The sequence below is a fragment of the Arvicanthis niloticus genome, chromosome 17 (assembly GCF_011762505.2).
Source record: "Arvicanthis niloticus isolate mArvNil1 chromosome 17, mArvNil1.pat.X, whole genome shotgun sequence".
Classification (NCBI taxonomy): Eukaryota; Metazoa; Chordata; class Mammalia; order Rodentia; family Muridae; genus Arvicanthis; species Arvicanthis niloticus.
This window is the reverse complement of record NC_047674.1, coordinates 55,964,796-56,090,443: the sequence shown is the minus strand read 5'-3', so window position 1 is coordinate 56,090,443 and position 125,648 is coordinate 55,964,796. Positions and strand designations below refer to the sequence as shown.

The 125,648-nt window shown below is 50.6% G+C and overlaps 1 protein-coding gene and 2 long non-coding RNA genes across 7 annotated transcripts; 2 read left to right on the top strand and 1 right to left on the bottom strand.

Moving 5' to 3' along the window:
* Positions 1-43,770: 43,770 nt before the first annotated feature.
* On the bottom strand, positions 43,771-68,686 carry LOC117722694 (uncharacterized). The gene is made up of 3 exons (XR_004608562.2): positions 68,424-68,686; positions 66,213-66,347; positions 43,771-44,076 (listed from the first exon to the last, which is right to left on the bottom strand). It is a non-coding gene; the product is annotated as an uncharacterized LOC117722694 (long non-coding RNA).
* Positions 57,000-67,693, top strand: LOC143434875 (uncharacterized). Of its 2 annotated transcripts, none has more exons than XR_013104716.1 (4): positions 57,000-57,400; positions 57,537-57,626; positions 61,712-61,898; positions 66,497-67,693. It is a non-coding gene; the product is annotated as an uncharacterized LOC143434875 (long non-coding RNA). The 2 variants fall into 2 exon arrangements; XR_013104717.1 differs by having other exon boundaries at positions 57,537-57,636.
* A 221-nt stretch (positions 68,687-68,907) lies between the features above and the next one.
* On the top strand, positions 68,908-124,718 carry Foxp4 (forkhead box P4). Of its 4 annotated transcripts, none has more exons than XM_076915353.1 (17): positions 68,908-69,251; positions 87,911-88,146; positions 103,268-103,363; positions 111,086-111,208; positions 111,609-111,695; positions 113,149-113,296; positions 113,411-113,621; positions 113,865-113,969; positions 114,652-114,739; positions 116,156-116,239; positions 116,355-116,559; positions 116,643-116,719; positions 117,674-117,775; positions 121,093-121,214; positions 122,690-122,756; positions 123,208-123,377; positions 123,662-124,718. In XM_076915353.1, the coding sequence occupies exons 2-17, from the start codon at positions 87,928-87,930 to the stop codon at positions 123,807-123,809; spliced, it is 2,052 nt and encodes a 683-aa protein (XP_076771468.1). In that variant the 5' UTR covers positions 68,908-69,251; positions 87,911-87,927; the 3' UTR covers positions 123,810-124,718. The 4 variants fall into 4 exon arrangements, with proteins under 4 accessions (XP_076771468.1, XP_076771467.1, XP_034377401.1 ...); XM_076915352.1 differs by having other exon boundaries at positions 68,911-69,251; positions 113,408-113,621; XM_034521510.2 differs by having other exon boundaries at positions 68,914-69,251; positions 116,391-116,559.
* Positions 124,719-125,648: the final 930 nt, after the last annotated feature.

Here is a 125,648-nt window from a genome sequence, read left to right as displayed (position 1 = left end):
GTCTGGAATACATGAGATCCTATTTCATGGATGGAACGTTGGATGGATGGATGGATGGATGGATGGATGGACGGATGGATGATATATGGCTAGATGGGTAGATGGATGAATGGATACATGGATGAATGAAAGGGAAGAGAGGTAGAATGTGGGTGGAGTGTTAGGCCTATGATTAAACTTGAACAATGTTAGCAAGAGTCCCAGAGTAGGTAGCAGCTAAGGTAGAGGACCAGAGATGGAGTCCTGAGCCTGTCTTATCTCTAAACTCTGATCCCTTCCCCTGTTGTCATACCTTCTCCTCCTGGGTCCCTTCCCAGAGTCCTCCTCTCCATCTGTAGGCCGGGCCCTCTCCTGGGCTCCTACCCTCAGAGCTCTCCTGTCTCAGATGTCTCCGCCTTTGTATAAAAAGCTTCTCTCCAGGACCTGGCACACAGGAAAGGATAAGGAAGCATTGGGGGGTGGGGGGGTGGGGGGGGAGGAAGACCTCATCAACTAAACACATTCACATGAAGAAGATAAGCTGTTTCAGGGGTGGCCAAAGAGTGGACAAATAAATCAGCGCCAAGGATTGACAGCAAGTAACCCAGGGACACATAGTTCCACTGGGTTCCCGCACAGAGACGCTGTGTCACCTGTGAGGAGCCATCAGTGCTGGGAACTTGTTCAACACATCAGGTCAGAGCTTGACTACTCTGCGGTCCTCCTTGCTCATCACAGTGATCCTAAGAGGTGGCTGTCATCATCACCTCTGTATAGACAACCAAACTGAGGCACTAAAAGTCTGTCGTTCGTCCAGAGATCCAAAATGTCAAACAAGTTGAGAATTTGAACAGGGGTTAGTGGTTTCCAAGTCAGTGTGATAATCACCCAGAATCCTACCTTTCCAAGACCCATGAGACCACGATTCCAGAGAGGGCTTTGGAAGATTTGGAGGTCAGCAACTCCATCTGCTCAGAGGCTCGGAGGCCAAGGTGAACTCACTTGAGTGGGTAGCAAAGCATCTCTGAAGGCAGAGGCGACAGGAAGGGCCACTTACAGTGTGCACGTGTGTGTGTGTGTTTCTGGGCTCATGCTAGTGTGCAAGTAGGTGGATGAGTTGTGAGGCTGGGGCTGGGGCCGGGGGAGACAGTCTGCCTATTAGCAGAAAGTAATCAATCTGAAGGCTCCTCACATGCTAGACACACAGCAAATATTTGTTGAATTAAATTGGAATTCTAAAGACAGCGCTCTATAAATGTGAGTGAGGTATTGCTTTTATGGTCACCTCCAAGTCATGGGCCCTTGGAAAAAAAGATGCAGGGACAGTGTTGGGGGCCTTCTCTTGCCTCCAGATCAACCCGGGGTAGTAATGACTCCGTTGGGTGGTCTCTCTCTGGGAAATAGTCCTATTGAACTGCTGAAGCCAGCTCTGCTGGTCTCTCTCTGGGAAATAGTCCTATTGAACTGGCTGAAGCCAGCTCTGCCATCCTAAGACAATGGAGTCAAAGTGTCAATCATAGCAGTAACTAAGAGGCAAGGAGCCCTCCAGACTGGCTACCTGTGTGCTAAGTACTTGGGGGTGACTATTCCCCTGCTCTTTCCACATGGCCAGGGATGATGCCACTATGTATCCAGAGGAAAAAAGACAGGGCCTAGGGGGACCCACTGTGAAGGCGTGCAATTCATGCTAAGAATAACTAGAAAGCCATCTCTCTGTTTCTGTTTCTATGTGGTGTGTGTGTGTGTGTGTAAGAGAGAGAGAGAGAGAGAGAGAGAGAGAGAGAGAGAGAGAGAGAGAGAGAATATGTGTGCATCTGTTCACATATGCATATGCATGCAGAGGCCAGAAGTTGATGTTGGGTATCTCCTGTCATTCTCCACCTTATTTATTGAAACAGGGTCACTCACAGAACCTGGAACTCAACAATTTGTCCAAGCAAAGAGTCACTTGTGTCTACCTTCCAAGCGCTGGGATTAAAGATGCATACCACCAAGCCTGACAAGAGAGAGAGAGAGAGAGAGAGAGAGAGAGAGAGAGAGAGAGAGAGAGAGGAGAGAAGAGAAGAGGGAAGCAAGGAAAGAAGTAAGAAGTCAATCAATCAACCTTGGGTAGTAGGCAGGGTGGCAGGGGAGGGGAGGCGTGCCTATAAAGGTCAGAGGACAACTTTCCTGAGTCCATTCTCTCCTTCCACAGTGGGATCCAGGGATGGAACACGGGTGGTCAAGTTTGCAGGCAAGCACTCTCACTCACTCTCACTCTCACTCTCTGAGGTCTCAATTGGCCAGAATCTGGCTTTTTACTGGTGCGGCAGATCCCCCGGGGCCACATCCCTGTCTCAAAGAGCAAAGTGACACCTGAGGAACCAGCCCCATCTAGGCTTTCCCTTCCCTACACCACCCCCCCCACACACACACACACATTCATACACAAAACCCAGAGGTCAAGAGAGGCCCTCAGCCCCTTTCCTAGCCCTGTGAACCCACACACACGGGGGAAGGCCAGTCTGATGGACATGTAATGTTTGAGCCTGACCAGGCCACTGTGCAAGATCTGGGCCCCAAACTCGTCCCCACCCTATGCCTGGACCCTGATGCCTTTGCAGCCATCCAGTCAGTCCCCCTTCTGACTGCCACACCTATGACACAGTGCCTCCTCCCCGGAGGTCCAAAGCCTTAAAACTTAATAGTCTCTCAAATGCTGTAACACTAGAGGGGGCGTTTATGAACTCAACAGGGCTAATATTATGAGGGGGGCAGCCGCCACCTAAAGTGGGCCGCTCACAGTCAGGGGTCCCTCAAACACACTTCAGAGGCCTCAGAGGGCGGCTCCACTCCCAGTTCCTCTGTGTCTGATGAGGTTATGACAGAGCAGTTTGTTGCAGACAAGGGCCCGGTAGGAGGCCGAGACCCTTGTACTCTGGCTCAGGGGAAGCAGAGGGGGGGGGAGGGGCTGGGAGGAATCTTGGTGACTAATGAGCAGGCAATTGAAAGCTCTGTCGTGTCAATGGGGAGCAGATGGAGGAGGAGGGGAATCTCTGCTGCCTGGCCTGAGGTGTGGCACAGAAGGAGACAGAAGAGGGAGGGAACCGGCACCAGGTGGCAGACTGGAGAGGAGACTGCTGGGACTTGGGACCACTACCTTTCTGTTCTGAGGTCAAGCTTTTCTATTCCTGCCTTCTTTTTCTTTCTCATGCCCCCAACCATACACACACTTTTTTTTTTTTTTTTTTTTTTTTTTTGAGACAGATTTTCACTACTTAGCTCTGGTTGGCCTGGAACTCACTATTGTAGACCAGGCTGGCCTACAGAAACTCAGAAATCTGTCTGCTGGAAAGGTGTGAGGCGTCATGGCTGGCATCTCCCCTCCTTCCCTGTCCTTCAACCCCTTTCTCCTTCCTCAAATGTGGCCTGTCCTAGGAAACAGAAATAGGCCCCTGCCTGACTTCAGTTGGTATAGGCAGACTCCCAAATAAAATACAGGCAACAGGAAATTAAAGGGCATGGTTGATTTGCCTACACACACACACTTATCCCAGACACATACACACACTTATCCCAGACATATACATATACTTACTACACATACAAACACACACACACAGTTATCCCAGAAACATACATACACTCACTGCATACACACACACACACATCCCAGATATATATATACTTAACTGCACACACACACAAACACACACACTTATTCCAGGAATATACATATATTTACTGCACACACAAATACACACACACATACACACACTTATCCCAGACATATATATACACTTACTGCACACACACAAATACACACACACATACACACACTTATCCCAGACATATATATACACTTACTGCACACACACAAATACACACACACTTATCTCCTAGACACATACATCACATACATACACTTACTGCACACACACATATGCACACACTTACCCAGACACATGCATACACTTACTGCACACACACATACACACACACTTATCCCAGACACATGCATACACTTACTACACATACACACACTTATCCCAGACACATGCATATACTTATTATACACACATACACACACACTTATTCCAGACACACACATACACTTACTACACATACACACACTTATCCCAGACACATGCATACACTTATTACACACACACTTATCCCAGACACATGCATAGTTACTGCATGCACACACACACACAGGTGCACATGATCATATGTACCCTACATAGACATGTAAACAAATCTGCTTGCATTCATACTTTTCCAGACACACTAATCTGCAAACACGAGCACACACTCACACCTTCCCCAGACACACATGCACATGCAAGCCCGAGTGCATGAACACACACATATTTTCTTCATTACCTCCTCAAATACTGTCTTTTCTTTCCGTCTTGAGTTCAATGTTGTTTTTTGTCTCTTTTCAATCCTCCCCCTCCACTTTCCCTCAATTTATTCCAGCTGTGAAAACCTTTTCCACATCTCCTCTGTCACCCCAGCAGATAGGTGAGTGGCAGGCAGAGGCGTCCACTCGGCAGCCACCGTTGGTAATGGATACCAGATGTGAAGCTGGCCCCCAGCCCAGCTCAGCCCTGAGCTGGGGCTCCCGCGCGGGGCTCCTGCAGCTGGGCAAGAGGAGCTCTGGCCTGGGCCGGGATCAGCAGAGCAGACTCAGGGGACACAAGCAGGGAGTACCAGGAAGAAAGCCTATGGCACGGATGAGGCTGGGTGCAGAGAACCAGGAACCCCTGAGGCAAGATCTAAAAAAAATCTGACAGACTGGCTGGCTTGATCCAGTATGCTAATAACGGGGCCTGCCTTTCGCTTCTGTCGGCCATTTTATTTCCTGGGGGAAAAGTGTTTGCCACTGGTATTATTCATAAATACATGTGTTTGGTAGAATACAAAAAGCCAATTATAACGTTCTAGAATTTTCCACGTCTGTTCTGCCACAGGTGGTCATGAACCAGCTAACACTAAGGGAATGTTCTGAGTGCTTTCTAAGCCGCTTCCACATGATGAATTCCTTCTCTCCGGTAGAGAAAGTAAACATTCCCATTGAATAGATGGAACAAAAGAGACCAAGAGCATCTATCTGGCTCATCTAGAGAGTGGTCAGTACCAGGAGCTGAGCCCAGGCAGCGTGAAGCCACAAACCACAGTAAGCTATCGGAGGTTGAAAAGCTTGTGTGCATCTCTGTGTGGGGTGGGGGTGCATGCAGGTGGCCCACACTCAGATGGGAGCCAGAGGTCAACTTCAGATGTTCTTCCGGGTTGTTGGCTTGTTTTTTTTGACACTGTGTGAATGAGATGCCGCAGTGCCCTCGCACCAAGGACAGAGAATATCTTTGTGAAGTCAGTTCTGCCCTTTCCTCTTTACTTGTGTTCTGAGAATGGGAGGCAGGTCCCCAGGCTTGCACAGCAGGCCCCCTTACCCCTGAGCCACCTCGCTGCACCCTTCTACCTTGGTGTTTTGAGACAGCATCTCTCTCTAGCATCTAGCATTTACTGGTTTGGTTCTTCTGAACTGACTGGTCCAGTGGGGCCCAAGAATCCTACTGTGTCTGCCTCTCTAGTCCCGAGGTTACAAGTGTGCACCACCATGCCTGGCTCTTTATTTGGATGCTAGAGATCAAACTCTAGTCCTGGCGATTATGTGGCAAGATCTTCACAGACTGAACCACCTCCCAACCACAAAAGATGCTAAACTGTTAGAAGGAGTCATACCAGCACTTGGGAAGCTGGGGCAGGGGGATTGGGAGTTTAAAGCTAGCCTTGGCTACATATAAAGTTCAAGGCTAGCCTGAGCTACATGAGATGCTGACAGATCTTAGAAGGGACCTGATCCAAAACTCTTTCTTTTCATTCTTTCATAGTCAGTAAATGGATTGCTGCATAAGCAGGAGAACCAGAGTTGGGATGCCCGGGACCCCGGTCAAAAGCTATGCAGTTTCAATGAAGACAATCTCAGTACCAAGAAAGTAAAGACAGATGAATTCTGGGAGATTTCTGGCCAGCCAGTCTGCCTAATTCTGAACCCAGCCAGCTCCGGGTTCAGGGAAAGACCTCTGCTCAAAAAAAAATAAGGTGGGAACTGATTGAGAGAGATATGTGACATGGACCTCCAGCCTCCACACAAATGTACACGCAAGTGCACATGCACACCACACACACACACACACACAAATGTGAAACCAGCATGGGGTGGTTGGGAGGTTAGCTCCCTTCATCCACTGTCCCCTCAGCCTGCTTAGCCCCAGCAGTGGCCAGAACATTCCCTAGCATGTGACCAGTGACACACAACAGGGCTTACAGCAGAGGCCTGTGTGCTCCTCATCTCTGGGCCACAAGTGCCTCTGTTGAAACCAAATTGTACACACCACTCACCCACTGGGCCACCTGACTCCCTTCTGGAGCTCACTGAGGGCAAACGCTGCTTCCTGTCTGGGTCTTGGTAACCCCCTTGAAATCCAGGCCTCTGCCTCCCCAATGCTTATTAAGCTGTTTGCAAATCCAGGGCTGAACCTTGGAGTGAGTTTAATAAAGCCGGGGACAGATGTCATCTGTCACAGGCAGATGGGCTGGGACTGATGGGTGCATGCTCTCCTGGTACTTCTCGTCAACCAGCAACATCCACACACAGACCCCTCTGCTCTCCCACGTTTCCTGTCCTGGATGCTCCCACTGAGTGCTCTCTCCTCAGCTCAGAATTCCTGTCAGCAATCCCACTCTGGAATTCATGGACAGCCGGGAGTCGTGGACATCAGTAAGAGACAAGGCCTTGACCCCAGGAAGATACTGAAGGAAAATGGAGAACCATAACCTTAGCCACCAAGACAAATAACATTTAAAGCAATAGTTGATGTCGTGGTATTTAATTTAGTTTTGTTTTGTTTTGCTTTGCTTTGTTTTGTTTTGTTGTTTTGGGAGAAGGTTGGAGGTTGGGGGTGAGGTGAGGAGAGATCTCATGTATCCTAAGCTAGCCTCAAACTCACGATGTAGCTGAGGGTGGCCTTTGATTTCTTCAGCCTCCACTCCTTAAGTGCCGAGGCTTGAGCCTCACGCCTGGTTTACATAGTGCTGGGAATCAAACCCAAGGGTCTGTACTCATTAAGACACACTCAGTGTTCTACCCACAGAACCACTTTTCTGGTCTTTGTGATCAAAATCACAATCAGTGCCAACTCACACAGCACCACCATTTAGATACACACAGGGCCCACCGTAATTATTGCTCCAGCGACCATAGTCCCGAGCGCACACAGAGGAACTGGTAGCTAAATGGTAACCACCTCCCATTCCCAGTCTGTTCCCAAGCCTGTTCTTTCTACAGCTTCTTACTTCACTAGGAACGAAGTTACTCAGTTACTCAGGCTGAAATGCTAGAACCAACCACGAGTTCACCCATTCTCCCACAGCCACACCAGCCCTCAAGAAACCATGGCAATGCTTCTTTCAAAAGTCAATCCCTGTGGGGGTGGGGGGGGTGGGTGCTGGAGAGATGGCTCAGTGGTTAAGGGCACTAACTGCTCTTCCAGAGGTCCTGAGACATCATGTGGTTGCTGGGAATTAGGGTCTCATCTGTAATGGGATCTGATGCCCTCTTCTGTTGTGTCTCTGAAGACAGCTACAGTGTACTTATATACATAAAATAAATGAATAAATAAATCTTTAAAACAATTATTCCTCCTCCACTGGTATTTTCTGGTCCCATCTTTATGCCCTGTCCTCTGGAGCAATGATGTCGCTGCATTGTTTTCCTTACTGCTGAATAATAGTACGTTCATTTAATGCCAGGAGGCAGGTGCTGGAGGATTATCTGTGAGTTCAAGTCCAGCTTGGTCTGTGTGGTTACTTCTAGACCAGCCAGAGTTATATAGTGAGACCCTGTCTCAAAAAAGAAGAGGAGGGGACAAGTAGGAGGCGAGAAAGAGGACGAAGAGGGAGAAGGAGGAGAAGGAGGAGGAGGAAGGAGAAGAAGAAGAAGAAGAAGAAGAAGAAGAAGAAGAAGAAGAAGAAGAAGAAGAAGAAGAAGAAGAAGAAGAAGAAGAAGAAGAAGAAGAAGAAGAAGAAGAATTACTATTATTGACAGGTGAGATGACCATGTTTGCTGTATTTTTTTTTGAACACTGCAAGGATAGCCTTGAACTTATGATTCTTTGTCCTTCTCTGTTGCTGTCATAACACTATGACTAAGGTAACTTGCAGAAAAAGTGTGTCTGCCTTACAGTTCCACAGGATCCAACACGGTGAGGAAGTTGGGCAGCAGGCCCCAGACACGGTGACTGGGGCAGGGTTCTGAGCGCTCACCTTTGAAGCAAGCACAAAGCAGAGAGAAGAAACTAAAACTGGCACAGGCTTTTTGATCCTCAAAGCCCACACCCAGTAATATGCTTCCTCCAGTCAGGCCACACCCCCTGCACCTTCACAAAGCGCACCATCAACTGGGGACTAAGTCTCCAAATATGTGAGCCTGTGGGGGACGTTCTAACCCAAGCCCTCTGTCTCCACCTCACAAGGCTGGAATTATAAACTATGCCCAGGTCTAGGCTCGCTGGGGGTTGAGCCCAAGGTTTTCTGCATGCTGAGTTACATGTCCACCCTTCTTTATGTGTAAGTCTCCAAAGGACCATGCATAGAGCCCAGGCCCCCACATGTCACCGACACAGCTGCTGAGCCTGTTGGGCAGACTCCCCAATGGAAGCCATTTCATCAAGTAATATTTAATTCCCTGGACATTTTCTCTTCTGACTGTCTCTAGGACAGTTTCCCAGTCGGACCTTAGCTCCTCACCCCCAAAAGCCATGGTCTAGGCCCCTTGACACCCTAGTCCTCAAAGCCTAGCTGTCATTCCAAAGCCTGATTCTATGAGGACAGGGCCAGAGTCAACAAAGCCAGATCCTAGAAGGCCAAGGGCAGGCCCAGGAGCTTCTGTGCAACTTGACTTCAATCTTTCTTTTGTCCCCTGCTTCTTGTTGTGGGTCCCTCAACTGTCTTGTGCTCTCTTGGGTCCTTTACTCTTGCCTGTGTGGGTCTCTTGGGTATCCCATCCTTAAATCTTCTGTTCCCTCCCCCGTGTCTGCTTTTGTCTCTCTTCCTGTCCTTCTCTTTAGTGGCAAGGGTGTGTGGGGTTTTTTAGTCTCTGCTTTTGTGGATATCCCTGTCTCCTTGTATGTTTCTTCTCTCACTTCCCAACATCCTGAGATGTATGCATTGTGTATGTGTGTGTATGTATGTTTGTGTGTGTATGTGTTTGTGTGTATGTGTGTGTTTATGTGTCTGTGCATTGTGTGTGTTTGTGTACATGTGTGTGTGTTTATATGTATTGTGTTTGTATATGTGTGTATATGTGTGTATATGTGTGTTTGTGTATGTGTGCATGTATGTGTGCTTGTGTGTGTGAATGTTTGTATGTATGTGTGTTTGTATATGTGTATGTTTGTGTGTATATGTATATATATGTGTGTTTGTGTATATGTGTGTGTTTGTATGTATGTGTGTTTGTGTATGTGTTTGTGTATATGTGTGTATTTGTGTGTATGTGTGTTTGTGTATGTGTGTTTGTGTGTGTGTGTTTGTGTGTATGTTTGTGTAAGTGAATGTGTATATGTATGTGTTTGTTTGTGTATATGTGTATATTTGTGTGTATATGTATGTGTGTGTATGTGTATGTTTGTGTGTATGTATGTTTGTGAGTGTATGTGTGTATGTGTGTTTGTGTGTGTACATGTTTGTATACATGTGTGTATGTGAATGTTTGTGTATATGTATATGTGTATATGTGTATGTGTTTGTGTGTGTGTGCTGTGTATGTTTGTGTATGTATATATATGTGTGTGTGTGTGTGTATGTGTTGTGTTGTGTGTGTATTGTGTGTGTTGGTGTGTATGTGTGTGTGTATTGGTTTCAGGGTCTACCTTGAAGTTCTTTCTGCCTCTGCTTCTGTCTGTCTGTCTGTCTGTCTGTCTGTCTGTCTGTCTACCCATGGCTTCGTGTGTCTGTCTTTAGGGTTCTCTTAGGGTCTCCTCCTGGCAGCATTGGCTCAGTTCATCATGGCTGCTCTCTGGGGATCCCCACTTACCCCTCCCAAAGTTCACTGCCTTGTCAAACGGAGCTAATCTCCTGCGGGAGGAAAAAGCTTCATTCACACTGGGGCTGTGGGGGAGGGCAGAGGAGGAGGGGGAGGAGGGGGGGCTGCAGTCTGAAAACACCCCGGCCTATAATACTGCTTTTGTTCTAGGCTGATGGGAGGGGTGGATAGGGGAGTGAACGCAGGGGGATATTAAAGAAGCAGGTGAAAGACTTGTCTTCAGCAGCCATAGATAAGCGCTTACCCCTTCTAATCTGACTAAGGCCTATTATCTTCCCGCCACAGTCATTACTATTAATATTAAACACCCCCCAACCCAGCTAAAAAACAACTTGAAAGCTCTGGCTCCGCCCTTCCTCCAGGCACCCCCACAGTACTTGACCACCAACCCAGGCTCCCAGACCCCACGGCCTTGACCTTCCCCATGACCTTCGGCCCCCAAAGCCTCTTTTTTCCTCCCTCCTCCAGCCACTCTCTTCAGCTTTGAAAATCAACTCCTTCTCCCTCTAGTGGACCCCCATCTTGGCTTTATTTTTGGAGACTTCTCTGTTCCCTAGCCCTCTTCTCTCCCCTAGAATGGGAGACGGAAAGTGGAAGGCTTCTTCTCCCTGACTGACAGCTATCAAAATTAACTGTGTATTTACTTGGGTAAGTTTTCTAACCCTGTGAGCCTCAGTTTCTCACCTCTGAAATGGGAAGATGTAGTCGCTACAACTAAGGGCTGTTTCGAGGGCTGTATGAGTGAATGGATGGACGGATCCGTGTTTACCCTATCCCCAATGCAGTTATCAATCCATTCATTATATTTATTTCATTTTCTAAAGTTTTTATTAATGCATTTATGAGAGGGGGAGAGAGAGAGAGAGAGAGAGAGAGAGAGAGAGAGAGAGAGAGAGAACAAGAACACTCACATGCCTTGGCCAATGTGTGAAAAACGAGAAGAGAAGACAACCCTGTGGAGTCAGTTACCTTTATGTGAGTTCCAGGGACCAAGAAGTGTCAGGCTGCAGTGGCAAACAGCTCTACCCACTGAGCCATCCTGCTTGCCCCATTTAAACTTAGCTAGATCACACTCTTTAGCCCTTGCTGTCCCGGAACTTGAAATTTAGACCGGACTAGCCTTGATTTCACAGAGATCCACCTGCCTCTGCCTTCTGAGGGGTGAGATTAAAGGCATACACCATCAGACCTGACTTTATTTTAGTTTTGAGACAGAGTCTTACCCAGGTAGCTTAGCCTGGCTTCAAAGTTATAATTTCCCTTCCTGAGACTTCTTAGTATTGACGTTACAGCCATAGGCTGTCATACCAGTTAAATGCTAAACATCTTACATATCGTGTGTATGTGTGTACATGTACCTATGTATATATGTATGTGTGTATATGTACATGTATATGTATATATATGTATGTGTGTATATGTACATGTACATGTATATATATGTATGTCTTATGTGTCTGCTTAATGAATTAACCTTACATGTACGTGCTTAGATGAGTCTATGTGCACCATATGCATGCAGGATCATTCAGCAAAGAAGATGAAGTTGCATCACTTGGAACTGGAGTTAGCAAGTTGTGAGCCCCCAGGAGGGTGCTGGGTCCCCTGTAAGAGCAGCAACTATGTTCAGCCACTAAGCCATCTCTCCAGTTCCTGTAGCTTATATTTTATCTTAGAAGCCTATGAACCTTGAGTTTTCAAGTAAAATAGTCAGATATTTCATAAATTAAAGATATATTTTAAAATAACATTTTATTTAAAAAGAAAACTTTTTATTTATTCATTTATGTATTTGCTTTTGGTTTTCTGAGACAAGGTTTTTCTGTGTAACAGCACTGGCTGTCCTGGAACTCACTCTGTAGACCAGGCTGGCCTCAAACTCACAAATACACACAAATATACACTTAAAGACATGCACCACCACTACCCAGCACAAAGAAGAAAGAAGGAGAAGGAGAAGGAGAAGGAGAAGGAGAAGGAGAAGGAGAAGGAGAAGAAGAAGAAGAAGTTGTTGTTGTTGTTGAAGAAGTTGAAGAAGAAGAAGAAGAAGTTGTTTTAAAATTTTAAATCTCTGGCTGGAGAGATGGCCCAGCGGTTAAGAGCACTGACTGCTCTTCCAGAGGTCCTGAGTTCAATTCCCAGAACCCACATGGTGGCTCACAACCATCCTTATTGGGATCTGAGGCACTCTTCTGGTGTGTCCGAAGTCAGTTGCAGTGTACTTATATAAATAAAATATTTAAAAATTTAAATCTCAAAATAAATATAATATAAATACATCATTAAATATGAAGGATGGGGCTGGGCCTGGTGGTATAGTCCTATAAGCCCAGTTCTTAGAAGGCAGAGATGAGAAGGCCAGCAGTTCAAGGTCTTCTTCAGCCACACAGCAAGGTTGAAGTCTGAATTGGCGCAGCGGTGGTTAAAGGAGCTTGCTGCTATTACAGGGTTTGGTTCCCGGCACCCACACAGAGGCTCACAACTGTAACTCCAGTTACAGAACTCTGCTGCCCTCTTCTGGCCCCTGCAGGCACTGCACACAGTTAGCATGCGTACCTGCGCGCACTCACGGAGTATTTGAATCCATCCTGGCACGTTACTGCTCAGATTCACCTTCCTTGGTTATCCGTGATCACTCATTCCTACTTTACATCACTCTGCTCCTGGTACATAGCAGACAAAAAAAGGGATCAGGAGACAGAGAAGCGTTAGGGTTCAGGAGGTTCAAGTTATCTGTAGGGTAGATGTCACCTTCTGCCATGGCCTCCTGAGGGTCTCTAGCACAGGGCTTTGGGCTGGAAAAGACCTCGGGCAGATGGGGAGACTGGGGACCTATCCAAAGTAGGCTGTGCATGCTGTGCCCCATGAGCCCACACTGTGTAGACTGTGCCCCATCTTTAAGACGCAGATTCGGCTTCCTGCCTTGGAGAAAGATGGAGGGAGGGAGAGATGCAGGAGGGGAGAGAATATGAATACATATGTGTTTTGAGAGTCTAACACTACCTCAGGCCAGCCGGGAACCTACTACACAACCCCAGCTGGCCTCCATGTCTCAGCGACCCTCCCCCACAGCCTCAAAGTACCAGGATAGAAGCTTGGACCTCACAGGAGCTAAGCACTCTACCACTGAACTTTACACACCCCCCCGCCCTCTTTTTACTTTGAGACAGGGGGTCTCGATCACTGAATTGCTCAGGCTGGCCTCGAACTTGGTTCTTCCGACCTCAGATTCTGAATAAACTGTGATTACAGGCTCATATCACTAGGCCTGGCCCCTGAAGCCCTTTTCAAAGAGATTGCAAAACTGCCCAGCTTCGAGTTGAGCCAGTTTCACTCTGTTCTGCCCTGGGGAAGCTGGGGGAGTAACTGTCCTGTATTCCTCCACTAGTGCAGAATAAACCCAACCCTGTCTTCCCTGCTTCTGCCCTAGTTATCACAGGCTCACACACACTGTGCATACTGTGCCTCAAGAGCCCAGGCTGTGCATACTGCCTCACAAGAGTCCAGGCTATGCATACTGTGCCTCAGGAGCTCAGACTGTATATACTGTGCCCTGAAACCTCAGGCTGTGCATAGTGTGCCCCAAGAGCCCAGGCTGCAGTCAGACTGTCAGCGTGAATCCCGGCACTGTTATTTAGCTGTGTGACTTCAGGCAATGTATGCACCTTCTCTGAACTTTAGTTTCTTCCTCTAAGAAATGGAAAGGTTCCAAGAATGAATGCATGTAAGTGCTTGAAATCAGGGTTAGAGAGATGGCTCCGTGGTTAAGAGCACATACCTGAGTTGGTTCCCAGCACCCATATCAGGCAGTTCATAACCGCCTGTAACCCCAGCTCCAGGGAATCCCACATATCCGCCTCAGCACGCCTACACTCATATACTCACATCTATTGATAAATAATAAACATTTTTAAAATAAAGTGTTTGACTGAATGTCGTGCAGATGTTTGTTTTATGCGGAGGGCCATGTTTGGGTCCATGGTCCTACTGCAGTCAGGGTCTGTGTTGATGTCCTTGGCCCACGCTGAAGGCTGTGTGGGTGTCTGTGGTCTGTCCTGGTGCTTGAAGTCACGATGTTTGTAGGCTATGCTGCTGCCGAGGGCATTGTTGATGTGAGTGGCCTGTGCCACCTGAGGCCATGTGAATATCCTTGCCCATGCTGTGCTGAAGGCTCTGATGGTGTCCCCGGCCCATGCAGTGGCAGAGGACGGTATTGATGTCAGTGATCTGTGCTGACACTGGAGACCATGTGAATGTCCATAATCCACTGTCGCCAGTAACCGTGTGTAAGTCCATGATCAGTGCTCCCACTGACTATGAAGAGCAAGGAAGCTATTTTGCCATAGTATTGATGCCTGCAGACCCATGGTTGAGAAAATGGGACATCGAAGGGGTTCTGTGACACCCCCTACCCCTACCTCACCCCCTCACTCCCCCCTTGAAGAAGTAGCAGCCCAAGCAAGATGCTAAGAGAACCATCTAAGAGAACTCTTAGGAATTGTGGTGGAGACGCTGGGCCCTCCACAGTTAATGGCTTCTGGAGGGGGTGCGGTCGGGGAAGGACTCAGTTTTCTTTGCTGGGGGCTGGCCAATGGAGTTTGCCCATGTTCTGGTGAGTGTATGGGGTCAGTACAAATTGGATGTGTGTGTGTGTGTGTGTGTGTGTGTGTGTGTGTGTGTGTGTGTGTGTTTAGGGGTGGTGGGGGTCACAGGGTTGGGAGAAGACACTCAGTTAGATTAGAAGGTGAGTATGCTCAGGGTTCATGGTGTAAAATTCCCAAATAATCAATTAAAATATTATGGGGAAAAAGAATTTAAAAAAATAAGAGTGTTTGGAATTATTTCTGCTTCGTAGTAAGTAGAGAATAAAAAATAACTCTTATACTGCTGCTGATGTGTGTGTGTATGTGTGTGTGTGTGTGTGACACTTTCTGCTACACACTCTAGTAGGTTCCTACAGGCAGAAACACAACTTGCTCATGTAGAAAAAAAACAAGTATGTGTGGTGAGTGCCTGCATGTGTGTATGTGCACTGTGTGCAAGCAATACCTACAGTGGCCAGAAGAGGGCATCAGATTCCCTGGCGTTGGAGCTACAGGTGGTTGTAAACTGCCACACAGGTACCCAGAAGCAAACCTAAGCCCTCTCTCTGCAAGAGCAGCCAGTGCTCTTGACTGCTGAGCCATCTCTCCAATCCCTACATCTTGCTCATTTTTGAGGGCTGAAGTCTCAAAGCACTAAGCATAAGAGATAAAAATGACAAAATGCTCAGACCACAGATCTGTCAGTTCGAGATCAGCCTGGTCTACATAACAAGTTCCTAGCCAGCCTGCAGGATCACACAATGAAGCCTTGTCTTTTTTTTCTTTTTTTCTTTTTTTCTTTTTTTTTTTTTTCTTTCCTTCCAAGATCTGTTTGTTTATTTGGTTGTTTGGTTTGTTTGTTTTTTTTTTTTTTTTTCTGTGTAGCCCTGGTGTTTTGGGTCTCTCTATCTGTAGACCAGGCTGGCCTCAAACTCAGAGATCTGCCTGCCTCTACCTCCCAAGTGGTAGGATTCAAGGCATGTGTCACAATACCTGGTGTGAAACCCTGTCTTAAAAAAAAAAAAAAGAAAAAGAAAAATCATAAAAGGACTGAACAAACAAAGGAATGAAAGGTGTCCAGGCTGTAAGTCCTGTCCTGGGATCTCTCCCTCCTCCCTCACAAATAGACATTAATTTTGTCTACCTCCGACCCAGGGTGAGAGAGACCTGTCAGGCAAAGAGGTCTTATAAAGAAATGACAGCCAAAGTCAAGTCAGCTGATCAACCTGTGTCCACTCTGAGCAGCAGGCACACTCTGTCGCTGCACACGGCATGAGCTGGAGGGGGAGGGGGTCACTCTCACCTCTCACCACATTGTACAGAGGTATACACAGAGAGTTAGGACAGATATAGCTGGCTGGTGACTGGACTGAGGCCAGGACCTTGTCACCTACTTGGTAAGAGCCTCGTCAAACACACACCAGAAGCCGGATGCTCCCTCTTTTGTCCCCTCCTGGCTGAGCCATTTAGAACCCAGCACAGTGCCTCAGTCTGTCGCGGTCTAGTTCAGAGGAGAACGGGTCCAAGTCCAGATGACAGTCACCTTCCACAGCCTTTGTTTATGACGGCACCTTCCATATGTCTTGGTATTTGTACAGCCCAGCTGGAGAGGAGGCTGAGTAGAGAAACCCAACATCTAGGACTTTGAAGGTGAGTCCTGAGCACAATAGCCTATTCTGGTCCACGTCCCTTCCCCGCCTCCACCACACACAGCACACAAGCATCCTGTTTACCTGCCCCCAGGAGCTGGCCTCCTCTCAGGTGCCACTCCAAGCAGGCCCACGCACAAGCATTGCCAAGCATGCTCTCCAAGAGCCACAGGCTTGTATCTGTGAGTATGTGGGAGGGTATCTTCCTTGAGGACACCCCCAGCCTTTGTTTTACTGCCAAACGCTCCTCCAACAAGATACTCAATAAGTTCTCTAGACATGGCTGACTGATTTAAAGGACACACTGGTAACAGTAACAACCTCTAGGCACCCAGGCCTCTAGGAAGGGCTTCTGGAAGCTTCTGAAGTGCAGATGGCATTGTGAAGGAGGTGGGTGGCCGAGTATCAGCTGGCTTATAGAGAGGGCTTCCCTTCTTGTCCCCTTGCCCAGAGTCTGGAATGGGGAGCGTGAGAATACAGAGCCCACTGCTCTCCTGGGACTGGAAACCCATATAAGGCACTCTCTCAGTCCAGCTGGGATGCCATTCTCTCACTCTTCCAGAGGTCAGAGGTCAGAGGTCAAAGGTCAGGGCATCAGGAAGGCCTTTGGAGATAGACCCTCCTCTAAGAAAGCAGATGGAGAGGGCCAGCTTCTCGGGGTCAGGCTGTGTTTATGGACAAGCTGCTGTGGGGAAGTGGTTTGCTGTCTGTGCACACACTCTCCCTCCTTGGACCTGTGGCAGGAGACGATGAGAAAGAGGGAGATGGAAGAGAAGAAAGAAGCACCCTCCCAGAGGAAAAGCTACAGACAGATGAATTAGGGGAGAACAGAAAACCTTAAGGAGGCATGAGGGTTTCCACCAGGGACTGGGAGTGTGGGGGCGGGGTGGGCAGAAGCAGGGAGAGGCAGATGCATCCATCCCCCAGAAACTGCAGATGAGTCTGTCCAACTTATCAGGATCCTATTCAAGGCCCAGAGGGGGAGTCTATCTTGGCCAAGGACGCACAGCAAGTCACAGAATGGTGGCTTTGGGCCAGAAGACATTTCTTAGGTTTTTTTTTGGGGGGGTGGGCTGTAAAAATAGGCTGGGGGGGCAGCATTGTTTGTCTTCCAGAGCTGTAGGAGCTAACAGCACATCTATTATGCCTGCTTAAGCCAGGAGTCAGGGGAAGGCCTCCTGTTCACACACACACACAGTACTGTACCTAGTGTCACTTCAAGGCAAGTTTTGATGGACTTTCTATTTTTACCTAGTCCCCCTATTTCTATCTCTCTCTCCCTCATTTTTAAGAATTATTTATTTTATGTATATGAGTACACTGTAGCTGTGTTCAGACACACCAGAAGAGGGCATCAAATCCTGTGGTTGCTGGGAACTGAACTCAGAATCTCTGGAAGAGCAGTCAGTGCCCTTAACTGCTGAGCCATCTCTCCAGCCCTATCTATCTGTTTTTAAGATTTCTTTTTAATTGTGTGACTATATATGTGGCTGTGCACATGAGTGCAGGTGCCCCCAGAGGCCAGAAGAGGGCGTCAGATCCTTTGGTATTACTGCTGGTTGTGCGCTATCCGGAGATGAGCACTGGGAACTGAACTGGAATCTTCTGGAAAGCATTAAGAGCTGCTCACCATGCCCAATGCACAGCACCCTCCACCACCCCCAATAATTAAAAATAAAATTACATCTTAAAGGCACGAGCCACAATGTCCAGAAGGTACTGAGCATACGTGTACATTTTCAGTGTGTATGGCAGAGTCTGCTCAGCAGTGCAGGCTCTGGAGAGGTTGAGGTGGGCAGCTGGGGTTGGCACACGGTCTGTCTCCTCTCAGCAGGTGCTGGGAAACAGAACCCTAGCTAGCCACTCTCAGCACCCCATGCTCCCAGCAGCGGGACTAAGGTCACACCAAAAGTCTTTGTCTTGAGCTCCAAAATTGAGAGTCCTTGTAGAGACTGAGAGGTGTCCTGGACACGCAGGAAAGAGCGGGGAGGCCTTAGGAAAGGCTACTGACAAAGAAAGGAGGTCCACACTGGAGGCCAGCCCTGCCTCTGGCACCAGCCCCACTGGGCCAGGGTCCCAGGGATTCACTGACTAATCCCCAAATGATACACTCTACTGGCTGGCACTCTCACAAGCTCCCATTGTCTCTCCAGCAGGCTGCAGGCCCAGGGCAGCCACCTCAACATCTCCTGCCTCTCATTCACTTCCAGGGAACAGAGGCTCCCACTTCCAGGCACAAGACCCTCCTCTGCCCTCTCTCAGCTGGCCTAAGTAAGGGTCCAGCTGCCAGGTCAGCAGGCACTGCCCAGGTAGGTGGCTGGCAACGCTTGAAAGAGGGACAAGCTAACCAGGCTGGCTTCTTGGACAGGCTGCCTTGCCATCGCTCCACCGAGCCTGCGCAGGAGAGGGGGCGTGGCCTGCAAAGACGTGGGTGTCAGGGTGCTGAGGGAAGGGACCGATCGAGGGCAGAGGCGAGGATTTCACTGACCCGAGTGGGCGGTAGTGAGAAGAATTCATAAAACGTTGTTCTTTAGTGGTCTCTTTTTCCCGCCCCTCTGCGAAGGAGGGAGCTAACACGGTCGGGGGCAGGGCAGGGCTGGGCCCTCCACAAGTGACACCGAATTCCCAGTCTGGACTGGGCGGGCGCTTGAAAGCAGCTAAATTAGCAAAACAGAAGTCAACCGTCGATTGCTTCTATGGAGGATTAAGTGTGATAAATGGAGGGTTTGTTCGCTCTCCGGTCCAGATGTTGTGTCTAAGTGAGGGGTTTTTATGGTTTTTTTTTTTTTTTTCTTTTTCATTCTTGGCCCAGATCCCATATATATTTTGGATACTGCTGGGAGTATATAATATCACTGGAAAATGATGTGGTCTGGTAACCTTTTAAATAACATTTCCGCCCTCCTCTGTTTTCTAATAGTTTGTTTTTCTTTCCATGTTTGCCTTTTATTGGGGGAAATTTTTTTTGGAAATTAATGAGGCTCAAGTTTGGAGACCAAAATATGAGAGGGATGTGGGGGGAGGGAGGGAGAGAGAGGTGGAAGGGTGTGGGATGAGTCTGGGATGGAGTACCGTTTGAGTGTGTGAGTGTGTGAGTGAGTGTGTGTGTGTGTGTGTGTGTGTGTGTTTAAGCGATCTTGGCTTGCCCTCCCCCCCCACCCCCGCCCCGCCAATGTTCCCTGCCCTCGGTTGGGGCTGCGTGGTGGCACGCGCGGGCAGGGCGCCCGGGATTCCGCCTGCCCGGGCCGCGGGGCAGCGAGCCTCCTTCCTCCGGGAAGAACCTGCCATTCCCCCGGCGCAGCCCCTGGCCGGCGTGAGGGGGATGGGGGCGCCTCCTTCCTGAGTGAAACCTACGGAATCCGGCAGGAATTCGGGCCTCCCAGATTTAAGAAAACAAACAAAGGAAAGATTGTCAGAGAGGGGCCTCCGAGAGCCGCCCCGGCCGCCGCACTGCCCTCGGCGCTCGCCCCCTGGGCTGCCAGGGCCGCCAGTGGGGGCGGGACGCCCTGTCCCCGGCTCCCACGGGTGGTCCCCAGTGGGCTTCCCTGCCTTGGGCCTCTACTAGAGCAGGTCATCCCCAATCTCGGAACTGATGGAATACCCTCTTCCCCAGCACATAGAAAAGAAGGGGCCGCGACTGTGGGGCTGCCTGGGGGAGGTGAGCAAAGAGTCATTTGGGACATCCCTCTGCCTCAGAGCAGAGTCTCATCAGCACGATGTCTAAGGTGAATTATGTTTCCAAGCTAGTGTTTGGGGGTGAGGGGGTGAAATGTCCACATTTCAGATTCGTGTGGAGACAAGGACCTCGCCTTCACCCAGCCAAGATAGGCCTAGGTCACCGTGCTGGCGAGCAGACTCAGTCCCAGACCCCGGAAAAATTAGAAAGATTGAAAATGTAGGAAGAAGGGACCATAGACGGACACCTATTAAGGTCCGCCGCTGGCCACCCGCCACGTTGCTGCCCATCTGTGCCCTTGTTGTCTCTCTGAATCGTGGGTCATTCGGCCGGTTACACTTGTCTCCAGCTCTGGGTCTCTCTCGGTCTTCTGCCTCCAGGAAGGGAGGCTCTCTGACCCTTCCTGAATTTATCCCGGTGTTCTTGATCTTCGAAACTCTGAGGTCATCGTGTGGTGTGTGTGTGTGTGTGTGTGTGTGTGTGTGTGTGTGTGTGTGTGTGTGTGTGTGTGTGTCTGCATGCATGACTGTGTGTCTGTCTGCCTATGTATCTGTGTCTGTGTGTCTGTCTGTGTGTCTATGTGTCTGTCTGTCTGCTGCCTGCGCCTTTCTCCCTCTACACCCCCCCCCCCGATTTTGATCAGTCTCCCCACTCCGCCCCCGCCCTAGGTAGCCCAGCGGGCCGGCGTCGTGCCAAGGCCGCCCGGGGCAGGGCCATGCTGGCGCTGACAGAGCCTCGCGCCCGCGGCCCAATTAGCGCTCGGCGCGGGCGACGCGGCATCTGGAATTGCGCTGCGCTCACGGCCAAGGCCGATTGTTTAGTCTGCGCGGCGGGGCGGGCGGCCCGCGCGGTGGCCCCACATCTGGAGCCGCGGCCAGACGGTCCTGCTGGCGGCTGGCCGGGGTGCGTGTGCATTTTTAACTCTGGGATTTGCTGACAAGTTAAGAAGTCAGAAAGTCAGTGGCGGCGGCGGGAACCGGCGGGGCATGCAGAGAAGGGAGTGGCTGGGGCAGCTGGCCAGCCAGGGTGACTTTTTCTTCCGGGATTGCGTCCCTCCCCTGCCTTTATCTTCCCCTTCCTCTTCATTAATTAAGTGGCTGAATTAGCCCCAAATCCCTACACTCCCCAGCTGCCAGGGACTCCCTGGAGACCAGCATCTGGGGGGGGGGGGGGGGAAGCCCTGTGCACTCTGGTCTCCCACGCTCTGGGGAAGCACACAGCAAGACAGAGAGGGCTTGGCCATCCGAGAAGTGTTTCTGCAGTTGGGCAGCAAAAAGGACCAGAGGCCAACTCTCTCTGGACGCAACTCCGGGTCCTCCTTGGAGACGATCCAAACAGAGGAGTGGTTCTCACGATGTCAGCGAGCCTTCCAACCCTTGCAGACAGTCCTTTGAGTTTTCAGTGACTCGTGGAGTAAATATTGGTCACACATTGCGTAAGGCCTAGGGAGACACAGCTGTAAGCATGACCACCGGCGTATGCTTGTCCAGCGTGGTGGACATTTTTAGTAAAGATAAAAGATTCGTAGACAGACCGGAAGTTAATAAACGAAACTTTAGAAACTGTTGGAGCCTCTGAAGTGTAGCACGGTTGGTAGTGGGCGTACCTAGGCTGCTGGAAGCTCTCTGGGTTCAATCCTGCATTTGGGAGGTGGAGTGATCAGGAGTTCAAGGTCACTCTTCTTCACTAAGTTTTAGGCCAGTCTAATACTGAGACCTTGTTTCAAAAACAAAGCTACAAAGTGATGAAAAACAGCAACAAAGGGGCTGATTTCTCACTTGGTAAGTGTTCTGTGATCAGCGTGACAGAGTCTTCGGTGTGTACCAACTGGCTGGACCTTTATAATGTCCCAGTGAGGTGCTCCCGTGTTCACTGAATTCAGCTTTGACTACAAAACCAAGGATCTTTTGTATGTAAGTGTGGCACGCATATGTACCCGCGCGGGGACCTGCGTATGTGGAGGCCAGAAGGCAAAGCCCACGTCTTCCTGTGTTGCTCTCCACTCTTCATTTCTTAATGTTTATTCATTTTATGTGTATGGGTCTAGCCTGCACCTGTGTCTCAGCACCACATCCATGCTGGGTGCCAATGGAGGTCAAAAAAGGGCATCAGATCCCCTGGAACTTGAGACACAGATGGTTATGAGCTACCATGTGGGTGCTGGGAACCGAACCAGAGCCTCCACAAAAGCAGCCTCCACCTTAACAGTTGTTTGATACTGAGCTGGCCACTCACTGTTGTGACAACACTGGCTAACCAGCAAGTCCCTAGGATCTGCCTGTCTCCAGGCTGCCCTAAAGCCCAGCTCTGAGGTTCTAGGGGTGTGTGTGTGTGTGTGTGTGTGTGTGTGTGTGTGTGTAGCATAGCAGTTATGTAGAGGTCAGACAATAACTTTATAGAGTGGGTTATTTCTTTCCTGTTAACTCTGGTTCCTAGAATTGTACTCAGGTTATCAGGTTGGCCTAGTGAGGGTCTTCACCCCCTGACCCATCATTTGATCATATTTTCATAGATATTTTTCATATACACACATATATGTATGTATACTTATATGAAATAGCTATATGAAATCTATCTATCTATCTATCTATCTATCTATCTATCTATCTATCTATCTCCCCTGATGGCAGGAGCTCCCTGGAGGCCCGCATGTCGGGGGATGGACTGAGAATGTTATACCATAAGAGTGGAGAGTGATAGAGGAAGACATGGGCTTTGCCCTCTGGCCTACACACACACACACACACACACACACACACCCGTGCACGTACACATGTGTGTCACACGTACATAAAAAAGATCCCTGGTTTTGTAGTCAAAGCTGAATTCAGTGATCATAGGAGCACCTTACTGGGACATTATGAGGGTCCAACCAATTGGTACAAAGATAGATAGATAGATAGATAGATAGATAGATAGATAGATAGATAGAGATATTTCATACATAGATAGATATTTCATATATATAATATATATGTGCCTGTTTTCACTCAGTCATCTCTTTTATCTTTACCATTATCACAAGATGAGTTTTTTAAAAGACTAAGTCTCATAGTGTAGTCTGTCTTCAAAACCTCTATGTAGTGACCTTGGATGACCTTGAACTTCTGATCTTCTTGCCTCTACTTCCCAAGTGCTGGGATTACAGGTGCACACCACTACGTTGGGTTTATTCAGTGCCATGGCTTCCCGAATGCTAGGAAGGGACTCTCTCAACTGAGCTACATCCCCAACCCTGTAAAATACGACTTTTACTTTCACTTCCACCCCTTAAAACCAAGCTATTCAGTACATGCAAGTTCCACTTTGTTTATTGTTTTAAGATGTTGTCTCTCTATGTAGTCCAGACTGGTCTTAAGCCCTCATCATCCTGCCTCAGCACCCCAAGCTCTGGAACGCTGGGTACCGAGACCTGATACCCTCATAACTCTGGTATTAAGGTTTCTGCCTTCTTTTATGTCAGGTTTGGCCAGGCTACTTCTTTCCTTCTTGTCTATGTTTGTTCTTTATGGATGTAGACCTCAATGTCCACTCCCTCTCCCAGGAAATGTGGCTACACCTTGCCTTTGGAAACAAGGAGACTGGACTGTGTGCTGGGGGAGGGGGGGTGTCCTGGTGAGCCAGCCTGCTTTTCTGGTTGTGTTGTGTAGCCAAGCAAACTAACTTATCCACACAGACACTCGAGGCTAAGGCCTGCCTGACGTTCATCAGCTATGTCCCTCTGTTCTTCAAAACCCTCTTTTTGAGAGAGAGGGGGGCTTACTATGTAGTCCAGGCTGTCCTGAAACTCACTATGTAAGCAGACTAGGTTCAAATCTCAGGTGTGTGCCACCGTGCCTAACACATCTACATTTCTTGGGTCACAGAGTCCTTTGGATTTTGCTAGTTCTGGGAACAGTTTGTGTGCATGCACATATACCTATCCCATTCAACATGTCTTTCCAAAGAATTTAGAAGCTTTTCGTGTGTGTGTTGGGGGGTGGGGGGGGGGGGTGTTTGGAGCTCCAGATCTTGCCTGTGTGTGCAGAGGCCAGAGGAGGAAGATCTGTGTTCTGTTATGTCAATCTTTGCTCTTCTCTCACTAAGCCTGGAGCTAGACTGGCAGGCAAGAAGCTCCAGTGATAGACCTGTCTCCCCCCAACATCTGGGGTCACCTGTCTCCTCACAACATCTGAGGTCACCTGTCTCCCCCCAACATCTGGGGTCACCTATCTCCCCCCAACATCTGGGGTCACCTGTCTCCCCCAACATCTGGGGTCACCTGTCTCCCCCCAACATCTGGGGTCACCTGTCTCCCCCCAACATCTGGGGTCACCTGTCTCCCCCCAACATCTGGGGTTACAGATGCATACAGCTACTCCCAGGTTTTTGTATGTGCGCTGGGGATTGAACTTCGGGCTTCATGCTTTCAAGAAGATATTCTAACCCCATTAATCCAGTCCTCCAGCCCCTGGATTCTAAAAACTCTTAAAGCTTACTCATGGAACCGCTACAAACAGGTTAGAATCCTGTACCTAAGGCCATCCTGAATTACAAGAGACCCTGTGATTGTTTGGTTGTTTTTTTGTTTTGGATGGGGTGGTTTTTATTTATTTGGTTGGTTGTTTATTTGGGGCGGGGTGGTTTTTGTTTGTTTTGTTTGTTGTTTGGTTGGTTGGTTGGGTTTTTGTTTGTTTGCTTGCTTGCTTGTTTTTGGTGTTTTGGTTTTTCGAGACAGGTTTTCTCTCTGTAGCCCTAGCTTTCCCGGAAAGTCTTCAGTAGATCAGGCTGTCCCCAAACTCCAGGGATCTGCCTGCCTCTGCAGGATTAAAGGCCTGTACCACCACAACCTGGCAAGAGACCCTGACTTGATTCAAAAAAATGAAACAGACAAACAGAAGGCACAGTCGTAGGTGAGGACACAAACCTTTACTCTCAACACTCAGGAGGCAAAGGTGTGAATTTAAGCCCAGCCTGGCCTACCTTGTGAGTTCCAGGCCATCAAGAGCTACATGGTGAGACCCTGTCTGCAAACCAAAAACAGAAAGTTGAGGGTTTCTGCGTTTTAAAATCCCTGGGTCTTCCCAGCTCTTCCTGTGTAAAACTCTGGAAGACTACCACACCGGAGAGGGAGGGGGCATGGCAGCCCTGGCCCTGAGAAACAAAGAGGCTACTTGGGGTGAACTGCTCTGAGGCTCAGGGACACCCTCCTCAGTGAGCTGTGAGTGAACTGAAGCAGGCCAGGGCTGGCAGCACTTGTCAGGGTGCTGGCAGGGTGCTGGTGGGGTGCTGGCAGGCTCTGCTGAGTGCCCCCCAGCTCACTGCTGCTCATAAACCAGATACCATATGATTTGTGTGCTAAAGGAAGTTTAAGTCAAGAACTGAGAAAACCTGAACTCTCCCAATGGCTGGGGGGGGGGGAGGGGTGTGTTTGTTTGGGGGTGAAGGTAGTTGAGATAGAATTTCTCTGTGTATCCCTGGCTGTCCTGAAACTGTCTGTGTAGACCAAACTCAGATCTGCCTCCCTCAACCTCCAAGTGCTAGTATTAAAAGCATGCACCACACACTGCTGGGTCTTTTGTTTTCGTGTGTGTGTGTGTGTGTGTGTGTGTGTGTGTGTGTGTGTGTGTGTGTGTGTGTGATATAGTCTCACCACATAGCCCAGGCTGGCCTGGAACTAGCTGTGTAGACCAGGTTAGCTTCAAACTTTTAGTCCTCTGCCTTGGCCACCTGGGTACTAGGACTAAGCAGTGGGTTGCTTTGCCCAGACGTCGGTGCCCAGCTTTATAGTTGCTGTGTGATCCCAGGTGAAGCACACAGCTACTCTGGGCTTCGTCTTAGGCAGGACTTCTCATTGTCTCTGCTTAGGTCACAGTTTTTTTGAGATGAGCTGGAATGAGCATCAAGGGTGGTTCACCTCAGGTGACTGGGGCAGAAAGCAGGCTCTCCTGGCCTTAGGAGTTCCTGTTGTAAAACAACAACTTGGCAAAGAAAGGGTTTATTTAGCTTACATTTCCACATCATAATCCATCATTGAAGGAAGTTGGGTAAGGACTCAAGACACCTGAGGCAGGGGCTGATGCAGAGGCCATGGAGACCAAGCTGCTTACTAGCTTGCTTCTTCTGGCTTGCTCAGCCTGCTTATTCTTATAGAACCCAGGGCGGCTGCCTAGGGCTGGCACCGCCCACAGTGGGCTGCTCTCTCCCACTTCAATCATTACTTAAGACAATACCCCACAGGCTTGACTACTGGCCAGTCTTCTGAAGGCATTTTATCAACTGAGAGTCCCTCTTTCCAAATGACTCTAGCTTGTGTCAAATTGACAAAAAAGCAACTGGGCCAGACCTGCTCAGGCCTGAGCCGAATAGGAAAAGCCACATATAAAATAGTGGCACAAAGCTATAATCCATGCCTCAGGGGGCTGAGGCAGGAGGATTGTCACAAGCTCCAGGCTACCAGGACTATAGTATGAAATTCTATTTAAAAGAAAAATAAATTCTAGGAGTCATGATATATAAACACACACAGCACTGGGGAAGCTGAGGCAGGTGAGTTGCTGTGAGTTTGAGACCCAGTGAGACTCTTTCAAAAGAAAAAAAAAATCTCCCCCAACAAAACGAATAAATAAAACAACTGTACAAATGTGGCCAGATATGGTGGTTAAAGCTTAGAGAGAGAAGGGTCAAAAGGTTAAAGCAGAGCTAGGGTGTATCTCAGAAACAAAACAGAGCAAGCCAAAAAGGTTTGTCCTTTTAGGATGCCTTGTGTCCCTTCATATCTCATAGCAACCAAAAGTAAAGGGTCAAGCCAAGCAGTGGTGGCTAACACCTTTAATCCCAGCACTCAGGAGGCAGAAGCTGGAGCCAGTTCCAGGACAGCCAAGGCTACACAGAGAAACTCTTGTCTCTGAAAACAACAACAAATTACATTGTTATTATTTGATTTATTGGCGGGCAGGAGAGCTGGCTCAGCAGTTAAGAGCACTTGCTGTTCTTCCCAGAGTTCCCCGAGTTCAGTTCTCTGCACCCACTTCAGGTAGTTTACAACGGCCCGTAACTCCAGCCTCCGTGTGTACCTGCTCACATGTACACACATCCACACAGAGACACATAAATAATCAGATACATACTTGTTCATATGTGCACCTACACGTGCATTTGCCCACATGCACACACATGATGGCCGTCGCACACATGTAAAGGTCAGAGGAAACCTGCAGGAGTCAGTTTCCTTCTACCATAGAGGTGCTGGGACACAAATTCAGGGAGTCAGACTTGGCAACAAACCTCTTTACGCCCCCAGACCTACTATTCCTTTTTTACAGAGTGAGACTACGACACAGGCTGGCCTGCCCAGGTCTGGGTGGTGATGCCTAGCTGAGCCCAGACCTCTTCCCTGCTCAGCTCTGGTTTCCCAATGCCTGTGATTCCCAGTGGCTGGTGTTAATGGAATGGCGCTCAGGGAGATCTGTGAAGACCAGCTGGGAAGACTTCCTGGAGGAGGTGGGGTTCCGGGATGCTTCTGAGGGATGAAGTGAAAGGATGAAAAGTTCCAGGCACAGTGGAGAACTTTAAAAAGAGTGAGAAATGGGTCTAACAGGCTAGACATGCATGTTGGGGATAAGTTGAGGCCTTACTGTGGAGGCTTGAATATCAGCTGGGGCGCAGGCTAGCATCTTGTCCCCTATATCTGCACCCAGTGAACTGTATCAGAGGGGACTTACCAGGACAGGGACAGAGGAGGCTGAGGACTGGCCAGCAGGGTTATGCTCAGGTATTGGGGATGGAGGGGTCTCACCTAACATGCTTCCCATTTCCTGGCTAAGAACTCTGGCCTCCGTCCTTCCCCCTGCATCCCAGCAGTAAACAGATGTATAAAGCAACCATTCCCATTTAAAGCTCTCCACCACACAGAGGGAGGAGGGCCTGCAGGCCAGCTGCGCCCTTGTTTGGTTATGTTTGTGCTTACAACAACCTGATAGACAGAGATTTATCACCGTTTTCATTAGCTGAGGTTGGTTTGCTTTGCTGCAGGTTTCTACCAGGCTCCCCCTCTTCCCCTCACCCCCACATCCCCACAAACTGTAGAGTTACAGATTTATGGCTGGGGGGGGGTGTGGGGAGGGACAGGGAAGGAGGGGCAGAGCAAGGTGTGGGCTTAGAGCAGGATGGGAGGAAAATCAGGCATCTGAAAGGGGTGTGGCTAGGACTCCACCAGAGTAAAGACCCAGAAAAGGAAGTTCATTAGGTTGAGTGTGTGTATTTGGGTCTTGGGAAGTGATACTTGAAGCACACACACACACACACACACACACACACACACACACACACACACACAAGCATATGTATCTCAACTTCATCCTTTGGAGCCTAGATATTGGTGAGTTGTTGATTTAAAAAAAAAAAAAGATTTAGTTTAGTTTTTATTATGTTGGGGTGGGGAGAAGAAATTTCTTTATGCGAACCCAGATGCCTGAGGAGACTAGAAGATGTCAGACTCCCCTGGAGCTGGAGTTACAACCTGTGAGCACACATGCCAGCAGCCTCACCCCTCCCTGATGAAGCTGGTACTGGAACTCATGTCCTCTGCAAGTCTTAGCTGCTGAACTGACATTCTAGTTCCCCACCCCTTTCGGTTTTTTTGAAACATGGTTTCACTGTGTAGCCCTGGCTGTACCCGAACTTGCTATGTAGACCACACTGGTCTTGGACTCAGAGATCTGCCTGTCTCTGCTTCCAGAGGTAAAGCAATTATTATTATTATTATTATTATTATTATTATTATTATTATTATTATTGTGTGTGTGTGTGTGTCTTGCTAAGGATCCAATGTAGAATTTAGGGCGTCCTCAGCAAACCTCGTAATGCTAAAATATGTCCCTCTTAGTTTTCTGTTTTGTTTTTGGTTGTTTAAAAGAAGGTCTTATGAAATGAAGGTGTCTTAGTTACTGTTCTATTGCTGTGAAAAGACACCACGATCAAGGCAAATTTGGTAAGAGAAAGCACTTACTTGGGGACTGGCTTACAATTTCAGAGGGTTGGCCCATTATCAGGATGGGAAGTAGACAGGCATAGCACTAGAGCAGTAACTGAAGGCTTTACATCCTGACCCCCAGATGGAGAGAGAGAGAGAGAGAGAGAGAGAGAGAGAGAGAGAGAGAGAGAGAGAGAGAGAGAGAATATGTTATGTGGGTGTGTGGAGAGGTATGGGGAAGGGGATGTCTCAGTGGGCCCATGCAGAGGCATCTCTTCACCCTGAGGGACCAGTCACACACCGGTATAGTATAGAATAGAGTTTATTCAGGGCATGGGGAGGGGAGCCAGGAGGGCAGTAGAGTGAGTGAGAGAGAGAGAGAGAGAGAGAGAGAGAGAGAGAGAGAGAGAGAGAGAGAGAGAGAAGCAGAGAAGCAGAGGCCGATCATGACCACGTGGAGAGAGAGGAAGAGAAGGGGGAGGGGGGAGGGGACAGAGAAGCTAGAGGCAAGAGAGCAAGACATTAAGAGAGAGAGGAGGGGGGCAAGCAGCCCCTTTTATAGTGGACCAGGCCTACCTGGCTGTTGCCAGGTAACTGTGGAGGTGGAGTTTAGACAGAATACTAACAGAGAGAGAGCCACTAGGCCTGGTGTGGGCTTTTGAAATCTCAAACCCCATTCCCAAAATCATATCTCCTCCAACAAAGACATAACACCTCCCAATCCTTCCCAAATAGTCAACCAACTGATGATTAAGCACTCAAATATAGGAGCCTATGCAAGTCAGCCTCATTCAAACCATGACAGCGGGCTAGCCTAAAACTTGCTATGTAGCCAAGGTTGGTCCTGAACTTCTGAGTCTCCTGACTTCATCCTCCAAGAGTTAGGATGTAGGTATGGATTGTTGTCTAGCCATAGTCCTTATATTTTGAGATAAGGGTCTGTGATGTTACTTGGGGTTGTCTCGAACTCAGAATCTTCCCGATGTAGTCTCCAAGGTGCTGGGATTAGCAGGCATCTAGTAAGTAGACATCACCTGTAATCTCAGTATGCAGGAGCCTGGAGCAGGCTTGCGACCCACTGCCCAGTGTTTGGGCCCAGCCTGAGCAACATAATGGACCCTATCTCAAAGAAACAAAACAGGGTGAAGATAACTCAGTAGGTAAAAAAGCAATTGCCTAATGATCTGAGTTCAATCATGGAACCCATGTAAAAGTGGAAGGAGTGAGCTGATTCTGAAAAGTTGCCTCTGATCTCTACACACACACACACACACACTCATGCATGCGTACACACACACTGATAAATCATAAATAAATCAATACTTGAAAACTCCAAAATAACCCAAACTCTAGGGTTGAGATGACAAGTGTGCTACCATATTTTGATGCTAGAAGTTGATTTTCAAGGTATCACATAATCTGGGCCAAAAGTCAGAGAAGTGAAAGCAGAATTTGCGCTACTTCGGGTCCAACAGTGTTTAACATCCATCTCGTAACTTTCCTTGTTTGCCAGGCATTGCTATGGGCCTTTGAATAGACTCCTATGTTCACCCTCCAAACAACCCTCTAATGTGGGGCTCACACACATTATCCCAGCATTCTCAAATCCGGGACAGGAGGACCACAAGTTTGAGGCCTGCCTGGGCTTGTTTCCAAAAACAAGAAAGCCGAGCACCGAGCACCGCTCCAATGGAATGCTTGCTTAGCATGCATGAAATGGTTTAATTCCAGCATCAAATAAACAGGGTATGCTTGCCCAGGCCAATAGTCTCAGCACTCAGGAGGCAGAGGCAGGAGGATTACGGCAAATTCAAGGCTGTGTGGTTTGTTTGAGGCTGGCTTCTGCTGCATGAAGTCCAGTTTGGAGAGTATCAAAAAGTTAGAAAGATATGGGCTAGAGAGGTGGCTCAGAGGGTAAAAGCAACTGTTGATCTTTTAGAGGAAGTGAATTGCAGTCCCTAAAACCACACTGGGCTTACAACTCCAGCTCCGGGGAATCAAATGCTCTCTTCTGGCCTCAGCAATACACGAACACACACACACACACACAGAGAGAGAGAGAGAGAGAGAGAGAGAGAGAGAGAGAGAGAGAGAGAGAGAGAGAGACAGAGAGACAGAGAGACAGAGAGAGAGAGAGAGAGAGAGAGAGAGAGAGAGAGAGAGAGAAATTAAAAGAAATCAAAAGGAGAGGTGGAGGGGAGAGGGAGGGAGAGGAGAGGGAGAAGGGAGAGGGAGACAAGGAGGAGTTCCACCGCCAGGCAGTGGTGGGCACCCCTTTAATCCCAGCACTTGGGAGGCAGAAGCAGGCGTTTTTTTTTTTGTTTTGTTTTGTTTTGTTTTGTTTTTCCTGAGTTGCTATACAGAGAAACCCTGTCTAGAAAAAAACAAAAACAAAAACGAAAGGGGGAGTTCTGCCAAGGTTCCTGGAAATGACAGGGTAGAACTTGAAGAAACAGATCAGATGAGTTACCCAAGGCCACAGACGGCCTGGGGACAGTGTGGCAGCACAGTCAGCACATGATGCTAGGAACCACACTTGAGCTGGACTTATTTTGTTGTTTAAATTTTTATTTACTTACTTTTTTTACTTATTGGTTTTCAAAACAGGGTTTCCAAGTGTGGCTCCGGATGTCTTAGAATTAGCATCGTAGACCAGGCTGGCCCCAAACACAGAGATCCTCCTGCCTCTGCCTCCACAGAGCTGGGACTCAAGGTGTGCGCCATCATGCCTGACTCTTATTGTTTAAGATTTTAAAAAGAAAGAAAGAAAGAAAGAAAGAAAGAAAGAAAGAAAGAAAGAAAGAAAGAAAGAAAGCAAGCAAGCAGGAGTGGACCATGATGGGCACATGGGGGTTAGAGGGGAGACTTGGGACGGCTTCTCCTTCTTCCTTTATGTGGGACCTGGGAATTGAACTCAGATGTGCAGGCTTGTGCCCCAAGTGCCTTCACCCGCCGAGCCCCCTCATTGGTCCAAGATCCTTTTGTTCCGAGACAAGAGTCTCATGCCGCCCACCCTTCTGTCTGTCCTTCTGCCTAAGCCACCGAGTGCCAAGATGACAGGCTGCCCTGCCCCTTAGCTTGGTTTGCATGCCAGTTCCAGCAACCCTGGAGATGGCCCAGCGAAAGGCATTTTGCAGCCAAACTCCACAATCTGAGCACCATCTCACGGATCCTTATAGGGAAGGAAAGAACCACATGGATAAACAAAATGTAATTTAAAAGTTCAAACACCCCTTCCAAGGGGCCACTTTATGAGCTAGCAATAATCGATGGTTTTAAGAAGTCCTTGCATGCCAGACCCCGTGTCTCCCCAGCTGACTGAGAGGTGGGCCAGGGGAGTTGTAAGCATCATGTTGATCGACAAGACACATCAGGAGCTGAACAACAGCAGATCCTCCAGAGCTAAACTGGGCTCCCAACCCATACTTCCTTCTCCTGGGTTTGGGGTCAGCTGCCTCCCCCATCCCAGGACACATCTTTTAAAGACCTCTGAACAATCCAGCCTTTCCCAGGGCATACAGAGGGCACATGTGTTACTGCCAGGCTGGGATCTGTTTCTCCTTCCAGTCTGGTGGAAATTACCAGGGGCCCAGAGTAGGGTGATCAAGACTGAGAAGACACGATCCCAGCCTTCAGAAGTTTTCCATTCACCCCTGGGTGGGGCAAAAGTACAAATGGGGGGTTCACATTCCATATGTCTAAATATTTAAAAGTGATAAATCATATTAACAAACCTAAATAATAAAATGACTCCTGTTCCACTAGGCGTTCGCCTATTCCTTCTACAGATCTGAGGGGTCTACCCAGAGCTGGACAGGGAGAAACCGCCTCTGAGCCTCAAGCACCCGTTTTGTTTTGTGGCAAGGTCTTGTGTAGCCCAGGCTAGCCTCTAACTTATAATATAGCCCAGGATGACCTTGGATCCTTGATCCTCCTCCCCTGACCTCCTGAGTTCTGGGATTACAAGCATCTTTGCCTGGCTTATGCATCGCGGTGGATAGGAACACAAAGGGAGGGCTCTGTAGGTTCTAAGCATGTCTGGCTATTTTACTTTACCAGTTTACCAGTTGGTATTTACGTCATCAATGTGCAAACCCTCCTCCTTTAACAAGAGCTTCTGCATCCACCCTCCTGCAGCTGTCCCTCGACACAGCCTACCCACTGATGCATCTGATGGGGGTTTGGGGGGACATTACCTACAACCGGGTCATCTCTCTGGATTTTGGCCACCAACACCTCTTGTCTGGCCATTGCAATCGCTTCCTGATTGCTCTGTTTTCCCCTGTCCCTACCCCCAGGCTGCTCTATGCAAGCATCAATGCCCCTTTTTAAAATGTGTTCGCAGCTGGTGAGATGGTTCAGTGGGTAAAGGCACTTTCTGCCAGGCCCGATGGCCTCAGTTGGATCCCTCCATGGTGGAAGGAGAGAACCTACTCCCAAAAGTTGTCCTCTGACCTCCTCACAAACTACGTTCACGCCATGAGTGCCTACACATGTGCAGGCATGCACACAAGTAAAAACACGTAACATTAATAATGGTTTTAAAAAGTGTTGAGAGATGGCTTGCTGCAGACAGCACGTATTGTCCCTGCAGAGCGGCTCACAACTGCCTATAACTCCAACTGCAGGGGATCTGAAACCCTCTTCTGGCCTCTGAAAACACCTGTCCTCGAATGCACGTACCCCACACAGGCACAGATACATCCACATAATTTAAAAATCAAATAAGATAATTTAAAATTAAAGTCTGTTTGCTGCTGGGCATAGGAACACACGTCAGTAACCAAAGCAGTTGGAAGACAGAGGCAGGAAGAACCCAAGTTCAAGGCCAGCCTGGACTCCATAGAGAGACCCCCATCTCAGAAAACCAAAGGCTACGGCCACAATCAAAGGCCGGGAGCACTTGGCCTGGCGTGTTCAAAGGTGCCGTGAATCCAATCCCCAACACCACGAAACATTGTGTGAAACGGGGCTTGTGCGTGTGGCTCAGTTGGTAGGGTGCTTGCCGCGCTTGCATAAAGACCTGAATTTGATCCCCACGACCAAATCAACTGGGTAAGATGATGCATATACACAAACAAAAAAGCAAAACGAACCAAAAGTAGGCAAGTTGTTGCATGCCTGTAATCCCATAGGGCATCTGAGGCCAGCCTGGAATGCAGAAGCCCTGACTGAAGGAAAACACAACAACAAATAATAAGATCAAATACAAGCACGCCGCTCTGCCATCCCTGCGCAGTGGTTACCACTGCCTCCCATCTTGTTCTACCGTGTAAGAGATTCCCTCCCACCCCCAACATCAGCTGAAGAGGATTCCAGATGACGAGCTTCACCTTCAGCCAGACACTCTGGCTAGGTGACTTTCTGACTCTCAGCCTTGGTAGTAGGAGACATGTCTGGTCTAACCACCCAAAGGATTCTGGGTTTGCATGGGAAGGAGTCTGAGGAAAGGTGAGGGAATGGGAGAGCTGGGGAAAGACATATAGATTATAGTGACTCCATCCCCAGTGACCTCAGTGATGGTCATTAAGGAAGGTCTGAGGCATAGTTCCACAATGTATCTTGGGCCACCCTCCCTTCTTTGCCCACACAGGGCTTGACTCTAAGTCAGTTGGAGCCTCAAGTGGCTTTTAAGTAATTAAGCTGAGGGCTGAGCACTTGCAGATGTAATTGTATCAACAGCCCTTGGAGTGTTGGAGGCTCTGGAGAGCAGAGGCTGAGCTCTCAGGGCACCCAAGACAGAAATCACTAGGGCGCCAGGGCCCAAGCTCCTCCTGTGCTTCTCTTTCTGCTGTCCATCTGCTTGGTGCTGAGATGGAGGCCAACCGTCGCCAGGCTCCGAGGGCTCTGTGGCCTTCCTCTGCCTGTAAGTAACTGTCCTACTACAGTCAGTGTACCATCTGTCCTTGTCCCCAGCAGACCCTCCCCACCTGTGTGACAGACTGTCTTCCCAACACCCCAGAAAGTAGGCCAGCAGCCTTGGAAACAATCTTGTGCTGACCTGAGGACTGGATGCTTGAGAGTTATACCAGCCCCTGGTGAGCAGAAATGAAGAAAGTGGGGGTGGGGTGCCGAGGAGAGAGAGGAAGGACAACAGAAACCTGGAGACTGAGAACGGCTCTGTCACCCTGCAAGTGAGCTTGAAGACAATGTCCCACTCTGCAGGCCAGGCCTGAAGTAGGATGCATACTTTTGAGTTATGTGGTGGCATTTGGGGGATGGGGGCGTCAGGGGGTTGAGACTGGGTGCCAATAGCCCAGGCTGACCTTGAACTCACTATGACATTAAACTTCTGACCCTCTCTTTCCACCTCCCACTTGCAAGGATTAAAGGTGTGCACCACTATGTCTAGTTTATAAGGCTCTGTTCATTAAACCCATGCTCTAGACAAGCAGGCCATCAACTGAGCCAGATCTCCAATCCATTGTTTTATTGTTACTGAATTCTTTTTCATTTCTATTGTGCGTATATGTATGTATTTTTGCATGTGTGTGTGCATGTGTGCATGCGTGCTGAGGCCCGAGGTTGATGTGCAGAATCATTCCCTCATCACTGTTCCACCTTCTTCATAGAGACAGGCTCTCTCAATCAAACTCAGAGCTCATTGATATGGATTGTCTTCCTAGCCAGCTTGCTCTGAGGATCCTGTTTCAGCCTTGTAAGGACCCAGCATATTTTAGGTTTCTGGAGGGGGTGGGGTTTTAGCTAGTAAGTTATGTCACTAGCTCTTTGTTTCTTTTTTTCTTTTCTTTTTTTTTTCCAGATAGGATCTCACATAGCTGAGACTGACCTGGAACTTTCTATATAGCTGAATATGATCTAGAACTCCTGATCCCTCGGTGTCCGCCTCCTAAATGTTAGGTCTATATGTGCGTTCAGGGAAGGTCTCTCACCTAATTGGGAGCTTACACATTGGTCTAGACTGGCTGGCCATGAGCTCCAGGAACCTACCTGTCTGTAACTCTACCTCCCCAGCTCTCGGGTTACAGCCATGGGCTATAGCACCAGCTTCTATATGCGTACTGGGGACCTAAACTCAGGTCTTCATGCTTGTTGATTCTTCCAAGAGAAGTCTTGGCAGAGGCCCCTTTCTGCATGCTTTGATTCACTCAACAATTTCCGTGGCCATATCTAGGGGAGACTCCATCTCCCACTCCCGTCCTTGACTCCTTGTACAGTCCCTGAGGAGACATCTTCAGACTGCTAGGCCACTGTCCAAACTCTAAACTTTGTGGGTAATGATACTCTGAATTGGGCCCCTGGTTTTTGTTTTTTTGGTTTTGTTGTTGTTGTTGTCGGGGTTTTTTTGGGGGGTTGTTTTTTTTCAGGGTTTTTTTTTTTTTTTTTTTTTTTACAGCAGCCCAGGCTTACTAAGCAGCCAAGGCTAGACTTGAACTCATTAAGAAGTCCTGGCTAACTAACCTTGAACCCATGATCCTCCTGTTCTGGATTCTAAAATGCTGGGGTTACAAGTATGTCCCCACTAAACCTGATTAATGCAGTGTTGAGAATTGAACCCAGGGATTTCATGCATACAAGGCAAACACTATAGGTCAGCTACATCCCCAGGGCTGCACCTTCTCTATGTCTCTAGGCCAGATAATTGCTTGGATCGCTGGCATCCCTGAGCCCTGTGTCCACTGATAACTCACAGAGAGCTCCTCCTCTGCTAAGGATAGAGAAAACTTCCTGTGTAGAGATCCGTGGACATTCCATCCCAAGGTCTGATGTCCTGGGGAAGGGCCTGCCCAGCTTCCTGGGAAGCTCACCTCCATCAGAACCAAATGGACAGCATCTGCCTGAAGACATTAGGCAGCACCCCCTTTTGATCTAGGCAATGTCCCCCAACATTTCATATGGATGGGGGGCAAAATAGAACTTGGGCTACTAGCAGCATACCTAAATACAGGACACAGAGCTAGGGTATCATTACCTGCAAAACCCAAAGCTTAGCCAGTGGCCAGCCAGTCTGGAGAGAGAGATATCCCAGCACAGGGAGTAAGAGGTGGGGCAGCGATAGAGGCCCCTCCAGGAACACCCAAGGAAATTGTCGAGTGAATCAAAGAATCCACAAAGGTGCCAGCTGCCAAAACTCTTCCCTGGAAAGGGTTGCTTTGGAGACTGTTACTTGTCATGTTTACCTTGGTGTGAATCACGTATCTTACAGCAAGAGTTGCTAGGAGGAAGGGAACGTTTTGGAAGCCAGATGTTTCTCTATAAAGAAAGAGTAATACAAAATAGAATGAGAGAGGTGGGGGACTCACAACAACTCTGCCCCAACCTGGACTACCCCACCTCCCCCACCTCCCACCTCAATTTCTTGCCCTCAACCTTCAAAATCTCTCTCTCTCTCTCTCTCTCTCTCTCTCTCTCTCTCTCGCTCTCTCTCTCTCTCCCTCTCTCCCTCCCTCCCTCCCTCCCTCCCTCTCTTCCTTCCTTCCTGGGGGCAGATCAGGTACTGAAAGGTGCTTTCTGGAAGGTATTTGGCAGGGAGCAGGAAAGTGGAGGGAGGGGAATGTCGGCCTGTGCTAACTTGAGGGGTGTGGCCCCAGGCTTGTCAACAAGAAGAGGGAGTGGCTTCCTGCCTGGGTTCCCGGCTGCTGGCTGTGGAAATTCCTACCTGGCCTCTGCTGCTCCAACCTTACCTGCAACTTCACAAACAAACAAAGAAAAGACGGAAGTCAGTGTGACACCTGCCCCTGCCTGGGCCTCTGCCCTAGAGAGGTTTCAGACAAGCTCAGCACCCAGGAGCCCAGGAGCCTACACCAGCACTACCTAAGACCCCTGGCCCTAGGCCACTCTCCAGTCTATGGACGGCCATCCTGAAGCAGTCAAACCACTTGACCTTTCTGGTTTCCAGAGTCAATGGACAAAGATGAAAAGGAGAGGTGTCAGAAATAAGTACACTGTCACTTACTGTGACTCAAACCCCACCTCCATATCTTAGTGGGTCTTGGAGATGACTTAGATGGTCCATTCTGGTGTCTTTGTGTCAGCACCTTTCTCTCCCACTCCCCAGGAATCTCTTGTATTTAGCTACAGGTGACCTTAAACCTCTGATCCATTCCCAAGTGTTGGGATTATAGGTGTGCAACACCACAACCAGTTGTATGCCTTGCTGGGACTCAAGCCTTAGGCTTTCCACATACCAGACAAGTACTCTACAGGCTAAGCCCCTCCCCCAACTCCCACCCGCCACCGCTTTCCCACCTCAGGTGTCCATGTGATTGCCTTGAGGCTTTGAAGGTGGCTTATGAGATGAGAGCAAATCACCCACCCATGCATGCCCACCCCACTGTTCTAGAGATCCACTATTTCTTCTTCTCATTTATTTATTTTTATTTTATGTGTGCCCCTGAGTGTGTGCCTGTGCACCACCTGACTGCAGATGCCCACGGAGGCCAAAAGACGGCACTGAATCCCTGGTCCTGGAGTTAGAGATGAGTTAGAGATGGTTGTAAGTTATGTGTGTGCTGGAAACTAAGCCGGGTCCTCTGGCAGAGCAGCCAGTGCTCTTAGCCACTGAGCCAGCTCTCCAGCCCCTGTCCGCTGCTTCTTTCATAAACCTCAGAATAAAGCTGGCCATGGAAGTGCACACCTTTGATCCCTTCACGAGGTAGAAGGCAGAGCCAGCACTGTATAGAGAGACACAGTCTTAAAAGCAACAAGAACAACTAGCCATAAACTTCAGATTCTAAGAAGTCTCATTATCTTAATTTTCATGGGCTTAGCAAGACATGATGGTTCATGCCTAAATTCTTGGCATTTAGGGTCTGACACCTCTGGCCTCTTCCTGAACCTGCTCTCACACACAGAGACACACAGACCATGCACACGCACGTGCACGCGCACACACACACACACACACACACACACACACAAATAAAACAAAAGCATCATCTTGCCAGGTGGTAGTGGCACATGAGGTTGATCCCAGCTCTCAGGAGGCAGAGGCAGGTGGATCTCTGAGCACAGGGACAGCCTGGTTTACAGAATGAGTTCCAGGACAGCCTGAGCTATGCAGAGAAACCCTATCTTGGGGGGAAAAAAAAAAAGTCACCTCAACAAAATATAGAGTTTGGGGCCAGCCAAGAGTACATGAGACCCTGTCTCAAAACACAATAAAACAAAACTCCTGGTGTGGTCAATGACACCATGGAACTGAGAACATTCTGGATCACTGGTGGATCAGTGTCACTCCCTACAATGACAGGTTCCCCACTTGGGAAGAGTCGTCTTCAAATGTGACACTCACACGTCATCCCACGGGAGCCCACACCTCGAGGATGTGTCCCAGTGATCTTTCTTTGTCTTTGTTTCCCCAGCTGCAAAGCCAAGCTCATTACAAAATCTAGTCCTGGGATCTGCTGTGTTGTAGGAATTAATTCAGGGGTCTCAACCTTCCTAATGCTGTGACCCTTGAATACAGTTCCTCACGCTGTGGTGACCCCCAACCATAAAACTATTTCTGTTGCTACTTCATAACTGTAATTTTGCTACTGTTTCAAATCGTAATATAAATATCTGTGTTTTCCACTGGTCTTTGGTGACCCCTGTAAAAGGGTCGTTCAACCCCCAAGTGGTCTCAACCTACAGGTTGAGAAATACTAAATTAAGTGAGTGATTTTTGAACAAGATCAGCGGGCACGCTGAAGGACATGTTAAAAGGCACGCCGTGCTTCTACAATTCAGGTTGAAGGCAGAGGAGGACAAACAGCAGGACCACGTGACTGCCATTAGGCCCTACCCCCATCCCCCACTTCCCCCCCCCCCACACTCCTGCCCAATGCCCAGTGGGAGAGGCCCACTCTGGTCTCTGTAGGGGATGGAAGGCCAAGAGGAGACTCACCTGCCTTCTGTACAAAGTCCAGGGGGCCCCGCCCACCCTGGCACCGGGCCCCACCCCCACCGCAGAGTTGGTGGGCGCTGCCACACCCCAACCTGCCACAGCCTCTTGGAGTCTGTGACAAGAACCAAACCTTCCCCGCCTCCCCCTTCCCCTTTCCTGCTTTTATTATTTTTCTTTTCCATAAAGATTAGCCTCTGCTGCTTCTCTATCAAGGCCCAGAGGATAAACATGTGGTCCCGAGGCTGAGAAACGCCAGGCCTGAAGGCCCCTCAACCCCCACCCTGCAGCCTAAACCCGGGGCTTTTAAGCAAGGAATGGTTTTCAGCAAATCTCCCACTATCAGCAGAAACCTTTGAAAGAGTTTGTTTAAAGGCCAGGGAGATAAACAGCAAGGAGTAGTGTTTGTTTAAGAGGCATGCTCTGTGTGGCCACTCTGGGGCCAGGATTTACCATCTGTGGGGAGGAGAGGCACTTGGAGACTAGGGTGGGGGCCTCCGGGGGCACCCTTGGACTCCTGGGTGTGGACTCCAGCCCAGGTAAGCTACCTGAGTCTCGAGGAAGGGAGAAGAGCCAGGCTGTACCTGTGGTCCTCCTAGGCTATTGGCTGCAGAGGGAGGGTAAACGGAGTCCTCAGTCTGCAGCCGTTAGAAAGGAAGCTGCCCAGAAGGACCAGCTGACAAGATGGAGGCAGAAACCCCACATGAAGGGCCTGAGCTATGATTCCATGCCTGGCACACAAGCAGGAGAACCCCAATGGAGATGCCCCGACCGAGCCCATGTGAAAAGCCCGACCTGGGGTGAGGAGTGGAGTCAGGAAGATTACTCATGTCTACTAGTCAGCTGGCCTTGCCCAGCTGATGAACTTCAGGCTCATCGAGAGACCCTGTCTCAAAAAGTTAAGGTGGGGAGGGCCAGCAAGATGGCTCAGGGGAAGAAGGTGCTTGCCACCCAGCCTCACCACCTGAATTCAATCGCCAGGACCTTCGTGGTGGAAGAAGAAAATCGGGCAAATTGTCCTCGCATATGTATATAAGTATTCAAGCTGAACACACACACACACACACACACACACACACACACACACGCAACTAGACTTTTTTAAAAAAAGGTTCCAGGCCCGGTGGTGGTGGTGGTGGCGCACGCCTTTAATCCCAGCACTTGGGAGGCAGAGGCAGGCAGATTTCTGAGTTCCAGGACAGCCAGGGCTATACAGAGAAACCCTGTCTCGAAGAAACCAAAAAAAAAAAAAACAAAACAAAACAAAACAAAAAAAAAAACAAAAAAAAAAACAAACAAAACAAACAAACAAAAGGTTCCAGGAATTCATTCTGCCCTACTCACAGTTCGGAATAGGAGTAGGGTCTTGGTCTATGCCGTCAACCTTACACCCCATAATCCAACATACACCAGAGTTCTCTCTCACCTACTCAACCTCTGAGACACTGGCAGGCCTGCCTCAGTGCCTCAGTGTGCTGAGTATGCATCCTTCCATTGGCCAATGTACTGAGTACATACCTTCCACCATGTGGGGGACTTGGGGTTCAACAGATAAGACTCTGTACACACGATGAGCATGCCCTGGCTAAGGAGACCCCAGTTGAGAGGGACATAGTTACCAGGGCTGGGAGGGATGGTTGAGGCTCCCTGCAAGGCAACTCTGGTGGGTGTATACGTAAAGGCAGAGGGCAGATGCCTAGAGGAACAGGTGCAATGGTCAGGAAGAACCACGGCGCTGCCCATGTCTTGGCTGAGGTGGGTATGGGCTGGTGAGCCTTCAGGCAGGTAGCGGTGGACTCATAGGAGCTTTTCCCAAGAGTCCTTTCTCCCTTCCATGCAGCAAGAACACAAGCTCTGAAGACAGGGAGACAGGTAACTCCTGATATACTTCCAACATGAAGGCACCCCATGAGTCTAGATCAGGAGCAGCATAGGCCATGGGGCAAGTCCTCAGATGGACCTGGAAATCCTTGCCTCCATCTTGGCTCTGACTTTTGCTAACTAGGTAACCTGGGAGGGAAGATGGAAGGAAGAATGATGGGTGCTCGTGTATGGGGAATATTGAGTAGATTTTCCGTAAACACTGGGTCTACCAGTTGGCTCCTTCTCAGTCTTCTTTGCTATTATTGCCTCTTGGAAAGATGAACTAGCAAATGAGGGGTTTGTCTACCAGGGTCCAGAACTGGAGGAGGTGAGGAGCAGCTAAGTTGTCTTCAGGACCCTCTCATTGGCCAAAGTCCAGTTTGGCTTTTTGGGCTTCACAAGGAGGGCAGAAATTCCAGAGCAATGGGTTTTTGGTCCCACTCAGCAGGAAATCCAAGAAGGCAGCGTTGTTGACTAGTGGAAGGAACTTCCAGACACAGAGCCCCTGGGCTGGGCAAAGGTAGGGCGGAGAGACGGAAGGGAAGAGGTGCCCTAGAAGTCTCTAGATCTGCTTCTACATAAAGATTTGGAAAATCTCCACCACTCCTTACGGGGATTCAAAAGTCCACCAAGTGCATCTCTAATCAGTCCTCTCAAAGAAAAGTCATCTGTTGTTTGTTAACATCCTGCCAGGTGACAGGCCAGCACACCTGGGAGAGATAAACCCATGCTAAGTTTGAACCAGCAGCTCATTAGCCTGTGAGCCTTACCCAGATGACACAGGTGAGGCTTTCAGGGCCTTGAATGTGTGCTCTCTGAGGTACAAGAACATTCCAGCACTGCGGGAAGGACTGAGGGACAGATGTGTTTGGGAGACATGCTATAAGTATTTTATTACATAATTCCCACTGCTCTGAAGCTCAGCCTGGAATTAGATGAACTTCTGCTGGGATCATAGCATTGCAGGCTGTGGTTCAGACATTAATAGGGCGGGCTGCTGTCCCAGCCCCTCCTCTCTGGCAGCCGGAGTGCCTGGGGACCTCAGGGTTCCTTCTCTTTGCCCTGTCGACAACTTGCCAAGGAGAACCCTCGTGCCTGGCAGCTGGAAGCCAGCCCTTTCTTCTTTCAAAGCGTCTGTATCTCCGTTGTTTCCTCCTCCTTCCTCCTCCCCACCCCTCAAAAAGGGAGGATACCCCTGTGTTGAGTACACAGCCTGTAATTTTGCTGTCAAACCTCAGCTAGAAGGTCAGTGTTGTGACTGGCTGTGTAAGGATCTCTCCCTTAAGGGTAATTACACTAAATTCCCCTCTGAAGGACAGCTCTCTCTGGATAGAATACAAGAAAAGTCCCACATCATACCCCTGTTCATAGAAATGCTTGGGTCTCTGTGACTGTCACCAGCACTCGGCAGAGGGATACTTTGAGGCACTCTGACTCCTCTGAGCTGAGGCTGCAGGGTGACAAGTCCCAAGGCCGCAGGGAAGTATAGCCGAACAGCAAGGGGGGAGGGCTCCAGAGAGCTCTGTCTGGGGACCTGGGGTTCTAGGTGGCCCAGAGGTGCTTGGCTTCATTTGGAGTGTCTCTGCTTTAGCTGACAATATCCTCAACCATGAAATCAAGAAGGTCCCATCTCCTGGGATCTCCATCTCCAGTCAGGGAGAGGAGATCCCTCCGTGCTGACCCATCCCTCTAACAGGTTGGCCTCGATCAATCGATCAATCGATCAATTGTATTGTGCACTCAAAGATTCCCCGCCCCCACCATGGGCCAGCAGGACTGGAGATGGATTTAAGATGAACCTGGATGGGGCAGCAACGCCCTTGAGAAAGAGTTGTGGGACTCTTAAGCATAACGACGCCTTTCTAGGTAAAATGAAAACACAACACACCTGCCCATCATGCACAGCCCATATCAGGAGACACCACCTTCCCTCTAGTTCCATCCACCTGGAAGACCCAAGGACAGCAGAAAAAGAAACAGGTCCCAACCTTCCAGGTTTAGCACTGGAGTTTCCCCTCTATCCCAGGGAGACCCCGGCAAGAACCGGGGAGTCACTTCACCCACAACAAACAGTTAAAAGGAAGAAAGCGGGTCTGGCGATATCAATGCACTTTGATAACAATAAACCCTGCTTTTAATTTATGCTAATGTGTAGGGCTGTGGTGACAGTAAGGACTAAATTACAGAGTGGCTTTCGAGCCGGTAATTATCCCTCCATTTTTCACCGCTCTGGAAGATGGACACACAATTATGCTCTCTTGCTGTATATTAATACAGATTCTTGACATCTTCAGCAGACCCGGAGCTGTCATCCAGCTTTTTGTCTCCTTTAATTGAAAATTAATGGTTACTGGGTTGCCACGGAAACAGAGGCCACGGACGCCAATGGCGCTCACGTCTCACTGAGGGACTGGCGGCATCAGGAGTCCGGAATGACCTTGAAAGTTAAAAGAAAAAAAAACTTAAAAAAAGAAAGGGGAGAGGAGTGGAGATGAGGACAGGAGGGTGGGCAGCTGTGGGTCAGAGCAGAGAAAGAGAAGGCAAGAGAAGGGAGAGAGTGGAGGGGCATGGAAAAAATTACAGAGAAAACACCACAGAATTGGGAATATGATGAGTGCTGGACAGAAAGGAATCAATTTAGTAAATTTCATCTGCTTTATTTTGCTTTGTTTTTCACTCTGATTCTCTTCTACCCGAGGCCGAAGGGGGATCTTGAACTTCTGATCCTCTTGCCTCCAGAGCTCTCCCAGTGGGCACTGCTTTTATAGGTGTGTGTCATCAAGCCTGGCTCAGGCAGTTCTGGGGATTGAACCCAGGGCTTTGTGCTTGTTGGTAAACATGCTAACAACTGAGTCAGATCCTCAGTTCTTCCCCAGAAGACCACTGAAAGGCCGGGAGATGGATCTTCCCGGTTGGAAAACCCTGTGGTCAGATCTGTGTGAGAACATCAGCCTCTGCCTAGAGCTCGGGGGTGGAGGTGGGTGGGTGGGTGGGGGCAAGAGACAAAGTGTCTTAGGTGTGGTGGAAGGCAGTGGATGGAACACTGGCCGTGGGTGAGGGATGTTGGCGGGGGGTGGGGGCATGCCCCAGGAGCCAAATTGGGTGGTGCTGTTAAAAACAGGATCAGAGAGAATATTTCTGCTTCAGGAGCCGGGAAGCCACACAATGAGGACAGGGGACACAGTGAAGGGCTCTGTGGGCCTTCAGCTTTAAAAACTTAACAAAAAGAACCAGACAGAGTTAGGGATGGAGGTCTGAGGGGGAAGAGCCTAGTTCTGGGGGGAAAGGCCAGGTTTACCTGGGAAGGTTAGATGTGGCGTGGACAGCTCAGGGAATCTGCAATCTAGTAGTTCTGAGACTAGAAACATCTTTTTCTAGGAGCAGTTGTGGGCTCAGCACAGGGCCAGTGAACACGCCCTAGTGTTCTAACAGGAAAGCTAGGCTCATTGCTTATCAGTCTTGGCATCTGGTTCAGGACACTCAATTCACTAGTTTCTAGTCACCCACAGGGAACCGGGCCCAAGTCCTGAGGACAAATCAGCACTGACCTGTCCCAGTGGAAAGTGGGAGCAGATGGACACACAAGCAAACAACTACTGGATAATCTGACCCCTCAACAGTTTCTCTCTAAAGATGCCCATTGCAATGGTGTTTATCATAGTTAAAAAAAAATCCAGAAATAATCTATATAACCAACCACTGGACAGATGAGATGAGACGCTTGTGTATGCACACTCTGACCATGGAGGTCAGAGGAGGGTATTAGATCTCCTGGAGTCAGTCAGTCTGTCTGTCTGTCTATCTATCTATCTATTGATTGGTCTTCCTCTGTGTAGCCCAGACTGGCCTAGACAGAGTTATACGGAGAAGGGTGACCTTAATTTTTTTTTTTTTTTTTTTTTTAGATTTATTAGTTTATTTCACATGTATGAGTGTTTGTCTGCATTATACCTGGTGCCTGTAGAGGTCTGAAGAGTTGGATGCCCTGGAACCAGAGTATGAATGAATGGTTTCAAGTGACCTTGTGGGTGCTAGAAACTCAACCCAGGTCCTTTACAGCAAAAGCAAGCCTAACCACAGAGCTGCTCCCCGGCCTCCAACCTTGGACTTTTGATTCTGTCGCTTTCATCTGCTGGGAAGATAGGTGTGAGCCATCACACCCAGTTTGTTGTGTGCTGGGACATGATCCCAGGACTTTGGGCATGCTGGGTAAACAGTACCAAACTGTACTATAGGAGGCTCTGTGTATTAAAGTGACCATCCTCAAGTCTGTAAATGTACATATCCTTCAAAAGATCCAGTGTATCCAGGAAGTGTTGCCACGGCTATCTCTCTGGGCTTTCAGATTATAAATAATCTTTGTCTCCTTTAGTGTGTGTGTGTTGTGTGTATGTGTGTTTGTGTGTGTTGTGTGTTTATGTATGTTGTGTGTATGTGTTGTGTGTGTTTGTGTGTGTGTTGTGTGTGTATTGTGTGTGTGTGAGTGTGTTTTGTGTGTGTGTGTGTTGTGTATGTGGTCTTTCTGTACTTTCTAAGTTTTCCTCTGTATGTGTATCTATATGTTGGTTTTGGTTTTTTGAGACAGGGTCTCCAGTACCCCAGACTGGCCTTGAACTTAGTCCATAGGCAAGGATGACCTTGAACTCCTGATTCTCCTACCTCCTTTTTCCTAGTGACAAGATTACAGCTGTTCACCACCATGCCCAGGTATGTTTTCTGAAATTCTTAATATATATATAACTTTATCATAAAATGGCATTTTTTTTTTTAGATTAGCAGTTCTAGGGACCAGCACCCTAGAGTTTAAATTCCCAACAGTGGGGAGGGGGCTCCCCACATACTTATGCTGAGATTTGGCAACTGGCCCAGAGTTTTATCCAAGAAACAGGACCCTTCCTTCCCAAATCACCAGACTCCCATCCCAAACCCTCATCTCATTCAAATCCCCTCCTCACCTCAGCTGGATGTCCAGAGTATACAGAGATCTGGGAGGGGCTGAGGACCCCAGAAGGGCTTCCCAGTGAACAGGTAAGCAAATAAACATGTATCCTATCAGCCATGACCACCACTTGGTTCCTGGGTGAACCCTGAAAGTATCATGGCTAGCTTAAACCACATGCCGGCACATCGTCGGCCCAGTGGCCAGGGGAGGCGTTGGCTCATGAAGATCCAGTACCTGGCTGGACCTCAGTGGTCAACAAGCTAATGATGGGTCTTAGACAGTTACTAACTATACACCATTATAACTCTACAACGAATCTCACTATTTATGTGTGTTCATACATACAGGTTGAGCGTGTGCACGCACATGTGCGGGGGGTGGGGGGGACAGAGGCAGCGACAGAGAGAAAGACAGAGACAGAAGCCAGCTTTAAAAAGTCCTCAGGGACCATCCCCTTTCTGTTTGTTTGTTTGTTTGTTTGTTTTCATGTATTTATTTTTAAGAACAGGTCTCACTATGAAGCTATCAGTGGCCTGGAACTGACTATGTAGGCCAGGCTGACATTGAACTCAAAGAGATCCTCCTGCCTCTGCATTTTAAGTGCTGGGATTAGAGGTGTTAAAACTTTTACTTGGTCCTGGAGGGATGGCTCAGTGGTTAGGAGCACTGGCTATTCTTCCAGAGGACCCAGGTTTAATTTCCCAGCACCCACATGACAGCTCACACCTGTCTATAATTCCAAGTCCAGGGGACCTGACTTCACACAGACATACATGCAGGCAAAACCCCAATGCACATAAAATAAAATTTTCTTTTTTAAAAAAAAAAATAAAATTTTATTTAGTGTGTGTTTGAATAAGAGCACACATACGTGTAACACAGTTGATGTGTAGAGATCAGAGAACAGTGCTCAGGGGGTGACTCTACAGTGGGATCCATCATTGACTGATGTAGTTCACCAGGCTTGCATGACAAGTGCTCTGACCCCACCGGCCATCTCACTAGCCACCCTACACACACTACTGTTTATTCCTTGTTTGTTTGTTTCTATTTGCGTGTGAGGCAGGGTCTCATGTAGCCCAGCTGACCTTGAATTAGCTATGCAGCTGAAGATGATCTTTGACTCCCGATTTTCCCAGACATTCCTCCAGTGCCAGACTTGACACCAAAACTAGGTTGTTCCTCTTTCTGAAGGTGGCATTTGCTTCATCCACCTGGAGGGTCTCACAAGGGCCCAGTTCTTTCTTTATGTGTCCTGCATCCACGGGTGATGGGAAGAAGACTTGAGCCTCACTCTCGGCCAGCCTGACTGGGACATAAAATTGTCTGGGCTTCTGTCCCATGACTGGCTGGTCCCAGAGACATAGGAGGCTTGGCTTCCTCTCTGCCCCCTGTCTGTCCTTCTCTACCTGTCTCCTGTCCTTGCCCCAGCCTCTCCAGTCACCCCTGCCCACTTCCCTCCCTACCCACTTTCCCAGAGCAAGAACAAGAGAACAAACAAGACAAACCCAGAGGCGACGGTAGTGGCAGCAACGAGGGAGACAGGGAACCGGCCTTCATTTCCCGGCTTCCCTGATCCCGACCTTAATCCCTGCTCAGCATCCTGTCAGCCGCCTGTTCTGAGCTGACATTGCTGCAGGCACCTTCTCCGCAGCCCTTCCTCAGATCTACCTCCTCTGGGGACTTTTAAAGAGGAGCCGGAGGTTTCTCTGTTACAGCCTGCTTCACTCGCTGCCCTCAAGCAAAACCTGGGCTCCCACGGGGCTGCGGGGAGGAGGGCTAGGGGGATGGGGTGGAAGGGCGGGGTGGTGCCAGTTCTGATGTTTTTGAGGAGGAGTCAGGGTGGCCGGGGCAGGGCCCCAGAGAGGGAGTGAGGGTCAGGCCTGGGGCAGGGGCCCAGCCAGTACTGCCTGTCTATCAAAGCAGGGCAGGGGTCGGATTCTCAGGTATGTAGGCATGAGAGACAGAGGAGAAACTGAGGCTAGGACTCAAGGAATTTAGAAAGATGGGTGGGGAAGAAACTGGGGTTATATATAGTTGTGAACCAATAGGAAGTCAGAGGTCAGAGTGGGTTCAGTGGGTAAAGGTGATTGCAGCCAAGCCTGACAAGCAGAGTTTGATGGCTGAAACCCACATGGTGGGAGGAGAAAACAGACTCCTTACAAGGTCTCCTCTGACCTCTCCATGTTCCCTGTGTGGCGAATGCGTATGGGCATGCTTGTGTGCGTGCACATGTGTGAGCATGAGTGTGTGTATGCACACACGCCCACTGAACAAATAGAAAAAAAAAAGTTGTTTTATTGTAAAGAACTTGGAGATACCTGGATGTGATGGCACACCCTTCTCATCCCAACAGAGGCAAACAGGTCTCCATGAGTTCAAAGCCAGCCTGGTTTACATAGTGAGATCCAGAAAGCCAGGGCTGCATAGTGAGATTCTGATGACAGACAGACAGACAGAAAGACAGAAAGACAGACAGAAAACCAACCAACCCAGAAACTTGGTGGTATGGCTTGGAGAAGGGGTCTGGACCAACATTTATACCTGCCAAGTGCCGCAAGCCATCTGGGAAAGGCAAGGAGGAGGGAGGCTAATTCCAAACCCACCCCTGCCATATGGTAGCTGAGGCTCAGTTGCTCGCCTTCCTGGGCCCCTTGCCCCTCTTCTCTAAGGTTAGGAGTGATGACAGAGATGGCTTCCTTCCAGCAGCATGGTGGAGATAGAGTCCTGGAGAGCAGAGCAGCTGGGTTTCACTGACGGTCACCATTCAAGTCAATATCTCCCGGGACACGAGAATCTGCAGCTGTGTTGGGGTCTTCGACAATGGTATTAGAGTGGGACATAGTGGTGCCTGCCTTAAATCTCAGCACTTGGGTGGCAGAGGCAGGAGGATCTCTGTGAGTTTCAGGCCAGCCTGGTCTGCAGAGTGAGCTCCTGGAGAGCCAAGACTACAGAGAGATACTGTCAATGAATGAATGAATGAATGAATGAATGGTACTGTATCTGAGATCAGCGCATGAGAGCAAGGGTCATGCAAGAGCCTGGAGAAACTGTTATGAGTGGCCATATCAGAATCAAACTCAGTGTGCAGGCTCAACTCTCCAGTGCAACATGTCTGGCCAGCCCAAAATTTCCAAGCAACCAGGTCAAAATGTCATATCATCTCTTGGTCCCTAATAGGTGTTGATAAAAATCTTCCTCCTCTTTTCCTTCCTTCAAAACCGATTTTATCCTTCCTGGTCTCCAGATGAATTCCACTCTGGGGAAATTCCTCCCTAACTGGACCAGGTACTTCAGTCTCTGTGTTTGGGTATGGTGGAGGGGAATGCCTTCAGAGACACCCAGGCCACTGTTCTGTCCTTGGGAAACCACCAACTGCTAGTCTCAGTATTCCTAGGAACTAGTCCCTGCAGGCTGACTCCTGGACATCCTGCGCCCGACCTGCTGAGGAATCTTGGGAAGCATCCTGTAAGAAGCCATACAGAATCTGACTCCCGCTACTATTGAAGACCCCACCTCCTTGCTAGGTATCCCGGCAAACATATGCAGTTCCAACATTTGGGAAGTTAAGGCAAAAGAATCATAAGTTCAAGGCCAGCCTGAGAAACACAAGACCCTCTTCCTAAGGCTGTTGATCTGAGTTTGAACCCAGGGACCCAAACAGTGGAGAGAACCAATTCCTTGACATTCATACATATGTGTGCACACAAACAGAGAAGAAGAAGAAGAAGAAGAAGAAGAAGAAGAAGAAGAAGAAGAAGAAGAAGAAGAAGAAGAAGAAGAAGAAGAAGAAGAAGAAGAAGAAGAAGAAGAAGAAGAAGAAGAAAAGAAAACCCAAGTCAGGCATAGTGGCACACGGCTTTAATCCCAAGCACTCTGGAGGCAGAAGGCAGATCTCTGTGAGTTAGGGCCAGCTTGTTCTACAGAGTGAGTCTAGGACAGCCAGGGCTACAAACAAACAAACAAAACAAACAATAAAAACCCAGCCTTTTCTCTTGTACTAGGTCACACTGTGTGTGTATGTATGTTTGTTTCTTTGTTTTTTTAGACATGGTTTTTCTCTATAGCCCTGGCTATCTTGGAACTTACTCTCTAGGCTGGGCTGGCCTTGAATTTACAGATCCTTCTGCCTCTGCACCCTGAGTTCTGGGATTAAGGGCAGGAAACAGCACTGCCTGGCACACTGTGTACCCTTTATATTGTCAAGATAGAAGGTCCTTGCTTAGCTGGGGATATGGAAGCTTTCTTCCCAAAGCCAGGAGAGGACAATCTTCAAATAACTCTGAGACCTTGGACTTGATTCTGGTCTGCAATCCTAAACTCGTCTGCTACAAGTGGTAAAAGATGAGCACTTCCTGGTCTAGTTTCCACAGTGAACCCTGTCTTTCTGAGGTTTCCTCAGAGACTCCTGGGGCTCCATGTTCCACAAAAGCCCTGTCACCCTACCCTTGGAAAGCAAGCTCACTCAGGCGGTAGCCTACATGCTCTGGAGGCTGGTGAGCAGACAGCTGTGTGCTGATTCCTTTCAGTGTGTCCACCTTTGGGAAGGGCCGACGGGGTAGTTCCCAGATTCCCATACCTCACATTTCCAAACACTCTAACTAGGTAGATTCCCATCAGTCTTAGCACAGTGAGGTAGGCCGTCTTACCACTTAGGAGGCAGAGGCAGGCAGATTTCTGAGTTTGAGGCCAGCCTGGTCTACAGAGTGAGTTCCAGGATAGCCAGGTTTATACAGAGAAACCCTGTCTCAAAAAACCAAAAGAAGAAGAAGAAGGAGAAGGAGGAGGAGGAGGCGGAGGAGGAGGAGGAGGAGGAGGAGGAGGAGGAGGAGGAGGAGGAGGAGAAGAAGAAGAAGAAGAAGAAGAAGAAGAAGAAGAATTTATTTATTTATTTTATGTGAGTACACTGTCACTGTCTTCAGACACCAGAAGAAGGCATTGGATGACATTACAGATGGTTGTGAGCCACCATGTGGTTGCTGGGACTTGAACTCAGGACCTCTGGAAGAGCAGCCAGTGCTCTTAACCACTGAGCCATCTCGTCAGCCCCCCCTTCCTTTTATTAAAAAAACAAGATTTCTTTTTCTATACATTTATTTGTTTCTTTGCCTGCCTTGGTTTTTCGAGACAGAGTTTTTCTGTGTAGCCTTGGCTATCCTGGAACTCACTCTGTAGACCAGGCTGGTCTCAAACTCACGGAGATCTTCCTGCCTCTGCCTCTGCCTCCGAGTGCTGGGATTAAAAGGCACAAGCCATCCTGGGCCACTGGGGTTGGATCCCATAGAGCTAGCAATAGGTCGTTGTGACCCACCCTACATGGGTGCTAGCAACTCAGACCCTCTGGAAGCACAGAAAGCGCTCTTCCCACTGAGCCATTCCTCTGGCCCTTCATTCTCTTGAGACTGAGTTCTTCTGCATCCTTCCCGTGACAGGTGCAGGCTGCCTACGAAGCTCCATTTCCAACTGGCTCTTTCCACAGAGCCCCAGCTTTTAGCTGTCTGGCTCTTAAAGCAAGCCCATCTGTTTGGGAGATTTCAGAGGTGGCTGGGAGGGGCCCCAACCAGGCAGGTTCCTTCCAAATCCGTGCAGTGGAAGATCCCCTGTTATCAGGCAGCCCCAAGCCCGGTGTAATTCCAGGGTGGGAGGCAGTACAGTGAGATCTTGTCAAGAGACAAGGCAGCATAAGAGGATTCTGGAAGCCAGATTCTGAAACTCCCATGGGTGTGAGACCAGAAACCCAAACCCTGGCCTTCTACTGTACCCCTCAAGCCACTGTCCGGAAAAAATAAACTATTTCCTGCGATCACCTCCGAACCAGAATCTGTGAGTCCGCTGTGACACATGTTACATAAATAGAAGCCGCAGAGGGGAAAAGCCTGTTTTCTCTTTCATTATTTATCACTCTCTAACCATCTCCAGCTGGGTGAGTAAACAGGCACATTGGCCCATAATGAGGAACAGACTGCTGCCGTGGGGCTGCTGGAGGGAATAGGTGTGTGTGTGTGTGTGTGTGTGTGTGTGTGTGTGTGTATGTATGTTAGAGAGGCTAGGTCTCATGTGTGTGTGTCTGTGCATGTGTGTATATGCATGTGTAAGTATGTATATGTGTGTGAATGTTAGAGAACCTATATCTCGTGTGTGTGTGTGTGTGTGTATGTGTGTGTTAGATAGGCTAGGTCTCGTGTGTGTGTGTGCGCATCTGTGTATGTATATGTAAGTGTGTTGTATGCATGTGTATGTGTGTTAGAGAGACTATATCTTGTGTGTGCATGTGTATATGTATATGTAAGTGTGTGTATGCATGTGTATGTGTGTTAGAGAGACTATATCTTGTGTGTGCATGTGTGCATGTATATGTAAGTGTGTGTATGCATGTGTATGTGTGTGTTAGAGAGGCTAGGTCTCGTGTGTGTGTGTGTGTGTGTGTGTGTGTGTATGGGGTGTGGTGTTAGAAAGAGAATATATCTGCTACTTATGAAGCCACCTTCATAAGGGGTGAAGAAGAATCAAGGGGCATCCTCTAGAGGCCTATCTAGGGTGGGACCGAGCTGCCAGGTTCAGGTCTGGTGGGAGGAGGGATGCTGGAGCAGAGGGAAGAGTCAGAAGGAGAAGGCTGTGTGAGTGGAAAGGGATGTCAGACCAGAAGGCTAGTCTAAGGCTGCAAATGTCTAGGGATCCGAGCATGACCTCCCCGGGGTGGCCTCTGAGTGTGGCCATCACTGAGTGTGTGGTGTGGAACATGGAGCAAGAGGGCCTGTGCTGAGCTATGTGAGGCCATGGAGGTGTGTGGTCCTGGTAGCATATTCCAGTATTTGTGACCTTGGAATACGGGTACGTGTAGACAGATGTCACGGTGGAAGAACACTATAGGCATGCAGAGTTTATGGCCAGGGATGGTATTAGAAGCTGAATTTTACTCCTTCCAGGCCATTGCGTGCATGCATGTGTGTGTGTGTTTGTGTGTGTGTGTGTGTGTGTGTGTGTGTACATGACATCCAAACAGCTAGCACCTTGGAATATGACCTTATCTGAAGACCAGGTGTTTGCGAATGTAAACAGTAAAGGGGAATTAAAACCGGAGTTGGGTGGCCCTAAGGTGTTATGAGTTGTGTTCAAAATTGTTCCTATGAAGGCAACATGTGGAGAGAGTGTTCTGGAACTGAAGGGGACAGGAGTGATGGATCTGCTAGCCAAGAAGCATCTGGAGGCCCCTGAAGCTTGGAGAGAAGACTCTCTCCCTCAAACCTTAGGAGGAACCTCTTTGCTTTTTGAGATAGGGTCTCTTACAGCCCAGGCAGGCCTTGATGAAGGTCGTGTGCCTGACTGCAGGTGCCTTCACCCACTAAAGCCTCTCACTGCCCAGAGACCTCAGAGTGTCTCTGTGATCTAACCATCTCTATGGTCTAGCACGTAGTCTGGCCCTCATTCACCTTCAGACCAGCCAGGCCATCTCAGCCATTCAATCTGGGGACAGCATAATAGTCCCACCACAAAGCCCATGTCATGTCAAAAAGCCTGTGTCTCCGAATCCTCAATCGTATCCCAGACAGTTCTTGCTGGGCTCCTTTCTTCTGAAAAGGACTCAGACACCCTAGCCTCGCCAGAATCACAGTGATGCGTCACAGTGAAGAGGCCCAGTGGTCACAGACTTACTTTTCTTAAAAGTAAAAAATGCCTTGGGTAAAGGTGCTTGCCTCTGTGTTTTGAGTCTGGGGCCCATGCATCTACAGGAGAGAACAGACCCCTGAAAGTTCCAGAAATGAAGTAACAGACTCTGCCACACTCAAACCATGGCAGCCGCACATACACAGCAGGGCACGTGCACACACACACAATAAACAAAACTTTAAAATACCGTATAGACTGTCTGGCTTATAAACTCTGAGACCAACACCTCACCAAGATAGTCCCTCACACCAAGACCCATAGTGGCTGGGCTGTCTCACCGCCAGAGTGATTTGCTTCACCTGTCCCCAGCTTCCACGGTGTCTTGCCTTATTCGGGGGTCTGCAGCCCCACAAACCCTCCTTTCATATTTTATAATTTGCCAGCTAAGCATGCACATATACATATTTAAGATTTATTTTTATTTCACATATATAGGTGCACATACACATGTGCACCACATATGGTGGTGCCTTCAGAGGCTAAAAGAGGGTGTCAGATACCCTGAAACTGGAGTCACAGGCAGCCGCACACTACCATGTGGGTGTTGGAAACCAAACCTGAGTCCTCCACAGAAGCGGCAAGTGCTTTCAACTCCTTTCTCCCCAAGCTCCTAGTGTATTCTCTGCTTTCCTGTGTCATGGCTCTGACACAAACCCAATGTCTCACGAATCCTGAGCAGGCGGGGCTAAAACTACACCCTCAGACCAGCTCGGTTGTTTTGGAGCAGGATCTTACTTAGCCCTGGTTGACTTTGAACTCACTATATAACCGAACATGACATTGAACTCCTGAGCCTCCACAACTACTACCCCAAATCCTAGAATGGTACGAATGAACCACCAGAGTGTGTGTGTGTGCATTCACACTCAAGTACATGAGTGTGTGTGAGCGTGTATGTGTATGTACGTGTGCAGCCTTAAGTATATTCGTGTTTTGAAACAGTCTCCTATAGGCTGACCACCAACTTCTCTAACTTGAGCTTCTGCTCCTCCTTCCTCCACTTCTGGGGCGCTGGGTTACAGAACACAGAATCCCACCAGAGTTGGGATTCTGCTCTGGGGTGCTGAGCTCAAACATATCACAGTACACTTGCTAGGCAAGAGCTCTCTCTCTCTCTCTCTCTCTCTCTCTCTCTCTCTCTCTCATTCCATCGCCAGCCCCAGACTGGCTTTAATTGTAATAGGTAATTATTTACCATCATTTTAATAATAGGAAGTTTGGGGTCCGTTTTCCTTCCTTCCTCTCCCCTCCTTCTCTCTCTCTTTCTTTCTTCCTTCCTTTCTTTCTTTCCCTTTTTTTTCTTTTTTTTATTTGTTTGTTTGTTTAGACTGGGTCTCTCTATGTAGCCCTGGCTGAGCTAGAACTCCCCAAGTGTAGATGAGGCTGGCCTTGAAGTCACACAGATCCACCTGTCTCTGCTTCCTTAGTGTTGGTATTAAAGGTGTGTGTCACTAGCTGTATTTGTTACTTTTGCACAGTTCTGGTGAAGCACAAAGCGGGGCAGGGAGCTAAAATGGGAGGGTTGGGAGGGACAGAAGCAGGGGTTAAGGTGGGCGGGGCAGGGTGGGGTTATGGTGGGAGGATCGGGGTGGCTCACAGTTTCAGAAGTCCATCATAGAAAAACAGACATGGAGGAACAGCTTAGACAATGGTGTCAGAGCATGTGACAAATATTCTATATATTATGGCCAATTAAGGAGCAGAGAACAAGACAGGAGGCAGGCACAACCATCAAAGGCCTACCTACCCTTAGCCACCTACTTCCTCAAGCCAGGCCCCACCACTCCAAATTTCCAGAACCTTCCAAAATAGTGACACCAGCTAGGGACCAAGCACTCAATTCATGAGCCTTGGGGGTTAGTTCAGGTTCAAACCATATTATCAGTTAAGAGAAATGCTGGGACTGACAAGATGGCCAAACAAATAGAGGTGCCTGCCACCAAGCCTGATGACCCTATTTTGAAACCTAGAACTCACACTGTGGAAAGAGAACAGAAGCCAGGCAATGTTGGTGTGTGCCTTTAATCCCAGATTCAGGAGAGAGAGGCAGGAGGATCTCTGTGAATTTCAAGGCCAGCCTCTAGTGAGAATTTTGGTTTCTTAAAAAACTCAGTTATGCTATGTGGATGTTTCTGTTTTAATCCCAAGCATGGGATCTGGGGCCGCTCCAGACTGTGCACAGCCACTAATTAGGGTTTACCTCTTGCTCTAGGAGGGCTGTGATTTTTGCCAGCTGCAGATAGTTTGGTATTCTAAGGACTCCGGAGAGGGTATAAATGTGAGAGTCCCAAGAGGGCCTGTATTGGCTGCTGCTCCTGGTCCCTGCTGCTGCTTTCCCTACTGCTGGATTGCCAGTTGGAGATATTCTGCTGACAAGAACTGGACTTGCCCCAAGGAACTTGATGCCCCTAATCAGCAGGAAGTAGTCTAAAGAGGTCTACGTCCTCTCCCCTATAACCAACCTCCTTTCTCTCCTCCTTCCTAGTGTTGTGGGGGTCAGGATGGAGAAGGGTGGTATATATACAAGAACCCAATAAAGTAGCCAAAAAATACACCAGCCTCGTTTTTCTAAGTCAGCAAAGACTGCCTATTAAGGTCCCATCTCAAAAAAAAAAAAAAAAAAAAAAAAAAAAAAAAAGAGCATTCTTTCCCTGAATTCTGCATCTCTCTTCGATAGACCACCACTACAAAAGAAATGGCTAATTATTGTCTTAATTTTTTAAGACAATAATTAGTTTTAATCAATAACACATTTTATGAATCCCTACATAACATCCTTAGTTTGGCCTCTAGGACTGCAAAGTCTAAAACTCTATCCCTGCAAAAACAATGTGTAGCCTTCTAGTGCTTCTGCCACTTCCCACTGTGCCGCTAAACAGCCCTGAGCTTGCATAAACAGATGGGTGTGGCCAAGCCAAAACGCAACTTTACTTACAAAGAAGATAGTGGGCAGGATTCCGCCTTTCCAGCAGGACTCTGGGAACCCTTGGCCTTCATGATGGTGTGACGGGCCAAGGAAAGCCTCCGAAAGGTCCAGATGAGCCAGTGCTTGCTTGAACAATTCCCTGGACCAAACTGGGCAGGGTGAAAGCCTGAAGCCTACTGGAAGTCAGGACCTCTGAGAACAAGGCTCACTCAGAGAAAGGCAGAAGTAAGCCATAGGAAGCCCTATTGTGTTATTTTAAGCCCCAGAGCACACAGCAGCAGCAGCAAAAACTCAACACTGGGTCCAGCAGTTCCAGCAACACATCTGATCCATTTCTATTGTTATTTATGTCTCTTTGAAGTGGCTTTTCTGATGCTTGCACTGATACAAGCTCACAAAAGAAGAGTGTGTAATCCAGCCCGGGGCATTCAGGGAAGACTTCCAAGAGGAGGTACGTCAAGGTGGGTCTTAGAGTCAGCAATGAAAGCAAATGGGAGAGAGGATATTTTGGATGGAGGACAGGGGTTACAGAAAGCCTGGTTGCAGGGCACAAGTATCAGGAGACAGAGCTGGAGGTGGACAGGATGGGATGGGAGGGTTTGAGAAAGCACACCCTGCACGCTGTGTGTCTGGCCAGAGTGCTGAATTAAATATACATAAATGAAATTATTATTATTAGTGGGTGTGTATGTGTGAGTGTGTGTGTGTCTCTGTGTGTGCATGTGTGTGTGTATGTGTGTGCATGCATGCACATGCATGTGTGCATGTGTGTGAATATATATGCATTTGTGTGTCTCTCTGTGTGTGCCTATGCATGTGTGTGTGCATGTGTGTGCACGTGTGTCTCTGTGTGTGCATGTATTCCTGTGTGCCTGTGCATGTGTGATGGGTATGACTGTGACACAGGTGCCCCAGTGCTATGGAGTGTGCATGGACTGTGTGGAGATCAGAGGACAGCTTTCAGAACGGTCAGAGGAGTCTGTTCTCTCCGTTATGGGTTCTAGGAATCCCACTCAGATCACCAGGGTTACGTGGAAAGGTCTTGTACTCCCTGGAATGGGTCTTGGGCAGTACGTGAGAAGTTCAGCCTGGCACTCTGAATTGAACCCATAGCTTCATGAATGCAGGATAGTTAAAAGTGAACTAACTTTTAAAAAGGTTTCCCACCCCCACCGGGCTGTAGAGAAGGCTCAGTGGTTAAGAGCATGTACTGTTCTTGCTGAGAAGCAGAGTTCGACTACAGCAGCCCCATCAGGCGGCACACAACTGCTTGTAACCCCAGCATCTAAGGATGCCCCTAACTGTGGGCACATGCACATATACAGACACATACATACATGTAAGTAAATAATAATATTTTTTAAGTTTCTCGAATATATAACTCTTCTTTGTTTGTTTTTATTTGGTTTTTCTAGGCAGGTTTTCTGTGTAGCCCCGGCTGCCCTGGAACGCACTCTGTAGACCTCAAATTCACAGAGACCCACCTGCCTTTGCCTCCCAAGTGCTGGGATTAAAGAAGTTTGCCACCACCTTCCAGTATGACTTTTTTTTTTTTCCTGTTTCCTTTTTTCTACAGGGTCAAATGTTTAGCCAGGCTGGTCTCAGACTCACTAAGGATGACCTTGAACTTCTGATCTTCTAACCTCCACTTGAATACTAGGCTTACGGATGTGTGTCATAATACCTGTTTATTCGGTACCGGGAATTAAACCCAGAGTTTCACAAGTCTTAGGCAAGCATTCTTTCAGCTGCACTATATTCTCACCTGCTCTGTCCTCACTACCCTTTAAGACAGGGTCTTGCTGTGTAGCCCAGGCTGACCTTCCATTTGCGGCTCATCTGCCTCGACTTCCAGCCAGGGTTACAGGGTGGACCATTGTGTCTGGCTTAGAGCTTTTAAAAATATGTATTTATTTACTTTTATGTACATTGGTGTTCTGCCTGCACATATGTCTGTGCAAGGGCGTCAGATCACCTGGGACAGGAGTTACAGACAATTGTGAGCTGCCATGTGGGTGCTAGGAATTGAACCCAGGTCCTCCGGAAGAGCAGCCAGTGCTCTCAACTACTGAGCCATCTCTCCAGCCCCTAGCCTAGAGCTTTTTGATCACTATGGATGATGGATACATCGGAGGGGAGAGAATCAGACTGGAAATAGGGGTCCAGAATTCAGAAACCAGAATGTTCTAAGTCATCAGTAATGAAGGCCCCAGAAGCAAACAGTGTGTGGGCAGAAAATCGAGAACAAATTGCTCTGGAGCCACTTGGCAGGACAGGTGCTGACTGGATGTGAAGAAGAGATAGGAGAACCCAGTGTCTCTTAGTGGACCCACAGGAGGAGCAGGTTTTAAATGAAATCAGTTGACTGTGAGACTGGAGGTGTGCCTCAAATGATGGTGTGGTCACCCAGTATGCATGACATCCAGGACTTGGTCCCCAGAACCACATAAACCAGGCTTGATGGTCCACATTTGTAATCCAAGCATTCAGGGGGTGGGTGCCAGAGGATCAGAAATTCAGTGATGATGACTAGGGTTGGAGACATTTTGAGTGTGATATCCCGAAAGGCCCACAGGAATAGGTGTGGTATAAAAATGGAAGGCAGGATGGGACCAGAAGCCACCAACATACAGGTGGTAGTTAAATCCAAGAGAGTAAGGGGCTGGAGAGATGGCTCAGTGGTTAAGAGCACTGACTGCTCTTCCAAAGGACCAGATCTCAGTTCTCAGCACCGCATCACAGATCACAACCATCTGTAACTCCAGTTCCAGGACTTCTGATGTCCTCCTCTGACCTCTGCAGGTTGCTAGGTAAGCATGTGGCATACATACGTACATACAGGCAAGCAACACGCCCACACACATAAAATAAACCTAGAGAGTAAGGGCGGGCTAGACGGCATGCAGGTTAAAGGCGCTTGCTACCCGATGATGCAAATTCAATGAATTGAGTTTAGTGCCCAGAACTCACATAAAGGTGAGAGGACAGAAACAACTCCACAACGTTCTCTTCTGACCCCACATGCACCATAGCATGTGTGACCACGTGTACACATACAATATTGATAAGAAATATAAAGTAACTTCAAACTAAAGCAAACTATGAGAGTGGATGCCATGGCCCAAGAAGATCGTGTGAGCACAGGGTTCATCTAGAAAGTGTGAAAACCCCAAGTGCAGAGGAGGGGAGGGGACAGTGGGCTAGGGACGAAGCCACCGAAACCCACACAGAGGGGAAAGCTGAGGAGGGCAGAGTGTGGCAGGTGCCGGAACTCTTCCCTCCTCTCTCAGATTTGATTATGAACTTAGAATGCCACACCTGCTCTCTGCTGGGTTGAGGAGGGCACTGTGTGGTCAAGGAAATACTCATTTCTCCAGTCCAGGCCAACATGGACGCTTGGTAAAGGGGAGACATTTGCAAGCTGGTCTGCCATAGTGCCTGAGGGTCTGGGGGAGAGAGATGCAGGCTCCATCTCCCTGGCCCTCTGTGCAGGGACTTGGGGTGCATTCCACAGGCTTCGTGGGTGCTTACTTTCCCTATACTAGCGCTGCCATCTCCCCCTCCTCTCTAGCCCACCAATGTTTTCTGACACTACCTCCTGAACAGACCATTGGAATTCTTATGGCTGCCCTGCCTCTGAGAGGATGTAAGACAAGAAGATTCTATCACATTCTCTCCAGCTATCACACCGTCATCCTGCATGTGGTGCCGGCCTCCACACCCATATTAATAAAAGAGGCTGACTGTGGGGCTGGAGAAATGGCTCAGTGGTTAAGAGCACTGGTTGAACTTGGTTCCCAGAACTCACACGGCACCTCATAACTGTCTACAACTTCAGTTTCCAGGACACCATACCATCTTCTGACCCCCATGGGCTGTTATATGTGGTACATGTGAGTGCACACATGTGTGCACATGTGGGCACAGACGAAGGCACCCATGCACATAAGATAAGTATTTTTTGAAAGAAGCAGACTAATATCACCTCCAGTCCTAAGGTTCTTAGCAGGGGACATCCCACATTCAGAGGATGAACATACTTCAGGGAGAAATTCCTCCCTGGACTGAGCATGGGGCACAGTGGCAGAACTCTCGCCTGCCATGTAAAATGTTCTCAGTTCAGTCCCCAGCACCACCTCCTTCTCTCACCTCAGTTGCCCTGTCAAAGGGAAAGCTGTTTAAGCAAAAGCTTGGTAAGATTCTTCAGCTGTCATCCCTGAGTCCCAAGCACAGCCATCTTCTGTCCCACCCTTCTGGTGGCTCTCTTCTCCCCATTTGCCCTGTCTCTGGACCTGTAAGACTTTACTGCTCTCAGCTTTCAGTCTACAATCTCAGGTTCTGATTGCAACTGTCAGCCAGCAGCCCGGAGGGGAAGCACAGGAAACTGAATAGCCCAGAAATACTTTCTATGTCCTGCCTGTGTCCTCTGGACCTACCCACACCTCACCTTCTACCTTCCTTGTGAAAAAAAAATTATTTACTTATATGTGTGTGTGTGTATGTTTATGTGTGTTATGTCTGTGCACATTTATACAGATGCCTTTGGAGATATGAAAGAGCACAGCATCCCCTGTACCTGGAGTTCAGGAGGTTGTAAACCATCCGATATGTGTGCTGGGAACAGAACTCTGGTCCTCTTCAAGAACATCAAGTGTTCCTAACCACTGAGCCACATCTTTCTCTCTTCCAGACCAACGTAATTTTTTTAAAGTTTTATTTTACGGTATGTATGAGTATTTTACTTGAATGCATGTGTACCACAGGCATGTGCCTGGTACCGTCAAAGGCCAGAAGAGGGCATCAGATCCTCCCCACCCCCAGAACTGGAATTATAAATAGAAGCCACCATGTGGGTACTGAGATCCAAACTTGAGTCATTTGCAAGAGCTGCCACTGCTCTTAACCCTAGCCCCCCAAACAAAACCCAACAAAACCAGGAAACTGCCTTGAACCCCAACTCTTTGAGGGAAACACAGGAGACGAACAGTGAGATCCCTGTTGTGTCAGAAGCCACCAACTGAACCCAGGTCATGCTCTCTGTAATCCTGAGGCTTAGGGTCAAGGTCCACCGACCTTCTTGTCCTATCCAAAAATATCATAGCAATGCCCTCAGAAGCAGCCAGAGAGGACCATTCCATTGCAAACATGGCAAACATGCGGCTTGCGGGAACCCCATCAGAGGACTGTGGAAATAAGACGTGAATGAGAAGGAACACAATGAATGTTGTGTTTTCAAGTCAGCTGCTAAGTGTGGTCCCAGTGCCGCCAGCAAACCCTGGGTACATGTGCATGCCTAAGAGTTACCTTTGTGGTGGTGGTTGTTTCACTGAGACAGGGCCTCACTCTAGCCCAGGCTGACCTAATATTCACTCTGTAGCCCAGGCTGGACTCTCTGATTCATAGTGATTCTCCTACCTCTCAGCTTCCCAAGTGTGAACTGCTACATACCATGCTTCTGTGCTTGCTTCCTTCCTTCCTATTTTTCTCACCCTCTTTTGAGGTGCTGGGAGTCTGACCCAAGGCTGTATATATGCTAAGCAAGTGGCCTACCACTAAGTTGCATCCCTGATCCATGCATGAGCAGATTTTTTTAAAATGAGATATTTATACATTCGATCCTATCTGTTATGGTAGGGGGGTTTATCTCCCCACATTTATGTACTCCCTGTGGAGTAGCTGGCTCTGGTACTTGGAGGGAACCCTCGGGGAAAGGAGAAGCAGGCATTGGTTTATGGGAAGCTAAAGGGTAAGACATAAGACAGCAACCACATCGTGCCCTTGGCGATGAGATGGTGTGCAGAATGGTTAGCACTTAGCCTAGGGTACTGGTCTGCTCTGCTGACATCCAGCCTCACCTAAGCCTTCAGCTGCTTACTCCAGGAATCTCCAGCTACCTAGCAACTGAGGGAATCTTGGGGTAAGAAGGCCAGAGGTCAAAAGCAGATGAGACTGGAGGAGAATGGATCCTAAGTAATAAGGGGGAGACCAGGAAGAGGAAATAAATGAACCAGGAAGGAATCCTGGGGTTCAGGACTGGTATGGAATACAGCTTGGGGCAGTGTAAAGAAACCTAAGAAACAGGTCAGCTCATATACCACATCCGATAGGACATAGACAGGCTCTTTCTCTTTTCTTATGCCCACCTTACATCCACTGTCTATTTGTGCGGGCGGGTGGGGCCAGCTATGTAGCTCAGTGCTATGGACTTATATAGCACACGTGAAGCGTTGATTTCCGGACATGAGAGCTGGCGTGGCTGGTGATGTCACAGTGGGTGGACAGTATGGCGGCACTCACCTGCAGTCTAACACTCCAGCTGAAGGAGAACTGTCATAGTCCTGGTCTTGAGGCTAGCCTGAGCAAAGGCAAGAGCAAGCTATTCTTACTGTTTCTGTCACTCTCTTGAGACAAGGTCTCACTATGTAGCCCCGTGTACTGGAACTCACTACATAGACCAGGCTGGCTTCAAACTCACAGAGACCCACCTGCCCCTGCCACCTGAGTCCTGGGACTAAAGGCATGTGCTGAGGCTGCCTCTCAAGAGGTAGAGGGGAAGCAAGGTACCAGGGCTGCTCTCCCGGGTCCTGTTCTGCCTGACTCACTTTCTCCACACAGAAACCTCTCTGTGCCTGAGGTCTCATGTGACCCATTGATGCTGTTCTCTAATTAATGGAAAACTCTTCATGGCTCGTCGTGGTATTGTTCATTTCCTGATCTTTAATGAGAGATTTCCTACCAATCAGCCTAAAGTCCCTGTGTCCACCACCACCACAGACACAAATCTAAGTGTCTGTATTCTTTAAAGTAATTTCAAGGCTGCTGCAAGCATCTCCCAGGGCTCTGGCACATAGGTTGATGGGTCTCAGCTCCAACTAGCTCCACTGCATGGTCTTCTATTCGGGCCAATATGGTAAACTGATAAGCTTCCTGCAGGGGCTGGAGCCCCCTCTTAGAGTAAGGGGGAGTCTACAGAGTGCCTGGAAGGATCCTGGCACAGCTCATTAAGATATCAACCCTTAATGAAATATTTCTTTGTTTAAATTGTCATTTATCTTGGGGAACAGAGGCCTTTGTGGAAGGGGGAAAAAAAAAAAAAAAAAACTGCCCTTGCATCCCTCCCCCACCTCTGAGCAGCACAGATCTTTCTGAATGGTAGATGGGGAGGGGAGAAAATTCCAGAGAAGGAGAGACCTGGGGGTGAGGAAAGACAGGAGGAACAACCCTGCAGAAGGGAAATGGGGGTCACAAAAGGAAGGGGACAGCAGTGAGGCCATGCTGGGCAAACATCCAGACTCTAACTGTCCATCAGTGACAGGGAGGCGGGAAAGAAACAGACACATATAGAGCAGAATGGAATCCAGAGACTCTGGCATGTCGTAGAGATTCAGGTGTATAGCAGGCTAGCCTTGAATTTGTTGTCAGGTCTCTGGATCCTTCTGCCTCAGCCTCTCGTGTGCTGGGGACAAAGAGGGGCCAGGGAGGAGGTAGCTGTGAGCACATGATGCTGTTACAGAGAATCAGAGTTGGGTCCCAAACAACCAAACCATGTGGTTCTCAACTACCTGTAACTCCAGCTTCAGGGAATCTGACACCCTCTTCTGGCCTCCTCAGGCAGAGAGAGAGAGAGAGAGAAAGAGAGAGAGAGAGAGAGAGAGAGAGAGAGAGAGACAATACATTTTTTAAAAATCCTTCAGAAACTAGTGGAGACTGGAGCTATGATTCAGCCTTCAGGAGCGCCTCTTGCAGAGGACCCGGGATCAGTTTCCAGCACCCACAGGGAGGCTCACAACCATCTGTAACTCCAGTTTTAGGGGATAGATCTGACGCCCTCTTCTGGCCTCCTTGGGCACTGCACTTATGTGGTGAACATCTGTAGATGCAGGCGAAAACACTCCTATACATACATCTAACAAGATAAAATGATTGGAAACTTTTGAGGAGAAAAAAAAAAAAAAAAAGATAAGTTTCCTTGCAGCCAGATGAGTGGAAACAAAATATCTGGGTGTTTGTGAGTGTGAGATTAGATACACTGTTTCTAAATGCATACTCCCTGTCATGGCCTCTAAAGTGATCTCGGGCCTTCTGCTGGAAGCAATCCCCTCTATTGGCCAGCTCATGCCCTGGAAAGACTATCTGTTTCCCAGCTCAAAGGGGACTTGATAGCCAGCACTTGTTGGGCCACCTCCTAGCTTTATGATCCACAAATCATTCGACCTCTCTAAGCCATCTTTGCCTGTAGAATGAGAAGCAGAGCCACTGCAGGTGGCCTAGTACACGCCAGGATTTCCTAGCTGGCAGTTTTTATGATTTGGTTCTTCTGAGGTCACCTTAAGAAACCTGGGGCTCAAACTAGGCGTGTAGGTGAGCCAGGTGTGTTGGTGCATGCCTTTAATCCCAGCACTCTGGAGGCAGAGACAGGCAGATTCTCTGTGAGTTTGAGGTTAGCCTAGTCTAGAAAGCAAGTCCAGGATAGCTAGGACTATTACACAGTAAAATCCTGCCTTGAAAAACAAACAAACAAACAACAGAAGGAAGGAAGGAAGGAAGGAAGGAAGGAAGGAAGGAAGGAAGGAAGGAAGGAAGGAGAAAAAAAAAGAAAAGGAAAACCAGGTCTCACAAAAGAAAAGCTAAGCATTTAAGGAAAACATGTTGGGCACAGGCCACTAAGCTTTGCACAAGCTTTCTTCATGTTGTGCCCCCTTAAGAAGGCATCCTTTCAATTTTGTGACTGAAGCAAGGGAGGCTGAGACCTGTCATCTGTCCAGGTCAAACATCTGTAGGTGCCCAGGATGCCATTTAACCTAAGACCGCCTGACTCCAGCCCCCATGGTCCTAACTTTGGCCTCTGTCTTCCAGTCAGGCCTGCAGGTAGGACCTGAGCTTCCTCTGTACCTGCCTTGCATCCTGGGATAGGAGGAAGCACAGTGACTTCCCCTGGGGAACTTAGAGCTCCTGTGGGGAACCCCTCTAAACACTGACAAGGAGAGAAAGGACTCTGAATTGGTTACTGTGACTAAGACATTGTCTGTTCTGTTACCTTCTTTCAAGAGGTCTGTTTTCTCTCCTGAATTGCCTCAATTAGGACAAGATGGGGTCTTCTGACTCCCTTGGGCTTCCCACTGTGACTCACAAGTCCCACAGGGGACTGAGTGGGCCCGGGTAGAGGGGTAAACTGAAAATGAAAGAAAAACAAAAAAAACCAAAAGTTATTTTCCCAGCATGCCCTGCGGGAGTGGGGAAGGGGCTGTAGCAAGGCAAGGGAACAGAGTTCTGTGACAGCCCACACCTCTGTGACAGAAATGCCTTCTCTTTCCTATTCAGAGTCTCCCATTGCTACTCCACCCTTAGCCTCTGTTGTAGAAAGAATGGGGAGGGAACTGCGGAGCAGGGTCACCAGCCCAACAGTCCCTGGTTGTCTGCACACCATGATGTCCACCCGGCTGTCGCTCCACAGAAGGTAATACAAAGACCCTCTGGTTAAAGAGATCCAGAGTGACACCCTGTCCAAGACAAACTGCTCCAGTTGGAACTGCTCCGTCACTAGTTAGCTGTGTAAACTTAAACATGGCGAGTGCCCTTTGTGCCTCAGTTCCCTCCTTTATAAAACAGAGCTAAGGAAATAACTCCCCCCTGGGATCATCATGAAGATTCAAAGAGGCAGCCAGCATACCCGGCATGAGGCAAGACTCACATGTCAACTCCCATCAAATCCTTGACTTTGATTGTTTGTTTTGGATTAAAAGATGTTTTAAAAAATAAAAGTTATATGATTTATTTTATGTGTATGCATGCATGTGCAGAAGCCAGAGAACACTTCCAAGATGTAGGTAGGTTCCAGGGTCCAACTTAGATCTATAGGGAGGTGACAGTAGTTGTCTCTACCCACTGACTGATCTGGCCAGCATTGTTTAGGATTTCTGAAACAGGGCCTCTTGTAGTCCAAGCTGTCCTGGAACCACATCTGTAGGTGAAGATGACCTTGAACTGGTAAACCTTCTGCCCTCTCACCCAAGAGCTGGCCCTTACACCTGCTGTCAATTGATTTCATTTCTACCTGAAAGGTAACTGCTTGGTCCAAATAAATGAGCTGGGCTGTGGGTGTGGCTAGAAAGGAGAGCATGTGTTTAGCATACATGAGGCCCGATTTGCTCTCCAGCAGCGCAAATACCTAAACATGTGTCATAGCAGCCTGCCTCAGCTTGGCACCTACATGTCTGCAAAACTTCAGCAGGGTCTATGTCTACCTGTTGTGTCTGTCCACTTGGGCAAACAGAGATGTGTCTGACCTGGGTTGTTACTACTACCCTTCAACTCCGGGCCACCGTGCCCACAGAAAAGGGACAGAATAGGTGAGCAGAAACCCCTTAAGCTGTTATCTCGAAGACCCTTTTTTTTTTTTTTTTTAAGTTTTCTCCAAAATATGTTATCTCCAGGAGACTAGGCCTAGTCTTTACCCAGCTCATCCTCCATGGGGCATGGGTCTGCCTGCCTTTGGTCACCTGCCTCAAGGTAACCCGAAGCCAACAGGGCCTACCAGGGCCACTGCCTTCCTGTGCTCATCCCATAGCAGGGGTCTGGGGACCTGGCTGCGCTGAGCAGGGTGGGCCAACCATGGACTGTCCCTGAGGCACCCCTCACCTCTTCACACACCCTGAAACGGAAGATATTTGGGGTAGAGAGTGGGAGGGTTTTTTTTTTTTTTTTTTTTTTTTTTTTCAACTCTTCACCAGCCTGAGCCTGGCTCCTGCTACCCAACTTAGCCCTCCCCCTCGGAACGTGGGTCTTTCCGTGCCCGGACTTCCCCCTCCCAACCCAAATACACACCAGCGTCCCCAACCCCAACCCCCATCCTCCTGGTCCCCCTGGGCACAAGCGGTATTCAGGGACGCCGAGTTTTGTTTACAGTCTAATTTGTTCAGATAATTGCCTCGACTTTGCTCTGTGCTTGGCCCGCGTGGATCTAGCCTGAAGCCCCTTCTCCATTGGTTCTCACAGCACTTTATAGGAAATTCCCCTTTGCAGACCGAGGCGGCAGCGCGTGCGCGCCGGGTTGGGAGAAAGACTGTTCACAAAGCCCAGAAAGAGCCTCCCCAGCCCCAGCCCCCACACAGTGGGGAGTCAGAGGAAGGCGCGGCAGGGCCCGCGCTGGACGTCGGCTTCGGACTCGGGGGGCCCCCTGACCACTCCCCGCGCCAGGCGCAGCCCGCCCGAAACCAGTGAACCGTGTGCCAGCAGGACTTGGCCGTACCTCCAGGCTCCTGGGAAAGGCCAGAGTTAATAAAGCATCCCATCGGATGGGTCCCCAGTCCACGGTGAACCTCTACGGCCTATCGACTTTAGCAGATCTGTAGCCCCACGTCCCCATTTTTTCCTTCCCCAAAGTTTGGTCCACGTGGTCCTCTTCGGCATGCCGCTGGCCGCCTCGTAGGGGGAAAAGTAGCTGCACCTGCTTTAGGCGAATTATGGTAGCACTAGAAGTTAGTCTCCCCTCCCTCCGCCGCTCGCTCGTTCGCTCCCTCCTCCCAGTCGCTCGGCGCGCTCCCTCCTTCCCTCCACCCCTCCGGTCCCCCGCCCGGTGCGCCCCGCCCGCGCGCCGATCGCTCGCAGCCACTCGCAGCCGGGGCTCAGTCTCAGCCCCTCGGAGTCCGGAGCCGGTCGCCCCCGCGGACCGGACAGTGCCACCGGCTGCCGGGACGGAGCCCCCCAGCACGCGAGCAGGGCGCGGCGCAGGCGGCCGCGGCGCGGCGGGGAGGAGCCCGGGCCGGAACCAGGGCTGGGCCGGGGGCGGGGACGCCGGGGTCCCGGAGCCCCGGAGCCGGAGCGAGCTCAGGAGCGTCGCCGGAGCCCGGGGAAGGACGATCGGAAGCCGGAGAGAGCCAAGCCATCCTACAAAGTGCGATGCCCCCAAGGGGCTGAGGCGCGCGGCGGTCGGCGCTAGAAAGATCGCTTCGGAGCGGCGCGGCGCGCAGGGGCAGCCCCGGCGAGTGGCGGCGGGCCCGGGCTGCGACCCGAGCGAGCCCCATGCCCCGTGCGGGCTGACGGGCCGGAGCCCGCACTGAGCGGCCGGGCCGGACAGGTAGGTGGCCGATCCAGGGACCCCAGGGATCCGGGTGGGGGCTGGGCCGGCGACTCGTCCAACTCCCCAGCTCGCTCACTCTCTCGCCTGCTCCCTGGCTCACTTTGTGTTTGCAAACTGCCCGCCCGAGGCGCGTCGGGCGCCGGGAGGAGCCCGGCCCGGGGCCGGAGCACTTTGTTCCAGCTGGGCCGGCCGCGGCGCACTGACCCTGGTGAGTTGCGAGACCCTGCCCCCGGCCCGGGCCCCCAGCCGATCGGAGCTGTCTGGGGAACAGGTGGGGGCTGAGGCGCGGGGCTGGGGGGCAGCGGGAAGCCGGCCAGGGGGGGCGGCTTGGAGAGGCCACTGAGGCCCGCCCTGCCCCAAGAATCTGGGCTCCGCCCCCTCCTGGCCTCGCTGCTGGGAATGGGGTGTTAGGGGGCGCGACCCCCCCTCCCGGAGTGAGACAAAGAATACTTCCCGGCCCGGACTTTCCTGAGCCGGGAAGGGAAGTGGTGAACTGGGATCCCCCCAAGTCCAGTCTGCACGGGACTCCCCAGGACAAACAGAAGGACTTGAGTGTGTGTGTGTTTGTGTGTAAGGGGGGGGGGGGCAACAATCTCCAACACCTCGTCGCCTTGGTTTGCGGAGGTCACACTTCGGAAGTGCTGAGAGTAGTCAACCCCTTTCCCCGAATCCCTTAATCAGATCTGAGATAAAGCGGAAAACTTCTTGGGGACTTGAGAGAGACTGGTAATGGCCCCTGTGATGATTGTGTGTGTGTGTGTGTGTGTGTGTGTGTGTGTGTGTGTGTGTGTGTGTGTATGTGTGTGTGCCGGAGCTGGTCGGTGGGGAACTGATCTAGTGGCTATCCTCCTCAGTCGGACAGAGCTCCTGCGGGGTAATGAGGTTCCAGAGTGGGGGAATAAGGTAACGGAGGGTGGGCCCAAGCCAAGGAGAAGAGGCTGCCGGAGTGACCAATCTGGACTCCATTCTCCCAGACGGAGGACTCTGGTGACTCGCTAGACAGTCTCCCTAGCACCCCTCTGGCCCGCGGCCATCCTCCGCGGCGCTCAAACCTTGCACTTTGCTTCTCCGTAAAACTTCTACTTCTTGGGCTTCACCGGAGCCGAACCCGGTGGCGCCGGATGTTGAGGTGTCCTGAGAGACCCGGGGCCGTGGCCACCTGTGTGAAGGAACGTGTGATTTCGTGGGATGCGGATTGGATTCTGAGGCAAAGGCTCTAACCAACATAGACTGGCCTCCCCCCTCAACCCCCAAACTGAAGCGACCTCGTGAACACTCTGATGTTGCATCCTGCGACTCTGTAGGTTGGGAGGACGGGGTTATTAGCGGGGGGTCCTTTCTCTCAGACAGTGTCCCTCTCTTTTGCACCTCGGGCCTCTTGCGCCAACACTGCCCTATGGATTTCCACGTTCCCTTGCTTGGCACCTGAGATTTCAGCTATCTGGAGATCAGCGCTTGTGGCGTGCACCCTTGCACCGGTCTCCCCACCGGCGGACCGCGGCGCTCTGATCCGAGCGGGGTAGACTGGGGGGAGGGGGGGTAGGAACAAACCTGCGTCCGAGCCATCCGTTTGGCGGTTCGGGTGCACTCCCAGAAGAATTTTGGCTAATGCGGGATTTTTACCTCGAACTTAAAGCGTCTTTGCCCGGGTTGCAGAGCGCCCGCCTAGATTGGCAACCGACGGCGTTGGGTCTGTAATTCAGGGTCGGGGGAGAGAACGCAGTTTCAGCGACAGTCGCTGTGCTTTGCCCGAGTGTCCCACGAAGAAAGGAACGAGTGGTCCATGCTGTTCCACCGCTTCCTGGCGAAGCTTAACCTTCCACCACCCCCTTCCCATCCCCACCCACGTGAACCTCAGTGGGTTGGCCCCTTGGCCTAGGTACCCTGCGGCACCGGCATTTTAAGCCCCTGGTTGATCTCAACCGAGGAGCCAGGAGGAGCGGGGGAGCGGTCGGCCTCAGGCGACCTCTGCCCGCCCCCGCGGAAAACCGCTGTAGGGAAGTCTGCAAGCTTTTCTTCTTTCTTTTTTTTCTTTTCTTTTTCCTTTTCCCCACTCTCTTCTTTAACTTGAGAAACTTGCTAGGGTGATTCAGGGACTATCCTCTGGAGGTTGGAGAGGCACTTGGACGGCTTACTGGCTTTGAGGTGCCCTGAGAACAGAGAGTGTAAAGACTCCAGTGGACCACCACTCTAGGCTGTTGGGCAAGGTGACCTGAGGATCGGGGATGTTGTGCCCCCTTTCACACTTGCTGCGGATCCTGTGAGATCCGAATCTCAGCTTGTGGGGATTGTTACGTGCCTGATTATTTTGTTGTTTGTTGTTTTGTTTGTTTTCTGGGCGAGGAGGGGGAGACTTGAGACAGTGTCTTTTTATGTTGCCTAGGCTGGCCTCACACTCCGTGTGCTTCTTTTGCAGTAGCCTTTGGGATGCTGGGATTACAGGTGTGCCACACACACCTCACCAAGGCGCTTACTTTATTTTACCCTAGTTCCAACCTTGCAAATAAGATGGAGGCCGTGGCTATAGTCTTTTCTGGCGCTAAGGCTAGGCCCCTGGGAGGGGGTTGGAACTGAGGAACCTCTGAACCTTGGGAGCAGGGCTGGGCAGGCCAAACTTGCTGGGGGACCTGCTCCCTTTCCTTCCTAGATTTCCCTCCCCTTTCCTCTACCTTTGGACAAAAACTTCCTTTCTGACTGTCTAGCAGGTCGGTCTCTTTTTGTCAGGAATGTGCATACCCTGCTGGGCCCTGACTCCAAACACACCTTTTCTTAGCAGGGGAGGCCCCCAGAGGATTGGAAGAGGGTGGCTTTCTTTGATCTGGTAATTTCCTCAGTGTTTGCCGAGTCCCTACCCTGTCTAGGCATATCCCTCAGGCTGAGTACTAGGGTACCCTTGTGCTGTCATGGGGGGGTCTCCTCTGTGAACCTCAGATTCCTGGAAGAGACAGATATGATTGGGGAGGGGGGGTTGGGTGGCACGGAAGGGGTTTGGTTTCAGAGGACTGCGTGAGGGAAGGAAAGGGCACCTCGCCCTGAAGCCATCCCTTCTGCTCTACATTTTAACCCTTTGCTGCCCATAGTACTTTTTGGAAGGTTTCCCTTCCAGACCACAACACACTCCAGCCTGAGCCTTTATTCACGTTCCCTAAACAGGACGAAATACTTTCTTCCATTCATGTGGCTTCTCTGTTTCTCTGCCCCCATCCGCTTTCTTATCCATTCTTAGCTTCCCCAGGCCCAAGGCAGCCATGGGCCCATCTTTTTTTGGTTAGGATTCTGTGCCTCCATTGGTTGAAACAGCTTCCTCTGAGGTGGTTCCGGAGCCCTAGAACCCGAGGCACAGAACTCAGCCGTCCCTAGGGCCATCTTGTGTCAGAGTAAAAAGGGCTTTGGAACTTGGCACTAGAGACAGGGCCCTAGGGAACTTAATTAAGCTGCTGGAACCTCCATTTTCTTAGGTTATAAAGTAGGTCAGCAATGCCCAGAGTAGACGAGCAGCTTGGGAGTTGAATCAGGGGTAAAGTTCCACAGCCCAGCCAGTGTCTGGCCAGCCGAGTGCTGTCCACTGAGGGTCCTTGCTTCATTTTCTTTCTTTTTAAAATGAGTTTACACCAGCTAGGCCATTTATTGGGCCGAATACTGGAAATATTGGAGTATAAACCTTCATCTTACAGGCTGGGACATGAAGCCAGAGAGAGGTAGCAACTTGTGTGAGGTTTTCGCTCCTGCTCAGGCGCAGAGTTAGGACTAAATTACCAGGCTCCAGAATAGCCAGGAGCTGTCTGGATCCTCTGCTATGGGTAAGGGAGAAGGGTAGGAATAGAGGGGCTGACCACTCCCTTCAGCAGCCTGGCCCAGCCTCCTCTCTCCCTGGTGTGTCTGGACTGTATTTCGTGCTCACCTTTAGTAAGGGTCTGCATTCCCTACATCCACCTACCCTGGCTTGTTCCTTAGGCCTTCTTAAGGTGCCAGTAGAGGCAAATACAAGTGAGATAGGCTTCTCCAGAGGGCTGAAGGGAAAAAAATTACTGGAAGCCTGGTGTCTCTTCTTTTCAAAAGGGAGATTTCTAATGTTTGGGAGTGGATGCTCCTGTTTTTACAGAAAGCCATCAATCAGGCTGAGGGTCTCAGATTGCAGAGCTACCACTGAATGGTCTTCTCAAAGAGGCGAGAACCTTTCTTGCTAGGAGCCTGAACTTGCTGGCTTGCCCTTCCCGTCTGGCTGGAGCTCTCTATGGAGTGAACACCTTTACTCACTCCCAGTTGTGCCAAGCTCAGGTTCCCAGGGGCCTCTGACTCTGTGCTTATTCTGGGCTCTCTCAGAGGGATTGGGGGACACTGATGGGCTGGAAAACAAGAGCACCTCACCCAAAAGGTCTTCTGCATAGAACCACAGGGTATCCAGTCATGCAATCTTCCTTTTTGGGTACCCCCCCCCTTTGGTTCCAGGACAGATGGGTACACACACACAGAGAGAGAGAGAGAGAGAGAGAGAGAGACAGACAGACAGACAGACAGAGACCTATAGTAAAGCTATCAATCTCCCTACCCTCTCTCTCTCATACACACACTGACACACGTGTCCATTTACCTGCAGTAAAGCCATGAATCTTCTCCCTAGCCCTCTCTCTCTCTCTCTCTCTCTCTCTCTCTCTCTCTCTCCCTCTCTCTCTCTCTCTCTCTCTCACACACACACACACACACACACACACACACGTCCACTTACCTGCAGTAAAACCATGAATCTTCTCCCCAATCCTATTAGGCCTGTGCCTCATCGCCTGGGTCCCTTCTTCTTCACCACTGCCTCCACATGGCTGGGCTGCATGTGCGACGCCAGATAGCAGTGAGGGGGATTTGCTTTCCCACTGGGGTTAGTTATGATGGACCTGACCCCAGCCACTACTGTGTAAATGTGCAGGGAAGCCCCTGGTGGATTTTCTCGTAGTAGGACAGTGTGCAGAAAAATTATTTGAAGTAGAGATGGGACAGAAGCAACCCAAGTCTGCCTGTCTGCCATCTATCTATCTACCTATCTATCTATCTATCTATCTATCTATCTATCTATCTATCTATCTATCTATCATGGTGTGGGGCATGGAGTGTCTCAAAATTCTGACTGGCAGGCAGAGAGGGAAAAGTGATGGCTCTGAGGCTTGAGGACCAGACTTGGGAAATGGAGGTAGACTTTCCAGCATGTCCAGTCTCTAAACCCCTATCCTTCCTGTGTGCTGCAGACACACTGGAAAGACCCAGAGAAGAGAGGAAATGAGAGGGGGCTCTCTTGCAACTCAGAAAACCCAAAATTGAGCAAGTAGGGGAATGTGAATCGTGGAGATGGTTGCTGGGGACAAGCGAGGCCAGCTAGGGTTCTGACAGGGCGCATGTGCAGGGGTGGAGTTTTTGCCTATCCCACTGAGGCATGAGGGGAGGGTGAAGGGGTGAACAGGTAAGGAGGGCTGAGTTCTGCTTTTCTCAACCCTGCCGAACCAGAGCTGGCTCCAGGGATGCAGTTCTGGCTGACCTACATTTCTGGGAGTCCACATTTCTAGTAGACCTTAGCTTAAAGAAGTCACTTCCAAGGAGAATGGATAAGCCAAGAGCTAATGGCACTCAGGGCAGTAGGCTGTGTTCAGGGTCTTATCTTTGGTCCCCTGGGACAGTCTCTCCTGGGTTTATCCCCAGAGACCACAAGCTACCTGCCCTTCCCAGTTGGAGCACCATAGCAGTGGGAGTTATGAACGCCTTCCCCCAACCCCCACCCCATCTTCTTCCAGCCCCAAGAGCACCAACCATCCTTGTCCCTTGATGGAAGGTCACATATGTCAAAGACCCAGACCTAGGGATGCAACAGTGCATTGTAGGTGCACGGACTTCATCGTGTACGCTTTGCTCCGGAGCACTCCTCAGCACTGTGGTCCCAGTGCTGAAGGGTGACTTTGTGGGTCCTTCAGGTACTCAGTGGAGGGTCCCTGCAAGGCATTGCTACAGATGCCTAACTCACTGCCTGGACTTTGGCCTGCTGCTCTCTGCGGTTATCAGGTTTCCTACTGTGCAGTCAATGATTGAGCAGCCTCCTCTGGCCTAACCTTCTTGAGGATGTGCACAATCTTTGTCCCAACTGTGTGTCCCTGGCCTACTGCCCTTGAAGAGATGTCCTGAAGGGGGCGCTGTGGAACTCAGGGCAAGAAACCCTGTGACTCTCACAAGCCTCCTCTTGGCAATTAGACAGGCAGAGTCTGATTAAAAGGAGTGCTGCCTGCCTCCTTCTGCCTGATCCCCATCGACGAGATTTCCCTTCATCAGAATCTCACATCCTCCAGAAATTAATTTGATGCCTCTTGTTATCAATTAATTGAATCTCGTTGGGAGAGAGAGCTCAGAGAGACGGGCTGCAGCTTGGCCCTTGTGTGTTTCTGTCCCCCCGCACCCCACTTACCAGGACAGCCTAACCCCCCCAACTCTTTCTGCTATATATATTTTTTTAAAAAAATATTTTTTAAATATATATTTAAAATATATATATGTTAAATATATATATATATATATATATATATATTTTTTTTTTTTTTTTTTTTTTTTTTTTTTTTTTTTTAAATCAAAGCACTGCTGTGAGCTCCTTGGCCAGGTTTGGCTTGAATGGCTTCCTCCGGCTGGGTCCTGGCTGGACTCACCTTTACAGACCTTTACAGACTCCTCTCTATTTGGTTTCTCCTTAAACAAACAAAATCTCACCCTTCCGGGTTTGTCTCTGACCCTGATCCTGTGTGCTCCACAGGCTGGAACTTGGGAGGGGTTGAGCCAGCTACATCCTAGTTAGGGACAGAGCCACACAGAGCAGGGAGGGAGTCTCTCACCACATTTTTTTTTAAACATTTTGTTTGTGTGTGCACACATAAACATGTGCCATGGCAAACATGTTGCGGTCCAAGGACAACTTCTGGGAGTTAGTTCTCTCCTCCCGCATGGGTTCTGGGAATCAAACTGGGGTTGTCAGGCTTGCTGGCATGCAGCCTTACCTGCAGAGCCGTCTCACCGACCCACCCTCCACCTACCATCTCCTTCTGTCACGTTTAGGAGTTGTTGCCCTTGGCAGGGCAGAAGACACCGGCGTGGTCCCCACCCCAGTTTGCTAGCAGCCGAGTTAACCGACTGCAGGAACCAACTCCCAACATCATTTCTCAGAAACATGGTGCTCGAGAGGTTTTTATCAGATAACCCCATTCTAGGACTTACAAGGAAAGACATGCTTTGCAGGAGTTCTCAGTCAGACATCCTGCATATCAGAGATTTACATTACTGTTCATAGCAGCAGCAAAATTGCATTTATGGAGGCAATACTGTTATGGTTGAGGGTCGCCACAGCGTGAGTTTGCAGCCTCCGAGAAGTTGCGAAGCGCCTGCTTTACCGCTTCATGCTCATCTACTCCACATTCTGGAGTGGCTCCCAAGGTGGGATTACTATGGTCATGACATCATGACAGCTGAAGGACCAGGTCCAGGGAGGTGGCCTGACTTAGCTAAAGTCACCTGTCCACTGGAATGTGTCTCTTGAAATGCTTCATTATTGCAGGGGGAAGGGGTGCCACCTTTTGACCAACTTCACCCCTGGTGACCTTTTTTTTTTTTTTTGGTTCCCACACAGTTCAACCCATGGTAAATGTCACATAAATAGTCCCCACGTGGGCTTCCTGGAGACAATCAAACACAGCCTGCCTTTCTGTGCAGTGAGGACATATTGAGATTGAGTGACAGCAGTTTCTCCCCAGGCCTCTTCAGTGACTTCGTAGCTACTGGGGGCATATTACTTAGCATCTTTCTTTTCTTTTTCTTTTATGTGTATGGGTGTGTTTGCCTGCATGTATGTCTGTGTACCACATGTGTGCCTGGCTCCAACAGGATCCCTTGGAAGAGAGGCCAGTGCTCTTAACCACAAAGCCATCTCTCCAAAAATGGATCTTCCCCCCCCCTCTCTCTCTGTCTCTCTGTCTCTCTCCTTCTCTCTCTGTCTCTGTCTCTCTGTCTCTCTTTCTCTCTCTGTCTCTGTCTCTCTGTCTCTCTCTGTCTCTGTCTCTGTCTCTCTTTCTCTCTCTCTTTCCTTCCCTCCCTCCCTCTCTTCCCCTCTCCCTCTCTCTTTCTCTCTCTCTCTCTCCTTCCTTCCTTCTTCCTTTCTTTTTTCCTTCCTTTCTCTTTTTTTTCAAAAAAGGCTCTTATTGTGTAGCTGGGACTGGCCTTTAGTTCATATATATTCTGTCTCTGCCTCCCAATTTCTAGGATTCTAGAAATTTAAAGCTGGTTAGCATCTTTCACATGGACATATTTAATTGATCTTAGTATTCTGTAAGGAGACCTAGGGTTAGGGCTGAATAGGGAGAAGCTGCCTCAACGTCTCCTAAAAGTCTTTAGGGCAATGTCTCAGAGATGTATAAGGACACCCTGGACCAGATCAGATCCCCCGTGCTGCTGCCTAAGAATTGACGGTGGCATGCAGTTTTTATTGGATTTTGTTGGTACTAGGGGTTGAACCAGACATCATTAAACTCCATGCCTAGTAAGTCTTTCTGCCTTTCTCCTATGAAGTGCATTTTAAGGCTCATGCCTCCAGAGGCTGTGCAAGACCAAAAGGAGCCACCCATCCCTTCGCAGGTAAGGCTCTCCGCTGTAGAAATTCTTAGCGTTTTCCCTCTTCCTACCCAAAACATATCCTCCTTGTGTGGGCAGGAGCCCACCTCTTCCCACCCATTCCCCAGGGATGAGATTTCCCCTCATTAGAGTCTCACATCATCATGAAAATAATTTGATGTCTCTAGTTATCTGTTAATGGGTGGGGTGGAGTGGTCCCCTAAGAACGGGATCACAAGTAGGTTCTGGCCTACGGAAGCCTAGAGAGGACAAGGCACTTCTGAAACCAATCTTTATGCAGGGACAGAGAGGTGCAGGGGTGTTCAGCCTTTGTGTATTTGCATGTTGCTGTGTTTTAGATGTCCCTGAATTGGTGCCTAAGATCCTTCTGAATGTGATGCTTAGAAATCCTCTGGGGAGACAGAGGGAGCAGTGCTGGGTCAAGGGCCATGGAGTACCAGACCAGGTGGTCTGCTGCAGGCCTACAGGAGCCCTTGGTGCCAAGGGCACCACCAGAACCAGACTCCAGACAGGCTCCAGATGGTCACTTGGGCCCTGAATGGGTTGCCCCTATCCCTGAACCGGCAGGCCCCCCACGTAAGACGTCACTATTTAATTAGCTGTGTCTGATTAACCAAACTTGGCATTCGGCTCCTCTTGCCCTCATCTTTCCCAGCTCAGAATCAATGGCTTTGATATGCTAATTAGGGAGTAATTTAATTTCAAAAGGCCGCAATTAACAAGGGTGTTGTGGACATGCTGTAGTTAAGCGGAGTAATCTAATTTGCATTAGTAACAAGCAGGGACTAATTAGAAGCTTAATTAGACACTTAGATGGCTCTTATGTTTACTTTCTTAATGAGATGGAGTGGGCTCTTTGGTTCTCTCTCCCATCGCCTCTCTGTCTCTGCCTCTCTGTTAATCCTTCCTTTTGGTTAAGGTATTATGAAGGGCCATTGAATGAAGCTTCCTTGCCAGGGCCTGGTGGAGCATTGTGATGTCCCCATTCTCCTGGTAAAAGGTGAAATGAAGAAAAAGTGTCGTGCAAAGTGTCCCAGGTCTGTGGATTTGTCACCACCGGGGTAGGGTGCTGGGAAAGGGCTGGGGGTAGATGACCTTGTTAAGTTTGTTGTCTTTGAAGACTGGTTCCTCTTTCAGAGTGAGCCCCAGGAGTATAGGGAAGAGAAGAGGGTCTGGGTATGGTGGGGACAGTCAGGGACCGGGAATGCACTGGCTGTGACTAAGCTTAAGGTGCACTTGGAGGTCTGGACCTACCATCAAGGCTATAGAAGGCTATGGCAGGACAGGCACACGTTTAAGGCATGTGTAGGTTACAGAGTGAGTTCAAGGCTAGTCTTGGCTACCTTAGAGAAACCCTGTCTCCTACTTTAGGGGGGAAATGTTTTCTGAAGGGTTGATGTCATAGCTCGGTGGTAATAATACCCTTGCCTGGCATACATAAGGATGTAGGTTCAGTCTCCAGTACCATAAGGAAAGAAAGACAGAGGGACACACAGAATGACAGACATACAAGAAAGGATAGAGTACATGGAGAAATTGCACTTTGGAGGCCTTACTGCTTAGCTCAGAAGTCACCTGCAGGAGGCCTTTCCAGAGTGCCACACCCTTTGGGGGCACCCATCCTTTCTTTCCCTGCCTAACATAACATTTGCAGAATGGAGTGTGTGTGTGTGTGTGTGTGTGTAACAGTTTCTTCACCCTGGCTGTATTTATTTGTAGTTAAGAATTCTGCAAAGCTGTTTGAGGTACCCGTGCCTGCATCCTACCCCGCAGGGTCTGATTTAACTGACCATGGTTAACGGAGGAGGAATGGTTTGTTTTTAAGGCTCTGTCTGTCTGTCCCTCCCTCCCTCCCTCAGAAGAGCCTTAAGCACCTTTGTTTGCTTAGGATTCTTTTCACTCCACTGAAAGCCAGGGCTGTGTTTTCTTCACCTCTGTTGGCCAAGATTCCCACTGCATGTACCCAGCATCAGCTGCAGAACAAGGCCCACTCCTACCGCTGTTCTGTGCGTGCTGCACGGGCTTAGAGCTGGGTCCTTGTGTAGAGCTGAGACTGTCTCGGAGAATGACTTGTGGAGATTGGAGGGAAATGGTCCCAGAGGTTTTTGAGCCTTCAGGAGGAAAGGTCAAATTGGTGCCAATCAATGGACACATGAAATCAAGAGCTTTAAAGACACACAGTTAAAAAGCCGGGCAGAGATGGCACACCCTTGTGATCTGAACACCTGGGCAGTAGAAGCAAGAGAATCAAGAGTTCAAGGGGTCACCCTCAGCAGAATTGCCAGTTTGAGGTCAGTAGGGATTATATAAGACCCTGTGTCAAAAGCGCTGTAATTCCAAAGCTGGACAGTGTCTTTGTAGTCTCAGCACTGGGACAGTCAGGAGGATTATGGGAGTTCCAGGCCATCCTGGTCTACCTAGTAAGATCATGTCTCAGAAAGCAACAAAACCAAAATGAAGAGCAGAGAAGATAAAGAAAAAGAAATGATTATACCTTCTTCTAAGCACACAGTAGAACTTATGTTCTCATGAGTGAAGGTAGGTAACATCCAGGCCTCAGACTCTGGGGTTAATGAAATAAACTCTGTGGGCTCCAGAGATAGACCTTGTTATGTAGACCAGGCTGATCCCAAGTTCCCAGTGACCCTCTCACCTCTGTCTTCTAAGTGCTTGTATTACAGGCTCGTGAAGCCAGACCTGGGTGTTTGTTTTTTTAAGACCGGATCTAACTGTTGCAGCTCGGGCTAGCCTGAAATCTCATCCTCCTGCCTCAGCCTCTCCAGTGCTATGGTTTTAGGTATGTACTACTACACCCAGCATGCATCCTTCCCAGAGTATTTTGCCAAGATGTCTGTTGCTTTTAGAATTAGAAGATTAAAAATATTTAAAACTTAAGAGAGGACTGTCTCCCAAGAGGAAGTCCACCCTACCCCCCACCCCGACATTGCTTCCCAGCCCAGTCAAGGGCTATGTGGGTGAAGTGACTTTTTAATGGGCCATCCTTGCCTTGCCCCTGAGAGGCCTTGAATGGTCCTTAGGGTTGGGGGCAGATAGCTCTTAAATTGCCAAGTGTCATTTATGGAGGACCTTTGGCTTGGTGCTCAGGCATATGTGGCTGGAGAAGCTGAGGCGCCACCTCAGATACACAGATGGGAAGGTCCCCGTGCTCCAGGAGGATAGGAACTTGAGGACAGGGTGCTGTTTGTTGCGGCGGAGAAACTCAGGGCCTTACTCATTGTGCACACCTGCTACATCACTGAGCTGGCTCCTCCGCCCTGAGTGGAATACTACTTGTGGGTCCTACCTTAACTTTCCTCAAAAGCTGAACGGAGGGCTGGAAGAAAGGGGTCAGGTGAACGTTTAAACTGCTGCAGGACCTTCAGGAGTCCTAGGAACTGCCCTTCTCTGACCATCTCCGTCTTGCATGACGTCTTACTTGATGCTGAAGGATTTTCGGAGGGAAAATTTTGTCAGTCCCATATTGGAGATGGGAACACCAAGGTTCAGACCGGTGACCTCCCTGTTCCATGTCATGAATCGTGCCAGGAAAGGGTTAGCAGTAGGGTGGCAAATGACTGGTTGCTGCTTGACGAGCCTGCTGGGCTGAGCCCTCCCTACTCTGGGTAGCCTGCAGCCAGCGAAGGTCAGAGATGCATTGAGAGGCTGAGCTGGGTCCTTGACTTGCAATGTGCACTCAGCCGCCAGTAGGACCAAGGTCGATGGCTCTGAAAAGCTATTTGCTGTCTGTTTCTTACTAAAGATCGGTTAGCAGGATAATCAGAGAGAAAGGACTAGACCACTAAGGCGGGCCCCATAGTGTGTCCCATGTCAGACACACGTGTGTCTTTATATGTGCCTAGGAAACGTCACCATGTCAGAGACACATAGCCCTAGAAAGATCTGAACCCAGTAGGCTTTCTTTTGGGAAATGAAGGCCTTTGCCTGTGTTTTTGGAGCATACGAGAGTCTGCCTGGCCAAGCCTACGGCAAAAGAGGCCTTCCCTTAAATGGAGTCTGCACTTGAGGCAAAAAGGTTTTATGTGCACAAAAGATACTGTGTGTATATATGAAAGTCTCAAGAATTAAAAGCGTTATGTATATTTAAATTAGAGTCCAATTTATCCTGTATATGCACATTGGATAGGATTCATCTCAGCTGCAAGGGGCCATTTATGTGTTTTTATCATTTGTCTCCCCTCCTGGGGACATGAACTCCAGACCTGCAGGTTGATGCCTCTGCACACGCAGCCTGGCACACCATCTCTGCCTAAATGCTTTTTGACACCATGGGTGAAGTGTTATCAGTGCGACATCCTTACTTCTGGCTGGCTAGCCCCACAAGGAGAGAGAACCCCCACAAGTGGCCACGCTTTCAGAGACAGACACGGGGGGGGGTGTGGGGGGGGGAGAAACAGGGTAGGTTCCCTCCTTGGCTGAGCTGAGTCCTGTCAGACCAGTCAGAAAGGACTGCCCTTCAGTCTCTTGTGGCTAGATTACGGTTAGCATAATTGGACCCTAAGTGCTTGTTGAATGAATACATGACCATAGTAGTCCATCAGATTGGACCATGGGACAGCTCTTCACTGAAGTTTGCTCTGGTCCTCGGAGCCCTACTGTCTCAGACAAGCAGGTCAGCCTCACTAGGGGCATTTAGGCAATACAAATTACCATTCCATTCAGACCAGTAGAATGGAGCTCAGTACAAGCTCGCTGAGGTTTTGGTTTATTCTGGGCTCCTTCTCCTCTATGGTATTAGGTTTTAGGACCTATGGTATTTAGGTTCTATTTATCCCCTACTGCAATCAGCTTCCTCATCTCCTCTTAAAGTTTTAAGTAGACATCATTCACTTTTACTCGCCTCAAGTGCGTTCAGCAAGTTTGTGTGACCGACAAGGCTGCTGCTAGACTGAGTGTCAGGCTCTCCGCTGGGCCACGTTCTGCTTGGGGGGCCACCAGGACTCTGGGTACAGGTGATCCGTGGCCACGCCCCCATCTGCTCCCCCTCGCCAGCTGCCGGTGCGCGTGCTGCTCCCCCACTGACGTGCGCCCCGAGAGCGCGCTGAAGCCGCGCGGTCCCCTCCCTCCTTCCCTCCCCCGCGGGTAAACTCCAGGCATCCATCAGTCTGTTAATTGCACTAATTAGAGATCGCGGAGGTGTTAATTGGAAAACCCTGGTATTGTGCCTGTTTGGGGGACGAAAACGTCAATAAAAATTAATTGATGAGTTGGCAGGGCGGGCGGCGCGGGTTCGCGGCGAGGCGCAGGGTGTCGTGGCAAATGTTACGGCTCAGATTAAGCGACTGTTAATTAAAACGCGATGGCAATTAATACTCCCCACGCCATATGGGCCCGCGAAAAGGCACAAAAGGTTTGTCCACGTGTGGGGCTCTGGTATCTTTTCCTCTCCGCCTCCCCAAACCACCCCAGGCCCGGGGTGCCCCTTTGGCCCCTAGCTAGGTGCAACTCGTCACTTCCGGCAGGGAGGGGACAGGGCGGACCCTGGCTGATTCTGAGAAGGCGTTGCTGTCTTCGTTCCCGCTGGGGTGTGTCATAGAGGCAAAGGCCTCCAGGAAAGTGGGAGACCCCAGATGGCCGCAGAGTTCCCCAAAGCGGAAGAAGTGGCCGTGGCTTTGACCTAGCTTCTTTAGACAGTGCCTACTGGATGGAGCCCAGGCCTGGCCATGGCTCCTTCCGTGGCTGGATTTTACCAAGGGAATCTAAAGAATTGGAGACTAGGGGGCCTCCAAAAACTGGATCACGCCCCCATCCAGCTCCACACACCGTCTAAATTGTCCTCCACTACCCACGACGTGTGGTGGGAGAGTGCTCTGTGGATGCTGGGGTGAAAGAAGCAGTCTTAGCAAACCTTAGGGAAATTTGAAAAGGTTTGGTGTCCACTCCTTATTGGCTTTTTGAGGGAGGGAACGGCAGGTCACTTATGGTTCAGATGAGGTTGGACTTGAACTCCTGATCCTCCTGGCCGACCTTCTTGAGTGTTGAGATTTCAGTAGCACATACCAAGTTTTTTGGGGTGGGGCGGGGTGTGACTGTTGTATGCAAAGTGACTTGCCCAGGGCCACGCCACTGGGGCTGAATGGTTTAGTCTCAAGCTGACATTCTCCCCTACGGTTGAGTTACACATTGTTGCAGGAAGAAGAGACTCTGTATTTAGAGGGAGTGGGAATATGTGAAGTCAGTAGAGTGGGAGTGTAGGAGTGAAGGGGTGCCCAGAGCAGCCAGCTAGGATCCATGTTGGGTGGAGCCTTTAGGATGAGGGACAACAGCTGTGCATCTAGTGGCCTCCTGGTGGCTTCACATCCACCAGTTGCCCTGAGGACTTTTGCCACTCCCCCCCACCCCCCATCCCAAATCTTAGGAGCTCCTGAGACTACTTTCTCATGGAGAGAAGGGAAACAGATGTAGGGAGGCAATGGGTTCTTCCTGATGTGTGACAGGAGTTTAGGCTGCCATCTCTCCTAGTGATTTGCCCCCAAGCGCCTCCTTGTTCCTAGGCACCGTAACAAAGCATATCCCAGCACCCCATCCCATTGAACTCTCTAGCTGGCTGGGCCCCAGGCACCAGTGCCTGTTCACCCACAGAAACAGCCAACTCCATCTTCGTTACAGCATCCTGCAGAGGGGTGGGTAGGAGTCTGAGGCCGCTGGCTGTTGGCATACTCACTCAGCCTTAGAGGGCAGGTGTCCCAGGACACAGGTGGGGATTCCTAGAGGACCTGGAAGTTCCTGCCATGCAGGTTTGAGGGGCTGGTGCTTGTGGGTGGGTGGAAGCCTGGAAGGAGCTACGTTAGGTGTGTGTCTGTCAGCAGGGCAAAGGCCCCGGAGAGGGCAGAGCCCTCTATAAGGGAATGGCCCCTATTCATCCACCCTGCAGAAATGACTTTTCAAATGCATATAATCTCAAGCATGCAAATGAGAGGTTTGCTTCACTCTGTTCAATTCGAGTGATCGGCCCTTGAATAGCTATTATTACATGGCACACGGCCACGGTTATGGTGTTCACTTAGCTTTGCTCAACCCCTCCTGCTCCCAGAAACGACGGGATGGAGGGGACACGTCTGCTGGCATCCTCCTCTCTTTCATTCTCCCTTTGCAAAACTTGTTGTCAGAGTTACAACTTTGCTGTGCTCCTGTGGAGGTTGGGAGGGGACCACTTTCCCTTCCCTGGGGAAGTAGCTGCCAGACTCTCTTTGCTTTCTCCTCTGTGCGCTTACACCCCTGAGGCTCTAGTCTTTGTCCCCTGGGGCCCAGGAGTTCTCAGATCTCAGAGCAGCTAGTCCGGGATTCTGAGCTGGCAGCTGCTCTCTACCGCAGCAGGGCTGGAATCAGAGGAGCCGGAGAGCTGAGTGGGCAGTGGGCTCCCTGCTGTCTTCCTATTTCCTCACCCCCAGCTGGGGCACAGGCCCGAATGGGGGAAGTTGCTCCTGTAGTTTGCGGGGTGGGTGGTTTCAGGGGAGGGGGGCTGAAGCCCTGTGCTGTGGTGGGTGGAGGCCAGAGCCCACCCCATCCATCATTTGGCAGCTACTAGCCCTGGGGCTGACACCACCATTAAAGTCTTGGAACCGAGTGCTTAATCTCTTCCAAACCATCGCCCCCACATCCTAACCCTGCTCTGGCTCCTCAGAACTCAGGAGTGGGAGCCACTCATGAGAGAACACAGTGAGACTGAGGCCACTTCAGCAGTCCATGGATCCCTCTCCCAGCTCTACAAGAGACAACCCAGAGTCAAAAACTAAGAAGGTCTCCAGAACAGTGGTGTAGCCTCTCTGCACCCCGAGTTCCCTCCCACTCTGCTTCCAGCAGGGATAAAGACTGAGCAAGTGGTCCAGGGGAGAGAGGGAAAGGCTTAAATGTAGAGATGAAAAGAAGACGCTCCTAGAAGCCTCCACCCTGAGAAGAGGAGTAATTCAGCTCCTTCCTATTGGCTGAGAGAGAGTGGGACCCGGCTGGCTTCTCCAGTCCTTGCCGGATGTACAAGTGGCTTGATTGCTGTGTGACGTCAGACAAATCTTTAACCTCTCTGAACTCATCATCTCTGCCCTCACAGTTATGTAGTTGGAGAATGGCTGGTGTGGAGTGGGGAGAGCTTCCTTAGGCAGGTGCTTTGATTGTCTTGAAAGGACTTCAAGAGACTAGGACTAAATACTTCTGACTGACAAGGAAACTGGGATTTAGGGAGTTTCAAACATACGTTAAACAACAATCCATAGCTGCTACCAGCTGTTCCTTCCCTTTAGGGTGGTTAGTCATGGGTGATAGAATCTAGAATTTGAGAAGAGCTCTCTCGCGCTCTCTCTCTCTCTCTCTCCCCCTCTCTCCCCCTCTCCCTCCCCCTCTCTCTCCCCCCCCCCCCCTCTCTCTCTCTCTCTGTGTGTGTGTGTGTGTGACAGTAGCGAGTGCTGGTAAAGAACCTAGCTGAGGCAGGTTTCACTGGAGAGCTCAGGCTAGTCCTGAACTCCTAACACTTCTGCTTCGGTTCCAGGCATGCACCTGAGTTGAAGGCATACACTCCCTCTTCTAGCTTCAGAATGTCCCCCTTCTGAGCTCTGTCCGTCAAGCTGGTGGGGGGTTGGACTTCTACAACTGAGGGAAGAGAACTCAGCCATCCCTGCCCCTCCCTGCTGTTCCCTGCTCCAGACACACCTATCTGGAGAATTTACAGCCGCTCCATCTTACCCACGGCTAAGGAAGGGGGGTTTAGGCCTTGACCCTCTTGCTTTGGGTAAAGGCATGGCTTTTAATTAATTTGTTCATTTGGGCTTTTTAATTTTTTAGAGGGGTGTGTGTGTGTGTGTGTGTGTGTGTAGATGCTCACTTGTGTGGGTATCTGAGGAGGCCAGAAGAGGTTGTCAGATCTCCTGAAACTGGAGTTACAGGCGGTTGTGAACATTCCTTCGCTGGTACTGGAAACTGAAAGCAAGAGCTCTTCACCTGTGAGCCAGTCCTGTGTTTCCGTTTTTGAGGCAGGTTCTCCTGTAGCCCAGGCTGGCCTGACACTCTCTCCTTCCATACCTCCCAAGCTGAGATTATTGAGTGACAGGTTTTTTCCTCCCTCCCTCCCTCCCTCCCTCCCTCCCTCCCTCCTTCCCTCCCTCCTTCTTCCTTCCTTCCTTCCTTCCTTCCTGCCTTCCTTCCTCCTTCCTTTTTTCCTTCCTTCTTCCTTCTCCCCTCCCCCCATTGACATAGTGCTGAGAATGGAAGCCAAAGTCCCACATGCCAAACCCACACTCTATTCTTGAATTACATGGGGTGGGGCTTGCTAGGGCTTGGATCTAGGAAATCCAACATGATAAGCCTTTACCTAAGCCTATACCCCTTAGCCTCTGGTTTTCCATCAGTGAAATGGGTGTTAAGTACAGACCTCACTTCGCTAATGAGGAGAATTCCTGGGCTGTGGGTAGTAAGAAATGAGATACAACAGCTGCTTTGGTAGCTGGGCTAAGGACTTAAGACTTGAAAGTGGGCCGTGGGTCCAGGATCCCTTCTGTAGGTGAGAGCTGGGGCTTAGGACAGCTGCTTTCCTGTGTGGTTTAGAGCCTTCTGTGACCCGGGGGAAGTGGTGTGTGCCCCCAGGGAACTCCATATCTATGTAGGAACAAAGGCAAGGGCCATTTACTAGTGGAAAGGAAGAGATTTGTTAGGTCCCAGCTACAAGGAGAGACAGAAACAGGTTTAGGACCCCGAGGGAACAGGTAAGGGCTCACTTCCTACCCTCCCCCCATCTGGTCTTACTGGAAAAAGGAAATGGGAGGTTGCAGGGAAGGAACCTCTGCTTCCAATATGCTGCTAGCTGCCCCTCAACCAGGCCTCTAAGGAAGGGATGTCACTAAGAGGGTCTCAGGAGGACCTCCTGGGAACTTGATGAAGAGACACCCCAGAACGGGAGTGGGTTAGGTGGGTGATGGGTGGGGGCAGCTTTCAGTTCAGTCCCAGGTAGAAACTGCCCTGCCCATCTATTCTTGAGCCTCAGCCCCTCCCCCATGTCTCTTCTCCAGGTCCCGACAGAGCGGCAATGATGGTTGAGTCTGCATCGGAGACAATCAGGTCGGCTCCGTCTGCTCAGAACGGCGTGGGCAGCCTCTCTGCACAGGCTGATGGCGGCGGTGGGGCCGGGACCGCAGGCACGGCCCCGGCGGCGGGTAGGGATGCCTCAGGCAGGGAAGCTGCCAGCGGAGCTGACAGCAATGGCGAGATGAGCCCCGCGGAGCTTCTGCACTTCCAACAGCAACAGGTAGGAGCAGGCTGACGTCCCCAGGCCTTTATCCCACGCCCTGTGGGTCACCCGGGTATCACTGCTCTGTCCTGCCCAGCAGCTGGGCTTTTTCGATCCGTGAGAAGGGCCAGCCTCCAGGGACTTCGCTATGTGTCTTCTACCCTGCTGGCTAGCCTGAGCCTGAGGAGCTCTAAGTGGTACTGGGAGCCCAAGTTTATGGAGTTTGAAATAGTACCAGCAAAACCACAAGGACCGACAGCCGCCTGGGCAGCAGGCTTTGAAAGTCTGTTTTGAGTGCGTGGGTGTCTTGGCTCTTGTAGGCACGTGGCTGGGAAACTGGCTGTGTTAGCAGGGTTGGGAGAGGTGCTGTGCACACTGCAATGTCTTTATTTCTACTTTGAGCCATCCGCCATTCCAAGTCTGCCTAGGACCCTGAACCCTGCTGTGAAGAGGTTGACCTTACAGGCACCAGTGGCCAAAGCGTCTGAAAGAGGTACTAGGAAGGCGCACCATACATGCATGCATACATACATACATACATTCTTATTAAGATTTATTTTTATATTTTTAATTATGTGTATGTCTGCATTCTGCACACACTACGCACATGTGAGTTCAGGTGCCTGCAAAGGCCCTAAGTGCCAGGCACCAAGGAGCTGGAGTTATCAATGGTTATGTGCTACCTGATAGGAGTGCTGGGAATCGAACTCAGGTCCTCTGGTTGAACAGCAAATATTCTTAACTGCTGAGCCACCTCTCCAGCCCAGGCTCGTATTTAAAGGCTCACACTAGGAACCCAGTCTGTGTTTCCTTTCCTCTTCTGTGCCTATCATCTCCACCCTGAAGTGCAGGGCTCCAAGGGTTCAAGCCTGGCCTCTCTGAAGATGCAGGGGCATTAAGTGGAGACCATAGTTGTGAATGAGCATGGCTCCTAGGGCCCAGCTCCGCCCAGGGGTTAGGGTGGAAGGGATCATGCTTACAGAGATCAGAAGGACCAGCCCAGCCAGCCGCAGCCTTGGAGTCTTGTGTGATTTTGCCTCTTAAACTGTTGCCGGTGGCCTGGCCCTTGGGCAGAGCTGGGAAAGCAGAACAGGAGAACCCCAGATGTGCCCCATCCCATCCTCCTCTGCTGTGAAGCCAGGGTCGTCATGCCTCCTCCAGCTTTCTCTCTAACCCAGGCTCCTCAACTACACCACACCACATCCCATAATACCTAAGACTTCAGGCTTGCGCTAGAAGCAGCTTACTGGCGCTTCACCTGATCAGAGGGCTTCAAAGCAGGGGTCTGTCCTCATCTCTGCCGGCACCTTTGTCAGCCATACGATCCCAGCCACTAAAATACTGAGTTCTTAGGACCAGAAGCAGACAGGTGTGACACGTGTTCTAGTAGGTGTGGACAGGTAGAGGTTTTAAAGGGTTCTGTGAGTATTGCTTGCATGTGTGTGCTCCTGTGTGTGGAGGTCAGAGATGGATTTAGGGTGCCTGCCTTAATCGCTCTCCATCTTTATGGGGGGTTTTTGGTTTGTTTCCGTTTGTTGGTTTTGTTGTTGTTGTTGTTGTTTCTTGAGACAAGGTCTCACTCTGTAGCCATGGCTGGCCTGGAACTCACAGAGATCCAGCCTCTGCTGAGACTAAAGGAATAAGCTACCATACCTGACATCTTATTTTTTACGTTACATTTGTGAAAGTGTGTGTGTGTGTGTGTGTGTGTGTGTGTGTGTGTGTGTCTTCACATGCTACAGTGCATTTATGAAGCTTTGGAAAGTTCTCTTCTTCCCCCATGTGCGACCAAGGGATCAAACAGGCCTCAGGGATATATGGTCCTTGGGAGTGGGTGGGCAATCTCCTCTCCCTTCTTAAGCAGTCTCTGTGGGAAGAGACCCACTGAGTCCGTGCTTTGGTATATTTTTTTTTCCATCAAAATATAACAAACGTGTGCTGGAGAGGTGACCCAGCAGTTAGCAATACTTGTTCTTGCAGACTTAGGCTTGATCCACAGTACCAGCTTGCAGCTCAACCATCTCCAACAGCAGCCTCAGGGGATTTGGTGCCCTCTTCTGGACTCCGTAGGCACCTGCACTCATAATTAAAAATCTTAAAAGTACCCCTAGAAGTTTCTGGAAGCCACGTGTTTCATATGGCTGTTTTGGACCCCACTACATCTCTTTGCAAAGAGAACTATGCAAAATTTCAATTGTGGCCAGGGGTCAGAACAGAACAGCCGCCTAAACTGGAAACTTTTATTTGGGGGCGGGGGGGGGAGAGAAAGAGAGAGAGAGAGAGAGAGAGAGAGAGAGAGAGAGAGAGAGAGAGAGAGAAAGGGAGAAAGAAAGAGAGAAAAAAAGAGAGAAAGAAAACCTTGGGGCCAGAAAAATGGCCCAGAGGCTTGCCCCCAAGCCCGGTGGCTTGAATTCAATCCATAGGACCCACAAGGTAGAAGGAATGCACTGACTCCAACAAGCTGTTTTCTGACCTCCACACAGGCACTGTGGCTCCTGTACACACATACATACTCACAAAATAAATAAATAAAATGTAATTTTCAAAAGCAAAATAGAAAGCCTGCCACGAGGCGTAAACACAAGCCTCTGGGTAACTGGGAGATGTTTGGGTGGGAGAGACAGAACCGGCTGTGCAGATCAAGTTTCTGGGCTCTGCCCTGGACACAGGCCACTTCTTCCCATCACAGTCCCATGGTCTGGTTGTTCCTGTTTGCTTTAAGTACCATCCCAAAGTGCTGGAAAATTCTGTATTGGCTTCACAAACAAATGGGGATGGGGGTTTGGAAGTGGGCAGAGGTCCGTTTTATCCATTTGGGCTCACTGTGGGCGAAGTGTCCGGGCCAAAGAAAATATGTGAGGCCAAAAAAAAAAAGTTTCATTGGCTCTAAAGCTATGAAATTTTCAAACTAAAGTGAAACCACAGTCTGAGGGTCGTTCTTCCACTTCTAACAGACAAATGGGGGCTGTGTCCCTAGTTCCCCACCACCACCACCCCAAACACAGATGTTATGTTATTATTGGTGGGGTTAGCAAGATGGAGAAAAGGAAGTTGCTTTGCTGGGTCTACCCGCCTTTTCAGCCACAAGCAGGAAGTCTGCAGAAGGCAGGTTTTGGATTCACCCTGTCGTTAAATGTCATTAAGTTACCTTGGCCTCCCTGGGGAGGGGCCATGTCATTCCCACATCACAGACAAGGCAGCACTGACAGCTTCCAGGTGCCTCATTCAGGGCTAAACACTCTCCCCTGGTGGAGCACTCCCCCCTGTTTGAGCACTCCCCCCTGTTTGAGCACTCCCCCCTGGCTGAGCACTCCCCCCTGGTGGAGCACTCCCTCCTGGCTGAGCACTCCCTCCTTGTGGCTCCCACTACAGGCACCCAGTCACCTGCCTGATGGTGAAAGGAAGAGCTTCTCACACACAGTAGGTGCTAAACACATGTGTGAATGCCTGGTGAATGTTTCTTGCTTAACGGTAAGGGTCTCTTAAAACAAGAAAAAGATGAAGGGTCATTAGCTGAGCGAGCTCAAGCCCCAGAGCTCACAGGGGAAGAAGAAACCCAGCTGTTGAAAGTTGTCTAGGCGCTTACAGCGTGGCACCTGGGCACCGGCATGCATGTACATACACACTAATAATACTAAAAATTAATTAAAGAATGTAGAAAACAAAAGTAAATGCAAAGCCAAGTGTAATCACACATGCCAATAATCCTAGCATCCAGGAAGCTGAGGCCAGAGCATCTCAAGTTTAAGAACAGTCTAGACTACTTGATGAGATTCTGATCAAACCTAAGTGGGCCTAGGGCTCGGGAGATGGCTGAGTGGAGACAGTGCATGCATGAGAACCTGAGCTTGGATCCCTGGCACCCACATAAAAGTTGGGTGTCATGGAACAAACCTGTAATCCCAGCATAGTGTTCGGGTGACACAGAGAGAGAGGAATCTCTGGATATGGCTGGCCATTTAGTCTAGTTGAAACTAGAAGCAAGCCCCAGGTTCTGTGAGAGACACTGTCTCAATAAGGTGGAACTCAATCGAGCCTGGGGGTTGATACAATTTAAATACATTGTGTACATCCATAACTCTTGAAGGATAGATAAACATTTAAAACAATGTTTTAAATGTGGTGAAGCAACTGAGGAAGATTCCCACTGTCAGCCGCTGACCGCAACACATGCACCTGCATGGGTGAGCACTCCGGCACACGCATGTGAACACACATACAGAGGTGCACAAGCATCCCTGTGGAACATGGTGGTACATGATGAGATAGAGGCTGGACACTGAGAAATTCGAGATCATTCTCAGGTGCATAGAGTTGCAGGCTAGCCCACATGCATCCCTGTGTCAGAAAAAGGAACACAGGGAAGACTCTGCCCACTGCCCTAAGTGGCCACTCTTGGTGCCTGCTTCGAGGCAGAGGTTTGACAGAATAAGTCTGTAGGTCACATTTTGTCATCTTGCCTTCCAGGGTGTCCCATCCCTGATCCCTTTGTCTCTGGGTTCCTGTCTATCTGCTGTGAGTAAACAAATCTGGCCCTGGCCTTTAGGAGTAATGAGTTGAGAGACAGACAGGGCTGTCAGAGGCAGGTGGAGGCGGGACCTTAGGCTGGAGCAAACAGTGCCGAAGAGGGCAGCCACGTCACTTTAGAACAAGGGCTGTGCTCTGTCTCCAGTGCAACCACAGGCTGCGACCTTGTTTAAACAAAGGTGAAGGGGTGACCCGGCTTAGCTGTCAGGCCAGTTCTGGCTGCAGTCCCTTGCTGCCCCGTTTCAGTATTTCCCAGAGCCTTTATTAGTAACAGAGACTGAAGTACCAAGCTGTATAGTCACTCTGAGACTTTCCCCAAGTCTTCGGCTACACTCTCTGCGGAGACTCGATCCTATGAAGGTGGTGTGGGAGGATCTCTTCAGATCCTTTAGCAGAAACACTAGGGCAAGGGCTGTAGCTCAGTTGGTAGAGTGCTTGCTCCATATCGCTAGTGAAGTGGGTTCAATCCTGAGCATAAACTGGGCATGATGTCACAGGCCTATAGAACCCGTATGTGAAAGGTGGAGATAGAAACATAAGAAGTTCAAGGTCATCTGCCACCATATTGAGTTGGAGGTCACCTTGAGCAAGGGATGGTAGAGCCATATTTTGCCTCTGCTATGGAAAATGCTGTGTGAACCCACAGATACCCTTTGGGTTTGGACTGTGAGAGGTGTGCCCCTGGTTTGGAAGGTCTTAAGGGACTGATCCAGTTTGCTGGCAGACAGCTGGACTTGGAGCCAGGAAGGCTGAACTGGCAGGGTGGGGGTATTCAGAGCCTCTGGCCACCGAGCTGAAAGGCGTCCTGGGCCCCCAGCCCCAGCGTTCCCATTGTCCTTGGGTTGCAGGGGTGACAGGTCAGGGAGGGTCACCAGAGGGTTGCCTAGCGTCTGGGAACTCCCCCTGCAGTTGCCACAGCAACCGGGCCAAATCCCACCCTGGTCACATCCTGTGAGAGAGATTCAAAAGGGTTGGGGGGCTCCACTCAGTAATGGGCTTTTAACTCACCCCCTCCAAAGAGAAAGAGATGGGGGTTGGGGAGTCAGGGGTTGGGGGAGGGGAGAAGAAGAATAGAAAGGGTCTTTCCTCCATCTGTCTCGCTTCTGCCCAAGCGACTTAGAAGGACTGGGTAGAAGGGGAGCTTCCAGAGGGGATCAGCCCCGCCCCAGTGCACACAGGCTGCCAACAGTTGTCTGAAGGCTTCCTGCTGCTCAGGGGCCCGTGTCTTCAGGCCCGTGTCTCTTGCCCTGGATTCCTCTGCTTCAGCTCTGATCCCTGTAACTAACTTCTCTTTGTCCAACTGTAGATGGAGTTCCTCCCCAGAGGAGCTGGGGTGTACAGAGAGATACTACCCAGGGTGGGGCGTGCCTCAACTGTATCTCAGCACCAAGGTAGATGGGAAAAGGCTGCCCTACATTTTCTGAATTAGTAAGCCAAGGGTCACCCTTCTGCCAAAAGGTAGCCCCTTTAGGAGAGAGAAAGGGCCTGAGGCTTGGGGGAGGGGACCCCCCCCCCCCTTTTCATCCCCATTGAGTGGCTGGAGGAAGATATGGGGGATATTTTTACCTGAAGGCTTAGGGGAGGGTTGAGGGGGGAGGGTTGTATCCTAGCCACCTATAGGGCTCCCCTAAAACCTTTTGTGGGAACTAGTATTACTCTGAGATGCTCTAATAGAGGCCCTGGGGAAGGAAGGGATCTGCCAATCTGAAGTCTAAACCCAGCCCTCTGTAGAATTAGCTGGGGCCAGGCAGTGCAGAATAGACCTGCCTCCAGAGAATTCTACAGCCAAGACAGAGGACCTGATTATGAACCGAACTGCCCTCTCTACCTTTGCACTTATGGTCCTTGTTGGTGGCTGGATACCATCTCTTCAAACATTGGGACTGCTGTCCTGTCTCTCACAACACCATGCCAAGCTGGCTCTGGCTGTCACTGGGAGCTAAGCTGTTGAGAAGCTCACCTGTGCGGCTGCCTGCAAGGGGAGGGTGGAGGAGCCTTCAAGGACCAAGTCCTTTCTGGGCTGAAGGCCCTTGACTGCTCTGTACCTGCAGAAATCGACCTTTTCATGAAGAGGGAGCCCTCTGTAGAGTTGGCAGGGAGAATCTGCCACTGTACCAGGATGTCTCCCACCCTCCAGGGCCTGTCTGCGTGTGCTTGCTTCGCTGGGTTTCATTTTAATGGTTCTAATTTGAGAATGTGCCGATGTCATTTTTACGAGGTTGGTGTAAAAAAAAAATTTACAGCCTTTTCCAAAAAGCTTTCTTGAGAGAGAGAGAGAGAGAGAGAGAGAGAGAGAGAGAGAGCAACCCAAGGGAAGAAAAGTAGAATCACTTTGGGGGTTTTATAGTCTCCCCCGCCACACAATTTTTGCCTGTGTAATTTCATCTTTATGTCTCTTCATTGGAGGACAAAGCCTCACTGGTCAAGAATCTGTGTCTTTTTCTGAGGTCAGTTCCCTTTGTGATGCCCACCAATGACCTCAGGCCTCTGACCCCCTTTCTCTTCCACCCCCTCCTATCTGTCTGAAAAGAGTTTTGAGGAGTGGATGAGTGTGTAGGAACACTTATTAGATGCTTGCTGTTTACTAGCCGAGGTTAGATACCACTTTCTGCTCAAAGTCTTCCAAGGATCCCCCCATCTCTGGGTGTTGAATGAAGTAATGTTTATCCGACCTGCCTGGCATGCCGGCGCGCACCTGTAGTCCATGCCTTGAGAGGCTGAGAGGAAAGTCATATGCTTAAGGGTAGCCCACAAATAGCAGTATTTTTTCTTTAAAATATAGAAATAGATGAGGCTAGAGAGATGGCTTAGTGTTTTAAGAGCACTGACTTTCTCCTTGACTGGGGTTTGATTCCCAGTACCTACCTGTGACTCACAACTGTCTGTAATTTGATGCCCTTTTCTGATCTCTGTGGGCTACAGGCATATATTGGTACATAGACACACATGCAGGCAAAAACAAACAAAAGAAACCATACACACTAAAAGAAAGAAAATATTAAAGTCGGGCTGGAGAGGTGTCTCTGTGGTTAAGAGCACAGACTGCTCTTCCAGAGGTCCTGAGTTCAATTCCCAGCAACCACATGGTGGCTCATAACCATCTATAATGGGTTCTGATGCCCTCTTCTGGTGTCTGAAGACATCAACAGTATAAATAAATTTTTTTTTAAGCTTAAAAAAATATTATTAAAGGCAAAAACCAGTAGATCAGAGACATGACTCGATGATTCAGTCAGGTAAAATGCTTGTTTACCAAGCATGAAGACCTGCATTCTAGTCCCTGTCCCCATTTAAAGGGTCTGGAATCTTAGTGCTGGGAAGACAGAGACTGGCAGTTTGTTGGCCAGTTAGCTCAGCCAAACAAGCAAACTAGTAACAGATGCTGCCTCAAATACAAAGGAGACGCTATTGAGGAAGATACCTGGTGTTGACCGTTGACCTCCACATGCAGACTCACACATGTGCGATAGCCCCATGTTTTGCTTTTTCTACCCCAGGGCCTTTGCACTACCTGTTTCTCAGCCTTGATTACTCTCCCTGGGAAGGATTGGGGGTCTCTATGGTGAGGCGTCTCCTCAGAAGCCTCCCTGTAGTGCTTTAATGTAGCTTGCCTTTCTCAGCATAGGGCTTGGCTGCCTCAGGATTTGTTTGTCTGGTGTTTGTTCAGCCCTCTAAACTAGGTAGGCCAGGCAGTTAAGAGTTGTTGCTTGAACTTTACAGTGGCTCCTGGGACAGTAAGTAGGTCAGTGACTGAGTTGTCCTGGGCCTGAAGTTGACAGCCTAAGAATGTTTCTTAGATGCAAGACTCTGGGATGGGGCAGGTGTAAGTAGCGTCCTTTGAGGCCTTCTGGGCTCCCCTTCACCTAAATCCAGCCTGCCCCCAGACACATTCATGATCAGCACAAAACCAGTCAGGTGGCTCAGGGGCTAAAGATGCTTGTCCTGCATGCTTAGTGATCTGAGTTTAATCCCTGAAGCTCATGTAACTATCAACACAATATGGATGAGACTGAATTTCAGTTTTGTCAAATATTTCCAAAGGCACACGAGAAAGTATGGTGTTTACTGATTAGGGCTGCCCTTGGCACTACCCGTGAACATTGTCGGTGTGGAGTCTCCCATCCTGTGGTGTTGTGTTCCTCTTCCCTGCAGAGACCAGCCTGGTCTGGTGGGTGCTGGTCCTACTCATGTCACTGTGTCTCTCGGTGAGCCCTGAGCCCCTTTCTGGGCTCTCCACGTTCTTTGTTGACCTATCTGACATTCCTTTACTGATAGAATATTCAGACCAATCACTGGGTTATAACCAACCATTTGGACCCCATTTGGCTGGACGCCCTCCAACATTTAAGGCTCCCAGGCAGAGGATACTCTTCCAGCATATTCCTGGCTCCCCACACACATGGAGGTCTGGGGAGGGGCCAGCACAAACTGGGGTCCTCAGCCTGACAAAAAGGCTCTGAACATCGCTGTACCCATGTTCAGCTGCATAGCCTCAGCCCAGAGGTGGGAGATCCCTCTTCCCTGAGCCTTCTTCTTTTTTAAAATTTATTTATTTTTGTTTTATATGCATTGCTGTTTTGTCTGCATGTGTGAGGGAGTTGGATCCCCTGGAACAGGAGTTACAGACAGTTGTGAGCTGCCATATCAGTGCTGGGAATTGAACCCCAGTCATCTGGAAGAGCAGCCATCTCTCCAGCCCCGAGACTTGTTCTTTTCAGTGCAGCCAACCCTGTTCTCAGCTCGCAGCTTCAGCCTCTGCTCTAGACCCTTGCTGGTTGCTTTCTGACTCCATCCGCCTGCTCTAGACGCTTATGGGGATCCTGCCGATGACTTGGGGTGCAGGAAGGGTGTTCCTTAAGGGAGCTTCTCAAGCTTGAGGAAGTACAGGGGTAAGGTGGGAGCCAGGAGAGGTGAAGCCAGCCAAACCTTCATTCAGGTGGTACTGTGCAACAACCAAGAGTACTCGGTGGAAGCCCAGTGATACTGACAATACTTTGGTGCCAGGTGCTGAGCTAAGTCCTCTGTGTATGTTGTCCCATGTGTTTCTACACAGGATCCATGTGAAGGGGAGTTAGAGCTCACTCCAGCTTTTCAGAGGAACAGACTGAGGGTCAGGCTTTGCTAAGGTTGCTTTGCACAAAGTAGGAGGTGAGAGGTCTCTGTCTCATCCCTAGGTCTGTGTGCTGAGTGAACAACAATACAGCCCTCCCCTAGAGGAGGATAGCCTTGGCCCACAAAACAGCACAGTGTGTGTTGGTTTTTTGTTTTGTTTTGAGATGAAGTGTCATGTAGCTCAGGCTAGCCTCACACCCACTGTGTATTTAAGGATAGCCCTGAGCTTACTTTCTTTCTCCTCCTGCTCTTCTTCCTCTTCCTTCCCATCTTCCTCCTCCTCTTCTTCCTCCTCCTCCTCCTCTTTGGTTTTGGTTTTGGCTGTCCTGGAATTCACTCTGTAGACCAGGCTGGCCTCCAAACTCAAGAGATCCACCTGCCTCTGCCTCCTGAGTGCTGGGATTAGAAGTGTGTGCCACCATCACCACCGCCGCCACAGGCATGGCCCTGCTTTTAATCCTTGTGCCTCCACCTCCTGAGCTGAGATTACGGGTATTTGCCACCTAGACTGGTTTTATGTGACACTGGAGATAAAGTAGGTTTCATCCTGTTTCATGACAAGAGCTTTGTGCATGCAAGTGAAACAGTCTACTGCGTTTAAGCGTGGATGGTATACAGTACATAGGGTAAGCTTTAAGCGTGGATGGTATACAATACATAGGGTAAGCTGCATCCCTAGCCCACATTTGCTTTGCAGTTCGAAGACTGGGAAGAGAAAAAGAGGGCTGGGGGGGGGGAGGGCTCCCTAATTTTCAGTCTCATTGGCCCTCTTTCCTTTCTTATCTAAGATTTCCCTGATGGCACAGGCCTTCAACCCTAGCACTCAGGAGTTAGAGGCAGCCAGGACTGCATAGTGAGACCCTGTCTCAAAACCAGAAAGACTGCCCGATGGCTTGTCCCATGTCAGGCATCTGAACAGCTTTCCTTCTCAGGGGTCATGCTTAAGAAACTCTGGGACATGGGCAGTGGTGGCGTTAATCCCAGCACTTGGGAGGCAGAGGCAGGAGGATTTCTGAGTTGGAGACCAGCCTGGTCTACAGAGTTCCAGGACAGCCAGGGCTACACAGAGAAACCCTGTCTCAAAAAACCAAAAAAAAAAAAAAAAAAAAAAAAAAAAAAGAAAAGAAAAGAAAACAAAAGAAAAAGAAACTCTGGGAAAGCCCTGGTCTCCTTCCTCATCTCAGCCTGCTTCACCCGCCTTGCCTGTTCAGAGTACTAGAAGCTTGAGTGGAGAATAAAATATATAGACCTCATAGTTTGCTTACAGCTTTGGGGCCCTTTCACGAGGCCCTGTCATCTTGGACCTATTTCCTTGCCTTTAAAGTGAACATAGGTTTATTTGTTTATTTATTTATTTATTTATTTATTTATTTACATATATCCCAGAAAAAAGAATCAGATCCCATTACAGATGGTTGTGAGTCACCATGTGGTTGCTGGGAATTGAACTCAGGACCTCTGGAAGAACAGCCAGTGCTCTGTCCCTTAAAGTGAACACAGTTCCACCTGCCTGGCCTAGCTTAGTGCAGGTGGTGCTGCTGCCGAGCTCTCTTAGTGACCACAGAAGTGCTTTGGCCCTGGCACTGTGGGCCTCTTAGCTACCCTGACATTCTCCAGAAGTTGGATACTGCAAGGTTTGCCTTTGAACTAGGATCAGCCTGTGCCAGCCTTCCACACTTAGCCTGGATCCACATGGACTTTGTGTGCAGGGATTATGACTTCTGTGTGCTGGGATGGGAAGCTCACAACTGCAATTGACAACATCTGTGCTTTTACAGGGCTCCTAGTTCAGTGAGTGACTTAGTCGGTAAAGGGCTTTGCTGTGTACATCTGACCTTCTGAGCTGGAACCCCAGAATCCATGGAAAGGAGAAAGGGAAAAACATACTCCACAAAGTTATCCTCTGATCCTTGCATGCATACATACACGCACATACACACATGTATGTACACACTACATGCACACACTCTTTCATGTATACACACACACACACACACACACACACACACACACGGGTGGCTCCAGTCTGGACACCATCATTAAAATAGGTGAGCCAGGCTGTGAGGTCAGGGCCTGTCGCTTCCATATCTCAGAGACTGTGGGCCCAATGGTTCATTCGGCCCTCGGTGACAGGGACAGAAAAGACTTAGACACTTGGTGCTTTACACTGTTGGATAAATGAAACTCAAATGAAGCTCGGGGGTCTTAAACCTGCCTGATCCAATAGGCAAGCAGTGTACAAAAAGGCAGCCCAGAGTTGGGGGGTGCCCAAGGCTCCCAGAACACTAGCCTAAGCCAGGGCCTAGATGTATGGACAGCAAAGCCCGTGGCATAAAGTAGAGCCCAGAACAGCACTCATTGCCACCAGCAATGTGTGGCATGCCGTGGCCTCCAAACATGGGAGCTTAGCCCACAGCCCTGGAATCTGCCACACACATCATTTGACACCGACAGTGTATTCTTTAGGTGGTATTAGGTTCCAGCTGGGTCAAGGCTGGCTCTAGGCGAGCATGAGAAAGGAACTTACTTTGTCCACCATTGGCCTCCCATCAGCAGGCCAAGGCCTGTGTGTGGTGGGAAGAGGAGGGTGAGTTAGTGAATGAATGAATGGATGAGTGGATGACTGGGCTGCCTGGAGACACAATGCCGGGCTTCTGGCACCCCTGCATCCTTCTCCAGTCTTTCCTCTTGCCTCCTAGGACAGCTCAGCTTTTTGCCTGCCATGAGAGTTACTTCCAGTCCCCTCTGCCCCTGCCACATGTCACGCCCTGTGTGCTGTCACTCTGTAGGAACACCTCTTTTTCCTCCTTGTCCCCCTGAGGAGCTGGCCCTCCAGGACTTGAGACTTCTCTGGGAGGCCTGCTCAGAGCTCCACAGCACACGGGGTCCTTCCATGTGGGGACAGGAGCCGCTGCCACCTCACATGACCTAGCACACAGTAGGCACTTCATGCCAATGAAGGTGGGAAAGAGAAGGGAGACAAGGAACAGACAACTCTGTCCAGGGAGCAGAGTAGGAAGAATCTGGCCCAAGTGAGAGATGCCTAGGGCAGAGTGGGGGGAGGGGAGGGGAGCTTATGAGGTGGGGAGTGGAGAGCCTGTTTCCTCCAAAAATGAGATTGTGGGGGCTCTGTCATGCCCCCCACCTTGTAAATCTTGTAATTTCATGCTCCAGGGAACCACAAAGTAAGAGAGTGGGTGAGGAATGAATTCAACTCCCCTGGTTACTCTGCAGCCCTAGAGACTGGGCAGGTTCTCTCCCCTCAGCACCCCCCCCCCAACTTCCCCAGAAATTCCTCTATTGCTTTCCCCCCACATCTGGGGTTTGTCCCCTTCCCACTGACCAGTGTCTCTTTTGAATCTCCTGTGCAGGTCAGCTCTGGGGTCAACCCCCACACCCACAACCTCGGCTCTCACCCTGGCTGCCCGTTCCTGCTCTCTCCAACTTTAGAGGGCAAGAAGCATTATGTAAGGTTAGACCTGGAGGCCAATAAAATCTAGGCAACATCCTGAGGGACCCTAGGCCACCTCCTCCCCTCTCCTCACCAGCTTTTCTTCCTATAATCTCAGAGTCTCTTGACCCAAGAAGGTCAGATTTCTGCTTTCTAAAGAAAACCTTTTGGGTGAGGCAGTGTTCTGACTCCGCCTGGAAGTCTGGAACATTTGGGGCGGGGAGGAGCTGGGGTGGTCAGGATCCAGGGCTGCCAAGGAGCACAGGTTCCCAGAGATACACCAGTGCGTATTTAGATAGCATCCAAAGGTAAACTAGACTGAAGCCCCAGGAAGCCGTGCCAGTCAACACCGGGAAGGGCCACGCAGGTGGCTTGTATATAAATAGTGACCCTGGGTACACAGTGGGTGCTCAGAGGGTGTTTGCCGAGCTATGAGTGTCCACCACACACATCCCTGGTACTGGAGAGCTGGGGGTGTGGCTCACTGGAAGAGCACTTGCCTAAGGATGTGTGGGAGGGCTTGGGCTTGATCAAACGGGGAAGCATTGGAAAGAGGGTGCAGGAAAAAGGAAAGAGTTTATCCTAAAAGATTCTGGAGTAGAAGAGTGGGACCCACGTGAGAAAGAAACAGGTGTGTGTGGCAGAGTGAGAGCCAGCCACGAGTCGGGCACCTTCAGTTAACAAGTGTGGGCTGATGGGGGGCGGCTAGGTAGGAAGCCACCTGGGAATTACAGACGTCTCAAATGCCAGCGAGGTTGCGGCAAGCATTGGCCTTTTTAATCCCTCTGAGTGATCCTGAAGTGGGTAGTGTCCCAGTTTTCCGGATAAAGAAAGGGATAAAGAGACGTAACCACTGAGATATGGGATGACTTACCAAAGGTCACAGCCAGTGAACTACGGGAGCTGGGATTGCAGCCCATATCCGCCTAGTGCCAGAGCCCTGCCTCCAGGGTCTGGATATACGTGTGCTTCAGCTCTCCAGGAGGCCGTTAAGGACCCTGGAGCTGACTGGACAAGTCCCCACTGTCACTACCTCCACCTCTGGGTCTGAGGGACAAGGTCTTGGCTGGGCCCTTATTCCAGGCCCAGACCCATATTCCTGGGTCTCCTTGACCCTTCAGTCTCATGCCAGACTTACCATTCCCCACCTGTCCCCAGCTGCACCCCCGACTCCACGTCCTCCACCAAGCCCAGGCACCCATGTGACTAATCATTTAGACACAGCCTTCAAATATGATCAGTTTCCTTGGGGCCAATGACCCTTCCCCTCCACCTACCTGTGCGCCCTAGCTGCTCGGCTAGTCTTGCTCGCTCCCGGAGCTCCTTGATTGACACCCACCCCCTCCGCTCCTTCAATCAGACTTCCTGGACTGATCAGCTGATCTTGGGACAAGTTGCTTACTTGTCCTCCTAGGGATTTAGCTGACTCCTCTGGAAGAGGAAGCTGATAAGCTACCTCACAGCTGTGTAAGGGAAGATCCAGAGTTGGCCTGCAGCCTTGAGTGATGGGAGCGGATTTCTGAGTTCAAGGCCAGCTTGGTCTTGAACATAGTGAGTTCCAGAGCAGATAGATAGATAGATAGATAGATAGATAGACAGACAGACAGATGATAGATTGATAGATGATAGACAGACAGACAGACAGACAGACACAGACATCTGTAAGCCCCAGTCACATGGATGCTCAACAGAAAAGCAGCTGCTATTCTACCCTGAGCTCACCCTCCTGCACTTTTACCTGGAGTCCTTTTGACCCTTGACCCTTTCATTTGTTGTCTTAATTGAAAACCAACGGACTCTCTGAGCCCTGGGTGAGTCCTTGAAGGCTGCACTGTGATCCTGTTCTCAGTGACTCCTCCCTCGATTCTTACCCCAAGGTCATAGGGACCTGTGATCCTCCCTCACTACCTTCTGCCTTCCTCCTTACTGCCCGACCCCCTCCACCCCAACCCCCAACCCCTTCTCCTGCTTCCTTGTACTCATCCCTGATCCCAGCCACTTCTGAAGACATTGCTGGGGCCTCTCACTGACTCAGCCCCTGTCTTACAGGCTCTCCAGGTGGCCCGGCAGTTCCTGTTGCAGCAAGCCTCCAGCCTGAACTCCCCGGGGAACAATGACAGTAAACAATCGGCCTCTGCAGTGCAGGTGAGAAGGGGGGACCCACCCATACTAGGCAGGAGTGGGAAGGGGGACAGGGCTTGGGGGGAAGGTATTCTTGGTGGGGTGGGGGTTGTCAAAGACCACTCAGGGAGGGCCAGACTTTCCAAGCTCCGTGCTTCTGAAAGAAGTACAAATCTTTGCAGGGCGGGGTGGAGACACTAACACCTCTCTTGTCTCCACCTGATCAGCCTGGGCTGGGTCTGCCTAGCTTCTTTGTCTGCACCTCTCTGGACCTGACTCACTGGGGTTCCTCCCACTGGCCCTCAGACAGTCCTCCCCCCTCCCCACGTGTTACCCTGTCCCTAAACTGAGTCTAGGCCCCGCCCAGGTTTCTCAGTTGAAGAATCACTAAGTCTCCCTTCCCCCCATCTCTTCCTGACTCTCCCTGTTTCCTGTCTCTTGACATCTCTCTGTCTCTTCTGTTTTCCTTTGCACAATCTGCCCTTTTTCCCTCCCCCCTTCCCCCCCAGCCTGTCGGCCCATCTGGCTGGCTGGAGGGGGAGGGGAGCGGGAGGGGGGTGGGGAAGCCTGGCCTTCTGTTTACCTTTTGTGTCACAAAGAACTTGGGAGAATTGCAAGTCTGGGTCCCTTTGGGTCACTACTCTGGCAAACCGCCTTCCTCCCAGCATACCCCCCACCCCCTCCTTGCTGGGGGTGGGCAGGGGAGGGCTGAGGACCAAGGGGAAGATTAAGCCAGGCTCTGAAAGGAAGTTTATGTAAGGGGGAATGGGGTGGGCACTGTGCAGTGTTGATCCTGAGCCCTCTGGGGCCCTAGGGAACCTGGAAGACATAAGAGAACAGGGTCATGAGGTAGGTTCAAGGTGCTCTCACGCAGGCCTGAGCGTAGTCCTGGGAGAGAGGGCCCAGCGCCTAGACAAGTTATCTATGCTTTGGTTTTCTTTTTAAAGCTTATGTTTGGAAAGGGCTTTGAAAAAGTTCAAGGTGCCAGACAGCTGTGCAACCATGCTGGTCAGTGGTCTCTGAGCAAGCCAAGCATCTGAAGATCCTCCAAGTGGGGTGCTGGCAAAGGGGTGTGGCTGAGGTGGGGGGCCCACAAAGTCTGGAAAGACAACACAAGGAGGGAGGGGGGCGGCAGATCTCCAGGGCTATCAGACCTGGTCTCATAGGATGAGGGGTCTCCCCACGGATATTCTCTGGGTCTACAGCCGGCCTGGCTTAGGATCTTCTTGTAAAACAGGGAGGTGTGAACTGTGGAACAGGAACCTGAGTGCCCCCCCCACCCCCACAGTTGGAAAGCGCCTCATGAACCCCAGCAGGACAGGAGTTGGGTCACTCTGGAGGAGAACCAGCATCAGGGGGGACTTTCCAGCTGGGAACTGGGAGGGTGGTCTGAAGGTCACTTTCTTAGCCAGCCTTCCCTGCCAGAGCAAGTGGCTGTGTTGGGCTCTGAGAGAGAAAAGAGCCTTTTATTTTTACTTTCTCACCTCCCAGGAATCAGCTTCCCCACGCATTCAGCAGATACCAAGTACTTGTTTTTTCTTTCATGTGTGTGCACATATGTGCATATTTGTGTGTACATAGGAGCATGTGCGTGTGTGAAGGCCAGAAGGAGAACCTCATGTGTCATCCCCAAAATAGCCCCAGAATCCTCACCACCCTCTGAGACCGTCTCTCAGCAGCATACACGCTGGCCAACAGGTCCCAGGGGTGGGTGTTGAAGTTCAGACTCCAGGGCTTCTCAAGCATTTACTAAATGAGCCACCCGCCCGCCCCATCTCGCCAGCCTGGATGCACAGTGCTTATCCAAGGCTGGCCCTCATACCCACGGGATAGCTGCTATTATTAATCCATTTGCAAATGAGAAAAAAAAAAAAAAAAAAAAAAAAAACCAAGGCTCTGAGAGGGTGTCTAACTAGTCCAAAGTCACCCCATGCCCTAATTTCTGTTGCTGTGATAAAGTACCCTGGTACAGAACAGTTTAGGGCAGGGAGCCCAGGCTACATTCATTACAGGGAAAGCAAGGCCAGAACTCAAGGTGGCTAGGCACATCACACCCAAGAGCAGAGAGAATGAATGCATGCGTGCCCAGAGCCACTTGCCTTCTCTCCTTCCAACACAGTGCAGGGAGGGATGCCAACATGTAACTCATTTTCAGGCTAGGTCACACATACACACACACACACACACACACACACACACACACACACACACACACCTGTCAATTTATGTAATCAACACCATCCCTTACAGGCATTCCAACTGGCCAACCTGATCCAGACTGACCCTCACTGGGACTCTCTTCTCAGGTGATTCTGGGTTGTGTGGAGTTGCCGATTAAAACCTTCACAGCCTGCAAACAAGGCAGAGAGCCCACTGAGCCCGAAGAACTAACTTCAGAACTCAGTTTTCTGAGGTTCCTTGATCAGAGATGTCCAGTGCCATTGAAGCCCCTGGAGTCCCAGGGATGTGGGGTCCTTGGGCCTGGCTGAAGCTGAGCTCCCCCCCCCCCCACACACACTCCTGTTTATCCTGTAGTCAGCTTTGCTCTTGGTGTCTCCCACCCCATTGCCATCTTTGCTGTCCCTAAGGAGGAACTGTGAGAACACTGTCGTCAAGGAGGACCCAGGGCCTAGGAGCCTAGAAATGGCTTTCCTGTGGGCTCTGGGCTGGTGGGGAAATGGGAGACTAAAGCAGAAATCACGTGCTGTGGATTTGGGACTTGAGTGACACGGGTCACAGAGGGAGGTTGTTGGGACCCTGTAGCACATTCTGCCCTGGATGAGCTACTTGTCCCTTACCTCGTTCACTACTGTCTTGCTGCAGCCATCAGTGAACTTCCAAACAGCACTGAGGCTGAGGGGTAGCCATCAACCACTAGGGGCTGAGCAGGCCCCAGGAATTTTGAGGAGATAACCAGGGTCAGGTTCATTGGCTTGTCAGCTCCACAGTTCCAAAAGGTGTGCCTTTTCTTTGTGTTTTGTGGAGTTTTGGTTTTTTTTCTTTGTTTTGTTTGAGATCGGGTCCTAGCCAGGTTGGGGTGGAGCACACTTCCAATCTCAGCACTCAGGAGGCAGAGGCAGGCAGATGATATCTGAGTTCAGGGCCAGCTTGGTCTATAGAGCGTGTTCCAGGAAAGTCTGGGCTAAAACATCTCAAAAAACAAAACTAAAAATAGGGTCTTATGTAGCCCAGGGTAGCCTCCAGCTCTGTATGTAGCTATAGAAGAAGAGGACCTTGAACTTCTTCTGATCCTTCTGTCTCCGCCTAGGATTATAGGCATGCTCCCCCACCCCTGGTTTGTGCGGTGCTAGCACTAAGCTGTATTCCTACCCTCCTTTCCATCCCTGTTTTATTTACTTCTTTGGAACAAGGTCTCATGGCTGTAGTCCTGATTGGCCTGGAATTTACTATATTGCCCAGGCTGGCCTCAGACTTGAGGTAATCCTCCTGCCTCAGACTCCATGTGCTGGGATCATAGACACTCCACCCCGTTCCTGGCCACCATTGTCTTTCCTGTACTCGAAGTAGGTGGAGGGCTGGGGCCTGGGCAGATTTGGCTGAAAATTCAGCCAGCATCTCCTGCCATGCACTCTGGGCCATGTAGCTGGTCTCTAGGCAGGCTCACAGCTGCTGCGCCTCCCAGCTGACCAGGGTCCATACTGACCCAGCCCAGCCCAGTGAGTCTGCAGGGACGCCCTGAGAGGGAGGGTCTCCACTCACTTCAGACCCCCACTGGGCCAGCCACCTGGAGACAGAACACAGGGCAAAGGCTGCCTAGGTGTCTACTGGGGCTTCTGCAACCGACTGGCAAGAGGCACAGGGGCCAGACATGCCTTTTGAGATCATCTCTTCCATTCCCCTGCCTCCAAGTGAGAAAGCCCCAGGGAAGTATAGGCCACAACACTGTGAGCCATTCACACCTTGGTGCCCAGATGACCCTCTGGGTCTCCCTACTGGACAGAACCCGGTGGCTGCTCTGGACACTCAGAGAAATGGTGTGATAAAGAGCTGAGCCACCCGCCTGGCACCTGCCTAAATCAGCAGCATCTTCATTTTCTCCTGAGAAGGGAAGGTGTTCAAATCCCAGGGGCCAGGTAGAGACAATGATGCTTAGTGATTTCAAGGAGCAGCTCAGTGGCCGGGTGGGTAAGTGTCCCCAAGCCTGCGGCCAGAATAGGAGCCCACTGTGGAAAAGAACCAGCTCCCAAAAGTTGTCCTTTGTGGGGTCTCTCTCTCTCTCTCTCTCTCTCTCTTTCTCTTTCTTTCTCTCCCTCTCTCTTTTTCTCCCTCCTTCCCTCCCTCCCTCTCTCCCTTCCCTCCCCTCCTCCCTCCTTCCCTCCCTCCATCTCTCCCTTCCCTCCTCCCTCCTTCTCCCATTTATCTCTCCCTCCCTCTTTCTCTACACACATACATACAAATACAATAATAATAATATTAAATTATATATATATTTTAAAAAGAATGAATTAGGCGAGCCGGGCGGTGGTGGTGCACGCCTTTAATCCCAGCACTTGGGAGGCAGAGGCAGGTGGATTTCTGAGTTCGAGGCCAGCCTGGTCTACAGAGTGAGTTCCAGGACAGCCAGGGCTACACAGAGAAACCCTGTCTTGAAAAACCAAAAAAAAAAAAAAAAAAAAAAAAAAAAGAATGAATGAATTAGGCAGTGGTGGCACACACCTTTAATCCCAGCACTTGGAGGTAGAGAGAGGTAGGCAGGTCTCTGAGTTAAGTTCAAGGTCAGCCTGGTTTACAAAGCCAGTTCCAGGACAGCCGGGGCTGTACAGAGAAACCCTGCCTCAAAAAAGCGGAGGAGGAGGAAGAGGAAGAGGAGGAAGAAGAGGAAGAGGAAACCTTAACCCCAGAAAGGATCTCTAAGGCTAGGCTGCTGAGGTGTCTACAGACAATGGAGCTAGGTCCTGTGCCTGCTTATAGGTGCCTAAAAGCATGTGGGTGGCAGCTCAGGGACTCAGGCAGGAAGCACCCCAACACTGAACATATACTGTGGCCATCCTCCCCTTCCTCTTCTCATGGGGAGCCCCAGCTGAGAGGTTGACAAGCCTGAAGCCCGAGTTCCTCACTCAAGTGACCTAGGATTCTTGACCTGGTGGTAACTGTCCTTTTTCTTTTATTTTTGTAATTACTTATTTATTTGGGGGTTCTCAAGTCAAAGAGTTCCTCTGTGTAGCCCTGGCTGCCCTGGAACTTGCTTTGTAGGCTAGGCTGGCCTCAAACTCAGAGATCTACCTCCTGTGTACTGGGATAAAAGGCGTGTGCCACCCCCACCACCTGGCAAAGTTGTTTATTATTATTATTATTATTTTATTATTGTTGGTAGTAGTAGTAATAGTTTATTACATTCTGGATGTGTCACATGTATTACAAGCTATCCTCAAACTCAATGTATAGTTAAAGATAGCACTGAACGTCTGATTCTCCTGCCTCTGTTTTCCAATGCTTAGCGCTACAGGTGTGCGCCACCACACCTACTTTGTACAGTGCTGGGGTCAACCCCAGGGCTTTTTGCATGCTAGGCAAGCGCTCTACAACAGACTCACAATCTTAGCCTTGGGGTTAAAGCTTCAAAGAGTGCAGTCACCCTGAGAGCTGAACCACATGGCTACTTCAAGTTAGACTGGCACAGTCCCTGTCTGCCATCCTCTAGGCCTGCCTATGGCAGGCTCCCTGTCCTTTGTAGACAAGAACTCAAATCCCAGGGTTGTCACAGCCATCTGATGTGTCCCATTCACTTCTGGGTAAGAATGGGGCCTAAAAACAAAAGCCCACAAGGGCCCGGGAGGTTTTAAACAAGGTGTCTCTCTCTCTCTCTCTCTCTCTCTCTCTCTCTCTCTCTCTCTCTCTCTCTCTCTCTCTTCTCTGTGTGTGTCTGTGTCTGGGACTAACAACGGGATTCTTGTCTATCTGTGTGTGTCTGTGTCTGTGTGTCTCTGTGTCTGTGTGTGTCTGAGTGTGTCTGAGACTAACAATAGGATTCTCACCTTCCTTTGGATCCCGGAAGCTTTAAGCAAGGTCTCTGTGTGTGTGTGTGAAACTAAGAGCTGGATTGTCACCCTTCCTGGGGGCTTCAGTACAGATCTGGGCTCAGAGTATTGGGGGAAACTGCTGGCTATGTGTAGGGAAAAGAAGAATTGGAGACATTGAGGCATCCTGGGGGTGCTTGTTGCTTTTGCTTGAGAGCTTTCTAATCTCTGGTTTAAGGGTTAGCTCAGAGCTGAGGCCTGACAGGCCTATCTCCTACTCCCCTGCCTCACAGGCCAGGCTGAGGTCAAGGGAAGGGTCTCCTAGACACCTAACCTGTCTCCACCCAGCATCTGCTTGCTGACTTGCTTCCTGACAGACCATCCCCCTCCCCTCCCTCTGGGTCCTAGGGCCTACAAAGAAACTTCTGATCAGTTGGGAACGGCCATTCGGTTCTGGGAGCAGCGCTTAGCAGAGCACCTGTTGTGCCCCAGGTCCTGCATTGTGGCACAGAAGTAAAAAGTTAGTCATGTGTGTGCCGGGCTCACAGAGTGTTGGGGATACAGACAGTTCCATGGGAGCACCTGGCTGCCACTGTAGGACTGTGTGATGGCTTAGGCTGTGTTGTTGTGGCTGAGGGAGCTCAGAGAAGGTAGACCAATGGGAAACTATGGTGTCATTGTTTTTTCTAGAAGCTGTTTTACTGTAGGTGAATCCTGTGCCTCTTAGAGAGTGCTAACATGATCAGGAGACAGACAGCCGCTCTGTTTGGGCTTCAGGGATCTTGAGTTCATTTCTTGAAGCCCAACTCCTGTGTTTGAGGACAGTGACATCCCAGAGAGGGCAAGTGATTCTAAGCCTGCTGGCCTGCTATGCTGTCCAATGCACTTGCATGCATACTCACCAGAATGGTCCCAGGAGTGTGTGCTCTCTGGGCGTCTGCTCTGTCTGGACCACCGTGTGTGGGACTAAGTGTGATCATGTCAAGTGTACTGCTTTGGGGAAGACAGGATCTCACTGTATAGCTCTGGCTGGCCCGGCATTTGCTGTGTCCACCAGACCGATGTTAAACTCATGAGATCTGCCTGCTAGAATTACAGGCAGTTATCACCATGTCCAGGAGGGGGGCAGCTTTTGCTTCTGCCCTCCTACGCAGGCTCACCTTGGCTCAAACATGCTCTGTAAGAGCTGGAAGTGGCCCAGTGGCCTGTTCCAGTGCCATCTAATCTCCCACATCTGGAACCAGGCACCCTGCAATCACCACCATTCTAACAGGTGACCACGTTGCACCAGCCTCTGACTGCTGTTCTTGTTAATCCTATAATAGCCTGAAGAGGTTGACGCTGTTGCTGGTTACCTTTTATCAGAGAACAGGGTAAATCATCTGTCCAGAGACAAAGCTCTGCGGAGTGTGTGGCTGGCTCATGCTGTAATCACAGCACTTGGAAGGCCGAGGCAAGAGGGGTGTGAGACCAGCCTGGGCTACAGAATGAGAATGTCTTCAAACAAAACAAATGATGAATAGAGGCACAGACTTCTGATCCCAGCTCTTGGGAAATAGGAAGATTAGGAGTTCAAGGCCAACCTGGAACATACGATGACACCCTGTCTCATACATAACAACAACAAAAACAGTAATAATAGTGCACATAACATGTAAAAAGAGACACAGCCAGGATATGAAGCCAGGCAGGCGCCCTGGGAGCTGCTCTGCCATGCTGTGGGTGGGGCCTTGGGTCCTGCCTCTGACTCATGGGGTGAATCCCACAGGTGCCTGTGTCTGTGGCCATGATGTCCCAGCAGATGCTTACCCCCCAGCAGATGCAGCAGATCCTGTCACCACCTCAGCTGCAGGCCTTGCTGCAGCAGCAACAGGCTCTCATGCTCCAGCAGGTGAGTCTAGCCCCAGGGCGCACACACACACACACACACACACACACACACACCTGCTCCCTCCCTGAGCCTCACTGAGGACCTAGGCTGTGGCAGAAACCAGAGAGACTGCCCAGGCCAGGTGGGTCTGCATTCCTCCAGGGCTCCTAGAACAGTCCCTCAGTATTTTCCACCCTCCTTTCTCATGGGCTGACCTCACTTTAAAACTCTGGGGGAGCAGGCTGAAGTATTGGAACACCATGCCTCCCAATCCCCAACACACACTCTCTGTGACATGCTGAAGAGATTAGGTCTCTCTCCCTGCTTGGCCCTGTTCACTGAACTCCCCTGTCTTGCCTGCAAGGCAGGGCTGGGCTTGGTTCTAGCAGCTCCTGGAAGCTGCCCCCTCTTGTCCCCCCAGCTGCAGGAATATTACAAGAAGCAGCAAGAGCAGCTCCATCTGCAACTGCTCACCCAGCAGCAGGCTGGGAAACAGCAGCCCAAAGAGGTGAGTGATGAGGGGGCCCAGCCTCCTTCAGTGATGTCCCCTGAGGGCTCCAATCTCAACACCTACAGCCCAGCCTTCTCCTCTAGCCTGACAAAAAGAGTGGCCTTGTGGGAATAGTAGAAAACCAGAAAAAAAAAATTGTAAGAAAAGTGTTCGAGAGGGAAGTTAGGGGTGAATACTCACATGCCTCCAAACACTTACCCCTAACAGCTCTCTCCTTGCTCAAACCATACTGTCCCTGCACACATGTGTGGGAGTGTTTGCAAGCCATCCCGTGTGTCTGGTGGTCTTTGCTTATATGCAGCAGATTCCTGTCATGCCATCCCCCTGCTAACATTGTCCCCTAGAGAGCCAGCTGTCCCATCCTATGAAGCAGCATATCTCCATACCTCAGCCTGCCCTAGCCTCTGTCCTGTCCCATGATGCCTTGCGCCTCCCTCACCAGTTTATCCTTGAAACCCCCAGCCCAGCCTTCTGCTCCACCTTCTGCCTCAGTTCCTCCTGAGAGGCTACATCAGGCCCCTCCTTCACCTGACAATATTGTAGTCCCACTTCCTGGTTGCCCCTTCCCAGAAAGCTGCTCTGATGGTAGCCAGGTATTCCCCACCCCCTCAGCCCTTCCAGTGTGCTTCCAACGGCTACAGATCTGGTTTTGATTCTCTAAGCTCTTTATCGTCTTGCTGCAATGAATTGCCACCCCAAATATCCACCAGCCCACCCTCCAGGGCAGGCAGGCAGAAAGGTCCTTGCCTCCTCAAACATCCAGGATATGCTTGGCTCTCTGGGCTCAGGAAACTTGTTGACAACCTGACTTGTCAGTGCCTGTGTGAAGAGCTGAGTGGGGAGACGTGGGGGAACATATATGCAGGAGCTTGTGTCTGGGCAGCAGTGACGTCACTGTTCCGGGACTCAGCTGAGGCTGGCCATGTCCCATCCTCTCCTATAGCACTGTATCTAAGCTAGGACAGGATGGCGGGGGGGGGGGGGGATGAAGTCTCCCCCGCCCCAGAAAAAGGGGGCCCTGAGCAAGTGAGAAGTCTCTCCTCCAAGTGGGAGTGGTCCCTAGAACTGACAGGCTCATTGATCACTGTGATGAGAGAGAGACCCCACCACCACCACCCCCCACCCTCCCCAGCACACAGCTGCAGCGTGCATAGCAGAAGCTGCCGCCAAGGAGGAGGAGGGAGGAGGGAGGGCGTCGTGCTGCGTGTCTGGGTCTGCTGTGTGTGTTTGCGCGTGTGCGTGCGTGCGTGCATGCGTGTGTTTACTGCGAGAAGGCATGCAGCCCTATGGAAGCTGGGCCGGGAGCAGAGAAGCTGCAGCTGCAGACGCTACCACGACAGCTCCAGGGGCTGACAGGCCCTGGGAGGGGGTGGCGGCAGCGTGGGGGCCAGATGGCACGGCTGAGGCCAACAGCACCCCTCTCTGCCCACCCCCTCGGGCTCCCTCCCAGGCTCTGGGGAACAAACAGCTGGCCTTCCAGCAGCAGCTCCTGCAGATGCAACAGTTGCAGCAACAGCACTTGCTCAACCTACAGAGGCAGGGGCTGGTCAGCCTGCAGCCTAGCCAAGCCTCAGGCCCTCTCCAGGCCCTCCCGCAAGGTGAGCGATGCCCTACCCCGCCCCCAACCCCAACCGCACAGCTTTTACTAAGCCCTGGATAAGGCACAGGCCCTGCTGTGCTCCCAGCCAGCCAGCCTCTATCTCCTGCAGCAGCCGTGTGCCCAACAGACCTGCCCCAGCTGTGGAAAGGCGAGGGTGCCCCGGGGCAGCCTGCTGAGGACAGCGGCAGGCAGGAGGGGCTGGACCTCGCCAGCACAGCTGCTACTGCTACCTCGTTCGCCAGCCCCCCCAAGGTCTCCCCACCCCTCTCCCACCACCCCTTACCCAACGGACAACCCACTGTGCTCACATCTCGGAGAGACAGGTATGGATGGCCCTGGGGGTAGCACATGGCAAGGCCCTGCTCTGGGTTGTACTTGGAACCCCGAGGGTAGCACTGTGGTGGGGACCTAGAGGGAGGGACATGGGCTGGAGCTCGGGGACCCAGGAGTTCACCTCTTCTCCCAGGGAATACAGAATGCTCAAGCACTAGTAGAGACAAAAGCTGGGCCCAAGGCTGCTGAGGAGAGGGCATCCTCTGACCACTACCTTTTCTCTCCCCTTCCAGCTCCTCCCATGAGGAGACCCCCAGTTCCCACCCTCTTTATGGACATGGGGAATGCAAGTGGCCAGGCTGTGAGACCCTGTGTGAAGACCTGGGCCAGTTTATCAAGTAGGTGTCACCCAACCCTCTCCCTGCAGGAACCCTCTGTCCGGTCTGCTCTTGTCACCTGGGGTCCTAATGTCTGACCAGAGCTGAGCCGAGTGGAGCTGAGCAGTGGGGTGACCTGGCTCTACTGCTGCTTCCCCCCCCCCCCCCCCATATTCCTGCTGGCAGCTTCTCCAGCCAACTCTCCCCCACTCCAGAGCAGGGGTGTCAGAGGAGGAAGCCTATCTCTCCACATCCTGGAGAGTGATGGCCTAGGACGGCCAGCCGAGGACAGGCGGGGTGGGAGGCAGACAGGCGGCTGGCAGCAGGCGGCCAGCTGCCACCACAGTGCCAAGCTCTGTCTCTGACTGATTAACTCCGCTGTCTCCCGGACCCTTGCAGCATCAGGGTCAAACAAATTGTTTTCACGCTTCGTCAGAGGCTTACCTAATTAGTTCATTTGCAATTAGATCTCTCTGTAGCCCGGTTTTAGCTAAGACATCAAAGGAGGCTGAGGAGAAAGCATCTTCAACTGCCGCACCCCCCACCCCCCTTTGTTCCAGCCTTCTCTTCTTTGTATCTCTTCTTCTGTCTGCTTTTCTGGCTAAGGGCTGGCTGACAGACTCGGGGGTTGGAGGATGGGTTAGAGGGGGTAGAGTAGAAAAGCCCAGAGCTCACTGTCTTCTCTGCCCTCCTTCTCTCTAAGACACCTCAACACAGAACATGCTTTGGATGACCGGAGCACGGCCCAATGCCGCGTGCAGATGCAGGTGGTCCAACAGCTGGAGATCCAGGTGTGACCCGAGGGTGTGCAGGGAGGGTCCTGGGAAGGTCCTGTGGCCACAGTCCCTCTTATGCTCTCTGGGTCTTATTTACCATCCCTTGAGGTGAGGACAGCCGAGTGGTGAGGTGAGCCGAGGCCCCTTATGCAGGGAGCTGTTTTTATATGCTATGCAAAACCAAGACTCATGTGAATGGCTAATGTATAGGCCTACTGTGTGGCGGCCATCTAGGTAGCTCAAGGCATCGTCAGAGTGGCCTGCCTGCAGGATACTGTCATCTCCATATAACATAGGCCTTGGGAACCTGAACAACTTTCAAGTAGCTACTCAGTGAATGGAGGGTCTGGGGTTAGAACCCCTGCTCCGGCATCAAGTCCTTAAGAGAGTCAGCCATCAATGTTTAACCATCTCTGGATCCTCACAGGATGGAGAGAGTGTAGTTGTAAAAGACGCATCAGATTTATGAATGGAGGAAATGAGTCACTTACCCATCCATTCCCACATGCCTCTTCAGTAGTGAGCCAGCAGGCACTGGGGTGGTGACTGCCTTCCATGGGGAAAAAGGGCCCATTGCTGGTTGGAAGAAGGTTGCCAGTGTGTAAGGTGGTGTGAGCCCAGGACACCTGTGGAGAAAGGGAGAGAGCTTCACCTCCTAGGCCTGAGGAGGTGGGAGTCCAGGGAGGCAAAGAATGGCCGAGGCCTTTAGCAAGTTTTCAGAAGTGAGGCACAGAGGGAACACACAGAGTGTCTCTGTGTGTGTGTGTGGGGGGGGGGGGAGGGACAGGGGAGAAAGTATATGTGCTTGTGTGTGTGTGTCAGAAAGGAGGGGTGTTGGCCTGGCGGTGGTGGCGCACGCCTTTAATCCCAGCATTTGGGAGGCAGAGGCAGGTGGATTTCTGAGTTCGAGGCCAGCCTGGTCTACAGAGTGAGTTCCAGGACAGCCGGGGCTACACAGAGAAACCCTGTCTCGAAAAACCAAAAAAAAAAAAAAAGAAAAAAGAAAGAAAGAAAGAAAGAAAGAAAGAAAGAAAGGAAGGAAGGAAGGAAGGAAGGAAGGAAGGAGGGGTGTGTCTGTGTGTGTGAGAGAGGTAGGGAAAGGGAGGTAGGTGTATGCGTGTGTGCATGTATGCGTGTGTGCTCATGTGTATGTGTATGTGACAGGTGGGGAGGGGAGGGGTGTGTGTCTCTGTGTGAGAGAGGGGAGGAAAGGGAGGTGTGTGTGTGTGCATGTGTATGTGCGTGTGTGTGTGTGAACATGTATGTGCATATGTGTGTGTGACAGAGGTATGGAAAGGGGTGTGTGTGTGTGTGTCTGTGTGTGTCTGTATGTGTGTTAGGGCTTTCTGAGTGGCTTCCGGTGATGGTGACCTGTAGGGGATAAGAACCCATTGCCCACCCTTACTGTGCCTCTCCTGTGCCTTTTCACAGCTGGCCAAGGAGAGTGAGCGGCTGCAGGCCATGATGGCACACCTGCATATGCGGCCTTCAGAGCCCAAGCCCTTCAGCCAGCCAGTGAGTGCCCTGCCCCCACTTCCCAGCATCCCCCAGTCCTCCCACAGCACAGCCCTGGCCCTCAGGGAACAGCCTCTTTGGGTGCCTTTCTCAGCACCGACTCCATTGCTCACAGCTGAACCCAGTCCCTGGCTCCCCCTCATTCTCCAAGGTGACCGTCTCCGCAGACCCATTCCCAGATGGCCTCGTGCACCCCCCAACTTCAGCCGCTGCCCCTGTCACACCCCTGCGTCCCCCTGGCCTGGGCTCTGCCTCTTTGCACGGTGGGGGCCCTGCCCGCAGGAGAAGCAACGACAAATTCTGCTCCCCCATCTCCTCAGGTGAGGCTGCTGTGGGAGGGAGGCCTCCCACCCCCATGTGGGTTCCCGATCTGGCTGCCTCACCTTCTGCCTGTCTCCTCCAGAGCTGGCCCAGAATCATGAGTTCTACAAGAACGCTGACGTCAGGCCCCCCTTCACCTATGCCTCCCTTATCCGCCAGGTAAGCATGGAAGACAAGAGGGATGGGGAAGGCAAGTTAGCTGCACCCAGGCCTCCTGATTCCTGACCATAAGCTCCCTCTCTCCTGGGCCTCTCTCATCCGGTCTGCCTCCTGCAGGCTGCAACTTAGTCTGCCTGCAGCTCACTGGGTACAGTCCCATTCATTTTATTGACGTTTTATACCCACAGTGTGACGCTCATTTCTGCATACACACACTTAGCCTCCTCCTTCTGTTCCTTCGTCCTGTCCACAGGCCCCATGTTTTTTTTTTTGTTGTTGTTGGTTTTTTTTTTTTTTTTTTTGTTTTTTCGAGACAGGGTTTCTCTGTGTAGCCCTGGCTGTCCTGGAACTCACTCTGTAGACCAGGCTGGCCTCGAACTCAGAAATCCACCTGCCTCTGCCTCCCAAGTGCTGGGATTAGAACTCAGAAATCCACCTGCCTCTGCCTCCCAAGTGCTGGGATTAAAGGTGTGCGCCACCACCGCCCGGCAGGCCCCATGTTCTTAATGCTCACAGCTATTCATGAACACACGACATGCTCTTACACACATGGCTGTTCAGTGGGACTTCCTACAGGTGTGCGTTCTCTCGCACTCTCAGGGGCCACTTTGCTCAAATAAAGAAAATTCCCAACCACCTCAACAACAGTGCTTCTTCAGGATAGGGCGTGGGAAGCTGTTCTCCCCTCTCTCCCAACCCCGAAGAGGCTCCCATGTCCTTGTGCACACGCTCAGCCTCTGGAGGCCGGGCTCCCAGTACCTTAGCTCCTAGCTCATTAGCCTAGCGGGGACTCCCAGCCTGCCTCTCGAAAGACTCCTGCATCTATCCATCTGGCCCACACACATCACCATGAGTCTCATGGGTGAGTCGGGGGCCACATAGAAGGATAGAAACACAGGGCCATGCAGCCTCCAGATCTAGGCTGAGGGTCTCTTTGCCCATCCTTGCCTGCAGGCCATTCTGGAAACTCCAGATAGGCAGCTGACTCTAAATGAGATTTATAACTGGTTCACCAGGATGTTCGCCTATTTCCGAAGAAACACGGCCACCTGGAAGGTAAGGCCCGCCCTACCCCCCTAACCCCCCCATCCTGCCTTTCTTCTCCAAACTTCCTGCCTCATCCTACTGAGACCAAGGCTACCTAATACTTTGTCTTCTCAACAGTTCTGCAAAAATAGCCCACCAGGGCCACAAACCCTCACCCCATCCCCTCAGCAGGAACTTCAGGGTGTTCCTAACTCCCTTTTTGTAAATCGGGGGACTTGCTGTATTGTCTCAGCTGGTTCAAACCCTGGGTTCAAATGATCACCCTGCCTCCACCTCCCCAAATGCAAAGACTTCAAGTGAGTATCACCACACCCTGTTAGGCAGTTGCTGAGGGTGGAACCCAGCCCTGTGTGTGCACAGCACGCAGTGTCTTCCTTTTAATGACCTTGGCCAGCCTGGCACTGTCTCTTTAACGGGAAGAAATTACTTCTCTCTTATATAGTACAAAGAATCCAGCCCTCTGAGACAGGGTCTCAGGAGGGTTGACAGTCAGCTTAGTGGCTGGTCTTGGGGTAAATTCATGGGTCTAGATTTTATAACTAATCAAGTCCAGGAGGAGGTCGAAGTGTATGCTGGCCTCAAGACATGGGTAAACAGAGGCCCATAGACCATTCCCAGGGACACAAGTGGTTACATACAACACCCATCTCACCAGTGGCAGGGAGATAATTGTTTCTATTCAGTTAGTCATTTAACACTTCAGCCATAAGCATTTTCCTCGGGGACCAGAGGAATGCAAGGCCCTAGGAACATGGGCCAGAGATGTAGGCTGGGACACTAAACCATTCTATGGTGGAGAATGGGTATGCTTGGGCACCGTGTGCCTGTGTGTGTGTGTGTGTGTGTGTGTGTGTGTGTGTGTGTGTGTTGTACTGTGCAGCAAGATGGGAATGTGATATCTAAATTAAGACGGAGTTGGACAAGGAGGAGGAAGTGGGGGTGGGGGTGGGGGGGTGGAGTATTGGCCCTTTCAGGAAGTCTAGATACAGGAGAGAGGGCGTCTCTCAGAACCCTAATTGTATCCCTGGCTCTCGGGTCCCCCTACTGGCCAGTGAAAAAAACTGCAGTCAAACAGACCACCTCCTGCAGTGTGATGGGTCTCTAAACAGTGTAACAGACAAGGCCCTCCGGGTCAGGGCACCGCCAAGCACTGGGTGGGATCTGCAGCTGCCCAGCCTTTCCTACCTTGGTAATGTACAAAGGACTACCAGAAGGGCCTCTCACCGCATCTTCCCTTCCCTGTGCCAAGCTCCCAAAGCTTAAGAGAGATTATGTAGCAGGGGCAGCCACTCTGATTGGCTATGAGTGATGTCACTTCCTGGTAACCACAGCCCTGCCCTCTTTTTGAGCCAGCATCGTGTTTTAGGAGCCACCTTGTCTAGCCTCCAACGTCTAGGCCAGGTCAGATGGCAGACTTTACAGATGATACAATCCCATCACCTAAAGTTGAATACAGTGTAGATAGAGCTGGTTCAGGTGGCTTTCATAGCGTCTCAGTGGCCGTGCTGAGAGCTTCCCCTTGGTCTCTGTTTCATCCCTCACACACAACCCTAATCTGGTTCCGATACAATGTAGCTTGTTGCTACCTGCACCACCCAGGGGTGCCACACTGCCCTGTCAGGTCAGACTATGTGGCTTGAGAGTCACACTGACTTTGAGAGTTCTCTTCAGCCAGTCAACTTCATTCCTGCCGCTGGGGAAAATGTAGCATGTGGGTTCTTCCCTCTGCCTCTGTCCCATCTATTTTGCGCCTTCTCTGGGTCACCTCTCTCTACATCATTTGGGTTTCTTGATACCCACCCCCACCCCTTCTGGTCCCATCCATAGGCCATGCCGGCTGCTTTTAGACCTAGGGCATCCAGGCTTGGGAGTGGGCGTGTGCCAAGCCAGCTGCCATTTCTTAGGGACAGAGCTACCATCTGCCAAGTCGATGGTCCTCGGCAGCCCTCCCATGTCCATCCCCTTCTCGGGCCCGTGTTGTGGGCCCGTCCTTTTGTTTACGCAGCCCCCGCCAGACCCCTTAAATTGCCGTTAATGTTTCAGCGTAACGAATTAGTCTCTCGTCACGAATCAGGCTTCGAAACGAGGGAAAAAAGCCCCGGCGAGGCCACCCTCGGAAATTGGGGTCATTCTCATTTGCAAAGCGGAGGATCGGAGCCCCGTAATGCGGGCAAATTTATTCCGAGGCAGGAGCCCCGGCGTGATTAGGCCCTTTGTAATTATCGCTCCGTGAGATTCCACTCCAGCCGCCCGCCTCCCTCGTGGATTAGCAAGCGAGTCGGAAAAATACACAGGATTTAATTAGAGGCAAATTAAAATTGGTAATGAAATCGGGCCAGTTGCAAGAGGCAAGAGTTGGATGGGAGAGGGGGAGAGGGGATCTCCAGGGGCACCCACTGCCCGCCCTGCCCGCTTTCTTCCCCGTTTAGAAATGTAAAGAGGAGACTGATGGGGGACAGGTAATGGGGACAGGGCTGGCGCTGCTGGTGAGAGACAGAAAAACTGAGAATGGAGATATGGAGGTGGGACCAAGGGACCTGGGGTTGGGAGACGGGTGGCTCAGCGCCCTCACCCAGGATTCCAGAGGGAATTGGGCCCAGCAACACCCCCCCCCCCATGTGTCCTACCAACCAGGTGACCTCAATTTCTGAAGTTCTCTTTCTAGGAGGAGGTAGTGACAAGATGTCTTACCCTCTCTCTGGTCTTGTCTCGCCGCTGTGCGTTGAGGCTGTCTTTTCAAGTCAGCAGATGGTTTCCAGTTATATTTATTAGGCTCCACTGTGCTCCCAGGAAGCTGTCCAGAGCCACAGCTCAAAGCCTAGGCCCTCAGACACCTAGGGGTTCATTAAAGGTAGTGAGGACCCTGTGAGCTAGTTGCCAAAGTTATTTGCAGTCCTCCTTGTGTGCCTGAGGTACAGTGTCCCAGCCTTTCTAAGCCACCAGGGTCCCTGTGCAATCTTAAAATCAGAAGTCAGGAATGATTTCTGCCACTGTGTTTGGTTGGTGAGGGTGGAGAACAATTTAATTTCATCGGCAACAGCATTTTCTTGAAACGGGGCCTCTAAGTAGTCCAGGCTGGCCTGAACCCCCTATATAGACTAGGTTGGCCTCTGCGTCCCGAGTACTCGGATTAAAGGCATGTACCACCACACTCTATCCAGGATAACACTTTCTGAGATGAGGCAGACATTGAGAACTTTGCCTCTCACTACCCCTGTGCCGGGAACATGGTGGTTGCTCCCTGGGACGTGAGATGTGGGGCCATGGGAAGATTCTCTATGTATATTCACTGGAATGGAGGTGAATCCCATTCACTGCATCCCCAGAATGCCGTGCGCCACAACCTCAGCCTGCACAAGTGTTTCGTCCGAGTGGAGAACGTCAAGGGGGCCGTGTGGACTGTGGATGAGCGGGAATATCAGAAACGGAGACCGCCAAAGATGACAGGGTATGTGGGCCCGAGCTGGGCAAGCTGCCCCCAGCCAGCTCAGCTCCTGCTTTCTCAGGGACACCCTGGGTTCCAGATGCCACCCTGAGAAGGGAATGTGGATATCAAGGGTGGAGGAGACCAGTGTGCATGGACGTTAACAGACAATCCCGAGATAGGCACTGCCATCCTCCATTCTCACTTCTGAATAAGAGAAGGAATCACAGAGAACAGGGTACCAGAGAGATGAAGCCCACTGTAATCATGGCTAGAGCTGGGATGCGGGCTGAGGTAACAGTTGCCGTCCTAAACTCTTCCTGCCATAGGAAAAGAACCCTGGACCCCGCGTCTTTATTTCACAGTGGAAGAGTTGAGTGAAGAGGGCCAGGGTCTGGCGGGAAGCCAGTGGGGAAAGCAGGTTGGTGGCAGAGCTGGGTCTGAGACCAAGCCTCACATCAGGTTTATGCTCTGTTTCAGCACACAGTAGGTCAGAGAAGAAAAGGTCCTTATCACACCGGCACCTCCTTTATCGCTTACATACATTGGTGCTGGGCTCCTGGCTCAGGGGAGACCTGAAGTAGGCTAAGATACCTTTAGCACCAGATGTTTCTTCTTCCCAAGCAACAGGCTTACTGTGCAATCTCAGAGTAGCAGGTGCAGGGTGAGACTGTGAAATGCCCTACTATGTGCCCACATTCTAGCCTCTGCACTTGGTAGTGTTCTCTTGTTACCAGCCTGGACCCTGTTGCTCCTCTGCTTCTCCCCTACTGTGTGTGACCTCAGAGAGCCTCCGTGCGGGGGAGAAGGGGTGGCTTCAAGCCCTGAACCCCGAGTCTTGGCTTCCCCAGTGCCTGCTGCTGGCTTCTGGAACATGCATGGTATATGGTGTTCCTGAGGACAGGTCTGAGCACACGGCTCATCTACCCTAATTAGGTTCAAGAGTTCCAGAAAGTAGGTGTCTTGTTCAGGAGTAGCAGAAGCCATAGATCAGGCTTTGTCTGCCAGACTTCAGAAAACAGGCATAGTGATGCCTGTCTGTAATCCCAGTACTCGGAAGATAGAAGCTGGAGGGTCAGAAGTTCTGTTTTGTTTCTCTGTGCAGCCCTGGCTGTCATGAAATTCATGCTGTAGACTAGGCTGGCTTTGAACTCAAGAGATCTGCCTGCCTCTGCTTCCTGAGTGCTGGGATTAAAGGCGTGCCCTTTGGGGGTGGGGATTAGAATATGAGGGAATGGTCAGAGGAAGTGCTGGTCACTCCCTGTAGAAGGGGAATTCTGGAAGTCCTACTTCCGCTTACCAGCTCTCAGCCCCAGGTAGCTCTAAGGTTGGAAGTCCCTGCTCCCTGCCGGCTTGTGTTTTAAAAACAGCAGATAGGATAAAAAGGGTCCAGCTACAGACTTCAGCAGTGGAGAGTGAAGTGCATCTTTTCTTCCTTGCTCTGAGTCAGGCGAAGGTATCTGTGGATGTGTGAACTGAGATTGCCTTCTCTCCCGTAGGAGCCCCACTCTGGTGAAGAACATGATCTCAGGCCTCAGCTATGGGGCGCTTAACGCCAGTTACCAGGTGACCGAGCCTACCTGCTCCCCTCTGCCCGCCCCAGGCTTTGCCTAGCCTCCTCCCCCGGAGGAGGGGCGTAGGTGGGAAGAAGGGTAAAGACCACGCCCCACTCTTGGCGTCAGCCACCACCTCCCACTCCCCCAGCGTGCACCTCTGATTTCAAGCCTGAGTTCGGGAAAGGGCGGGCCTAGCACATGCAGACTGGTACAACCAACAGAGTCCCATCCCCCAGCCCCTCGAACTAGGGTTCTCTGTCCCCAGGTGGGAGTCAGGAACGGGCATTGCTAGGCCAGACCAATTTTCCTGGAAAACTGGGTGATGGGGTGAGGAGTTCTTGCTGGTGAGGGAGGGTGGAGGGGGGGGTGGTTACTAAGCTAGATCAGTTGCCCCCTGCATGAGGGCTCTGACAACGGGGAAGGGTCTCCAACCACTGATAACCTCACCCTGTGTGCTCCAGGCTGCCCTGGCAGAGAGCAGCTTCCCTCTCCTCAGCAGCCCCGGCATGCTGAACCCTGGCTCAACCAGCAGCCTTCTGCCCCTCAGCCAGGATGATATGGGTGCCCCTGGGGAACCACTTCCCAGCAATGGGAGTAGCAGCCCCCCTCGCCTCTCGCCTCCTCAGTACAGGTGAGCTCACCCTTGGCTCATCCCTCCCACGTCTCTATGGAAAGGACAGGCGATCTCTCCCATCTTCATAGGAAGCTGTGGGCCTCCCCACAATTCGGCCTACCCTCCCTCCATCTTCCTAGACTGTCTTCCTCCTCACCTCCCCCACTTCTTCCTCTTTCTCTCTACACAGAGCCTGGGGAGAGATGGTGGGATCTTAGCAGAGGCCTGGGCTTCTGGATCAATTTGTGGGAGGAAGGGGGGACTCTGGCAACCCCATATCCACATCTCCCTTTCCATTGCAGCCACCAGATACAAGTCAAAGAGGAGCCTGCAGAGGCAGAGGAAGACCGACGGCCAGGGCCTCCCCTGGGGGCCCCAAACCCCAGCACTGTGGGGCCTCCAGAAGACAGGGACCTGGAGGAGGACCTGGCAGGAGAGGACATGTCCTAAGGGCTGGGTGGGCAGGCAGGGAAGGCCAAGACCCTGCTGCCCAGTCTGGACCCCGGCCCACCCACCCCACTCTACAGCCCCTCCAACCTCAAGGCACTTCGGGGACTCAGATGGGGGAGATCTGGGCCAGTAGCTCCCCATGCCACCTGACTGACAGACGCCTGGGGGCAGGCACATCCCTGCCCCCCCCAGAGAACACAGAACCCTTGGACTGGGTCCCGTAGAGGACATGGAGGGCCCAGCCCCTCTCAGCCCCTCCCTGTACTCCCAACCACCACCACCAGCAGCAGGGCTCCCCTTCCCCACCAGCGCTCCCCTCCAGGGCCCCTTAGCACAGGAGAGACCCGCAGGCGGGGCTGAGCCACCCCCACAAACCCTACCTTCATCCCCTCTGCCCCATCTGTGGCAGAGGTTTCTGGCCAGAGGACCCTTCCTGGTTCATCTTCCCTCACCTTCTTTTCCCAACTGTGAAAATTAGTTCTCCAGCCCCAGCTTCCCGTTCAATGGGGCAAGCAGGCTGGGGGTACACCTGCAGACCAACCCCTCAGCTGCTGGGGTGGAGCAAGTTGTGCCCTACCCTCCCCCTACCCACACACACACCTGAGACAGGACCCAGACTAAACAGGCCTCCACCCCACCCTGTTTGCTGGGTATTCCTGTGGAACTCCGACTCGAGGAAGCACTGAGGGACCCCCATGCTGGGCACCTTCAGAGCTGTGTACACGGGTGGTCTCTGTGCCCTGAGCATCACTGCACGGAGAAAGCCAGGCTGGAACCACCCTCAACCCCAGCCTACGGGTCCCTGAAATGGGGTCCTCTCACCCCCCCCCAGCACCTCTTCCTGTTCCCCCCCTCCCGAGTTAAACGGATGACCAAAGACCTTTCTTATGCCAGAAGCAAAAACCAAAACTTTTTGTTGGCTTTTTCTTTTGCCGCCTCCCGAGCACCCTGCCCTCCCGACCCTACCCTCCCGCGCACCCTGCCCTCCCAACCCTGCCCCCTGGCCCCAGGCTGGAAGCCTTCCCTTCACTTAAGTTATTGTTTTAAACCAAAGTTTACAGTGTCTGTTGGTGGCAAGACCCCTCCTCCCCTTCTCCCCCCTTCCTCCCCACAAGGGTCCAGGGGTCCTACCCACTTTCCCCTCTGCTCTGACCTTGCCTACGGAGACAGGAGAGGGCAGAATCCTGCCCCCAACCCTGGGCTGCTTTCTGGGGCTCCTCAGATGCCTCCATAGGACCAAGTTCCCATCGTGCCGGGAGTGGATTCTAGCAGCAGAGCTGGAAGCAATGAGATTCCACAGACCCCCTATGGGGGACCCACAACCCAAGGCCACGGACCGGGTGTAAGGAATGCCCAGAACACCCTGACCAGGCCCCTTCCCTGAGAAAGACTTCTTGGATATTTCCCAGGAGAACCCCCACACTCACCACCAACCCCCTAATCCTACCCCACACACAAGCTGCCCTCCTGAGAGGCAAGGGGTCCCCCCCCGCCTTCCCCCATGTATCCCCACCTGTGTTCCGTTTGACCAGCACAGAAATATTAAAGTCCTCTATTTACCGGGCCCTGTGTGTATCACCGAGATGAGAAAGGAGAGGGTCCCCGGAGCCAGACGACTTGCTGGAGGCAGGCACAGCAGGCGAGGCAGGCACAGGTGATGCTGGGTTCCTCCTCCTGGCTGGCACCGGGAATACCAGGCCCTGGCTTTACAGCTCAGATTGGTGACGGGATTCTCTGCCAGGGCGCTTTGTTCCAGCTGGGAGAGTGTCACAGCTCAGTACCTCGGGCTCTGTCACTGTGGCTGTGTGCTGCCCCCACACATGCCAGGTTAAAGCATCA

What these genes read in the sequence shown, in the direction of transcription:
- Foxp4 (XM_076915352.1), top strand. Translation starts at nt 87,928, where the DNA reads ATGATGGTTGAGTCTGCATCGGAGACAATCAGGTCGGCTCCGTCTGCT. An exon ending in TGCACTTCCAACAGCAACAG is followed by an intron (nt 88,147 to 103,267) that starts GTAGGAGCAGGC and finishes CCTGTCTTACAG; the next exon opens with GCTCTCCAGGTGGCCCGGCA. An exon ending in AATCGGCCTCTGCAGTGCAG is followed by an intron (nt 103,364 to 111,085) that starts GTGAGAAGGGGG and finishes TGAATCCCACAG; the next exon opens with GTGCCTGTGTCTGTGGCCAT.